Here is a 144,179-nt window from a genome sequence, read left to right as displayed (position 1 = left end):
CAAACAAACAAACAAACAAACAAACAAACAAACATACATACATACATACATACATCCTACTATTAAAAAAGTAATAAAGTTAGGGTCCCTTTACAATGTCAGAAGGAGGGAGGCACTAAGGCACCGCCTTCCGCCCCTCGACGCCCTCGCGGTGCCACCTCCTTCTGACAGGAACTTCCTACAGACCAGGTATGAATGATGCCTGACTGGACATACAAAACTCACAAGTTCCTGGCTCTCACGGCTCCTCTGAAGAGGGTTAGTCCAAGAAGGAGGGGCATCGCGAGGGGCGTCGAGGGACGGGGGACTGTGCCTCACTGCCCTCGCCTTCTTCTAGAAAGCCGTCTTCAACCGAGTCGAGAGAGCCGGGAACTTGTGAGGTGTGCATGTCCTGGTGGGATAAAAAACAAACAAACAAACAAACAAACAAACATACATACATACATACATACATCCTACTATTAAAAAAGTAATAAAGTTAGGGTCCCTTTACAATGTCAGAAGGAGGGAGGCACTAAGGCACCGCCTTCCGCCCCTCGACGCCCTCGCGGTGCCACCTCCTTCTGACAGGAACTTCCTACAGACCAGGTATGAATGATGCCTGACTGGACATACAAAACTCACAAGTTCCTGGCTCTCACGGCTCCTCTGAAGAGGGTTAGTCCAAGAAGGAGGGGCATCGCGAGGGGCGTCGAGGGACGGGGGACTGTGCCTCACTGCCCTCGCCTTCTTCTAGAAAGCCGTCTTCAACCGAGTCGAGAGAGCCGGGAACTTGTGAGGTGTGCATGTCCTGGTGGGATAAAAAACAAACAAACAAACAAACAAACAAACATACATACATACATACATACATCCTACTATTAAAAAAGTAATAAAGTTAGGGTCCCTTTACAATGTCAGAAGGAGGGAGGCACTAAGGCACCGCCTTCCGCCCCTCGACGCCCTCGCGGTGCCACCTCCTTCTGACAGGAACTTCCTACAGACCAGGTATGAATGATGCCTGACTGGACATACAAAACTCACAAGTTCCTGGCTCTCACGGCTCCTCTGAAGAGGGTTAGTCCAAGAAGGAGGGGCATCGCGAGGGGCGTCGAGGGACGGGGGACTGTGCCTCACTGCCCTCGCCTTCTTCTAGAAAGCCGTCTTCAACCGAGTCGAGAGAGCCGGGAACTTGTGAGGTGTGCATGTCCTGGTGGGACAAAAAACAAACAAACAAACAAACAAACAAACAAACAAACAAACAAACAAACAAACAAACATACATACATACATCCTACTATTAAAAAAGTAATAAAGTTAGGGTCCCTTTACAATGTCAGAAGGAGGGAGGCACTAAGGCACCGCCTTCCGCCCCTCGACGCCCTCGCGGTGCCACCTCCTTCTGACAGGAACTTCCTACAGACCAGGTATGAATGATGCCTGACTGGACATACAAAACTCACAAGTTCCTGGCTCTCACGGCTCCTCTGAAGAGGGTTAGTCCAAGAAGGAGGGGCATCGCGAGGGGCGTCGAGGGACGGGGGACTGTGCCTCACTGCCCTCGCCTTCTTCTAGAAAGCAGTCTTCAACCGAGTCGAGAGAGCCGGGAACTTGTGAGGTGTGCATGTCCTGGTGGGACAAAAAACAAACAAACAAACAAACAAACAAACAAACAAACATACATACATACATACATACATCCTACTATTAAAAAAGTAATAAAGTTAGGGTCCCTTTACAATGTCAGAAGGAGGGAGGCACTAAGGCACCGCCTTCCGCCCCTCGACGCCCTCGCGGTGCCACCTCCTTCTGACAGGAACTTCCTACAGACCAGGTATGAATGATGCCTGACTGGACATACAAAACTCACAAGTTCCTGGCTCTCACGGCTCCTCTGAAGAGGGTTAGTCCAAGAAGGAGGGGCATCGCGAGGGGCGTCGAGGGACGGGGGACTGTGCCTCACTGCCCTCGCCTTCTTCTAGAAAGCCGCCTTCAACCGAGTCGAGAGAGCCGGGAACTTGTGAGGTGTGCATGTCCTGGTGGGATAAAAAACAAACAAACAAACAAACAAACAAACATACATACATACATACATACATACATCCTACTATTAAAAAAGTAATAAAGTTAGGGTCCCTTTACAATGTCAGAAGGAGGGAGGCACTAAGGCACCGCCTTCCGCCCCTCGACGCCCTCGCGGTGCCACCTCCTTCTGACAGGAACTTCCTACAGACCAGGTATGAATGATGCCTGACTGGACATACAAAACTCACAAGTTCCTGGCTCTCACGGCTCCTCTGAAGAGGGTTAGTCCAAGAAGGAGGGGCATCGCGAGGGGCGTCGAGGGACGGGGGACTGTGCCTCACTGCCCTCGCCTTCTTCTAGAAAGCCGTCTTCAACCGAGTCGAGAGAGCCGGGAACTTGTGAGGTGTGCATGTCCTGGTGGGACAAAAAACAAACAAACAAACAAACAAACAAACAAACAAACAAACAAACAAACATACATCCTACTATTAAAAAAGTAATAAAGTTAGGGTCCCTTTACAATGTCAGAAGGAGGGAGGCACTAAGGCACCGCCTTCCGCCCCTCGACGCCCTCGCGGTGCCACCTCCTTCTGACAGGAACTTCCTACAGACCAGGTATGAATGATGCCTGACTGGACATACAAAACTCACAAGTTCCTGGCTCTCACGGCTCCTCTGAAGAGGGTTAGTCCAAGAAGGAGGGGCATCGCGAGGGGCGTCGAGGGACGGGGGACTGTGCCTCACTGCCCTCGCCTTCTTCTAGAAAGCCGTCTTCAACCGAGTCGAGAGAGCCGGGAACTTGTGAGGTGTGCATGTCCTGGTGGGATAAAAAACAAACAAACAAACAAACAAACAAACAAACAAACATACATACATCCTACTATTAAAAAAGTAATAAAGTTAGGGTCCCTTTACAATGTCAGAAGGAGGGAGGCACTAAGGCACCGCCTTCCGCCCCTCGACGCCCTCGCGGTGACACCTCCTTCTGACAGGAACTTCCTACAGACCAGGTATGAATGATGCCTGACTGGACATACAAAACTCACAAGTTCCTGGCTCTCACGGCTCCTCTGAAGAGGGTTAGTCCAAGAAGGAGGGGCATCGCGAGGGGCGTCGAGGGACGGGGGACTGTGCCTCACTGCCCTCGCCTTCTTCTAGAAAGCCGTCTTCAACCGAGTCGAGAGAGCCGGGAACTTGTGAGGTGTGCATGTCCTGGTGGGATAAAAAACAAACAAACAAACAAACAAACAAACATACATACATACATACATACATCCTACTATTAAAAAAGTAATAAAGTTAGGGTCCCTTTACAATGTCAGAAGGAGGGAGGCACTAAGGCACCGCCTTCCGCCCCTCGACGCCCTCGCGGTGCCACCTCCTTCTGACAGGAACTTCCTACAGACCAGGTATGAATGATGCCTGACTGGACATACAAAACTCACAAGTTCCTGGCTCTCACGGCTCCTCTGAAGAGGGTTAGTCCAAGAAGGAGGGGCATCGCGAGGGGCGTCGAGGGACGGGGGACTGTGCCTCACTGCCCTCGCCTTCTTCTAGAAAGCCGTCTTCAACCGAGTCGAGAGAGCCGGGAACTTGTGAGGTGTGCATGTCCTGGTGGGATAAAAAACAAACAAACAAACAAACAAACAAACATACATACATACATACATACATACATCCTACTATTAAAAAAGTAATAAAGTTAGGGTCCCTTTACAATGTCAGAAGGAGGGAGGCACTAAGGCACCGCCTTCCGCCCCTCGACGCCCTCGCGGTGCCACCTCCTTCTGACAGGAACTTCCTACAGACCAGGTATGAATGATGCCTGACTGGACATACAAAACTCACAAGTTCCTGGCTCTCACGGCTCCTCTGAAGAGGGTTAGTCCAAGAAGGAGGGGCATCGCGAGGGGCGTCGAGGGACGGGGGACTGTGCCTCACTGCCCTCGCCTTCTTCTAGAAAGCCGTCTTCAACCGAGTCGAGAGAGCCGGGAACTTGTGAGGTGTGCATGTCCTGGTGGGATAAAAAACAAACAAACAAACAAACAAACAAACATACATACATACATACATACATACATCCTACTATTAAAAAAGTAATAAAGTTAGGGTCCCTTTACAATGTCAGAAGGAGGGAGGCACTAAGGCACCGCCTTCCGCCCCTCGACGCCCTCGCGGTGCCACCTCCTTCTGACAGGAACTTCCTACAGACCAGGTATGAATGATGCCTGACTGGACATACAAAACTCACAAGTTCCTGGCTCTCACGGCTCCTCTGAAGAGGGTTAGTCCAAGAAGGAGGGGCATCGCGAGGGGCGTCGAGGGACGGGGGACTGTGCCTCACTGCCCTCGCCTTCTTCTAGAAAGCCGTCTTCAACCGAGTCGAGAGAGCCGGGAACTTGTGAGGTGTGCATGTCCTGGTGGGATAAAAAACAAACAAACAAACAAACAAACAAACAAACAAACAAACAAACAAACAAACATACATACATACATACATCCTACTATTAAAAAAGTAATAAAGTTAGGGTCCCTTTACAATGTCAGAAGGAGGGAGGCACTAAGGCACCGCCTTCCGCCCCTCGACGCCCTCGCGGTGCCACCTCCTTCTGACAGGAACTTCCTACAGACCAGGTATGAATGATGCCTGACTGGACATACAAAACTCACAAGTTCCTGGCTCTCACGGCTCCTCTGAAGAGGGTTAGTCCAAGAAGGAGGGGCATCGCGAGGGGCGTCGAGGGACGGGGGACTGTGCCTCACTGCCCTCGCCTTCTTCTAGAAAGCCGTCTTCAACCGAGTCGAGAGAGCCGGGAACTTGTGAGGTGTGCATGTCCTGGTGGGATAAAAAACAAACAAACAAACAAACAAACAAACATACATACATACATACATACATACATCCTACTATTAAAAAAGTAATAAAGTTAGGGTCCCTTTACAATGTCAGAAGGAGGGAGGCACTAAGGCACCGCCTTCCGCCCCTCGACGCCCTCGCGGTGCCACCTCCTTCTGACAGGAACTTCCTACAGACCAGGTATGAATGATGCCTGACTGGACATACAAAACTCACAAGTTCCTGGCTCTCACGGCTCCTCTGAAGAGGGTTAGTCCAAGAAGGAGGGGCATCGCGAGGGGCGTCGAGGGACGGGGGACTGTGCCTCACTGCCCTCGCCTTCTTCTAGAAAGCCGTCTTCAACCGAGTCGAGAGAGCCGGGAACTTGTGAGGTGTGCATGTCCTGGTGGGATAAAAAACAAACAAACAAACAAACAAACAAACATACATACATACATACATACATCCTACTATTAAAAAAGTAATAAAGTTAGGGTCCCTTTACAATGTCAGAAGGAGGGAGGCACTAAGGCACCGCCTTCCGCCCCTCGACGCCCTCGCGGTGCCACCTCCTTCTGACAGGAACTTCCTACAGACCAGGTATGAATGATGCCTGACTGGACATACAAAACTCACAAGTTCCTGGCTCTCACGGCTCCTCTGAAGAGGGTTAGTCCAAGAAGGAGGGGCATCGCGAGGGGCGTCGAGGGACGGGGGACTGTGCCTCACTGCCCTCGCCTTCTTCTAGAAAGCCGTCTTCAACCGAGTCGAGAGAGCCGGGAACTTGTGAGGTGTGCATGTCCTGGTGGGACAAAAAACAAACAAACAAACAAACAAACAAACAAACAAACAAACAAACAAACAAACAAACATACATACATACATACATCCTACTATTAAAAAAGTAATAAAGTTAGGGTCCCTTTACAATGTCAGAAGGAGGGAGGCACTAAGGCACCGCCTTCCGCCCCTCGACGCCCTCGCGGTGCCACCTCCTTCTGACAGGAACTTCCTACAGACCAGGTATGAATGATGCCTGACTGGACATACAAAACTCACAAGTTCCTGGCTCTCACGGCTCCTCTGAAGAGGGTTAGTCCAAGAAGGAGGGGCATCGCGAGGGGCGTCGAGGGACGGGGGACTGTGCCTCACTGCCCTCGCCTTCTTCTAGAAAGCCGTCTTCAACTGAGTCGAGAGAGCCGGGAACTTGTGAGGTGTGCATGTCCTGGTGGGATAAAAAACAAACAAACAAACAAACAAACAAACATACATACATACATACATACATCCTACTATTAAAAAAGTAATAAAGTTAGGGTCCCTTTACAATGTCAGAAGGAGGGAGGCACTAAGGCACCGCCTTCCGCCCCTCGACGCCCTCGCGGTGCCACCTCCTTCTGACAGGAACTTCCTACAGACCAGGTATGAATGATGCCTGACTGGACATACAAAACTCACAAGTTCCTGGCTCTCACGGCTCCTCTGAAGAGGGTTAGTCCAAGAAGGAGGGGCATCGCGAGGGGCGTCGAGGGACGGGGGACTGTGCCTCACTGCCCTCGCCTTCTTCTAGAAAGCCGTCTTCAACCGAGTCGAGAGAGCCGGGAACTTGTGAGGTGTGCATGTCCTGGTGGGATAAAAAACAAACAAACAAACAAACAAACAAACAAACAAACAAACAAACAAACAAACAAACATACATACATACATACATCCTACTATTAAAAAAGTAATAAAGTTAGGGTCCCTTTACAATGTCAGAAGGAGGGAGGCACTAAGGCACCGCCTTCCGCCCCTCGACGCCCTCGCGGTGCCACCTCCTTCTGACAGGAACTTCCTACAGACCAGGTATGAATGATGCCTGACTGGACATACAAAACTCACAAGTTCCTGGCTCTCACGGCTCCTCTGAAGAGGGTTAGTCCAAGAAGGAGGGGCATCGCGAGGGGCGTCGAGGGACGGGGGACTGTGCCTCACTGCCCTCGCCTTCTTCTAGAAAGCCGTCTTCAACCGAGTCGAGAGAGCCGGGAACTTGTGAGGTGTGCATGTCCTGGTGGGATAAAAAACAAACAAACAAACAAACAAACAAACAAACATACATACATACATACATACATACATCCTACTATTAAAAAAGTAATAAAGTTAGGGTCCCTTTACAATGTCAGAAGGAGGGAGGCACTAAGGCACCGCCTTCCGCCCCTCGACGCCCTCGCGGTGCCACCTCCTTCTGACAGGAACTTCCTACAGACCAGGTATGAATGATGCCTGACTGGACATACAAAACTCACAAGTTCCTGGCTCTCACGGCTCCTCTGAAGAGGGTTAGTCCAAGAAGGAGGGGCATCGCGAGGGGCGTCGAGGGACGGGGGACTGTGCCTCACTGCCCTCGCCTTCTTCTAGAAAGCCGTCTTCAACCGAGTCGAGAGAGCCGGGAACTTGTGAGGTGTGCATGTCCTGGTGGGATAAAAAACAAACAAACAAACAAACAAACAAACAAACAAACAAACATACATACATACATACATCCTACTATTAAAAAAGTAATAAAGTTAGGGTCCCTTTACAATGTCAGAAGGAGGGAGGCACTAAGGCACCGCCTTCCGCCCCTCGACGCCCTCGCGGTGCCACCTCCTTCTGACAGGAACTTCCTACAGACCAGGTATGAATGATGCCTGACTGGACATACAAAACTCACAAGTTCCTGGCTCTCACGGCTCCTCTGAAGAGGGTTAGTCCAAGAAGGAGGGGCATCGCGAGGGGCGTCGAGGGACGGGGGACTGTGCCTCACTGCCCTCGCCTTCTTCTAGAAAGCCGTCTTCAACCGAGTCGAGAGAGCCGGGAACTTGTGAGGTGTGCATGTCCTGGTGGGACAAAAAACAAACAAACAAACAAACAAACAAACAAACAAACAAACAAACAAACATACATCCTACTATTAAAAAAGTAATAAAGTTAGGGTCCCTTTACAATGTCAGAAGGAGGGAGGCACTAAGGCACCGCCTTCCGCCCCTCGACGCCCTCGCGGTGCCACCTCCTTCTGACAGGAACTTCCTACAGACCAGGTATGAATGATGCCTGACTGGACATACAAAACTCACAAGTTCCTGGCTCTCACGGCTCCTCTGAAGAGGGTTAGTCCAAGAAGGAGGGGCATCGCGAGGGGCGTCGAGGGACGGGGGACTGTGCCTCACTGCCCTCGCCTTCTTCTAGAAAGCCGTCTTCAACCGAGTCGAGAGAGCCGGGAACTTGTGAGGTGTGCATGTCCTGGTGGGATAAAAAACAAACAAACAAACAAACAAACAAACAAACAAACATACATACATCCTACTATTAAAAAAGTAATAAAGTTAGGGTCCCTTTACAATGTCAGAAGGAGGGAGGCACTAAGGCACCGCCTTCCGCCCCTCGACGCCCTCGCGGTGACACCTCCTTCTGACAGGAACTTCCTACAGACCAGGTATGAATGATGCCTGACTGGACATACAAAACTCACAAGTTCCTGGCTCTCACGGCTCCTCTGAAGAGGGTTAGTCCAAGAAGGAGGGGCATCGCGAGGGGCGTCGAGGGACGGGGGACTGTGCCTCACTGCCCTCGCCTTCTTCTAGAAAGCCGTCTTCAACCGAGTCGAGAGAGCCGGGAACTTGTGAGGTGTGCATGTCCTGGTGGGATAAAAAACAAACAAACAAACAAACAAACAAACATACATACATACATACATACATCCTACTATTAAAAAAGTAATAAAGTTAGGGTCCCTTTACAATGTCAGAAGGAGGGAGGCACTAAGGCACCGCCTTCCGCCCCTCGACGCCCTCGCGGTGCCACCTCCTTCTGACAGGAACTTCCTACAGACCAGGTATGAATGATGCCTGACTGGACATACAAAACTCACAAGTTCCTGGCTCTCACGGCTCCTCTGAAGAGGGTTAGTCCAAGAAGGAGGGGCATCGCGAGGGGCGTCGAGGGACGGGGGACTGTGCCTCACTGCCCTCGCCTTCTTCTAGAAAGCCGTCTTCAACCGAGTCGAGAGAGCCGGGAACTTGTGAGGTGTGCATGTCCTGGTGGGATAAAAAACAAACAAACAAACAAACAAACAAACATACATACATACATACATACATACATCCTACTATTAAAAAAGTAATAAAGTTAGGGTCCCTTTACAATGTCAGAAGGAGGGAGGCACTAAGGCACCGCCTTCCGCCCCTCGACGCCCTCGCGGTGCCACCTCCTTCTGACAGGAACTTCCTACAGACCAGGTATGAATGATGCCTGACTGGACATACAAAACTCACAAGTTCCTGGCTCTCACGGCTCCTCTGAAGAGGGTTAGTCCAAGAAGGAGGGGCATCGCGAGGGGCGTCGAGGGACGGGGGACTGTGCCTCACTGCCCTCGCCTTCTTCTAGAAAGCCGTCTTCAACCGAGTCGAGAGAGCCGGGAACTTGTGAGGTGTGCATGTCCTGGTGGGATAAAAAACAAACAAACAAACAAACAAACAAACATACATACATACATACATACATACATCCTACTATTAAAAAAGTAATAAAGTTAGGGTCCCTTTACAATGTCAGAAGGAGGGAGGCACTAAGGCACCGCCTTCCGCCCCTCGACGCCCTCGCGGTGCCACCTCCTTCTGACAGGAACTTCCTACAGACCAGGTATGAATGATGCCTGACTGGACATACAAAACTCACAAGTTCCTGGCTCTCACGGCTCCTCTGAAGAGGGTTAGTCCAAGAAGGAGGGGCATCGCGAGGGGCGTCGAGGGACGGGGGACTGTGCCTCACTGCCCTCGCCTTCTTCTAGAAAGCCGTCTTCAACCGAGTCGAGAGAGCCGGGAACTTGTGAGGTGTGCATGTCCTGGTGGGATAAAAACAAACAAACAAACAAACAAACAAACAAACAAACAAACAAACAAACAAACATACATACATACATACATCCTACTATTAAAAAAGTAATAAAGTTAGGGTCCCTTTACAATGTCAGAAGGAGGGAGGCACTAAGGCACCGCCTTCCGCCCCTCGACGCCCTCGCGGTGCCACCTCCTTCTGACAGGAACTTCCTACAGACCAGGTATGAATGATGCCTGACTGGACATACAAAACTCACAAGTTCCTGGCTCTCACGGCTCCTCTGAAGAGGGTTAGTCCAAGAAGGAGGGGCATCGCGAGGGGCGTCGAGGGACGGGGGACTGTGCCTCACTGCCCTCGCCTTCTTCTAGAAAGCCGTCTTCAACCGAGTCGAGAGAGCCGGGAACTTGTGAGGTGTGCATGTCCTGGTGGGATAAAAAACAAACAAACAAACAAACAAACAAACATACATACATACATACATACATACATCCTACTATTAAAAAAGTAATAAAGTTAGGGTCCCTTTACAATGTCAGAAGGAGGGAGGCACTAAGGCACCGCCTTCCGCCCCTCGACGCCCTCGCGGTGCCACCTCCTTCTGACAGGAACTTCCTACAGACCAGGTATGAATGATGCCTGACTGGACATACAAAACTCACAAGTTCCTGGCTCTCACGGCTCCTCTGAAGAGGGTTAGTCCAAGAAGGAGGGGCATCGCGAGGGGCGTCGAGGGACGGGGGACTGTGCCTCACTGCCCTCGCCTTCTTCTAGAAAGCCGTCTTCAACCGAGTCGAGAGAGCCGGGAACTTGTGAGGTGTGCATGTCCTGGTGGGATAAAAAACAAACAAACAAACAAACAAACAAACATACATACATACATACATACATCCTACTATTAAAAAAGTAATAAAGTTAGGGTCCCTTTACAATGTCAGAAGGAGGGAGGCACTAAGGCACCGCCTTCCGCCCCTCGACGCCCTCGCGGTGCCACCTCCTTCTGACAGGAACTTCCTACAGACCAGGTATGAATGATGCCTGACTGGACATACAAAACTCACAAGTTCCTGGCTCTCACGGCTCCTCTGAAGAGGGTTAGTCCAAGAAGGAGGGGCATCGCGAGGGGCGTCGAGGGACGGGGGACTGTGCCTCACTGCCCTCGCCTTCTTCTAGAAAGCCGTCTTCAACCGAGTCGAGAGAGCCGGGAACTTGTGAGGTGTGCATGTCCTGGTGGGACAAAAAACAAACAAACAAACAAACAAACAAACAAACAAACAAACAAACAAACAAACAAACATACATACATACATACATCCTACTATTAAAAAAGTAATAAAGTTAGGGTCCCTTTACAATGTCAGAAGGAGGGAGGCACTAAGGCACCGCCTTCCGCCCCTCGACGCCCTCGCGGTGCCACCTCCTTCTGACAGGAACTTCCTACAGACCAGGTATGAATGATGCCTGACTGGACATACAAAACTCACAAGTTCCTGGCTCTCACGGCTCCTCTGAAGAGGGTTAGTCCAAGAAGGAGGGGCATCGCGAGGGGCGTCGAGGGACGGGGGACTGTGCCTCACTGCCCTCGCCTTCTTCTAGAAAGCCGTCTTCAACTGAGTCGAGAGAGCCGGGAACTTGTGAGGTGTGCATGTCCTGGTGGGATAAAAAACAAACAAACAAACAAACAAACAAACATACATACATACATACATACATCCTACTATTAAAAAAGTAATAAAGTTAGGGTCCCTTTACAATGTCAGAAGGAGGGAGGCACTAAGGCACCGCCTTCCGCCCCTCGACGCCCTCGCGGTGCCACCTCCTTCTGACAGGAACTTCCTACAGACCAGGTATGAATGATGCCTGACTGGACATACAAAACTCACAAGTTCCTGGCTCTCACGGCTCCTCTGAAGAGGGTTAGTCCAAGAAGGAGGGGCATCGCGAGGGGCGTCGAGGGACGGGGGACTGTGCCTCACTGCCCTCGCCTTCTTCTAGAAAGCCGTCTTCAACCGAGTCGAGAGAGCCGGGAACTTGTGAGGTGTGCATGTCCTGGTGGGATAAAAAACAAACAAACAAACAAACAAACAAACAAACAAACAAACAAACAAACAAACAAACATACATACATACATACATCCTACTATTAAAAAAGTAATAAAGTTAGGGTCCCTTTACAATGTCAGAAGGAGGGAGGCACTAAGGCACCGCCTTCCGCCCCTCGACGCCCTCGCGGTGCCACCTCCTTCTGACAGGAACTTCCTACAGACCAGGTATGAATGATGCCTGACTGGACATACAAAACTCACAAGTTCCTGGCTCTCACGGCTCCTCTGAAGAGGGTTAGTCCAAGAAGGAGGGGCATCGCGAGGGGCGTCGAGGGACGGGGGACTGTGCCTCACTGCCCTCGCCTTCTTCTAGAAAGCCGTCTTCAACCGAGTCGAGAGAGCCGGGAACTTGTGAGGTGTGCATGTCCTGGTGGGATAAAAAACAAACAAACAAACAAACAAACAAACAAACATACATACATACATACATACATACATCCTACTATTAAAAAAGTAATAAAGTTAGGGTCCCTTTACAATGTCAGAAGGAGGGAGGCACTAAGGCACCGCCTTCCGCCCCTCGACGCCCTCGCGGTGCCACCTCCTTCTGACAGGAACTTCCTACAGACCAGGTATGAATGATGCCTGACTGGACATACAAAACTCACAAGTTCCTGGCTCTCACGGCTCCTCTGAAGAGGGTTAGTCCAAGAAGGAGGGGCATCGCGAGGGGCGTCGAGGGACGGGGGACTGTGCCTCACTGCCCTCGCCTTCTTCTAGAAAGCCGTCTTCAACCGAGTCGAGAGAGCCGGGAACTTGTGAGGTGTGCATGTCCTGGTGGGATAAAAAACAAACAAACAAACAAACAAACAAACAAACAAACAAACATACATACATACATACATCCTACTATTAAAAAAGTAATAAAGTTAGGGTCCCTTTACAATGTCAGAAGGAGGGAGGCACTAAGGCACCGCCTTCCGCCCCTCGACGCCCTCGCGGTGCCACCTCCTTCTGACAGGAACTTCCTACAGACCAGGTATGAATGATGCCTGACTGGACATACAAAACTCACAAGTTCCTGGCTCTCACGGCTCCTCTGAAGAGGGTTAGTCCAAGAAGGAGGGGCATCGCGAGGGGCGTCGAGGGACGGGGGACTGTGCCTCACTGCCCTCGCCTTCTTCTAGAAAGCCGTCTTCAACCGAGTCGAGAGAGCCGGGAACTTGTGAGGTGTGCATGTCCTGGTGGGATAAAAAACAAACAAACAAACAAACAAACAAACATACATACATACATACATACATACATCCTACTATTAAAAAAGTAATAAAGTTAGGGTCCCTTTACAATGTCAGAAGGAGGGAGGCACTAAGGCACCGCCTTCCGCCCCTCGACGCCCTCGCGGTGCCACCTCCTTCTGACAGGAACTTCCTACAGACCAGGTATGAATGATGCCTGACTGGACATACAAAACTCACAAGTTCCTGGCTCTCACGGCTCCTCTGAAGAGGGTTAGTCCAAGAAGGAGGGGCATCGCGAGGGGCGTCGAGGGACGGGGGACTGTGCCTCACTGCCCTCGCCTTCTTCTAGAAAGCCGTCTTCAACCGAGTCGAGAGAGCCGGGAACTTGTGAGGTGTGCATGTCCTGGTGGGATAAAAAACAAACAAACAAACAAACAAACAAACATACATACATACATACATACATCCTACTATTAAAAAAGTAATAAAGTTAGGGTCCCTTTACAATGTCAGAAGGAGGGAGGCACTAAGGCACCGCCTTCCGCCCCTCGACGCCCTCGCGGTGCCACCTCCTTCTGACAGGAACTTCCTACAGACCAGGTATGAATGATGCCTGACTGGACATACAAAACTCACAAGTTCCTGGCTCTCACGGCTCCTCTGAAGAGGGTTAGTCCAAGAAGGAGGGGCATCGCGAGGGGCGTCGAGGGACGGGGGACTGTGCCTCACTGCCCTCGCCTTCTTCTAGAAAGCCGTCTTCAACCGAGTCGAGAGAGCCGGGAACTTGTGAGGTGTGCATGTCCTGGTGGGACAAAAAACAAACAAACAAACAAACAAACAAACAAACAAACATACATACATACATACATACATCCTACTATTAAAAAAGTAATAAAGTTAGGGTCCCTTTACAATGTCAGGAGGGAGGCACTAAGGCACCGCCTTCCGCCCCTCGACGCCCTCGCGGTGCCACCTCCTTCTGACAGGAACTTCCTACAGACCAGGTATGAATGATGCCTGACTGGACATACAAAACTCACAAGTTCCTGGCTCTCACGGCTCCTCTGAAGAGGGTTAGTCCAAGAAGGAGGGGCATCGCGAGGGGCGTCGAGGGACGGGGGACTGTGCCTCACTGCCCTCGCCTTCTTCTAGAAAGCCGCCTTCAACCGAGTCGAGAGAGCCGGGAACTTGTGAGGTGTGCATGTCCTGGTGGGATAAAAAACAAACAAACAAACAAACAAACAAACATACATACATACATACATACATCCTACTATTAAAAAAGTAATAAAGTTAGGGTCCCTTTACAATGTCAGAAGGAGGGAGGCACTAAGGCACCGCCTTCCGCCCCTCGACGCCCTCGCGGTGCCACCTCCTTCTGACAGGAACTTCCTACAGACCAGGTATGAATGATGCCTGACTGGACATACAAAACTCACAAGTTCCTGGCTCTCACGGCTCCTCTGAAGAGGGTTAGTCCAAGAAGGAGGGGCATCGCGAGGGGCGTCGAGGGACGGGGGACTGTGCCTCACTGCCCTCGCCTTCTTCTAGAAAGCCGTCTTCAACCGAGTCGAGAGAGCCGGGAACTTGTGAGGTGTGCATGTCCTGGTGGGATAAAAAACAAACAAACAAACAAACAAACAAACATACATACATACATACATACATCCTACTATTAAAAAAGTAATAAAGTTAGGGTCCCTTTACAATGTCAGAAGGAGGGAGGCACTAAGGCACCGCCTTCCGCCCCTCGACGCCCTCGCGGTGCCACCTCCTTCTGACAGGAACTTCCTACAGACCAGGTATGAATGATGCCTGACTGGACATACTAAACTCACAAGTTCCTGGCTCTCACGGCTCCTCTGAAGAGGGTTAGTCCAAGAAGGAGGGGCATCGCGAGGGGCGTCGAGGGACGGGGGACTGTGCCTCACTGCCCTCGCCTTCTTCTAGAAAGCCGTCTTCAACCGAGTCGAGAGAGCCGGGAACTTGTGAGGTGTGCATGTCCTGGTGGGACAAAAAACAAACAAACAAACAAACAAACAAACAAACAAACAAACATACATACATCCTACTATTAAAAAAGTAATAAAGTTAGGGTCCCTTTACAATGTCAGAAGGAGGGAGGCACTAAGGCACCGCCTTCCGCCCCTCGACGCCCTCGCGGTGCCACCTCCTTCTGACAGGAACTTCCTACAGACCAGGTATGAATGATGCCTGACTGGACATACAAAACTCACAAGTTCCTGGCTCTCACGGCTCCTCTGAAGAGGGTTAGTCCAAGAAGGAGGGGCATCGCGAGGGGCGTCGAGGGACGGGGGACTGTGCCTCACTGCCCTCGTCTTCTTCTAGAAAGCCGTCTTCAACCGAGTCGAGAGAGCCGGGAACTTGTGAGGTGTGCATGTCCTGGTGGGACAAAAAACAAACAAACAAACAAACAAACAAACAAACAAACATCCTACTATTAAAAAAGTAATAAAGTTAGGGTCCCTTTACAATGTCAGAAGGAGGGAGGCACTAAGGCACCGCCTTCCGCCCCTCGACGCCCTCGCGGTGCCACCTCCTTCTGACAGGAACTTCCTACAGACCAGGTATGAATGATGCCTGACTGGACATACAAAACTCACAAGTTCCTGGCTCTCACGGCTCCTCTGAAGAGGGTTAGTCCAAGAAGGAGGGGCATCGCGAGGGGCGTCGAGGGACGGGGGACTGTGCCTCACTGCCCTCGCCTTCTTCTAGAAAGCCGTCTTCAACCGAGTCGAGAGAGCCGGGAACTTGTGAGGTGTGCATGTCCTGGTGGGACAAAAAACAAACAAACAAACAAACAAACAAACAAACATACATACATACATACATACATCCTACTATTAAAAAAGTAATAAAGTTAGGGTCCCTTTACAATGTCAGAAGGAGGGAGGCACTAAGGCACCGCCTTCCGCCCCTCGACGCCCTCGCGGTGCCACCTCCTTCTGACAGGAACTTCCTACAGACCAGGTATGAATGATGCCTGACTGGACATACAAAACTCACAAGTTCCTGGCTCTCACGGCTCCTCTGAAGAGGGTTAGTCCAAGAAGGAGGGGCATCGAGGGACGGGGGACTGTGCCTCACTGCCCTCGCCTTCTTCTAGAAAGCCGTCTTCAACCGAGTCGAGAGAGCCGGGAACTTGTGAGGTGTGCATGTCCTGGTGGGATAAAAAACAAACAAACAAACAAACAAACAAACATACATACATACATACATACATCCTACTATTAAAAAAGTAATAAAGTTAGGGTCCCTTTACAATGTCAGAAGGAGGGAGGCACTAAGGCACCGCCTTCCGCCCCTCGACGCCCTCGCGGTGCCACCTCCTTCTGACAGGAACTACCTACAGACCAGGTATGAATAATGCCTGACTGGACATACAAAACTCACAAGTTCCTGGCTCTCACGGCTCCTCTGAAGAGGGTTAGTCCAAGAAGGAGGGGCATCGCGAGGGGCGTCGAGGGACGGGGGACTGTGCCTCACTGCCCTCGCCTTCTTCTAGAAAGCCGTCTTCAACCGAGTCGAGAGAGCCGGGAACTTGTGAGGTGTGCATGTCCTGGTGGGACAAAAAACAAACAAACAAACAAACAAACAAACAAACAAACAAACAAACATACATACATACATACATACATCCTACTATTAAAAAAGTAATAAAGTTAGGGTCCCTTTACAATGTCAGAAGGAGGGAGGCACTAAGGCACCGCCTTCCGCCCCTCGACGCCCTCGCGGTGCCACCTCCTTCTGACAGGAACTTCCTACAGACCAGGTATGAATGATGCCTGACTGGACATACAAAACTCACAAGTTCCTGGCTCTCACGGCTCCTCTGAAGAGGGTTAGTCCAAGAAGGAGGGGCATCGCGAGGGGCGTTGAGGGACGGGGGACTGTGCCTCACTGCCCTCGCCTTCTTCTAGAAAGCCGCCTTCAACCGAGTCGAGAGAGCCGGGAACTTGTGAGTTGTGCATGTCCTGGTGGGATAAAAAACAAACAAACAAACAAACAAACAAACATACATACATACATACATACATCCTACTATTAAAAAAGTAATAAAGTTAGGGTCCCTTTACAATGTCAGAAGGAGGGAGGCACTAAGGCACCGCCTTCCGCCCCTCGACGCCCTCGCGGTGCCACCTCCTTCTGACAGGAACTTCCTACAGACCAGGTATGAATGATGCCTGACTGGACATACAAAACTCACAAGTTCCTGGCTCTCACGGCTCCTCTGAAGAGGGTTAGTCCAAGAAGGAGGGGCATCGCGAGGGGCGTCGAGGGACGGGGGACTGTGCCTCACTGCCCTCGCCTTCTTCTAGAAAGCCGTCTTCAACCGAGTCGAGAGAGCCGGGAACTTGTGAGGTGTGCATGTCCTGGTGGGACAAAAAACAAACAAACAAAAAACAAACAAACAAACAAACAAACAAACAAACAAACAAACAAACATCCTACTATTAAAAAAGTAATAAAGTTAGGGTCCCTTTACAATGTCAGAAGGAGGGAGGCACTAAGGCACCGCCTTCCGCCCCTCGACGCCCTCGCGGTGCCACCTCCTTCTGACAGGAACTTCCTACAGACCAGGTATGAATGATGCCTGACTGGACATACAAAACTCACAAGTTCCTGGCTCTCACGGCTCCTCTGAAGAGGGTTAGTCCAAGAAGGAGGGGCATCGCGAGGGGCGTCGAGGGACGGGGGACTGTGCCTCACTGCCCTCGCCTTCTTCTAGAAAGCCGTCTTCAACCGAGTCGAGAGAGCCGGGAACTTGTGAGGTGTGCATGTCCTGGTGGGACAAAAAACAAACAAACAAACAAACAAACAAACAAACAAACAAACATACATACATACATACATCCTACTATTAAAAAAGTAATAAAGTTAGGGTCCCTTTACAATGTCAGAAGGAGGGAGGCACTAAGGCACCGCCTTCCGCCCCTCGACGCCCTCGCGGTGCCACCTCCTTCTGACAGGAACTTCCTACAGACCAGGTATGAATGATGCCTGACTGGACATACAAAACTCACAAGTTCCTGGCTCTCACGGCTCCTCTGAAGAGGGTTAGTCCAAGAAGGAGGGGCATCGCGAGGGGCGTCGAGGGACGGGGGACTGTGCCTCACTGCCCTCGCCTTCTTCTAGAAAGCCGTCTTCAACCGAGTCGAGAGAGCCGGGAACTTGTGAGGTGTGCATGTCCTGGTGGGATAAAAAACAAACAAACAAACAAACAAACAAACATACATACATACATACATACATCCTACTATTAAAAAAGTAATAAAGTTAGGGTCCCTTTACAATGTCAGAAGGAGGGAGGCACTAAGGCACCGCCTTCCGCCCCTCGACGCCCTCGCGGTGCCACCTCCTTCTGACAGGAACTTCCTACAGACCAGGTATGAATGATGCCTGACTGGACATACAAAACTCACAAGTTCCTGGCTCTCACGGCTCCTCTGAAGAGGGTTAGTCCAAGAAGGAGGGGCATCGCGAGGGGCGTCGAGGGACGGGGGACTGTGCCTCACTGCCCTCGCCTTCTTCTAGAAAGCCGTCTTCAACCGAGTCGAGAGAGCCGGGAACTTGTGAGGTGTGCATGTCCTGGTGGGACAAAAAACAAACAAACAAACAAACAAACAAACAAACAAACAAACAAACATACATACATACATACATACATCCTACTATTAAAAAAGTAATAAAGTTAGGGTCCCTTTACAATGTCAGAAGGAGGGAGGCACTAAGGCACCGCCTTCCGCCCCTCGACGCCCTCGCGGTGCCACCTCCTTCTGACAGGAACTTCCTACAGACCAGGTATGAATGATGCCTGACTGGACATACAAAACTCACAAGTTCCTGGCTCTCACGGCTCCTCTGAAGAGGGTTAGTCCAAGAAGGAGGGGCATCGCGAGGGGCGTCGAGGGACGGGGGACTGTGCCTCACTGCCCTCGCCTTCTTCTAGAAAGCCGTCTTCAACCGAGTCGAGAGAGCCGGGAACTTGTGAGGTGTGCATGTCCTGGTGGGACAAAAAACAAACAAACAAACAAACAAACAAACAAACAAACAAACAAACATACATACATACATCCTACTATTAAAAAAGTAATAAAGTTAGGGTCCCTTTACAATGTCAGAAGGAGGGAGGCACTAAGGCACCGCCTTCCGCCCCTCGACGCCCTCGCGGTGCCACCTCCTTCTGACAGGAACTTCCTACAGACCAGGTATGAATGATGCCTGACTGGACATACAAAACTCACAAGTTCCTGGCTCTCACGGCTCCTCTGAAGAGGGTTAGTCCAAGAAGGAGGGGCATCGCGAGGGGCGTCGAGGGACGGGGGACTGTGCCTCACTGCCCTCGCCTTCTTCTAGAAAGCCGTCTTCAACCGAGTCGAGAGAGCCGGGAACTTGTGAGGTGTGCATGTCCTGGTGGGACAAAAAACAAACAAACAAAAAACAAACAAACAAACAAACAAACAAACAAACAAACAAACATCCTACTATTAAAAAAGTAATAAAGTTAGGGTCCCTTTACAATGTCAGAAGGAGGGAGGCACTAAGGCACCGCCTTCCGCCCCTCGACGCCCTCGCGGTGCCACCTCCTTCTGACAGGAACTTCCTACAGACCAGGTATGAATGATGCCTGACTGGACATACAAAACTCACAAGTTCCTGGCTCTCACGGCTCCTCTGAAGAGGGTTAGTCCAAGAAGGAGGGGCATCGCGAGGGGCGTCGAGGGACGGGGGACTGTGCCTCACTGCCCTCGCCTTCTTCTAGAAAGCCGTCTTCAACCGAGTCGAGAGAGCCGGGAACTTGTGAGGTGTGCATGTCCTGGTGGGACAAAAAACAAACAAACAAACAAACAAACAAACAAACAAACAAACAAACAAACATACATACATACATACATACATCCTACTATTAAAAAAGTAATAAAGTTAGGGTCCCTTTACAATGTCAGAAGGAGGGAGGCACTAAGGCACCGCCTTCCGCCCCTCGACGCCCTCGCGGTGCCACCTCCTTCTGACAGGAACTTCCTACAGACCAGGTATGAATGATGCCTGACTGGACATACAAAACTCACAAGTTCCTGGCTCTCACGGCTCCTCTGAAGAGGGTTAGTCCAAGAAGGAGGGGCATCGCGAGGGGCGTCGAGGGACGGGGGACTGTGCCTCACTGCCCTCGCCTTCTTCTAGAAAGCCGTCTTCAACCGAGTCGAGAGAGCCGGGAACTTGTGAGGTGTGCATGTCCTGGTGGGACAAAAAACAAACAAACAAACAAACAAACAAACAAACAAACAAACAAACAAACATACATCCTACTATTAAAAAAGTAATAAAGTTAGGGTCCCTTTACAATGTCAGAAGGAGGGAGGCACTAAGGCACCGCCTTCCGCCCCTCGACGCCCTCGCGGTGCCACCTCCTTCTGACAGGAACTTCCTACAGACCAGGTATGAATGATGCCTGACTGGACATACAAAACTCACAAGTTCCTGGCTCTCACGGCTCCTCTGAAGAGGGTTAGTCCAAGAAGGAGGGGCATCGCGAGGGGCGTCGAGGGACGGGGGACTGTGCCTCACTGCCCTCGCCTTCTTCTAGAAAGCCGTCTTCAACCGAGTCGAGAGAGCCGGGAACTTGTGAGGTGTGCATGTCCTGGTGGGATAAAAAACAAACAAACAAACAAACAAACAAACATACATACATACATACATACATCCTACTATTAAAAAAGTAATAAAGTTAGGGTCCCTTTACAATGTCAGAAGGAGGGAGGCACTAAGGCACCGCCTTCCGCCCCTCGACGCCCTCGCGGTGCCACCTCCTTCTGACAGGAACTTCCTACAGACCAGGTATGAATGATGCCTGACTGGACATACAAAACTCACAAGTTCCTGGCTCTCACGGCTCCTCTGAAGAGGGTTAGTCCAAGAAGGAGGGGCATCGCGAGGGGCGTCGAGGGACGGGGGACTGTGCCTCACTGCCCTCGCCTTCTTCTAGAAAGCCGTCTTCAACCGAGTCGAGAGAGCCGGGAACTTGTGAGGTGTGCATGTCCTGGTGGGATAAAAAACAAACAAACAAACAAACAAACAAACATACATACATACATACATACATACATCCTACTATTAAAAAAGTAATAAAGTTAGGGTCCCTTTACAATGTCAGAAGGAGGGAGGCACTAAGGCACCGCCTTCCGCCCCTCGACGCCCTCGCGGTGCCACCTCCTTCTGACAGGAACTTCCTACAGACCAGGTATGAATGATGCCTGACTGGACATACAAAACTCACAAGTTCCTGGCTCTCACGGCTCCTCTGAAGAGGGTTAGTCCAAGAAGGAGGGGCATCGCGAGGGGCGTCGAGGGACGGGGGACTGTGCCTCACTGCCCTCGCCTTCTTCTAGAAAGCCGTCTTCAACCGAGTCGAGAGAGCCGGGAACTTGTGAGGTGTGCATGTCCTGGTGGGATAAAAAACAAACAAACAAACAAACAAACAAACAAACAAACAAACAAACAAACAAACATACATACATACATACATCCTACTATTAAAAAAGTAATAAAGTTAGGGTCCCTTTACAATGTCAGAAGGAGGGAGGCACTAAGGCACCGCCTTCCGCCCCTCGACGCCCTCGCGGTGCCACCTCCTTCTGACAGGAACTTCCTACAGACCAGGTATGAATGATGCCTGACTGGACATACAAAACTCACAAGTTCCTGGCTCTCACGGCTCCTCTGAAGAGGGTTAGTCCAAGAAGGAGGGGCATCGCGAGGGGCGTCGAGGGACGGGGGACTGTGCCTCACTGCCCTCGCCTTCTTCTAGAAAGCCGTCTTCAACCGAGTCGAGAGAGCCGGGAACTTGTGAGGTGTGCATGTCCTGGTGGGATAAAAAACAAACAAACAAACAAACAAACAAACATACATACATACATACATACATACATCCTACTATTAAAAAAGTAATAAAGTTAGGGTCCCTTTACAATGTCAGAAGGAGGGAGGCACTAAGGCACCGCCTTCCGCCCCTCGACGCCCTCGCGGTGCCACCTCCTTCTGACAGGAACTTCCTACAGACCAGGTATGAATGATGCCTGACTGGACATACAAAACTCACAAGTTCCTGGCTCTCACGGCTCCTCTGAAGAGGGTTAGTCCAAGAAGGAGGGGCATCGCGAGGGGCGTCGAGGGACGGGGGACTGTGCCTCACTGCCCTCGCCTTCTTCTAGAAAGCCGTCTTCAACCGAGTCGAGAGAGCCGGGAACTTGTGAGGTGTGCATGTCCTGGTGGGATAAAAAACAAACAAACAAACAAACAAACAAACATACATACATACATACATACATCCTACTATTAAAAAAGTAATAAAGTTAGGGTCCCTTTACAATGTCAGAAGGAGGGAGGCACTAAGGCACCGCCTTCCGCCCCTCGACGCCCTCGCGGTGCCACCTCCTTCTGACAGGAACTTCCTACAGACCAGGTATGAATGATGCCTGACTGGACATACAAAACTCACAAGTTCCTGGCTCTCACGGCTCCTCTGAAGAGGGTTAGTCCAAGAAGGAGGGGCATCGCGAGGGGCGTCGAGGGACGGGGGACTGTGCCTCACTGCCCTCGCCTTCTTCTAGAAAGCCGTCTTCAACCGAGTCGAGAGAGCCGGGAACTTGTGAGGTGTGCATGTCCTGGTGGGACAAAAAACAAACAAACAAACAAACAAACAAACAAACAAACAAACAAACAAACAAACATACATACATACATACATCCTACTATTAAAAAAGTAATAAAGTTAGGGTCCCTTTACAATGTCAGAAGGAGGGAGGCACTAAGGCACCGCCTTCCGCCCCTCGACGCCCTCGCGGTGCCACCTCCTTCTGACAGGAACTTCCTACAGACCAGGTATGAATGATGCCTGACTGGACATACAAAACTCACAAGTTCCTGGCTCTCACGGCTCCTCTGAAGAGGGTTAGTCCAAGAAGGAGGGGCATCGCGAGGGGCGTCGAGGGACGGGGGACTGTGCCTCACTGCCCTCGCCTTCTTCTAGAAAGCCGTCTTCAACTGAGTCGAGAGAGCCGGGAACTTGTGAGGTGTGCATGTCCTGGTGGGATAAAAAACAAACAAACAAACAAACAAACAAACATACATACATACATACATACATCCTACTATTAAAAAAGTAATAAAGTTAGGGTCCCTTTACAATGTCAGAAGGAGGGAGGCACTAAGGCACCGCCTTCCGCCCCTCGACGCCCTCGCGGTGCCACCTCCTTCTGACAGGAACTTCCTACAGACCAGGTATGAATGATGCCTGACTGGACATACAAAACTCACAAGTTCCTGGCTCTCACGGCTCCTCTGAAGAGGGTTAGTCCAAGAAGGAGGGGCATCGCGAGGGGCGTCGAGGGACGGGGGACTGTGCCTCACTGCCCTCGCCTTCTTCTAGAAAGCCGTCTTCAACCGAGTCGAGAGAGCCGGGAACTTGTGAGGTGTGCATGTCCTGGTGGGATAAAAAACAAACAAACAAACAAACAAACAAACAAACAAACAAACAAACAAACAAACATACATACATACATACATCCTACTATTAAAAAAGTAATAAAGTTAGGGTCCCTTTACAATGTCAGAAGGAGGGAGGCACTAAGGCACCGCCTTCCGCCCCTCGACGCCCTCGCGGTGCCACCTCCTTCTGACAGGAACTTCCTACAGACCAGGTATGAATGATGCCTGACTGGACATACAAAACTCACAAGTTCCTGGCTCTCACGGCTCCTCTGAAGAGGGTTAGTCCAAGAAGGAGGGGCATCGCGAGGGGCGTCGAGGGACGGGGGACTGTGCCTCACTGCCCTCGCCTTCTTCTAGAAAGCCGTCTTCAACCGAGTCGAGAGAGCCGGGAACTTGTGAGGTGTGCATGTCCTGGTGGGATAAAAAACAAACAAACAAACAAACAAACAAACATACATACATACATACATACATACATACATCCTACTATTAAAAAAGTAATAAAGTTAGGGTCCCTTTACAATGTCAGAAGGAGGGAGGCACTAAGGCACCGCCTTCCGCCCCTCGACGCCCTCGCGGTGCCACCTCCTTCTGACAGGAACTTCCTACAGACCAGGTATGAATGATGCCTGACTGGACATACAAAACTCACAAGTTCCTGGCTCTCACGGCTCCTCTGAAGAGGGTTAGTCCAAGAAGGAGGGGCATCGCGAGGGGCGTCGAGGGACGGGGGACTGTGCCTCACTGCCCTCGCCTTCTTCTAGAAAGCCGTCTTCAACCGAGTCGAGAGAGCCGGGAACTTGTGAGGTGTGCATGTCCTGGTGGGACAAAAAACAAACAAACAAAAAACAAACAAACAAACAAACAAACAAACAAACAAACAAACAAACAAACAAACATCCTACTATTAAAAAAGTAATAAAGTTAGGGTCCCTTTACAATGTCAGAAGGAGGGAGGCACTAAGGCACCGCCTTCCGCCCCTCGACGCCCTCGCGGTGCCACCTCCTTCTGACAGGAACTTCCTACAGACCAGGTATGAATGATGCCTGACTGGACATACAAAACTCACAAGTTCCTGGCTCTCACGGCTCCTCTGAAGAGGGTTAGTCCAAGAAGGAGGGGCATCGCGAGGGGCGTCGAGGGACGGGGGACTGTGCCTCACTGCCCTCGCCTTCTTCTAGAAAGCCGTCTTCAACCGAGTCGAGAGAGCCGGGAACTTGTGAGGTGTGCATGTCCTGGTGGGACAAAAAACAAACAAACAAACAAACAAACAAACAAACAAACAAACATACATACATACATACATCCTACTATTAAAAAAGTAATAAAGTTAGGGTCCCTTTACAATGTCAGAAGGAGGGAGGCACTAAGGCACCGCCTTCCGCCCCTCGACGCCCTCGCGGTGCCACCTCCTTCTGACAGGAACTTCCTACAGACCAGGTATGAATGATGCCTGACTGGACATACAAAACTCACAAGTTCCTGGCTCTCACGGCTCCTCTGAAGAGGGTTAGTCCAAGAAGGAGGGGCATCGCGAGGGGCGTCGAGGGACGGGGGACTGTGCCTCACTGCCCTCGCCTTCTTCTAGAAAGCCGTCTTCAACCGAGTCGAGAGAGCCGGGAACTTGTGAGGTGTGCATGTCCTGGTGGGATAAAAAACAAACAAACAAACAAACAAACAAACATACATACATACATACATACATCCTACTATTAAAAAAGTAATAAAGTTAGGGTCCCTTTACAATGTCAGAAGGAGGGAGGCACTAAGGCACCGCCTTCCGCCCCTCGACGCCCTCGCGGTGCCACCTCCTTCTGACAGGAACTTCCTACAGACCAGGTATGAATGATGCCTGACTGGACATACAAAACTCACAAGTTCCTGGCTCTCACGGCTCCTCTGAAGAGGGTTAGTCCAAGAAGGAGGGGCATCGCGAGGGGCGTCGAGGGACGGGGGACTGTGCCTCACTGCCCTCGCCTTCTTCTAGAAAGCCGTCTTCAACCGAGTCGAGAGAGCCGGGAACTTGTGAGGTGTGCATGTCCTGGTGGGACAAAAAACAAACAAACAAACAAACAAACAAACAAACAAACAAACAAACAAACATACATACATACATACATACATCCTACTATTAAAAAAGTAATAAAGTTAGGGTCCCTTTACAATGTCAGAAGGAGGGAGGCACTAAGGCACCGCCTTCCGCCCCTCGACGCCCTCGCGGTGCCACCTCCTTCTGACAGGAACTTCCTACAGACCAGGTATGAATGATGCCTGACTGGACATACAAAACTCACAAGTTCCTGGCTCTCACGGCTCCTCTGAAGAGGGTTAGTCCAAGAAGGAGGGGCATCGCGAGGGGCGTCGAGGGACGGGGGACTGTGCCTCACTGCCCTCGCCTTCTTCTAGAAAGCCGTCTTCAACCGAGTCGAGAGAGCCGGGAACTTGTGAGGTGTGCATGTCCTGGTGGGACAAAAAACAAACAAACAAACAAACAAACAAACAAACAAACAAACATACATACATACATACATCCTACTATTAAAAAAGTAATAAAGTTAGGGTCCCTTTACAATGTCAGAAGGAGGGAGGCACTAAGGCACCGCCTTCCGCCCCTCGACGCCCTCGCGGTGCCACCTCCTTCTGACAGGAACTTCCTACAGACCAGGTATGAATGATGCCTGACTGGACATACAAAACTCACAAGTTCCTGGCTCTCACGGCTCCTCTGAAGAGGGTTAGTCCAAGAAGGAGGGGCATCGCGAGGGGCGTCGAGGGACGGGGGACTGTGCCTCACTGCCCTCGCCTTCTTCTAGAAAGCCGTCTTCAACCGAGTCGAGAGAGCCGGGAACTTGTGAGGTGTGCATGTCCTGGTGGGACAAAAAACAAACAAACAAAAAACAAACAAACAAACAAACAAACAAACAAACAAACAAACATCCTACTATTAAAAAAGTAATAAAGTTAGGGTCCCTTTACAATGTCAGAAGGAGGGAGGCACTAAGGCACCGCCTTCCGCCCCTCGACGCCCTCGCGGTGCCACCTCCTTCTGACAGGAACTTCCTACAGACCAGGTATGAATGATGCCTGACTGGACATACAAAACTCACAAGTTCCTGGCTCTCACGGCTCCTCTGAAGAGGGTTAGTCCAAGAAGGAGGGGCATCGCGAGGGGCGTCGAGGGACGGGGGACTGTGCCTCACTGCCCTCGCCTTCTTCTAGAAAGCCGTCTTCAACCGAGTCGAGAGAGCCGGGAACTTGTGAGGTGTGCATGTCCTGGTGGGACAAAAAACAAACAAACAAACAAACAAACAAACAAACAAACAAACAAACAAACATACATACATACATACATACATCCTACTATTAAAAAAGTAATAAAGTTAGGGTCCCTTTACAATGTCAGAAGGAGGGAGGCACTAAGGCACCGCCTTCCGCCCCTCGACGCCCTCGCGGTGCCACCTCCTTCTGACAGGAACTTCCTACAGACCAGGTATGAATGATGCCTGACTGGACATACAAAACTCACAAGTTCCTGGCTCTCACGGCTCCTCTGAAGAGGGTTAGTCCAAGAAGGAGGGGCATCGCGAGGGGCGTCGAGGGACGGGGGACTGTGCCTCACTGCCCTCGCCTTCTTCTAGAAAGCCGTCTTCAACCGAGTCGAGAGAGCCGGGAACTTGTGAGGTGTGCATGTCCTGGTGGGATAAAAAACAAACAAACAAACAAACAAACAAACATACATACATACATACATACATCCTACTATTAAAAAAGTAATAAAGTTAGGGTCCCTTTACAATGTCAGAAGGAGGGAGGCACTAAGGCACCGCCTTCCGCCCCTCGACGCCCTCGCGGTGCCACCTCCTTCTGACAGGAACTACCTACAGACCAGGTATGAATAATGCCTGACTGGACATACAAAACTCACAAGTTCCTGGCTCTCACGGCTCCTCTGAAGAGGGTTAGTCCAAGAAGGAGGGGCATCGCGAGGGGCGTCGAGGGACGGGGGACTGTGCCTCACTGCCCTCGCCTTCTTCTAGAAAGCCGTCTTCAACCGAGTCGAGAGAGCCGGGAACTTGTGAGGTGTGCATGTCCTGGTGGGACAAAAAACAAACAAACAAACAAACAAACAAACAAACAAACAAACAAACATACATACATACATACATACATCCTACTATTAAAAAAGTAATAAAGTTAGGGTCCCTTTACAATGTCAGAAGGAGGGAGGCACTAAGGCACCGCCTTCCGCCCCTCGACGCCCTCGCGGTGCCACCTCCTTCTGACAGGAACTTCCTACAGACCAGGTATGAATGATGCCTGACTGGACATACAAAACTCACAAGTTCCTGGCTCTCACGGCTCCTCTGAAGAGGGTTAGTCCAAGAAGGAGGGGCATCGCGAGGGGCGTTGAGGGACGGGGGACTGTGCCTCACTGCCCTCGCCTTCTTCTAGAAAGCCGCCTTCAACCGAGTCGAGAGAGCCGGGAACTTGTGAGTTGTGCATGTCCTGGTGGGATAAAAAACAAACAAACAAACAAACAAACAAACATACATACATACATACATACATCCTACTATTAAAAAAGTAATAAAGTTAGGGTCCCTTTACAATGTCAGAAGGAGGGAGGCACTAAGGCACCGCCTTCCGCCCCTCGACGCCCTCGCGGTGCCACCTCCTTCTGACAGGAACTTCCTACAGACCAGGTATGAATGATGCCTGACTGGACATACAAAACTCACAAGTTCCTGGCTCTCACGGCTCCTCTGAAGAGGGTTAGTCCAAGAAGGAGGGGCATCGCGAGGGGCGTCGAGGGACGGGGGACTGTGCCTCACTGCCCTCGCCTTCTTCTAGAAAGCCGTCTTCAACCGAGTCGAGAGAGCCGGGAACTTGTGAGGTGTGCATGTCCTGGTGGGACAAAAAACAAACAAACAAAAAACAAACAAACAAACAAACAAACAAACAAACAAACAAACAAACATCCTACTATTAAAAAAGTAATAAAGTTAGGGTCCCTTTACAATGTCAGAAGGAGGGAGGCACTAAGGCACCGCCTTCCGCCCCTCGACGCCCTCGCGGTGCCACCTCCTTCTGACAGGAACTTCCTACAGACCAGGTATGAATGATGCCTGACTGGACATACAAAACTCACAAGTTCCTGGCTCTCACGGCTCCTCTGAAGAGGGTTAGTCCAAGAAGGAGGGGCATCGCGAGGGGCGTCGAGGGACGGGGGACTGTGCCTCACTGCCCTCGCCTTCTTCTAGAAAGCCGTCTTCAACCGAGTCGAGAGAGCCGGGAACTTGTGAGGTGTGCATGTCCTGGTGGGACAAAAAACAAACAAACAAACAAACAAACAAACAAACAAACAAACATACATACATACATACATCCTACTATTAAAAAAGTAATAAAGTTAGGGTCCCTTTACAATGTCAGAAGGAGGGAGGCACTAAGGCACCGCCTTCCGCCCCTCGACGCCCTCGCGGTGCCACCTCCTTCTGACAGGAACTTCCTACAGACCAGGTATGAATGATGCCTGACTGGACATACAAAACTCACAAGTTCCTGGCTCTCACGGCTCCTCTGAAGAGGGTTAGTCCAAGAAGGAGGGGCATCGCGAGGGGCGTCGAGGGACGGGGGACTGTGCCTCACTGCCCTCGCCTTCTTCTAGAAAGCCGTCTTCAACCGAGTCGAGAGAGCCGGGAACTTGTGAGGTGTGCATGTCCTGGTGGGATAAAAAACAAACAAACAAACAAACAAACAAACATACATACATACATACATACATCCTACTATTAAAAAAGTAATAAAGTTAGGGTCCCTTTACAATGTCAGAAGGAGGGAGGCACTAAGGCACCGCCTTCCGCCCCTCGACGCCCTCGCGGTGCCACCTCCTTCTGACAGGAACTTCCTACAGACCAGGTATGAATGATGCCTGACTGGACATACAAAACTCACAAGTTCCTGGCTCTCACGGCTCCTCTGAAGAGGGTTAGTCCAAGAAGGAGGGGCATCGCGAGGGGCGTCGAGGGACGGGGGACTGTGCCTCACTGCCCTCGCCTTCTTCTAGAAAGCCGTCTTCAACCGAGTCGAGAGAGCCGGGAACTTGTGAGGTGTGCATGTCCTGGTGGGACAAAAAACAAACAAACAAACAAACAAACAAACAAACAAACAAACAAACATACATACATACATACATACATCCTACTATTAAAAAAGTAATAAAGTTAGGGTCCCTTTACAATGTCAGAAGGAGGGAGGCACTAAGGCACCGCCTTCCGCCCCTCGACGCCCTCGCGGTGCCACCTCCTTCTGACAGGAACTTCCTACAGACCAGGTATGAATGATGCCTGACTGGACATACAAAACTCACAAGTTCCTGGCTCTCACGGCTCCTCTGAAGAGGGTTAGTCCAAGAAGGAGGGGCATCGCGAGGGGCGTCGAGGGACGGGGGACTGTGCCTCACTGCCCTCGCCTTCTTCTAGAAAGCCGTCTTCAACCGAGTCGAGAGAGCCGGGAACTTGTGAGGTGTGCATGTCCTGGTGGGACAAAAAACAAACAAACAAACAAACAAACAAACAAACAAACAAACAAACAAACATACATACATACATACATCCTACTATTAAAAAAGTAATAAAGTTAGGGTCCCTTTACAATGTCAGAAGGAGGGAGGCACTAAGGCACCGCCTTCCGCCCCTCGACGCCCTCGCGGTGCCACCTCCTTCTGACAGGAACTTCCTACAGACCAGGTATGAATGATGCCTGACTGGACATACAAAACTCACAAGTTCCTGGCTCTCACGGCTCCTCTGAAGAGGGTTAGTCCAAGAAGGAGGGGCATCGCGAGGGGCGTCGAGGGACGGGGGACTGTGCCTCACTGCCCTCGCCTTCTTCTAGAAAGCCGTCTTCAACCGAGTCGAGAGAGCCGGGAACTTGTGAGGTGTGCATGTCCTGGTGGGACAAAAAACAAACAAACAAAAAACAAACAAACAAACAAACAAACAAACAAACAAACAAACATCCTACTATTAAAAAAGTAATAAAGTTAGGGTCCCTTTACAATGTCAGAAGGAGGGAGGCACTAAGGCACCGCCTTCCGCCCCTCGACGCCCTCGCGGTGCCACCTCCTTCTGACAGGAACTTCCTACAGACCAGGTATGAATGATGCCTGACTGGACATACAAAACTCACAAGTTCCTGGCTCTCACGGCTCCTCTGAAGAGGGTTAGTCCAAGAAGGAGGGGCATCGCGAGGGGCGTCGAGGGACGGGGGACTGTGCCTCACTGCCCTCGCCTTCTTCTAGAAAGCCGTCTTCAACCGAGTCGAGAGAGCCGGGAACTTGTGAGGTGTGCATGTCCTGGTGGGACAAAAAACAAACAAACAAACAAACAAACAAACAAACAAACAAACAAACAAACATACATACATACATACATACATCCTACTATTAAAAAAGTAATAAAGTTAGGGTCCCTTTACAATGTCAGAAGGAGGGAGGCACTAAGGCACCGCCTTCCGCCCCTCGACGCCCTCGCGGTGCCACCTCCTTCTGACAGGAACTTCCTACAGACCAGGTATGAATGATGCCTGACTGGACATACAAAACTCACAAGTTCCTGGCTCTCACGGCTCCTCTGAAGAGGGTTAGTCCAAGAAGGAGGGGCATCGCGAGGGGCGTCGAGGGACGGGGGACTGTGCCTCACTGCCCTCGCCTTCTTCTAGAAAGCCGTCTTCAACCGAGTCGAGAGAGCCGGGAACTTGTGAGGTGTGCATGTCCTGGTGGGACAAAAAACAAACAAACAAACAAACAAACAAACAAACAAACAAACAAACAAACATACATCCTACTATTAAAAAAGTAATAAAGTTAGGGTCCCTTTACAATGTCAGAAGGAGGGAGGCACTAAGGCACCGCCTTCCGCCCCTCGACGCCCTCGCGGTGCCACCTCCTTCTGACAGGAACTTCCTACAGACCAGGTATGAATGATGCCTGACTGGACATACAAAACTCACAAGTTCCTGGCTCTCACGGCTCCTCTGAAGAGGGTTAGTCCAAGAAGGAGGGGCATCGCGAGGGGCGTCGAGGGACGGGGGACTGTGCCTCACTGCCCTCGCCTTCTTCTAGAAAGCCGTCTTCAACCGAGTCGAGAGAGCCGGGAACTTGTGAGGTGTGCATGTCCTGGTGGGATAAAAAACAAACAAACAAACAAACAAACAAACATACATACATACATACATACATCCTACTATTAAAAAAGTAATAAAGTTAGGGTCCCTTTACAATGTCAGAAGGAGGGAGGCACTAAGGCACCGCCTTCCGCCCCTCGACGCCCTCGCGGTGCCACCTCCTTCTGACAGGAACTTCCTACAGACCAGGTATGAATGATGCCTGACTGGACATACAAAACTCACAAGTTCCTGGCTCTCACGGCTCCTCTGAAGAGGGTTAGTCCAAGAAGGAGGGGCATCGCGAGGGGCGTCGAGGGACGGGGGACTGTGCCTCACTGCCCTCGCCTTCTTCTAGAAAGCCGTCTTCAACCGAGTCGAGAGAGCCGGGAACTTGTGAGGTGTGCATGTCCTGGTGGGATAAAAAACAAACAAACAAACAAACAAACAAACATACATACATACATACATACATACATCCTACTATTAAAAAAGTAATAAAGTTAGGGTCCCTTTACAATGTCAGAAGGAGGGAGGCACTAAGGCACCGCCTTCCGCCCCTCGACGCCCTCGCGGTGCCACCTCCTTCTGACAGGAACTTCCTACAGACCAGGTATGAATGATGCCTGACTGGACATACAAAACTCACAAGTTCCTGGCTCTCACGGCTCCTCTGAAGAGGGTTAGTCCAAGAAGGAGGGGCATCGCGAGGGGCGTCGAGGGACGGGGGACTGTGCCTCACTGCCCTCGCCTTCTTCTAGAAAGCCGTCTTCAACCGAGTCGAGAGAGCCGGGAACTTGTGAGGTGTGCATGTCCTGGTGGGATAAAAAACAAACAAACAAACAAACAAACAAACAAACAAACATACATACATACATACATCCTACTATTAAAAAAGTAATAAAGTTAGGGTCCCTTTACAATGTCAGAAGGAGGGAGGCACTAAGGCACCGCCTTCCGCCCCTCGACGCCCTCGCGGTGCCACCTCCTTCTGACAGGAACTTCCTACAGACCAGGTATGAATGATGCCTGACTGGACATACAAAACTCACAAGTTCCTGGCTCTCACGGCTCCTCTGAAGAGGGTTAGTCCAAGAAGGAGGGGCATCGCGAGGGGCGTCGAGGGACGGGGGACTGTGCCTCACTGCCCTCGCCTTCTTCTAGAAAGCCGTCTTCAACCGAGTCGAGAGAGCCGGGAACTTGTGAGGTGTGCATGTCCTGGTGGGATAAAAAACAAACAAACAAACAAACAAACAAACATACATACATACATACATACATACATCCTACTATTAAAAAAGTAATAAAGTTAGGGTCCCTTTACAATGTCAGAAGGAGGGAGGCACTAAGGCACCGCCTTCCGCCCCTCGACGCCCTCGCGGTGCCACCTCCTTCTGACAGGAACTTCCTACAGACCAGGTATGAATGATGCCTGACTGGACATACAAAACTCACAAGTTCCTGGCTCTCACGGCTCCTCTGAAGAGGGTTAGTCCAAGAAGGAGGGGCATCGCGAGGGGCGTCGAGGGACGGGGGACTGTGCCTCACTGCCCTCGCCTTCTTCTAGAAAGCCGTCTTCAACCGAGTCGAGAGAGCCGGGAACTTGTGAGGTGTGCATGTCCTGGTGGGATAAAAAACAAACAAACAAACAAACAAACAAACATACATACATACATACATACATCCTACTATTAAAAAAGTAATAAAGTTAGGGTCCCTTTACAATGTCAGAAGGAGGGAGGCACTAAGGCACCGCCTTCCGCCCCTCGACGCCCTCGCGGTGCCACCTCCTTCTGACAGGAACTTCCTACAGACCAGGTATGAATGATGCCTGACTGGACATACAAAACTCACAAGTTCCTGGCTCTCACGGCTCCTCTGAAGAGGGTTAGTCCAAGAAGGAGGGGCATCGCGAGGGGCGTCGAGGGACGGGGGACTGTGCCTCACTGCCCTCGCCTTCTTCTAGAAAGCCGTCTTCAACCGAGTCGAGAGAGCCGGGAACTTGTGAGGTGTGCATGTCCTGGTGGGACAAAAAACAAACAAACAAACAAACAAACAAACAAACAAACAAACAAACAAACATACATACATACATACATCCTACTATTAAAAAAGTAATAAAGTTAGGGTCCCTTTACAATGTCAGAAGGAGGGAGGCACTAAGGCACCGCCTTCCGCCCCTCGACGCCCTCGCGGTGCCACCTCCTTCTGACAGGAACTTCCTACAGACCAGGTATGAATGATGCCTGACTGGACATACAAAACTCACAAGTTCCTGGCTCTCACGGCTCCTCTGAAGAGGGTTAGTCCAAGAAGGAGGGGCATCGCGAGGGGCGTCGAGGGACGGGGGACTGTGCCTCACTGCCCTCGCCTTCTTCTAGAAAGCCGTCTTCAACTGAGTCGAGAGAGCCGGGAACTTGTGAGGTGTGCATGTCCTGGTGGGATAAAAAACAAACAAACAAACAAACAAACAAACATACATACATACATACATACATCCTACTATTAAAAAAGTAATAAAGTTAGGGTCCCTTTACAATGTCAGAAGGAGGGAGGCACTAAGGCACCGCCTTCCGCCCCTCGACGCCCTCGCGGTGCCACCTCCTTCTGACAGGAACTTCCTACAGACCAGGTATGAATGATGCCTGACTGGACATACAAAACTCACAAGTTCCTGGCTCTCACGGCTCCTCTGAAGAGGGTTAGTCCAAGAAGGAGGGGCATCGCGAGGGGCGTCGAGGGACGGGGGACTGTGCCTCACTGCCCTCGCCTTCTTCTAGAAAGCCGTCTTCAACCGAGTCGAGAGAGCCGGGAACTTGTGAGGTGTGCATGTCCTGGTGGGATAAAAAACAAACAAACAAACAAACAAACAAACAAACAAACAAACAAACAAACAAACATACATACATACATACATCCTACTATTAAAAAAGTAATAAAGTTAGGGTCCCTTTACAATGTCAGAAGGAGGGAGGCACTAAGGCACCGCCTTCCGCCCCTCGACGCCCTCGCGGTGCCACCTCCTTCTGACAGGAACTTCCTACAGACCAGGTATGAATGATGCCTGACTGGACATACAAAACTCACAAGTTCCTGGCTCTCACGGCTCCTCTGAAGAGGGTTAGTCCAAGAAGGAGGGGCATCGCGAGGGGCGTCGAGGGACGGGGGACTGTGCCTCACTGCCCTCGCCTTCTTCTAGAAAGCCGTCTTCAACCGAGTCGAGAGAGCCGGGAACTTGTGAGGTGTGCATGTCCTGGTGGGATAAAAAACAAACAAACAAACAAACAAACAAACATACATACATACATACATACATACATACATCCTACTATTAAAAAAGTAATAAAGTTAGGGTCCCTTTACAATGTCAGAAGGAGGGAGGCACTAAGGCACCGCCTTCCGCCCCTCGACGCCCTCGCGGTGCCACCTCCTTCTGACAGGAACTTCCTACAGACCAGGTATGAATGATGCCTGACTGGACATACAAAACTCACAAGTTCCTGGCTCTCACGGCTCCTCTGAAGAGGGTTAGTCCAAGAAGGAGGGGCATCGCGAGGGGCGTCGAGGGACGGGGGACTGTGCCTCACTGCCCTCGCCTTCTTCTAGAAAGCCGTCTTCAACCGAGTCGAGAGAGCCGGGAACTTGTGAGGTGTGCATGTCCTGGTGGGACAAAAAACAAACAAACAAACAAACAAACAAACAAACAAACAAACAAACAAACAAACAAACAAACAAACATCCTACTATTAAAAAAGTAATAAAGTTAGGGTCCCTTTACAATGTCAGAAGGAGGGAGGCACTAAGGCACCGCCTTCCGCCCCTCGACGCCCTCGCGGTGCCACCTCCTTCTGACAGGAACTTCCTACAGACCAGGTATGAATGATGCCTGACTGGACATACAAAACTCACAAGTTCCTGGCTCTCACGGCTCCTCTGAAGAGGGTTAGTCCAAGAAGGAGGGGCATCGCGAGGGGCGTCGAGGGACGGGGGACTGTGCCTCACTGCCCTCGCCTTCTTCTAGAAAGCCGTCTTCAACCGAGTCGAGAGAGCCGGGAACTTGTGAGGTGTGCATGTCCTGGTGGGACAAAAAACAAACAAACAAACAAACAAACAAACAAACAAACATACATACATACATACATACATCCTACTATTAAAAAAGTAATAAAGTTAGGGTCCCTTTACAATGTCAGAAGGAGGGAGGCACTAAGGCACCGCCTTCCGCCCCTCGACGCCCTCGCGGTGCCACCTCCTTCTGACAGGAACTTCCTACAGACCAGGTATGAATGATGCCTGACTGGACATACAAAACTCACAAGTTCCTGGCTCTCACGGCTCCTCTGAAGAGGGTTAGTCCAAGAAGGAGGGGCATCGCGAGGGGCGTCGAGGGACGGGGGACTGTGCCTCACTGCCCTCGCCTTCTTCTAGAAAGCCGTCTTCAACCGAGTCGAGAGAGCCGGGAACTTGTGAGGTGTGCATGTCCTGGTGGGATAAAAAACAAACAAACAAACAAACAAACAAACATACATACATACATACATACATCCTACTATTAAAAAAGTAATAAAGTTAGGGTCCCTTTACAATGTCAGAAGGAGGGAGGCACTAAGGCACCGCCTTCCGCCCCTCGACGCCCTCGCGGTGCCACCTCCTTCTGACAGGAACTTCCTACAGACCAGGTATGAATGATGCCTGACTGGACATACAAAACTCACAAGTTCCTGGCTCTCACGGCTCCTCTGAAGAGGGTTAGTCCAAGAAGGAGGGGCATCGCGAGGGGCGTCGAGGGACGGGGGACTGTGCCTCACTGCCCTCGCCTTCTTCTAGAAAGCCGTCTTCAACCGAGTCGAGAGAGCCGGGAACTTGTGAGGTGTGCATGTCCTGGTGGGACAAAAAACAAACAAACAAACAAACAAACAAACAAACAAACAAACAAACAAACATACATACATACATACATACATCCTACTATTAAAAAAGTAATAAAGTTAGGGTCCCTTTACAATGTCAGAAGGAGGGAGGCACTAAGGCACCGCCTTCCGCCCCTCGACGCCCTCGCGGTGCCACCTCCTTCTGACAGGAACTTCCTACAGACCAGGTATGAATGATGCCTGACTGGACATACAAAACTCACAAGTTCCTGGCTCTCACGGCTCCTCTGAAGAGGGTTAGTCCAAGAAGGAGGGGCATCGCGAGGGGCGTCGAGGGACGGGGGACTGTGCCTCACTGCCCTCGCCTTCTTCTAGAAAGCCGTCTTCAACCGAGTCGAGAGAGCCGGGAACTTGTGAGGTGTGCATGTCCTGGTGGGACAAAAAACAAACAAACAAACAAACAAACAAACAAACAAACAAACAAACAAACATACATACATACATACATCCTACTATTAAAAAAGTAATAAAGTTAGGGTCCCTTTACAATGTCAGAAGGAGGGAGGCACTAAGGCACCGCCTTCCGCCCCTCGACGCCCTCGCGGTGCCACCTCCTTCTGACAGGAACTTCCTACAGACCAGGTATGAATGATGCCTGACTGGACATACAAAACTCACAAGTTCCTGGCTCTCACGGCTCCTCTGAAGAGGGTTAGTCCAAGAAGGAGGGGCATCGCGAGGGGCGTCGAGGGACGGGGGACTGTGCCTCACTGCCCTCGCCTTCTTCTAGAAAGCCGTCTTCAACCGAGTCGAGAGAGCCGGGAACTTGTGAGGTGTGCATGTCCTGGTGGGATAAAAAACAAACAAACAAACAAACAAACAAACATACATACATACATACATACATCCTACTATTAAAAAAGTAATAAAGTTAGGGTCCCTTTACAATGTCAGAAGGAGGGAGGCACTAAGGCACCGCCTTCCGCCCCTCGACGCCCTCGCGGTGCCACCTCCTTCTGACAGGAACTTCCTACAGACCAGGTATGAATGATGCCTGACTGGACATACAAAACTCACAAGTTCCTGGCTCTCACGGCTCCTCTGAAGAGGGTTAGTCCAAGAAGGAGGGGCATCGCGAGGGGCGTCGAGGGACGGGGGACTGTGCCTCACTGCCCTCGCCTTCTTCTAGAAAGCCGTCTTCAACCGAGTCGAGAGAGCCGGGAACTTGTGAGGTGTGCATGTCCTGGTGGGATAAAAAACAAACAAACAAACAAACAAACAAACATACATACATACATACATACATACATCCTACTATTAAAAAAGTAATAAAGTTAGGGTCCCTTTACAATGTCAGAAGGAGGGAGGCACTAAGGCACCGCCTTCCGCCCCTCGACGCCCTCGCGGTGCCACCTCCTTCTGACAGGAACTTCCTACAGACCAGGTATGAATGATGCCTGACTGGACATACAAAACTCACAAGTTCCTGGCTCTCACGGCTCCTCTGAAGAGGGTTAGTCCAAGAAGGAGGGGCATCGCGAGGGGCGTCGAGGGACGGGGGACTGTGCCTCACTGCCCTCGCCTTCTTCTAGAAAGCCGTCTTCAACCGAGTCGAGAGAGCCGGGAACTTGTGAGGTGTGCATGTCCTGGTGGGATAAAAAACAAACAAACAAACAAACAAACAAACAAACAAACAAACAAACAAACAAACATACATACATACATACATCCTACTATTAAAAAAGTAATAAAGTTAGGGTCCCTTTACAATGTCAGAAGGAGGGAGGCACTAAGGCACCGCCTTCCGCCCCTCGACGCCCTCGCGGTGCCACCTCCTTCTGACAGGAACTTCCTACAGACCAGGTATGAATGATGCCTGACTGGACATACAAAACTCACAAGTTCCTGGCTCTCACGGCTCCTCTGAAGAGGGTTAGTCCAAGAAGGAGGGGCATCGCGAGGGGCGTCGAGGGACGGGGGACTGTGCCTCACTGCCCTCGCCTTCTTCTAGAAAGCCGTCTTCAACCGAGTCGAGAGAGCCGGGAACTTGTGAGGTGTGCATGTCCTGGTGGGATAAAAAACAAACAAACAAACAAACAAACAAACATACATACATACATACATACATACATCCTACTATTAAAAAAGTAATAAAGTTAGGGTCCCTTTACAATGTCAGAAGGAGGGAGGCACTAAGGCACCGCCTTCCGCCCCTCGACGCCCTCGCGGTGCCACCTCCTTCTGACAGGAACTTCCTACAGACCAGGTATGAATGATGCCTGACTGGACATACAAAACTCACAAGTTCCTGGCTCTCACGGCTCCTCTGAAGAGGGTTAGTCCAAGAAGGAGGGGCATCGCGAGGGGCGTCGAGGGACGGGGGACTGTGCCTCACTGCCCTCGCCTTCTTCTAGAAAGCCGTCTTCAACCGAGTCGAGAGAGCCGGGAACTTGTGAGGTGTGCATGTCCTGGTGGGATAAAAAACAAACAAACAAACAAACAAACAAACATACATACATACATACATACATCCTACTATTAAAAAAGTAATAAAGTTAGGGTCCCTTTACAATGTCAGAAGGAGGGAGGCACTAAGGCACCGCCTTCCGCCCCTCGACGCCCTCGCGGTGCCACCTCCTTCTGACAGGAACTTCCTACAGACCAGGTATGAATGATGCCTGACTGGACATACAAAACTCACAAGTTCCTGGCTCTCACGGCTCCTCTGAAGAGGGTTAGTCCAAGAAGGAGGGGCATCGCGAGGGGCGTCGAGGGACGGGGGACTGTGCCTCACTGCCCTCGCCTTCTTCTAGAAAGCCGTCTTCAACCGAGTCGAGAGAGCCGGGAACTTGTGAGGTGTGCATGTCCTGGTGGGACAAAAAACAAACAAACAAACAAACAAACAAACAAACAAACAAACAAACAAACAAACAAACATACATACATACATACATCCTACTATTAAAAAAGTAATAAAGTTAGGGTCCCTTTACAATGTCAGAAGGAGGGAGGCACTAAGGCACCGCCTTCCGCCCCTCGACGCCCTCGCGGTGCCACCTCCTTCTGACAGGAACTTCCTACAGACCAGGTATGAATGATGCCTGACTGGACATACAAAACTCACAAGTTCCTGGCTCTCACGGCTCCTCTGAAGAGGGTTAGTCCAAGAAGGAGGGGCATCGCGAGGGGCGTCGAGGGACGGGGGACTGTGCCTCACTGCCCTCGCCTTCTTCTAGAAAGCCGTCTTCAACTGAGTCGAGAGAGCCGGGAACTTGTGAGGTGTGCATGTCCTGGTGGGATAAAAAACAAACAAACAAACAAACAAACAAACATACATACATACATACATACATCCTACTATTAAAAAAGTAATAAAGTTAGGGTCCCTTTACAATGTCAGAAGGAGGGAGGCACTAAGGCACCGCCTTCCGCCCCTCGACGCCCTCGCGGTGCCACCTCCTTCTGACAGGAACTTCCTACAGACCAGGTATGAATGATGCCTGACTGGACATACAAAACTCACAAGTTCCTGGCTCTCACGGCTCCTCTGAAGAGGGTTAGTCCAAGAAGGAGGGGCATCGCGAGGGGCGTCGAGGGACGGGGGACTGTGCCTCACTGCCCTCGCCTTCTTCTAGAAAGCCGTCTTCAACCGAGTCGAGAGAGCCGGGAACTTGTGAGGTGTGCATGTCCTGGTGGGATAAAAAACAAACAAACAAACAAACAAACAAACAAACAAACAAACAAACAAACAAACAAACAAACATACATACATACATACATCCTACTATTAAAAAAGTAATAAAGTTAGGGTCCCTTTACAATGTCAGAAGGAGGGAGGCACTAAGGCACCGCCTTCCGCCCCTCGACGCCCTCGCGGTGCCACCTCCTTCTGACAGGAACTTCCTACAGACCAGGTATGAATGATGCCTGACTGGACATACAAAACTCACAAGTTCCTGGCTCTCACGGCTCCTCTGAAGAGGGTTAGTCCAAGAAGGAGGGGCATCGCGAGGGGCGTCGAGGGACGGGGGACTGTGCCTCACTGCCCTCGCCTTCTTCTAGAAAGCCGTCTTCAACCGAGTCGAGAGAGCCGGGAACTTGTGAGGTGTGCATGTCCTGGTGGGATAAAAAACAAACAAACAAACAAACAAACAAACATACATACATACATACATACATACATACATCCTACTATTAAAAAAGTAATAAAGTTAGGGTCCCTTTACAATGTCAGAAGGAGGGAGGCACTAAGGCACCGCCTTCCGCCCCTCGACGCCCTCGCGGTGCCACCTCCTTCTGACAGGAACTTCCTACAGACCAGGTATGAATGATGCCTGACTGGACATACAAAACTCACAAGTTCCTGGCTCTCACGGCTCCTCTGAAGAGGGTTAGTCCAAGAAGGAGGGGCATCGCGAGGGGCGTCGAGGGACGGGGGACTGTGCCTCACTGCCCTCGCCTTCTTCTAGAAAGCCGTCTTCAACCGAGTCGAGAGAGCCGGGAACTTGTGAGGTGTGCATGTCCTGGTGGGACAAAAAACAAACAAACAAACAAACAAACAAACAAACAAACAAACAAACAAACAAACAAACAAACATCCTACTATTAAAAAAGTAATAAAGTTAGGGTCCCTTTACAATGTCAGAAGGAGGGAGGCACTAAGGCACCGCCTTCCGCCCCTCGACGCCCTCGCGGTGCCACCTCCTTCTGACAGGAACTTCCTACAGACCAGGTATGAATGATGCCTGACTGGACATACAAAACTCACAAGTTCCTGGCTCTCACGGCTCCTCTGAAGAGGGTTAGTCCAAGAAGGAGGGGCATCGCGAGGGGCGTCGAGGGACGGGGGACTGTGCCTCACTGCCCTCGCCTTCTTCTAGAAAGCCGTCTTCAACCGAGTCGAGAGAGCCGGGAACTTGTGAGGTGTGCATGTCCTGGTGGGACAAAAAACAAACAAACAAACAAACAAACAAACAAACAAACATACATACATACATACATACATCCTACTATTAAAAAAGTAATAAAGTTAGGGTCCCTTTACAATGTCAGAAGGAGGGAGGCACTAAGGCACCGCCTTCCGCCCCTCGACGCCCTCGCGGTGCCACCTCCTTCTGACAGGAACTTCCTACAGACCAGGTATGAATGATGCCTGACTGGACATACAAAACTCACAAGTTCCTGGCTCTCACGGCTCCTCTGAAGAGGGTTAGTCCAAGAAGGAGGGGCATCGCGAGGGGCGTCGAGGGACGGGGGACTGTGCCTCACTGCCCTCGCCTTCTTCTAGAAAGCCGTCTTCAACCGAGTCGAGAGAGCCGGGAACTTGTGAGGTGTGCATGTCCTGGTGGGATAAAAAACAAACAAACAAACAAACAAACAAACATACATACATACATACATACATCCTACTATTAAAAAAGTAATAAAGTTAGGGTCCCTTTACAATGTCAGAAGGAGGGAGGCACTAAGGCACCGCCTTCCGCCCCTCGACGCCCTCGCGGTGCCACCTCCTTCTGACAGGAACTTCCTACAGACCAGGTATGAATGATGCCTGACTGGACATACAAAACTCACAAGTTCCTGGCTCTCACGGCTCCTCTGAAGAGGGTTAGTCCAAGAAGGAGGGGCATCGCGAGGGGCGTCGAGGGACGGGGGACTGTGCCTCACTGCCCTCGCCTTCTTCTAGAAAGCCGTCTTCAACCGAGTCGAGAGAGCCGGGAACTTGTGAGGTGTGCATGTCCTGGTGGGATAAAAAACAAACAAACAAACAAACAAACAAACATACATACATACATACATACATCCTACTATTAAAAAAGTAATAAAGTTAGGGTCCCTTTACAATGTCAGAAGGAGGGAGGCACTAAGGCACCGCCTTCCGCCCCTCGACGCCCTCGCGGTGCCACCTCCTTCTGACAGGAACTTCCTACAGACCAGGTATGAATGATGCCTGACTGGACATACAAAACTCACAAGTTCCTGGCTCTCACGGCTCCTCTGAAGAGGGTTAGTCCAAGAAGGAGGGGCATCGCGAGGGGCGTCGAGGGACGGGGGACTGTGCCTCACTGCCCTCGCCTTCTTCTAGAAAGCCGTCTTCAACCGAGTCGAGAGAGCCGGGAACTTGTGAGGTGTGCATGTCCTGGTGGGATAAAAAACAAACAAACAAACAAACAAACAAACAAACATACATACATACATACATACATCCTACTATTAAAAAAGTAATAAAGTTAGGGTCCCTTTACAATGTCAGAAGGAGGGAGGCACTAAGGCACCGCCTTCCGCCCCTCGACGCCCTCGCGGTGCCACCTCCTTCTGACAGGAACTTCCTACAGACCAGGTATGAATGATGCCTGACTGGACATACAAAACTCACAAGTTCCTGGCTCTCACGGCTCCTCTGAAGAGGGTTAGTCCAAGAAGGAGGGGCATCGCGAGGGGCGTCGAGGGACGGGGGACTGTGCCTCACTGCCCTCGCCTTCTTCTAGAAAGCCGTCTTCAACCGAGTCGAGAGAGCCGGGAACTTGTGAGGTGTGCATGTCCTGGTGGGATAAAAAACAAACAAACAAACAAACAAACAAACATACATACATACATACATACATCCTACTATTAAAAAAGTAATAAAGTTAGGGTCCCTTTACAATGTCAGAAGGAGGGAGGCACTAAGGCACCGCCTTCCGCCCCTCGACGCCCTCGCGGTGCCACCTCCTTCTGACAGGAACTTCCTACAGACCAGGTATGAATGATGCCTGACTGGACATACAAAACTCACAAGTTCCTGGCTCTCACGGCTCCTCTGAAGAGGGTTAGTCCAAGAAGGAGGGGCATCGCGAGGGGCGTCGAGGGACGGGGGACTGTGCCTCACTGCCCTCGCCTTCTTCTAGAAAGCCGTCTTCAACCGAGTCGAGAGAGCCGGGAACTTGTGAGGTGTGCATGTCCTGGTGGGATAAAAAACAAACAAACAAACAAACAAACAAACATACATACATACATACATACATACATCCTACTATTAAAAAAGTAATAAAGTTAGGGTCCCTTTACAATGTCAGAAGGAGGGAGGCACTAAGGCACCGCCTTCCGCCCCTCGACGCCCTCGCGGTGCCACCTCCTTCTGACAGGAACTTCCTACAGACCAGGTATGAATGATGCCTGACTGGACATACAAAACTCACAAGTTCCTGGCTCTCACGGCTCCTCTGAAGAGGGTTAGTCCAAGAAGGAGGGGCATCGCGAGGGGCGTCGAGGGACGGGGGACTGTGCCTCACTGCCCTCGCCTTCTTCTAGAAAGCCGTCTTCAACCGAGTCGAGAGAGCCGGGAACTTGTGAGGTGTGCATGTCCTGGTGGGATAAAAAACAAACAAACAAACAAACAAACAAACATACATACATACATACATACATACATACATCCTACTATTAAAAAAGTAATAAAGTTAGGGTCCCTTTACAATGTCAGAAGGAGGGAGGCACTAAGGCACCGCCTTCCGCCCCTCGACGCCCTCGCGGTGCCACCTCCTTCTGACAGGAACTTCCTACAGACCAGGTATGAATGATGCCTGACTGGACATACAAAACTCACAAGTTCCTGGCTCTCACGGCTCCTCTGAAGAGGGTTAGTCCAAGAAGGAGGGGCATCGCGAGGGGCGTCGAGGGACGGGGGACTGTGCCTCACTGCCCTCGCCTTCTTCTAGAAAGCCGTCTTCAACCGAGTCGAGAGAGCCGGGAACTTGTGAGGTGTGCATGTCCTGGTGGGACAAAAAACAAACAAACAAACAAACAAACAAACAAACAAACAAACAAACAAACAAACAAACAAACATCCTACTATTAAAAAAGTAATAAAGTTAGGGTCCCTTTACAATGTCAGAAGGAGGGAGGCACTAAGGCACCGCCTTCCGCCCCTCGACGCCCTCGCGGTGCCACCTCCTTCTGACAGGAACTTCCTACAGACCAGGTATGAATGATGCCTGACTGGACATACAAAACTCACAAGTTCCTGGCTCTCACGGCTCCTCTGAAGAGGGTTAGTCCAAGAAGGAGGGGCATCGCGAGGGGCGTCGAGGGACGGGGGACTGTGCCTCACTGCCCTCGCCTTCTTCTAGAAAGCCGTCTTCAACCGAGTCGAGAGAGCCGGGAACTTGTGAGGTGTGCATGTCCTGGTGGGACAAAAAACAAACAAACAAACAAACAAACAAACAAACAAACATACATACATACATACATACATCCTACTATTAAAAAAGTAATAAAGTTAGGGTCCCTTTACAATGTCAGAAGGAGGGAGGCACTAAGGCACCGCCTTCCGCCCCTCGACGCCCTCGCGGTGCCACCTCCTTCTGACAGGAACTTCCTACAGACCAGGTATGAATGATGCCTGACTGGACATACAAAACTCACAAGTTCCTGGCTCTCACGGCTCCTCTGAAGAGGGTTAGTCCAAGAAGGAGGGGCATCGCGAGGGGCGTCGAGGGACGGGGGACTGTGCCTCACTGCCCTCGCCTTCTTCTAGAAAGCCGTCTTCAACCGAGTCGAGAGAGCCGGGAACTTGTGAGGTGTGCATGTCCTGGTGGGATAAAAAACAAACAAACAAACAAACAAACAAACATACATACATACATACATACATCCTACTATTAAAAAAGTAATAAAGTTAGGGTCCCTTTACAATGTCAGAAGGAGGGAGGCACTAAGGCACCGCCTTCCGCCCCTCGACGCCCTCGCGGTGCCACCTCCTTCTGACAGGAACTTCCTACAGACCAGGTATGAATGATGCCTGACTGGACATACAAAACTCACAAGTTCCTGGCTCTCACGGCTCCTCTGAAGAGGGTTAGTCCAAGAAGGAGGGGCATCGCGAGGGGCGTCGAGGGACGGGGGACTGTGCCTCACTGCCCTCGCCTTCTTCTAGAAAGCCGTCTTCAACCGAGTCGAGAGAGCCGGGAACTTGTGAGGTGTGCATGTCCTGGTGGGATAAAAAACAAACAAACAAACAAACAAACAAACATACATACATACATACATACATCCTACTATTAAAAAAGTAATAAAGTTAGGGTCCCTTTACAATGTCAGAAGGAGGGAGGCACTAAGGCACCGCCTTCCGCCCCTCGACGCCCTCGCGGTGCCACCTCCTTCTGACAGGAACTTCCTACAGACCAGGTATGAATGATGCCTGACTGGACATACAAAACTCACAAGTTCCTGGCTCTCACGGCTCCTCTGAAGAGGGTTAGTCCAAGAAGGAGGGGCATCGCGAGGGGCGTCGAGGGACGGGGGACTGTGCCTCACTGCCCTCGCCTTCTTCTAGAAAGCCGTCTTCAACCGAGTCGAGAGAGCCGGGAACTTGTGAGGTGTGCATGTCCTGGTGGGATAAAAAACAAACAAACAAACAAACAAACAAACATACATACATACATACATACATACATCCTACTATTAAAAAAGTAATAAAGTTAGGGTCCCTTTACAATGTCAGAAGGAGGGAGGCACTAAGGCACCGCCTTCCGCCCCTCGACGCCCTCGCGGTGCCACCTCCTTCTGACAGGAACTTCCTACAGACCAGGTATGAATGATGCCTGACTGGACATACAAAACTCACAAGTTCCTGGCTCTCACGGCTCCTCTGAAGAGGGTTAGTCCAAGAAGGAGGGGCATCGCGAGGGGCGTCGAGGGACGGGGGACTGTGCCTCACTGCCCTCGCCTTCTTCTAGAAAGCCGTCTTCAACCGAGTCGAGAGAGCCGGGAACTTGTGAGGTGTGCATGTCCTGGTGGGATAAAAAACAAACAAACAAACAAACAAACAAACATACATACATACATACATACATCCTACTATTAAAAAAGTAATAAAGTTAGGGTCCCTTTACAATGTCAGAAGGAGGGAGGCACTAAGGCACCGCCTTCCGCCCCTCGACGCCCTCGCGGTGCCACCTCCTTCTGACAGGAACTTCCTACAGACCAGGTATGAATGATGCCTGACTGGACATACAAAACTCACAAGTTCCTGGCTCTCACGGCTCCTCTGAAGAGGGTTAGTCCAAGAAGGAGGGGCATCGCGAGGGGCGTCGAGGGACGGGGGACTGTGCCTCACTGCCCTCGCCTTCTTCTAGAAAGCCGTCTTCAACCGAGTCGAGAGAGCCGGGAACTTGTGAGGTGTGCATGTCCTGGTGGGATAAAAAACAAACAAACAAACAAACAAACAAACAAACAAACAAACAAACAAACAAACATACATACATACATACATCCTACTATTAAAAAAGTAATAAAGTTAGGGTCCCTTTACAATGTCAGAAGGAGGGAGGCACTAAGGCACCGCCTTCCGCCCCTCGACGCCCTCGCGGTGCCACCTCCTTCTGACAGGAACTTCCTACAGACCAGGTATGAATGATGCCTGACTGGACATACAAAACTCACAAGTTCCTGGCTCTCACGGCTCCTCTGAAGAGGGTTAGTCCAAGAAGGAGGGGCATCGCGAGGGGCGTCGAGGGACGGGGGACTGTGCCTCACTGCCCTCGCCTTCTTCTAGAAAGCCGTCTTCAACCGAGTCGAGAGAGCCGGGAACTTGTGAGGTGTGCATGTCCTGGTGGGATAAAAAACAAACAAACAAACAAACAAACAAACATACATACATACATACATACATACATACATCCTACTATTAAAAAAGTAATAAAGTTAGGGTCCCTTTACAATGTCAGAAGGAGGGAGGCACTAAGGCACCGCCTTCCGCCCCTCGACGCCCTCGCGGTGCCACCTCCTTCTGACAGGAACTTCCTACAGACCAGGTATGAATGATGCCTGACTGGACATACAAAACTCACAAGTTCCTGGCTCTCACGGCTCCTCTGAAGAGGGTTAGTCCAAGAAGGAGGGGCATCGCGAGGGGCGTCGAGGGACGGGGGACTGTGCCTCACTGCCCTCGCCTTCTTCTAGAAAGCCGTCTTCAACCGAGTCGAGAGAGCCGGGAACTTGTGAGGTGTGCATGTCCTGGTGGGACAAAAAACAAACAAACAAAAAACAAACAAACAAACAAACAAACAAACAAACAAACAAACAAACAAACATCCTACTATTAAAAAAGTAATAAAGTTAGGGTCCCTTTACAATGTCAGAAGGAGGGAGGCACTAAGGCACCGCCTTCCGCCCCTCGACGCCCTCGCGGTGCCACCTCCTTCTGACAGGAACTTCCTACAGACCAGGTATGAATGATGCCTGACTGGACATACAAAACTCACAAGTTCCTGGCTCTCACGGCTCCTCTGAAGAGGGTTAGTCCAAGAAGGAGGGGCATCGCGAGGGGCGTCGAGGGACGGGGGACTGTGCCTCACTGCCCTCGCCTTCTTCTAGAAAGCCGTCTTCAACCGAGTCGAGAGAGCCGGGAACTTGTGAGGTGTGCATGTCCTGGTGGGACAAAAAACAAACAAACAAACAAACAAACAAACAAACAAACAAACATACATACATACATACATCCTACTATTAAAAAAGTAATAAAGTTAGGGTCCCTTTACAATGTCAGAAGGAGGGAGGCACTAAGGCACCGCCTTCCGCCCCTCGACGCCCTCGCGGTGCCACCTCCTTCTGACAGGAACTTCCTACAGACCAGGTATGAATGATGCCTGACTGGACATACAAAACTCACAAGTTCCTGGCTCTCACGGCTCCTCTGAAGAGGGTTAGTCCAAGAAGGAGGGGCATCGCGAGGGGCGTCGAGGGACGGGGGACTGTGCCTCACTGCCCTCGCCTTCTTCTAGAAAGCCGTCTTCAACCGAGTCGAGAGAGCCGGGAACTTGTGAGGTGTGCATGTCCTGGTGGGATAAAAAACAAACAAACAAACAAACAAACAAACATACATACATACATACATACATCCTACTATTAAAAAAGTAATAAAGTTAGGGTCCCTTTACAATGTCAGAAGGAGGGAGGCACTAAGGCACCGCCTTCCGCCCCTCGACGCCCTCGCGGTGCCACCTCCTTCTGACAGGAACTTCCTACAGACCAGGTATGAATGATGCCTGACTGGACATACAAAACTCACAAGTTCCTGGCTCTCACGGCTCCTCTGAAGAGGGTTAGTCCAAGAAGGAGGGGCATCGCGAGGGGCGTCGAGGGACGGGGGACTGTGCCTCACTGCCCTCGCCTTCTTCTAGAAAGCCGTCTTCAACCGAGTCGAGAGAGCCGGGAACTTGTGAGGTGTGCATGTCCTGGTGGGACAAAAAACAAACAAACAAACAAACAAACAAACAAACAAACAAACAAACAAACATACATACATACATACATACATCCTACTATTAAAAAAGTAATAAAGTTAGGGTCCCTTTACAATGTCAGAAGGAGGGAGGCACTAAGGCACCGCCTTCCGCCCCTCGACGCCCTCGCGGTGCCACCTCCTTCTGACAGGAACTTCCTACAGACCAGGTATGAATGATGCCTGACTGGACATACAAAACTCACAAGTTCCTGGCTCTCACGGCTCCTCTGAAGAGGGTTAGTCCAAGAAGGAGGGGCATCGCGAGGGGCGTCGAGGGACGGGGGACTGTGCCTCACTGCCCTCGCCTTCTTCTAGAAAGCCGTCTTCAACCGAGTCGAGAGAGCCGGGAACTTGTGAGGTGTGCATGTCCTGGTGGGACAAAAAACAAACAAACAAACAAACAAACAAACAAACAAACAAACAAACAAACATACATACATACATACATCCTACTATTAAAAAAGTAATAAAGTTAGGGTCCCTTTACAATGTCAGAAGGAGGGAGGCACTAAGGCACCGCCTTCCGCCCCTCGACGCCCTCGCGGTGCCACCTCCTTCTGACAGGAACTTCCTACAGACCAGGTATGAATGATGCCTGACTGGACATACAAAACTCACAAGTTCCTGGCTCTCACGGCTCCTCTGAAGAGGGTTAGTCCAAGAAGGAGGGGCATCGCGAGGGGCGTCGAGGGACGGGGGACTGTGCCTCACTGCCCTCGCCTTCTTCTAGAAAGCCGTCTTCAACCGAGTCGAGAGAGCCGGGAACTTGTGAGGTGTGCATGTCCTGGTGGGACAAAAAACAAACAAACAAAAAACAAACAAACAAACAAACAAACAAACAAACAAACAAACATCCTACTATTAAAAAAGTAATAAAGTTAGGGTCCCTTTACAATGTCAGAAGGAGGGAGGCACTAAGGCACCGCCTTCCGCCCCTCGACGCCCTCGCGGTGCCACCTCCTTCTGACAGGAACTTCCTACAGACCAGGTATGAATGATGCCTGACTGGACATACAAAACTCACAAGTTCCTGGCTCTCACGGCTCCTCTGAAGAGGGTTAGTCCAAGAAGGAGGGGCATCGCGAGGGGCGTCGAGGGACGGGGGACTGTGCCTCACTGCCCTCGCCTTCTTCTAGAAAGCCGTCTTCAACCGAGTCGAGAGAGCCGGGAACTTGTGAGGTGTGCATGTCCTGGTGGGACAAAAAACAAACAAACAAACAAACAAACAAACAAACAAACAAACAAACAAACATACATACATACATACATACATCCTACTATTAAAAAAGTAATAAAGTTAGGGTCCCTTTACAATGTCAGAAGGAGGGAGGCACTAAGGCACCGCCTTCCGCCCCTCGACGCCCTCGCGGTGCCACCTCCTTCTGACAGGAACTTCCTACAGACCAGGTATGAATGATGCCTGACTGGACATACAAAACTCACAAGTTCCTGGCTCTCACGGCTCCTCTGAAGAGGGTTAGTCCAAGAAGGAGGGGCATCGCGAGGGGCGTCGAGGGACGGGGGACTGTGCCTCACTGCCCTCGCCTTCTTCTAGAAAGCCGTCTTCAACCGAGTCGAGAGAGCCGGGAACTTGTGAGGTGTGCATGTCCTGGTGGGACAAAAAACAAACAAACAAACAAACAAACAAACAAACAAACATACATCCTACTATTAAAAAAGTAATAAAGTTAGGGTCCCTTTACAATGTCAGAAGGAGGGAGGCACTAAGGCACCGCCTTCCGCCCCTCGACGCCCTCGCGGTGCCACCTCCTTCTGACAGGAACTTCCTACAGACCAGGTATGAATGATGCCTGACTGGACATACAAAACTCACAAGTTCCTGGCTCTCACGGCTCCTCTGAAGAGGGTTAGTCCAAGAAGGAGGGGCATCGCGAGGGGCGTCGAGGGACGGGGGACTGTGCCTCACTGCCCTCGCCTTCTTCTAGAAAGCCGTCTTCAACCGAGTCGAGAGAGCCGGGAACTTGTGAGGTGTGCATGTCCTGGTGGGATAAAAAACAAACAAACAAACAAACAAACAAACATACATACATACATACATACATCCTACTATTAAAAAAGTAATAAAGTTAGGGTCCCTTTACAATGTCAGAAGGAGGGAGGCACTAAGGCACCGCCTTCCGCCCCTCGACGCCCTCGCGGTGCCACCTCCTTCTGACAGGAACTTCCTACAGACCAGGTATGAATGATGCCTGACTGGACATACAAAACTCACAAGTTCCTGGCTCTCACGGCTCCTCTGAAGAGGGTTAGTCCAAGAAGGAGGGGCATCGCGAGGGGCGTCGAGGGACGGGGGACTGTGCCTCACTGCCCTCGCCTTCTTCTAGAAAGCCGTCTTCAACCGAGTCGAGAGAGCCGGGAACTTGTGAGGTGTGCATGTCCTGGTGGGATAAAAAACAAACAAACAAACAAACAAACAAACATACATACATACATACATACATACATCCTACTATTAAAAAAGTAATAAAGTTAGGGTCCCTTTACAATGTCAGAAGGAGGGAGGCACTAAGGCACCGCCTTCCGCCCCTCGACGCCCTCGCGGTGCCACCTCCTTCTGACAGGAACTTCCTACAGACCAGGTATGAATGATGCCTGACTGGACATACAAAACTCACAAGTTCCTGGCTCTCACGGCTCCTCTGAAGAGGGTTAGTCCAAGAAGGAGGGGCATCGCGAGGGGCGTCGAGGGACGGGGGACTGTGCCTCACTGCCCTCGCCTTCTTCTAGAAAGCCGTCTTCAACCGAGTCGAGAGAGCCGGGAACTTGTGAGGTGTGCATGTCCTGGTGGGATAAAAAACAAACAAACAAACAAACAAACAAACAAACAAACAAACAAACAAACATACATACATACATACATCCTACTATTAAAAAAGTAATAAAGTTAGGGTCCCTTTACAATGTCAGAAGGAGGGAGGCACTAAGGCACCGCCTTCCGCCCCTCGACGCCCTCGCGGTGCCACCTCCTTCTGACAGGAACTTCCTACAGACCAGGTATGAATGATGCCTGACTGGACATACAAAACTCACAAGTTCCTGGCTCTCACGGCTCCTCTGAAGAGGGTTAGTCCAAGAAGGAGGGGCATCGCGAGGGGCGTCGAGGGACGGGGGACTGTGCCTCACTGCCCTCGCCTTCTTCTAGAAAGCCGTCTTCAACCGAGTCGAGAGAGCCGGGAACTTGTGAGGTGTGCATGTCCTGGTGGGATAAAAAACAAACAAACAAACAAACAAACAAACATACATACATACATACATACATACATCCTACTATTAAAAAAGTAATAAAGTTAGGGTCCCTTTACAATGTCAGAAGGAGGGAGGCACTAAGGCACCGCCTTCCGCCCCTCGACGCCCTCGCGGTGCCACCTCCTTCTGACAGGAACTTCCTACAGACCAGGTATGAATGATGCCTGACTGGACATACAAAACTCACAAGTTCCTGGCTCTCACGGCTCCTCTGAAGAGGGTTAGTCCAAGAAGGAGGGGCATCGCGAGGGGCGTCGAGGGACGGGGGACTGTGCCTCACTGCCCTCGCCTTCTTCTAGAAAGCCGTCTTCAACCGAGTCGAGAGAGCCGGGAACTTGTGAGGTGTGCATGTCCTGGTGGGATAAAAAACAAACAAACAAACAAACAAACAAACATACATACATACATACATACATCCTACTATTAAAAAAGTAATAAAGTTAGGGTCCCTTTACAATGTCAGAAGGAGGGAGGCACTAAGGCACCGCCTTCCGCCCCTCGACGCCCTCGCGGTGCCACCTCCTTCTGACAGGAACTTCCTACAGACCAGGTATGAATGATGCCTGACTGGACATACAAAACTCACAAGTTCCTGGCTCTCACGGCTCCTCTGAAGAGGGTTAGTCCAAGAAGGAGGGGCATCGCGAGGGGCGTCGAGGGACGGGGGACTGTGCCTCACTGCCCTCGCCTTCTTCTAGAAAGCCGTCTTCAACCGAGTCGAGAGAGCCGGGAACTTGTGAGGTGTGCATGTCCTGGTGGGACAAAAAACAAACAAACAAACAAACAAACAAACAAACAAACAAACAAACAAACAAACATACATACATACATACATCCTACTATTAAAAAAGTAATAAAGTTAGGGTCCCTTTACAATGTCAGAAGGAGGGAGGCACTAAGGCACCGCCTTCCGCCCCTCGACGCCCTCGCGGTGCCACCTCCTTCTGACAGGAACTTCCTACAGACCAGGTATGAATGATGCCTGACTGGACATACAAAACTCACAAGTTCCTGGCTCTCACGGCTCCTCTGAAGAGGGTTAGTCCAAGAAGGAGGGGCATCGCGAGGGGCGTCGAGGGACGGGGGACTGTGCCTCACTGCCCTCGCCTTCTTCTAGAAAGCCGTCTTCAACTGAGTCGAGAGAGCCGGGAACTTGTGAGGTGTGCATGTCCTGGTGGGATAAAAAACAAACAAACAAACAAACAAACAAACATACATACATACATACATACATCCTACTATTAAAAAAGTAATAAAGTTAGGGTCCCTTTACAATGTCAGAAGGAGGGAGGCACTAAGGCACCGCCTTCCGCCCCTCGACGCCCTCGCGGTGCCACCTCCTTCTGACAGGAACTTCCTACAGACCAGGTATGAATGATGCCTGACTGGACATACAAAACTCACAAGTTCCTGGCTCTCACGGCTCCTCTGAAGAGGGTTAGTCCAAGAAGGAGGGGCATCGCGAGGGGCGTCGAGGGACGGGGGACTGTGCCTCACTGCCCTCGCCTTCTTCTAGAAAGCCGTCTTCAACCGAGTCGAGAGAGCCGGGAACTTGTGAGGTGTGCATGTCCTGGTGGGATAAAAAACAAACAAACAAACAAACAAACAAACAAACAAACAAACAAACAAACAAACATACATACATACATACATCCTACTATTAAAAAAGTAATAAAGTTAGGGTCCCTTTACAATGTCAGAAGGAGGGAGGCACTAAGGCACCGCCTTCCGCCCCTCGACGCCCTCGCGGTGCCACCTCCTTCTGACAGGAACTTCCTACAGACCAGGTATGAATGATGCCTGACTGGACATACAAAACTCACAAGTTCCTGGCTCTCACGGCTCCTCTGAAGAGGGTTAGTCCAAGAAGGAGGGGCATCGCGAGGGGCGTCGAGGGACGGGGGACTGTGCCTCACTGCCCTCGCCTTCTTCTAGAAAGCCGTCTTCAACCGAGTCGAGAGAGCCGGGAACTTGTGAGGTGTGCATGTCCTGGTGGGATAAAAAACAAACAAACAAACAAACAAACAAACATACATACATACATACATACATACATACATCCTACTATTAAAAAAGTAATAAAGTTAGGGTCCCTTTACAATGTCAGAAGGAGGGAGGCACTAAGGCACCGCCTTCCGCCCCTCGACGCCCTCGCGGTGCCACCTCCTTCTGACAGGAACTTCCTACAGACCAGGTATGAATGATGCCTGACTGGACATACAAAACTCACAAGTTCCTGGCTCTCACGGCTCCTCTGAAGAGGGTTAGTCCAAGAAGGAGGGGCATCGCGAGGGGCGTCGAGGGACGGGGGACTGTGCCTCACTGCCCTCGCCTTCTTCTAGAAAGCCGTCTTCAACCGAGTCGAGAGAGCCGGGAACTTGTGAGGTGTGCATGTCCTGGTGGGATAAAAAACAAACAAACAAACAAACAAACAAACAAACAAACAAACAAACAAACAAACATACATACATACATACATCCTACTATTAAAAAAGTAATAAAGTTAGGGTCCCTTTACAATGTCAGAAGGAGGGAGGCACTAAGGCACCGCCTTCCGCCCCTCGACGCCCTCGCGGTGCCACCTCCTTCTGACAGGAACTTCCTACAGACCAGGTATGAATGATGCCTGACTGGACATACAAAACTCACAAGTTCCTGGCTCTCACGGCTCCTCTGAAGAGGGTTAGTCCAAGAAGGAGGGGCATCGCGAGGGGCGTCGAGGGACGGGGGACTGTGCCTCACTGCCCTCGCCTTCTTCTAGAAAGCCGTCTTCAACCGAGTCGAGAGAGCCGGGAACTTGTGAGGTGTGCATGTCCTGGTGGGACAAAAAACAAACAAACAAACAAACAAACAAACAAACAAACATACATACATACATACATACATCCTACTATTAAAAAAGTAATAAAGTTAGGGTCCCTTTACAATGTCAGGAGGGAGGCACTAAGGCACCGCCTTCCGCCCCTCGACGCCCTCGCGGTGCCACCTCCTTCTGACAGGAACTTCCTACAGACCAGGTATGAATGATGCCTGACTGGACATACAAAACTCACAAGTTCCTGGCTCTCACGGCTCCTCTGAAGAGGGTTAGTCCAAGAAGGAGGGGCATCGCGAGGGGCGTCGAGGGACGGGGGACTGTGCCTCACTGCCCTCGCCTTCTTCTAGAAAGCCGCCTTCAACCGAGTCGAGAGAGCCGGGAACTTGTGAGGTGTGCATGTCCTGGTGGGATAAAAAACAAACAAACAAACAAACAAACAAACATACATACATACATACATACATCCTACTATTAAAAAAGTAATAAAGTTAGGGTCCCTTTACAATGTCAGAAGGAGGGAGGCACTAAGGCACCGCCTTCCGCCCCTCGACGCCCTCGCGGTGCCACCTCCTTCTGACAGGAACTTCCTACAGACCAGGTATGAATGATGCCTGACTGGACATACAAAACTCACAAGTTCCTGGCTCTCACGGCTCCTCTGAAGAGGGTTAGTCCAAGAAGGAGGGGCATCGCGAGGGGCGTCGAGGGACGGGGGACTGTGCCTCACTGCCCTCGCCTTCTTCTAGAAAGCCGTCTTCAACCGAGTCGAGAGAGCCGGGAACTTGTGAGGTGTGCATGTCCTGGTGGGATAAAAAACAAACAAACAAACAAACAAACAAACATACATACATACATACATACATCCTACTATTAAAAAAGTAATAAAGTTAGGGTCCCTTTACAATGTCAGAAGGAGGGAGGCACTAAGGCACCGCCTTCCGCCCCTCGACGCCCTCGCGGTGCCACCTCCTTCTGACAGGAACTTCCTACAGACCAGGTATGAATGATGCCTGACTGGACATACTAAACTCACAAGTTCCTGGCTCTCACGGCTCCTCTGAAGAGGGTTAGTCCAAGAAGGAGGGGCATCGCGAGGGGCGTCGAGGGACGGGGGACTGTGCCTCACTGCCCTCGCCTTCTTCTAGAAAGCCGTCTTCAACCGAGTCGAGAGAGCCGGGAACTTGTGAGGTGTGCATGTCCTGGTGGGACAAAAAACAAACAAACAAACAAACAAACAAACAAACAAACAAACAAACAAACATACATACATACATACATACATCCTACTATTAAAAAAGTAATAAAGTTAGGGTCCCTTTACAATGTCAGAAGGAGGGAGGCACTAAGGCACCGCCTTCCGCCCCTCGACGCCCTCGCGGTGCCACCTCCTTCTGACAGGAACTTCCTACAGACCAGGTATGAATGATGCCTGACTGGACATACAAAACTCACAAGTTCCTGGCTCTCACGGCTCCTCTGAAGAGGGTTAGTCCAAGAAGGAGGGGCATCGCGAGGGGCGTCGAGGGACGGGGGACTGTGCCTCACTGCCCTCGCCTTCTTCTAGAAAGCCGTCTTCAACCGAGTCGAGAGAGCCGGGAACTTGTGAGGTGTGCATGTCCTGGTGGGACAAAAAACAAACAAACAAACAAACAAACAAACAAACAAACATACATACATACATACATCCTACTATTAAAAAAGTAATAAAGTTAGGGTCCCTTTACAATGTCAGAAGGAGGGAGGCACTAAGGCACCGCCTTCCGCCCCTCGACGCCCTCGCGGTGCCACCTCCTTCTGACAGGAACTTCCTACAGACCAGGTATGAATGATGCCTGACTGGACATACAAAACTCACAAGTTCCTGGCTCTCACGGCTCCTCTGAAGAGGGTTAGTCCAAGAAGGAGGGGCATCGCGAGGGGCGTCGAGGGACGGGGGACTGTGCCTCACTGCCCTCGCCTTCTTCTAGAAAGCCGTCTTCAACCGAGTCGAGAGAGCCGGGAACTTGTGAGGTGTGCATGTCCTGGTGGGACAAAAAACAAACAAACAAAAAACAAACAAACAAACAAACAAACAAACAAACAAACAAACATCCTACTATTAAAAAAGTAATAAAGTTAGGGTCCCTTTACAATGTCAGAAGGAGGGAGGCACTAAGGCACCGCCTTCCGCCCCTCGACGCCCTCGCGGTGCCACCTCCTTCTGACAGGAACTTCCTACAGACCAGGTATGAATGATGCCTGACTGGACATACAAAACTCACAAGTTCCTGGCTCTCACGGCTCCTCTGAAGAGGGTTAGTCCAAGAAGGAGGGGCATCGCGAGGGGCGTCGAGGGACGGGGGACTGTGCCTCACTGCCCTCGCCTTCTTCTAGAAAGCCGTCTTCAACCGAGTCGAGAGAGCCGGGAACTTGTGAGGTGTGCATGTCCTGGTGGGACAAAAAACAAACAAACAAACAAACAAACAAACAAACAAACAAACAAACAAACATACATACATACATACATACATCCTACTATTAAAAAAGTAATAAAGTTAGGGTCCCTTTACAATGTCAGAAGGAGGGAGGCACTAAGGCACCGCCTTCCGCCCCTCGACGCCCTCGCGGTGCCACCTCCTTCTGACAGGAACTTCCTACAGACCAGGTATGAATGATGCCTGACTGGACATACAAAACTCACAAGTTCCTGGCTCTCACGGCTCCTCTGAAGAGGGTTAGTCCAAGAAGGAGGGGCATCGCGAGGGGCGTCGAGGGACGGGGGACTGTGCCTCACTGCCCTCGCCTTCTTCTAGAAAGCCGTCTTCAACCGAGTCGAGAGAGCCGGGAACTTGTGAGGTGTGCATGTCCTGGTGGGACAAAAAACAAACAAACAAACAAACAAACAAACAAACAAACAAACAAACATACATACATACATCCATCCTACTATTAAAAAAGTAATAAAGTTAGGGTCCCTTTACAATGTCAGAAGGAGGGAGGCACTAAGGCACCGCCTTCCGCCCCTCGACGCCCTCGCGGTGCCACCTCCTTCTGACAGGAACTTCCTACAGACCAGGTATGAATGATGCCTGACTGGACATACAAAACTCACAAGTTCCTGGCTCTCACGGCTCCTCTGAAGAGGGTTAGTCCAAGAAGGAGGGGCATCGCGAGGGGCGTCGAGGGACGGGGGACTGTGCCTCACTGCCCTCGCCTTCTTCTAGAAAGCCGTCTTCAACCGAGTCGAGAGAGCCGGGAACTTGTGAGGTGTGCATGTCCTGGTGGGACAAAAAACAAACAAACAAACAAACAAACAAACAAACAAACAAACAAACAAACATACATACATACATACATCCTACTATTAAAAAAGTAATAAAGTTAGGGTCCCTTTACAATGTCAGAAGGAGGGAGGCACTAAGGCACCGCCTTCCGCCCCTCGACGCCCTCGCGGTGCCACCTCCTTCTGACAGGAACTTCCTACAGACCAGGTATGAATGATGCCTGACTGGACATACAAAACTCACAAGTTCCTGGCTCTCACGGCTCCTCTGAAGAGGGTTAGTCCAAGAAGGAGGGGCATCGCGAGGGGCGTCGAGGGACGGGGGACTGTGCCTCACTGCCCTCGCCTTCTTCTAGAAAGCCGTCTTCAACCGAGTCGAGAGAGCCGGGAACTTGTGAGGTGTGCATGTCCTGGTGGGACAAAAAACAAACAAACAAACAAACAAACATACATACATACATACATACATCCTACTATTAAAAAAGTAATAAAGTTAGGGTCCCTTTACAATGTCAGAAGGAGGGAGGCACTAAGGCACCGCCTTCCGCCCCTCGACGCCCTCGCGGTGCCACCTCCTTCTGACAGGAACTTCCTACAGACCAGGTATGAATGATGCCTGACTGGACATACAAAACTCACAAGTTCCTGGCTCTCACGGCTCCTCTGAAGAGGGTTAGTCCAAGAAGGAGGGGCATCGCGAGGGGCGTCGAGGGACGGGGGACTGTGCCTCACTGCCCTCGCCTTCTTCTAGAAAGCCGTCTTCAACCGAGTCGAGAGAGCCGGGAACTTGTGAGGTGTGCATGTCCTGGTGGGACAAAAAACAAACAAACAAACAAACAAACAAACAAACAAACAAACATACATACATACATACATACATACATCCTACTATTAAAAAAGTAATAAAGTTAGGGTCCCTTTACAATGTCAGAAGGAGGGAGGCACTAAGGCACCGCCTTCCGCCCCTCGACGCCCTCGCGGTGCCACCTCCTTCTGACAGGAACTTCCTACAGACCAGGTATGAATGATGCCTGACTGGACATACAAAACTCACAAGTTCCTGGCTCTCACGGCTCCTCTGAAGAGGGTTAGTCCAAGAAGGAGGGGCATCGCGAGGGGCGTCGAGGGACGGGGGACTGTGCCTCACTGCCCTCGCCTTCTTCTAGAAAGCCGTCTTCAACCAAGTCGAGAGAGCCGGGAACTTGTGAGGTGTGCATGTCCTGGTGGGACAAAAAACACACACACACACACACACACACACACACACACACACACACACACACACACACCCATCCATCCATCCTACTATTAAAAAAGTAATAAACCTCATCTCTGGAGAAAAACCACAAGAACAACATCCAAAAGAAAGAAAACATACCTTAGAAACATGCCGGGTTAGAGGAGACGACAGCACTGCAGAGGTGAGGACAGGCATCTGTTTGAAATAGACAAAACAGTAAACATAGTCATACAGACTCAGAGACGCTTTCCATCCAATCTGTCTGAGTTTGAGCTGTTTTACAGTGAAGAATGGGCAAATAATTCAGTCTCTAGATGTGCAAAGCTGGTAGAGACGTACTCCAAAAGACCTGCAGGTGTAACTGGAGCAAAATGTGGCTCTATGAAGAGCAGGGGGTGAATAGAAAAGAATGACACACTTTTCCAAATTTCATTTGCTTAGAATTTTGACAACCATGTATTATTTTCATGCCACTTCACAATTATGTGCTACTTTGTGTTAATCTACCATTGAAACTGTCAATAAAAACATCTTTTGTTTGTGGTTGTAAGGTGACAAAATGTGCACAAGTTCAAGGACTATGAATGCTTTTTCAAGGGACTGTAATGTCAAATCACCCCACATGCACACATCAGTTCACAGGCATGTACACACATGCAGAGTTACATTATCAAAGAAGCTAAAAAAACAAGCTCTGCTTTAACTTTTAACTAAAAAAAAAGACTGCAAACTTTAGGAACAATATGGAATGAGTGATAATGTCATCATTCGATGAATTGAAAAAATTTGTTTCACCTTAAATCTTTTTTTCTTTTCTTAATTGCAAAAACTGTAAATTTGGCTCAAGGGGACCTGAAAGCCAGGAGACAATTTATTGACTTTGCCCACAATCTTATGAAGAAAAAGATTTCCAATAAATATTAACTCATTCACTGCCAGCCATTTTCAAACGTATGCTTTCAATTGACGTCTATACACGTCAATGGCAGTGAATGAGTTAATAGAGCAAAATCTCTCTCTCTTAAGTAGTTGTTGCCTAACCACGTCCTAACCTAGCAGTCATATACAGCTATTAATTAATCCTGCATTTTTTTGTCAAAGACATTTCTCACCATGAAATTACCCGATTACAGTTAGCCTTTGCAGTAATTTCCATATCTTAGTACTGCAAAATCAACAGTAAAAAACTCTAAAGGATGTTAGCAGTTTAGTACTGTAATTTGCATGTAATTGTGGGAAAATTCCATGAGATTACACTATTTTTACGGTAACTCACCGTACTCATGGAAACAGCTGTAAAATACAGCAAATGTAACAATTGGTGATGTTACTGAGATTATACTATTACACCATCCGGATTTCTGTTGTTTTCTACTGTAGATCTAAGAGTAATTACTTAAATCCTCATTCAGTGTGTATTACTATAAAATGTGATTCACTGTGAAAGCAGTATAACATATAAACTACAATATACAGCATAATTTTTAACTTAAGGAGTAAGTTGCAGCCACACTAAAATTTAATTCCTTGAACTGAATGGAACCTCATATATTAATAAATGCATTTGTTTAGTCAAACAATGTGAAACATTAGTAATACTATTAATTAATAGTATACTTGTAAGGTTAGTATTGTGATAGAGTCGAGTATATTTTAATTATACTCTTGTAGACATTATGACATTATGCTAGTACAATTATGGTGAACAAAAAGTACATCTAAAAGTTAATTTCAAGAATACTGTTATGTACTAAAACGGGGGCCAATATAGTCCCAAGAAGCATTATTAGTATACGTACTAGGTAAGATATACTTGGGAAATATAATTGAAGTATACTTATTTTTGTATGGCCAGCAACAAAAACTAATGGCTACATTTAGAGTAATGTTTAAAAATGACTTCATTTAGCAGGATGTTGCTTTTTTTCTCTTCTTATTCTTTCTTATACTGGACCTTCATTTGTTTTGTATAAGGTGGTACTTTTTAAGACACCTCTGCCTAACTACAGTGAACTGATTTAATAATATGCTCTGGTCGTCATTTTACACAAGGTGTCACATCCATGAAACCTACACCACTAACCAGCATCAGTCCTACAACTTCACTCTCAAAATTAATAAATTCTGGGACAAGCAGAAACTGTATTTTTAGCGGTGCATTTTGTTGCAGGCCAGACTGCTATTAAATGCTCTCCTAAAGAAATAATTCCTTTGTAGCACCACTTCGTCTTGGTTCAGAAGAGATGTCCTGATATACGTGATAATGTAACACATTATCACAGTTTAGCGCGTTGGGTTGTGTTTTTAAAGCGATTGTTACGTTTTTAAAGCTTTGTAATGCGACAGGTGCGATAGCCGACACCACACCTTCACCTGACGTACAACGTGACGTATGACGCACACGTCGGGTATTCACTTTCAAAACAACAATGGGGATAGAAAATATTGCTCGAGGTGGTTAATGCTCCTTTCGCTGGTTGCCAACCACCATTAAATAACAACAAGAAGAAAATATTGATCTGCTTCTCTTAGTTTTGCACGTTTAAGCCGCAATTCAGACTCAAAAAAAGCTGCAAAGCAGGAGAACAACATGGCCATCAAATATTCTGTGCCACAGATACAGTTCGCTGCAGCACAGAGTGATGATGAGACCGTTAACATGTGCAACTTAGAAGTAGTCAGAGGTAACTGGATGTTCAATCGGGTTAAATGCAAGGTTGATTGGATTATATCTGAAGATCGTATGCTATTCGTGGTAACTCTGCTAGACTCCAAATTGCTGCTCGTCCATGCGGGAGTATCTCAAAATTAAATGAAACCACTTAACACTTTTTCCCTAAAACGGACTGACATGGGACACATTAAAGTTGGATCGGAACCTGCTAATCAGTCTGAAGGTAAGTGTTTTTTTCACTTATTCGAGAGAAGTCCGAAATGCGTTCTTAGTACTGTTTGTTTTGACTTTTAAGCTACCAGGATATTTTCATTTAAAGACAAAATGTCAATATCTATGAATGTGGAGACTCAAAAGACTAGTTAGGTAATTTGCCGATGGATTTATGAGACCTGATAGAAACTTGGACGTTTGCAACAGGTGAATCGGTGAACTACCGAGGTTGCGCCCAAATGCTTAAAGCTGTTAGCTGGTCAGTGTTTTCAGGTGTGCTTGTACTACCTGTACGGTGCGGAGTGCTGACTAAGTCATGTTAAACCCATTAAAGCGTCGAGCTCAAATATCTTTTCATGTTTGTGCACTGCTCTCTTGTCGGCACACATTTTCTGTTTATTGAAGCCTTTTGTGAATAATTTTGATCATGTAAAAACTGGGAATTGGTCCCTATTGACAATACTCTTATTTTTTGCATTGAATATGTCATTCAGGAAAGGTAATTGGTCACTGAAGTTTTTGCAACTGTGTATTTCTAAATTTTGTGGCTTCAGTGCACACAAATTTATATTGTTCAGTTTGCATGTTAAAAGCCTGCCAAGCACCCCAAGGCTGATTATGCTTGGTAAGAAGTCATTTATGACATAGAGCTGATTAGACCATATTAAAATTTCTGTTTGGCACAGGAGCTTTTTGTGGACACAGGTATCCAGTCTCTGTTTTGTTAGCTCAAATTTCTGTAATTTCCTTTATAAACCAAGGTTGTTGGACATGTGTCTCAGTGAATCCAGCAAAGTAACAATATCAAATTTCACATTACATATTACTGATCAACAGTAGTCTAGCTACACCAACAGCAGAAATACTGAAGTCAATACTGTAAAGTTTAACAGCAGCACAAACTATAAACTCCAAAATAACCATACAGTTGATTCACCTCCGGTACTTTAACTGGGCTGACTCTTTGTTAGGTGTGTTTAATGGGCAGAATAATTCCCAATTATGTACAATTATAATATGTTAAAATGGACTTATGTACATAAGGCCATTAATAATTAACTGTACGTAGCTATTTGCTTTATGACTATCTAGACAGTGTGAAGAAGTGAAGTATTGAAATTATTTTATGTTGCATAATGACAACATGTTGCCCCTATACATTTAAGGACAAAGTTCAATGACCGCCACCTGCTGGATGGTGAGTGCAGAGGGGCGTGTAATTGTTGAGCTGGACAAAGAGAACACCTGTGCTGATGCAATGTCAGTCTTCTTTGGTTCATTCTATGTATTGAACCTGGAATACCAGGAGTCAGCGTGTGCAAGGTTTTTTGTAAGGATAAACCCTGAAGAGGGAACAAAATGTACCTCCAAGGTTGGGACAAGCAGGAAGACTGGGACCACTGTGAAGCGAAAGGTTGTTCACATTAACCCTCATGTCACAACTTTCCTCCAGTGGCTTACTGAATTTGAGTGGAGAACTTCAAATTAGGGAAATTAGTAAATTTCTTGTATAATTTAAGTGACCAATGTGTTGTTACCCATGTCTCCACAGATGATCCATGGCCCATGCTTTCTGGACATTTACACAAGACGAGCAACAATGAAGACAAGCTCTCTCGCCATCTTGCAAGACGCGGTCTCTGTCCAATAGGTTTTTTTGAGTGCAACAGTTTTGATTTTTTTCCCTTCTTTTACCCATCCATCCATCCATTCACTTCCGCTTATCCTTTTTCAGGGTCGCGGGGGGCGCTGGAGCCTATCCCAGCTGTCATAGGGCGAAAGGCGGGGTACACCCTGGACAGGTCGCCAGTCTGTCGCAGGGCCAACACACAGGGACAGACAACCATTCACACTCACATTCACTCGCACATTCACACCTAGTGGCAATTTGTATTATCCAATTAACCTATCCCCACAAGCTGCATGTCTTTGGACGGTGGGAGGAAGCTGGAGTACCCGTAGAGAACCCACGCAAACACGGGGAGAACATGCAAACTCCACACAGAAAGACCTGATGGTGGAATTGAACTCAGGACCTTCTTGCTGTGTGGCAACAGTGCTAACCTTCTTTTACCCGTTTGTTAAAAATTATTTCAGCTACTTACACTTTAATTGTCACATGTATTGGCTCACCCTACAAATCAATGAACTCAGTCCACAAAGCAAGATCAGGGTTCAGTGCAGGTCAGTCAAGTTCCTTCACACCACACACGCTCATCCATGTCCTTGTGGACCCTGTTTTGTGCAATGATTTGGTCGTGTGAGCCAGTATTTTGGACAAAGTGTATATAAAGGCAGACGTGTGGGGCTTGATATTATATCCATTACAATTCAGTTTGTTTGTATGGTGCCAACAAAATGAATGCCAAGGCACTTCACATTGTAGGTTTGAGACCCTACAAAATATAAGTAAGGAAACCCAACACTTGAGCATGTGTTGTCTGCCATGATATGGATATGACATAATATTGTTATTGTTTGTACAACCATCTGAGAAAATAATGGATTACATGGTTTAGTAAAAACAAGTGCTTCCTCAATGAAAATATGTTTTCAGTTCTTTTCAGTTTTTGATTTTGGAAATGTGCATTTCAGCAGGGAAGAATCAGAATTGAAATAAAGTGGTGTAAAGCACATGAATTATATTTTGTGTGTGTGTGTGTGTGTGTGTGTGTGTGTGTGTGTGTGTGTGTGTGTGTGTGTGTGTGTGTGTGTATCCATCCATCCAACTTTTTTGGAACCCTCCAGTCTCTTACAGTATGTTACTGTTAACTGAAATTACGGTAAATTACGACCTTTTAAAAGAGTAAATGACCGCCTGTTAGGACACGGTGTCCTCTAGCAGAGATAAATATTTTTGGTACTGATGATGCGTACCAACGGTAAGTTACTGGTTAATATATTGCAGTTTATTACCTTGCAGCGGGCTTACAGTGACATACCGTGAATAAACGGTAGTATACCAATTTATTAATCACAGTATGATGTTACTTTGTTGACGTAATTTACGACATAACGACATAACGGTATCTCACTGACATAACTGTCGCCAGTGAGATACCGTAAAAAAGGCTACGGTGCGTTACCATAATTTGTCCAAGAGTATTATACCACACCAGCAAAAAACGGTATCATCCTGCAGAAAGGTAAGCTACCGTAACACGGCGTCACGATATGACGCTGGCAGCAGTGACGCCAGTATGTTACCGTAAAGTGGCGATGAAAAGTCTAACGGTGCAGATACACGGAGTAATCAGAAAAGTTTAGCATGAATCTGGACATTAGATTTAAGATTTAAGTTTTAAGCTTATCAGATATCACTTGTTAGAAGCTCCTTACCGTTTGAATAAATCTCTTCTCAATCTGCTGTCCTCTTCTGCTTGCATCTTTTTTTTTTCATCTAACACTGACGTTATTTTTTCTCCGTGAAAAACACAGCAACTCATCTTATCCCGGGGTGCCAGGAAGTCGAGCTGCGGATCTCAGCAGAAAACTTTTCAAACTGATTGCAGGTTGATCCAGGTATACATTTGAAACAGGTTCTCCTCGGTGACGTGACAGTCGGAATGCATCTGCGTAACCATGGTTACAGGGGGACGCTTTGGAACTCTGCTGCTCAGCAGCAAAATATTTCAGATCAATATGTAAATACTCCAACTCTAAAACCAAGTAATATAAATATGCTGCATATGTGTATAGTGCGTTCATGTGTGTGTGCGCTGCGTGGTGACGTAGGCGCGTGCATGTGTGCCCCGGTCACAGCTCCTTTCAGCATGGCCGGAGGTAAGTCACTGCCACGTTGCTCTCAGCTAATTAAAGTTTGTTCAGATCCCAAGCTGCAATGTGAATACAGCCAAACCGCCGCGTTTTTGTTTGTCATTAAGAGACTCATTCGGGATAAGTTTTGTGGAGGGCGGAGTTCACTAATATACGCTTATGAGTTTTAGCCGAGAACGCAGCTAAAATGCTAGCATGCTAAGTTAGCCTGATTGCTAGCGGCTACTCGCGGCAGTCTTTTTTTAACAGCATGCACTCTTTTTTCCTTCGTCAGGAGAGGTGTACTGGCAGTCGCGTGACACACACAGATCAGACACATATTTCTGTGTTGCAGATATGGAGATGTTCTTATGTTTTGGAGATGCTGTCTTTCAGTCATTGTTTTTATAAGTACAGTGTTGTACTGCCTGTTAGATGGCGGTTATTAATATAATTGTACTGAAGTATAATGTTTGAACTATAAGTACCAGAATATTGGGTCCTGGTTATTGAATTGTATTTATCTGACTGTTTATTTGTTTTTGAATTATTTTGTTTATTGTTCTTATAAGTTGTTTTTGATGTTTTTTTCAGTGACATATTATTTATTTTGTGCTTTTTGTTTTTGAGAGCTTAAGTTAATGTTTTAAAACAATTTGTTGTATTTGATTCATTATATTATTGTAGTGTTAATGAAGCTGCAGACACAGCTCCTTTCAACATGGCCGGAGGAGAGGTGTACTGGCAGTCGCGTGACACACACAGATCAGACACATGTTTCTGTGTTGCAGATGTGCAGTAAAGAGCCAAAGACCCAGTACTGTCTCCTGCCTCTTACTTTCACGCCAGAACACAACGCAAGAACAACAGGCGTAACACATGAACGAGTTACACATACTGAGGTGAGTTGTTGAGGATATGTCGAGCTGTTGATGGGCACGGCTGTTTTTGTGCTCTTATATACTGTTAGCCTGTTTTGCTGGCGTTAGTGAAGCTGTTTTCAACTGGATGTAACATTGTTGAACTCTGATGATTAATGAATAAACTCTCGATGTGACGATGTGAGCATGTAATTGTAACCCTGTGTTCATTTAGTCGTTTGATACCGTTTAATATCCAGTACATCTATTGGGTGTTTTATAACATGCCCTGGAATCATTTTAAGTTTTACAATGCCGGTGATTTACGACTCTTTCGCGACAGTCAACTGTGGCGTAAACTCTGGCGGGTCTCAGAGCTAGCTTATGTGAGCCAGCAGTGACATCTATACATGCAGTAGCCTTAAAATACTGATTATTTATTCTCCTGCTAGGTAAGAATTTGTGTTTTATACGTTTATTGTCACATTGTGCGCCATGTTATTGTTTCGGTGAAATGAATTTCTACAATGGCGGACTTAGACAAAATAGTGTTACTGTTAATTTGACCCTCTGCAGTGTTTAAATGCTTACATATACACACACAGTTACTGTCCCGCCACACGTAGGACTCAGTTCTGCTTCTATGCCCCATCTTTGTTTACTCTTTCCCACCCAACAAGTGCATAAATAAGATGTTAAAAACGTCATCATCATATCAAACATGATCGATTTGGGGGGAGTTTGTTTGGCACATGCTGACTGCATCCTAATTATAACCAGAAGAGGAGGCGAGAGCAGAGAACGAGAGTGCAGCAGTTTGGTGAAAGGAACAGGTGAAGAAGAGGTGAGCATCCAAGAGACGAGCAAGAGGACAGTTTCAAAGCAGACATTATGGCACAATAAAAGCTGTAAGAGCAGAGATTCATTCATATCTTTACTATTTTTCTTTAGCTTCTACTCCCGCTGCTTACAATAAATCCGAGATAAAGAACAAACAAGAACAACTCACATGGCATTGATTGTTTAGTTCAGTGTCACTCTGTGATTGTTTGACATTTCATATAAATGTGACTCTAAAATATAGTCAATAATATTAAAAAGCTGCTGTTACTGAATGAAACTTGAAGGATTATGATAAACTTCAGTTCTTACTGAATCTGTAACATTGCTTTTTTTAAAATTGTTAAATGACTTTTGTGTCACTGTGCACAGTGAAAAGCTCACCTGATGTAGTGGTGAGGCCATGTTCACCACTAGATGGAGACAACCTGGCACAGGTATTTTCTATACACTAAATTTCACACTGAAAAGCCTTGGTGGGAATTGTTGTTTCATAGAAAGTAAAGGAAAACGCTCATACTCTCTCCCGCACTCGATATATGATCCATTGTTGATCTGCACGCAGCTGTTGTCACAAATGTGGCACTCGCTTACGTCACTGTCATGAGACATTCTCGCAAAAAAAAAATCACGGTTTTAGTAACGCAGTAACGCAGCGTTCCTACGGGAAAGTAACAGTAATCTAATTACCGTTTTTGCAATAGTAATCCCTTACTTTACTCGTTATTTGAAAAAAAGTAATCGGATTACAGTAACGCGTTACTGCCCATCTCTGGACGTCATCATCCCGTAAGCCAATTAGGTTGTCACTAGGGATGGGTATCGTTTAGGTTAGGTTAGCAGTGCTTAAACAATGGAAAAAACACAAACTTTGTCCAAAAACCTCTCATGTTTAGCTGTTTTCCACTTTTTCTTTTGTCATTTTAGCTTTTTTGGCCAGGATGAAGGGAGCATCTGCCATCAAACAAGAAGACAGCTGCATGTAACTACGACGGTGTTTGCTACTTCACCTTACATGCATTAATGTAATAACGTGGTTAGCCTACTCAACGTAAATTACACACGAACAACATTAAGCTCCTCGCCCAGAGAAGAACGGCTGCTGCTGCATCATCATCCGTCATCATTTCCGCTACACTGGCAGGGCTATGGGCCAGGACTCTCGTCTTCGCAGTAGATGTGCTTGGTGTGAGGTCTTGCAGCAAGCTATCAAATATGGTGCATTTCTCGGCTTTTAAAAAAACGCTATGCGTCGCCAGGTTCGTCGTCAGATTCGAGATGTTACCTCCTTTGCACAGTATCACCTTAAAGCACTTGTTGCTGCTGAGTTTGCATCTTTTGCTGTGAAATACAGCCAGACTTTGACCGCTTCGCCTTGGGCATTTTTAATCTGTAGCTCTGCTCTAAAAGAACGTACGTACCTGGGCCCGCCTACTATCCTCGGAAAGGTAAAATGATTGGCTAGAATCCAAAGTGTATGATATCTCAGGGGAAAAAAAGCACCGAAATAAAGCACCGAAATGTGCGCTGCTTTTCGGTCTGTTTACTACAGTTTATGTCAGAACCGGTACCCATCCCTAGTTGTCACATGACATTTGTGGACCCCGGTATTTTTTTAGTTGGACAATTTATCAGTAAAGTTTCAATCTCTGACATTACCCCTAGACTAGACCGGCTGCACCACACAGACACTGCAAACCTCATCTCTGGAGAAAAACCACAAGAACAACATCCAAAAGAAAGAAAACATACCTTAGAAACATGCCGGGTTAGAGGAGACGGCAGCACTGCAGAGGTGAGGACAGGCATCTGTTTGAAATAGACAAAACAGTAAACATAGTCATACAGACTCAGAGACGCTTTCCATCCAATCTGTCTGAGTTTGAGCTGTTTTACAGTGAAGAATGGGCAAATAATTCAGTCTCTAGATGTGCAAAGCTGGTAGAGACGTACTCCAAAAGACCTGCAGGTGTAACTGGAGCAAAATGTGGCTCTATGAAGAGCAGGGGGTGAATAGAAAAGAATGACACACTTTTCCAAATTTCATTTGCTTAGAATTTTGACAACCATGTATTATTTTCATGCCACTTCACAATTATGTGCTACTTTGTGTTAATCTACCATTGAAACTGTCAATAAAAACATCTTTTGTTTGTGGTTGTAAGGTGACAAAATGTGCACAAGTTCAAGGACTATGAATGCTTTTTCAAGGGACTGTAATGTTAAATCACCCCCCATGCACACATCAGTGCACATGCATGTACACATATGCAGAGTTACATTATCAAAGAAGCTAAAAAAACAAGCTCTGCTTTAACTTTTAACTAAAAAAAAAGACTGCAAACTTTAGGAACAATATGGAATGAGTGATAATGTCATCATTCCATGAATTGAAAAAATTAGTTTCACCTTAAATCTATTTTTCTTTTCTTAATTGCAAAAACTGTAAATTTGGCTCAAGGGGACCTGAAAGCCAGGAGACAATTTATTGACTTTGCCCACAATCTTATGGAGGAAAAGATTTCCATTAAATATTAATAGAGCAAAATCTCTCTCTCTTAAGTATTTGCACCTAACCACGTCCTAACCTAGCAGTCATATACAGCTATTAATTAATCCTGCATTTTTTTTGTCAAAGACATTTCTCACCATGAAATTACCCGATTCAAAACATGAACACTGTTAGCCTTTGCAGTAATTTCCATAGCTTAGTACTGCAAAATCAACAGTAAAAAACTCTAAAGGATGTTAGCAGTTTAGTACTGTAATTTGCATGTAATTGTGGGAAAATTCCATGAGATTACACTATTTTTACGGTAACTCACCGTACTCATGGAAACAGCTGTAAAATACAGCAAATGTAACAATTGGTGATGTTACTGAGATTATACTATTACACCATCCGGATTTCTGTTGTTTTCTACTGTAGATCTAAGAGTAATTACTTAAATCCTCATTCAGTTGTTTTTATTTGTTTGCTTCTTTTTTCTTGCTTTGTTTGTTGGGTTTTTTCCTTCCTGGTCTGAGGGATAGGGGTTCTAAGTGTTGTGGGTAGGGGATAAACTGCTGGAAGCAACTATAAGACATGTGAGTGTGTCATTAATCTGTATTCTGATATTTCAGTTTTAACAGTCACTGTGAAACTTGCTTGTTTGGCGTTTGACAATTCTGCGTGTATTTGCTTTTCTTTGTTGCTTCAACTCAATAAAAATATCTTTGAGAAAAAAAAATCCTCATTCAGAGTGTATTACTATAAAATGTGATTCACTGTGAAAGCAGTATAACATATAAACTACAATATACAGCATAATTTTTAACTTAAGGAGTAAGTTGCAGCCACACTAAAATTTAATTCCTTGAACTGAATGGAACCTCATATATTAATAAATGCATTTGTTTAGTCAAACAATGTGAAACATTAGTAATACTATTAATTAATAGTATACTTGTAAGGTTAGTATTGTGATAGAGTCGAGTATATTTTAATTATACTCTTGTAGACATTATGACATTATGCTAGTACAATTATGGTGAACAAAAAGTACATCTAAAAGTTAATTTCAAGAATACTGTTATGTACTAAAACGGGGGCCAATATAGTCCCAAGAAGCATTATTAGTATACGTACTAGGTAAGATATACTTGGGAAATATAATTGAAGTATACTTATTTTTGTATGGCCAGCAACAAAAACTAATGGCTACATTTAGAGTAATGTTTAAAAATGACTTCATTTAGCAGGATGTTGCTTTTTTTCTCTTCTTATTCTTTCTTATACTGGACCTTCATTTGTTTTGTATAAGGTGGTACTTTTTAAGACACCTCTGCCTAACTACAGTGAACTGATTTAATAATATGCTCTGGTCGTCATTTTACACAAGGTGTCACATCCATGAAACCTACACCACTAACCAGCATCAGTCCTACAACTTCACTCTCAAAATTAATAAATTCTGGGACAAGCAGAAACTGTATTTTTAGCGGTGCATTTTGTTGCAGGCCAGACTGCTATTAAATGCTCTCCTAAAGAAATAATTCCTTTGTAGCACCACTTCGTCTTGGTTCAGAAGAGATGTCCTGATATACGTGATTGTTAGGTATTTTAGTACCATGGGAGCATTTACTGGATATTGTTTTATAGTGACATTATGCAGGAAAACTCTGTCATTCAATAAGGCCCCTTTGTTTTAGTTATTGTTCTCTTTGACCCAAGAATTGATGTGTGAGAATCACAGGCTGGTACAAGGTTGAAATACCACAGAGATCACTCCCTCAGCTACATTAGTTTCTTAATCTTTTAGGACACGCCTGTTGAAGGCCAGATGGTTTGTTTCAGAATTCACTAATGAAAGAACTCTTTATTTCGTGCCTTGAAAATATGTCGCTGAGATAATCACAATTGTAGCTGAACTGATACACTACACAAAGGATGCTTCTTCACCCAAGGGCAGAAAGACGCTCCCTTATCTTGGTCTGTACTGGTTTAAACTGAGAATCTGCTGACTCATGAATTTGTCCCTCTATATAAACTGTTGTACTTGTGAATAAAGTTGAGTCAATTTGGGAAGACAACCTGAAGCAGTCTCTGTTTTCTTGTTCTCCCAAGCTGCTCCCGAGCTCGTACTAACACGCTGAATGGCATGCTTGAATATTACTTGAGAATATATTTGACTGTGTTACAGACTAAGGTACATTCTCTGCTGATAGACGTCCACGCCTCGGAGGAAGCCGATCCACGGATTAGGCCCTGGAAGCCGTTTCTTTCAATTTTGGTGTCAGAAGTGGGATCCTGACGAAGGTAGGCACTCGTCTTTTATTTTATAAGACTGTGTTATGCCTTTCTCAGTGATCCACATAGAAACGGGATACGCTGACGAGGCCTTCTTTAGTGGCCCACATAGAAACACAGGAAGTTGCCTGTTGTTTTGTAAATTAAAGCAGAAAGGACACAGGAAGTTGCCTGTTGTCATAAACTAAGAAGTTGCTCACCAGCAGAAAGGACACAGGAAGTTGCCTGGGGTCATAAAACGAGAAGTTGCTCGTTAAAAAGTGAGAAGTTGCTCACTAAAAAGATAAAATTGCTAGCAAAAAATCAAGTAACCTCAGGTGTGCCACAGCAAAATAAAAACTAACTTAAATCCTTCAAGCGTCTAAACCCCTCTGGAAATCACTGACCATGGGTCAGAATAATTCAAAGACCTTAGACGGGTCCGATAAAAAATCAAAATTAACTGTAAAACCAGATACCACCACTTGGGTGGGCCTGATTATAGATATATATTATGTCAACGAATTCCAGGTGTGACTGAATCTCAGCTTATTGAAGAAGTAGAGGAACTAGACCCTAAAGATGACCAAGCAGCCAACACCACCTCGTTTTTGTGGATAAACGATGACAAAATCACAGCCTTTTTTCAAAATCTAAAGAAATTTCTGCTCACAATGTCTAGAGATAAAATCAAACGTTTCACACACTGCTGGACTAATGAGGCATGCACGCCTGAAGGAGGAAATGATCAGATTTTCATAACAACATTCTTAAACAATATTCATCCAGAATGTTCACAACTATTGAAGCTGACTGCCACTGATAATCTCTATGACATGAAGATAAAGAACTTTATCACACTTGTCAAAACAAAAGCTGGTGCAGATCTTTTCCCCAACAGCACGAAGGCTAAAAGTGTTAAGATGATGTTGAATTTTGATGTTGAAGGCTCAGAGGAAAGTGAAAAAATGATGTATGCAGGGGCCCCGCCCCCTCAACAAGCGCAGCAGGGAGATTTCAGAAGGAGAGATAGGAGTGGAGACGCATGTTTTTATTGTGGAAAAATAGGACACTGGAGGAGGGAATGCAAATCAGCAGCACGTAGGTCTCAACCACAAAACACAGGACCAGCTCCTGCCACTAGGCGTCAGCAGAGCTCTTCCAGACAAGGTAACTGGCAACGCAGACAGGAATCACATCAAAATAATGGCCCTTTTGCACTTAGGCAGCAACCTTATAATCCACATTTTAATCCCCACCCATATGATAACGAAAGACTGGACCGACAATAGGGAGGCCCAGGTGAAGACGAGGGACAGTGTGAAGCACTACACACGATGCTGCATTTGCAATTGTCCCGTAACACAGAAAGCTTGCCCACGTTAGATATAGAAATAGGTGAAAAGATTTATTCCTTTTTAGTTGACAGTGGAGCCACTAAAAGTTCACTGTCTGGAAAATTCTATAGTGGGCCTGTTTCCTCTGTGTGCATCAACACCATGGGAATAAACGGAACTCTAGTGCAATGCCCCAAAACGCATTCTCTAAAAACACGCTGGGGCCCAAAACCAGACGAAATTACATATCATCCATTCATAATTATTCCAAACTCGCCTGTGAATCTATTAGGCAGAGATTTAATGGCAAAAATGAACTTGTGTATTTCATTTAACACAAAGGGTGAAATGTTTGCAGACACTGATAACAGCTATGTTTTCTCTGCCCTATGCACCGACACCATGGAGAAGGAACAGCCTCTGTGTCAGCTGGACGCCTCAGCAGAGAATGAACTCAATATCCATCTGACTGGTACCCCACGTCACACACTGTGCCAAACACGTGTACAGACACCACTACCAGGTAACCCCATGCCTGGAAGCCACATATTTGTTTCTCTCACACTGTTCAACAACATGATAACTGCTCACACCAGTGAAGGCCAAACAGTGGTTTTGTCGCATAACTCAGACATAGGCTATGACATTACTGCACCATGTCGACACATAGATCTAACCTACCCCATACACTGTACTATCTTTGCTGTCACATTGCCAGCTGAATATCAAAACATGACATTATGGTCAAGAGGTGAGAATGATGTAGGATTTATTGACTGTACACCTTATCATGCTCAGCTGAAAAACAACAAGCCGGTATATGTCAAGCAATATCCCATTTCCGCTGAAAAAGCCGCAGCCTTAGACATCATCATAGGAGATTTATTGACAGCTGGAGTAATAAAGCCCACAGTATCTCCATATAACACTCCTGTCAATCCTGTGCCAAAGCCTAACAAACCTGGCGTATGGCGTTTCACACAAGACTTAAGGCAAATTAATGCAGTCATTATGCCTCTGCCACCTCTTGTCCCAGATGTTCCCAGCATACTGACATCTATTCCAGCAACAGCCACACATTTTACTGTGGTGGATTTGTGCTCCACCTTTTTCTCAGTACCTGTGCATGAGGACACACAGCCGATATTTGCTTTTACACATAGAGATAAGCAGTACACATGGACTCGCTTACCCCAAGGCATGGTAGACAGCCCTGCGGCTTTCTCAATGGTGGTACGTGCTACCCTGGACGGCTTCATTCCTCCAGAGGGCTGTACCTTGATCCAGTACGTGGATGATCTCCTCCTCTGTGCTGAAAGTGAAAAACTATGTCAAACTGCCACACATATGCTACTCCAGCACCTCCAACAGACTGGCCACAAAGCATCAGCAAAGAAAATGCAGTACTGTCAGACTTCTGTTCAATATTTGGGATTTACACTGTCTCACGGACAACGTTCCATGACTACAGACAGGGTCAAAGCTGTGACCTCTGTCCCTAAGCCCACTACACAGAAAGAAATGCTGTCTTTCCTAGGCATGGTGAACTATTGCAGACAGTGGATACCAGACTGTTCTTTTCATGACCACATTCTGCGTGAATGCTGCAAAAAAGACAAGCCTCCTCGAATACTGTGGTCAACAGAAATGACTGCCTCTTTCAATGCATTACAGGGAGCGCTGACCTCTGCCCCTTGTTTGGGTCTGCCTGACTACCACTTACCGTTCCACCTGTACGTCACAGAGAACGGCACAACCTGTGCAGGCGTATTGGCCCAAGAGCATGGCTGTGGCTACTGTCCAGTAGCCTTCTACTCAAAGGTGCTGCCAGCAGTAGTTCAGGGGATGCCGGCCTGCCTGAGAGCAGTAGCAGCTTGCTCTATCATGATAAGGGACTGCGAGAAGCTCACACTCTCACATGACACTATTCTACACACCAATCACCAGGTCACGACCATTCTAGCAAACATAACTACACAACATATGACCGCACAACGTCGCTCAGGTTATGAAGCTACACTGACTTCAACAGCAAATCTCACTATAAAAGCAAACAGCGCACCCAATTCGCCAGCACACTTACTCATTCGTATGCTGTGTTCCTCTGACCGACAGGATGGTTCAGACGACCCTGACGATCATGATTGTATGACACGTATACAGGAATCCACAGCACCACGCCCAGACTTAGAGCAGACACCAATCCCAGACTCAGTCATTGTTTATGTGGACGGGTCCTGTTCAAAACCAAATGACAACTCATTTCTTTGTGGCTATTCGGTGGTGACATTGCCTGACATCATACTAGAGGCTCACTCATTACCATTTCACTCAGCACAAAAAGCAGAGCTCATGGCTTTAATACGCGCCTGTGAGTTACATGTGGATAAGCGGGTAACAATTTACACTGATAGCCGTTATGCATTCGGTGTGGTGCATGACTTTGGCACATTGTGGAGACAGAGAGGCTTCACATCTGCTGATGGAAAATCGATCGCTAATTCTGATTTTGTTCAAAGACTTTTGCAGGCTATACAGCTGCCATCGGCAATTGCAGTTGTTAAAACGAAGGGGCACAGCACGGCTGACACAGACGAAGCAGTGGGAAATGCTCTTGCAGACGTAACCGCGAAAGCAGCTGCTGCCTCACAGCAACCACCCAGAAAGGAAGTATTATCTTTGCCTTTACAGCTGCCACTTGTCGCACTCCCAGACTATTTAGAAACAAATGTTGACCTAAAATTCATACAAGAGCAAGCCTCTGCCTTAGATTACACTTACTGGGAAAGTAATGATTGTACCTTAGATAACAGAGACGGCTTATACAAAAACCTTGAGGGTTTGATTGCCCTCCCATCTTCACTACTGCCAATCCTTGTCCGCCATTTTCACGGTGTGAGTCATGTCGGACAAAGAGGGGTAATAGGAGCAATAAAATCAAGATTTGTAATCGAGAAAACATCACACGCAGTAAAACGCATATTAGCAACCTGTCTAACATGTGCACGAACTAATGTAGGTAGCTCAAAAGCAAAACATCAGCATTTACCACAACCAGATTTCCCATTTCATACATTACAAATTGATTTTACACACATGCCAGCACAAGGAAACATCAAGTACTTACTGGTAATAGTGGACCAATTTAGTAAATGGGTAGAAGCTTATCCAACATCAAAAGAAACTGCAGAAGTAGTCTGTCAAAAGTTGTGCAATGAAATAATACCCAGATTTGGAATACCTCACCAAATTAACAGTGATAGAGGACCTTCATTCACATCAGAAGTAATTCAAAAGTGTGCTAAAACTCTAGGAATAGACTGGAAATATCATGTGCCATACCATCCTCAGAGTTCAGGAGTTGTAGAAAGAATGAATAGGACCATAAAAAATCGCCTGACTAAAGCAATGATAGAAACAGGAATGACCTGGGTCAAATTACTTCCTCAAATCCTCTGCGAGATTAGAATGACTCCATCCGCAGCAACCAAATTATCTCCATTTGAAATAATCATGGGAAGACCGTTTCCAACACCATGGTCAGCCTCCAGAGGGGCACCGCTATTGGAAGGGGACATAGACACTGCATTGTCTGACTATGTTCATAACCTGGTAGAAACACTGAATAATAACTATCAGAAAGTTTGTCTCTCTCAGCCTCTCCCTTCCACAGATCCAACCCATCCGTGGAAACCAGGAGATGCGGTGTTGGTGAAGTCGCTAAAACCAAGGGCACTCAGGGAGGCCGCGTGTTCCAGCCCCCAGACTGTACTTGCAGTGACGAGAACCAGCATCCTAACAGACGGACAACCTCAGTGGATTCATGCCAGCAGGGTTAAGACCAGCCCCACCAAACCACCTAAGGCGTCGGATCAAGTAGATGACGACTCAGGCGAGCCAGCGCCCGGATTCAATACACCTACACACGCACAATCACTGATTAACACACAACGCCTGAAAGAGCCAAGACTCAGAAAGCCCTTTGATCCCCCACCTGAACAACAACAAGGTACTCGAACATCCAGCAGGAACAGAAAGCCTAGAGTACCACACAATGTCTAACCTGATAAAGATAGACTCGTTTCATCCTGATAATGGAAAAAATGAAATGCCCATTGTCATCACACGACGCTTAGGTCTCTCGAACCTGGGACCAGGCCAGGAGACGACTGAAGAACTGTGTTTTTTTATATATTTAGATTATTAATCATATCTACTGCATTAACCTTAGGATTTTTATTTACTATTTTGTATTGTAAACTGCAACCCTGTTCACATTTCTACAAGCCACATTTTGCTGACAATACCTCATGCTCCACTTGGCAAGACACCCACCTAGTACAGCTACTTCAATGTATTTGCAATTAGCACAAATTGATCCTGAGGATGTGCCAGATGTTACCAATGATGATCCTGGTGTGTATATTGAACATTAGGCTGTGAACTATTACATTTTATGATTTGCTTTTTATATTATGTTATTACATTTGTGATTTTTCCTTTCTATTTGAGTTATTATTTTAAAAAAATAATAAAAGAGGGGAACTGTTAGGTATTTTAGTACCATGGGAGCATTTACTGGATATTGTTTTATAGTGACATTATGCAGGAAAACTCTGTCATTCAATAAGGCCCCTTTGTTTTAGTTATTGTTCTCTTTGACCCAAGAATTGATGTGTGAGAATCACAGGCTGGTACAAGGTTGAAATACCACAGAGATCACTCCCTCAGCTACATTAGTTTCTTAATCTTTTAGGAGACGCCTGTTGAAGGCCAGATGGTTTGTTTCAGAATTCACTAATGAAAGAACTCTTTATTTCGTGCCTTGAAAATATGTCGCTGAGATAATCACAATTGTAGCTGAACTGATACACTATACAAAGGATGCTTCTTCACCCAAGGGCAGAAAGACGCTCCCTTATCTTGGTCTGTACTGGTTTAAACTGAGAATCTGCTGACTCATGAATTTGTCCCTCTATATAAACTGTTGTACTTGTGAATAAAGTTGAGTCAATTTGGGAAGACAACCTGAAGCAGTCTCTGTTTTCTTGTTCTCCCAAGCTGCTCCCGAGCTCGTACTAACACGCTGAATGGCATGCTTGAATATTACTTGAGAATATATTTGACTGTGTTACAGACTAAGGTACATTCTCTGCTGATAGACGTCCACGCCTCGGAGGAAGCCGATCCACGGATTAGGCCCTGGAAGCCGTTTCCTTCAGTGATAATGTAACACATTATCACAGTTTAGCGTGTTGTGTTGTGTTGGATTGTTACGTTTTTAAAGCTTTGTAATGCGACAGGTGCGATAGCCGACACCACACCTTCACCTGACGTACAACGTGACGTATGACGCACACGTCGGGTATTCACTTTCAAAACAACACTGGGGATAGAAAATAGTGCTCGAGGTGGTTAATGCTCCTTTCGCTGGTTGCCAACCACCATTAAATAACAACAAGAAGAAAATATTGATCTGCTTCTCTTAGTTTTGCACGTTTAAGCCGCAATTCAGACTCAAAAAAAGCTGCAAAGCAGGAGAACGACATGGCCATCAAATATTCTGTGCCACAGATACAGTTCGCTGCAGCACAGAGTGATGATGAGACCGTTAACATGTGCAACTTAGAAGTAGTCAGAGGTAACTGGATGTTCAATCGGGTTAAATGCAAGGTTGATTGGATTATATCTGAAGATCGTATGCTATTCGTGGTAACTCTGCTAGACTCCAAATTGCTGCTCGTCCATGCGGGAGTATCTCAAAATTAAATGAAACCACTTAACACTTTTTCCCTAAAACGGACTGACATGGGACACATTAAAGTTGGATCGGAACCTGCTAATCAGTCTGAAGGTAAGTGTTTTTTTCACTTATTCGAGAGAAGTCCGAAATGCGTTCTTAGTACTGTTTGTTTTGACTTTTAAGCTACCCTACCAGGATATTTTCATTTAAAGACAAATTGTCAATATCTCTGAATGTGGAGACTCAAAAGACTAGTTAGGTAATTTGCCGATGGATTTATGAGACCTGATAGAAACTTGGACGTTTGCAACAGGTGAATCGGTGAACTACCGAGGTTGCGCCCAAATGCTTAAAGCTGTTAGCTGGTCAGTGTTTTCAGGTGTGCTTGTACTACCTGTACGGTGCGGAGTGCTGACTAAGTCATGTTAAACCCATTAAAGCGTCGAGCTCAAATATCTTTTCATTTTTGTGCACTGTTCTCTTGTTGGCACACATTTTCTGTTTATTGAAGCCTTTTGTGAATAATTTTGATCATGTAAAAACTGGGAATTGGTCCCTATTGACAATACTCTTATTTTTTGCATTGAATATGTCATTCAGGAAAGGTAATTGGTCACTGAAGTTTTTGCAACTGTGTATTTCTAAATTTTGTGGCTTCAGTGCACACAAATTTATATTGTTCAGTTTGCATGTTAAAAGCCTGCCAAGCACCCCAAGGCTGATTATGCTAGGTAAGAAGTCATTTATGACATAGAGCTGATTAGACCATATTAAAATTTCTGTTTGGCACAGGAGCTTTTTGTGGACACAGGTATCCAGTCTCTGTTTTGTTAGCTCAAATTTCTGTAATTTCCTTTATAAACCAAGGTTGTTGGACATGTGTCTCAGTGAATCCAGCAAAGTAACAATATCAAATTTCACATTACATATTACTGATCAACAGTAGTCTAGCTACACCAACAGCAGAAATACTGAAGTCAATACTGTAAAGTTTAACAGCAGCACAAACTATAAACTCCAAAATAACCATACAGTTGATTCACCTCCGGTACTTTAACTGGGCTGACTCTTTGTTAGGTGTGTTTAATGTGCAGAATAATTCCCAATTATGTACAATTATAATATGTTAAAATGGACTTATGTACATAAGGCCATTAATAATTAACTGTACGTAGCTATTTGCTTTATGACTATCTAGACAGTGTGAAGAAGTGAAGTATTGAAATTATTTTATGTTGCATAATGACAACATGTTGCCCCTATACATTTAAGGACAAAGTTCAATGACCGCCACCTGCTGGATGGTGAGTGCAGAGGGGCGTGTAATTGTTGAGCTGGACAAAGAGAACACCTGTGCTGATGCAATGTCAGTCTTCTTTGGTTCATTCTATGTATTGAACCTGGAATACCAGGAGTCAGCGTGTGCAAGGTTTTTTGTAAGGATAAACCCTGAAGAGGGAACAAAATGTACCTCCAAGGTTGGGACAAGCAGGAAGACTGGGACCACTGTGAAGCGAAAGGTTGTTCACATTAACCCTCATGTCACAACTTTCCTCCAGTGGCTTACTGAATTTGAGTGGAGAACTTCAAATTAGGGAAATTAGTAAATTTCTTGTATAATTTAAGTGACCAATGTGTTGTTACCCATGTCTCCACAGATGATCCATGGCCCATGCTTTCTGGACATTTACACAAGACGAGCAACAATGAAGACAAGCTCTCTCGCCATCTTGCAAGACGCTGTCTCTGTCCAATAGGTTTTTTTGAGTGCAACAGTTTTGATTTTTTTCCCTTCTTTTACCCATCCATCCATCCATTCACTTCCGCTTATCCTTTTTCAGGGTCGCGGGGGGCGCTGGAGCCTATCCCAGCTGTCATAGGGCGAAAGGCGGGGTACACCCTGGACAGGTCGCCAGTCTGTCGCAGGGCCAACACACAGGGACAGACAACCATTCACACTCACATTCACTCGCACATTCACACCTAGTGGCAATTTGTATTATCCAATTAACCTATCCCCACAAGCTGCATGTCTTTGGACGGTGGGAGGAAGCTGGAGTACCCGGAGAGAACCCACGCAAACACGGGGAGAACATGCAAACTCCACACAGAAAGACCTGATGGTGGAATTGAACTCAGGACCTTCTTGCTGTGTGGCAACAGTGCTAACCTTCTTTTACCCGTTTGTTAAAAATTATTTCAGCTACTTACACTTTAATTGTCACATGTATTGGCTCACCCTACAAATCAATGAACTCAGTCCACAAAGCAAGATCAGGGTTCAGTGCAGGTCAGTCAAGTTCCTTCACACCACACACGCTCATCCATGTCCTTGTGGACCCTGTTTTGTGCAATGATTTGGTCGTGTGAGCCAGTATTTTGGACAAAGTGTATATAAAGGCAGACGTGTGGGGCTTGATATTATATCCATTACAATTCAGTTTGTTTGTATGGTGCCAACAAAATGAATGCCAAGGCACTTTACATTGTAGGTTTGAGACCCTACAAAATATAAGTAAGGAAACCCAACACTTGAGCATGTGTTGTCTGCCATGATATGGATATGACATAATATCGTTATTGTTTGTACAACCATCTGAGAAAATAATGGATTACATGGTTTAGTAAAAACAAGTGCTTCCTCAATGAAAATATGTTTTCAGTTCTTTTCAGTTTTTGATTTTGGAAATGTGTATTTCAGCAGGGAAGAATCAGAATTGAAATAAAGTGGTGTAAAGCACATGAATTATATTTTGTGTGTGTGTGTGTGTGTGTGTGTGTGTGTGTGTGTGTGTGTGTGTGTGTGTGTGTGTGTGTATCCATCCATCCAACTTTTTTGGAACCCTCCAGTCTCTTACAGTATGTTACTGTTAACTGAAATTACGGTAAATTACGACCTTTTAAAAGAGTAAATGACCGCCTGTTAGGACACGGTGTCCTCTAGCAGAGATAAATATTTTTGGTACTGATGATGCGTACCAACGGTAAGTTACTGGTTAATATATTGCAGTTTATTACCTTGCAGCGGGCTTACAGTGACATACCGTGAATAAACGGTAGTATACCAATTTATTAATCACAGTATGATGTTACTTTGTTGACGTAATTTACGACATAACGACATAACGGTATCTCACTGACATAACTGTCGCCAGTGAGATACCGTAAAAAAGGCTACGGTGCGTTACCATAATTTGTCCAAGAGTATTATACCACACCAGCAAAAAACGGTATCATCCTGCAGAAAGGTAAGCTACCGTAACACGGCGTCACGATATGACGCTGGCAGCAGTGACGCCAGTATGTTACCGTAAAGTGGCGATGAAAAGTCTAACGGTGCAGATACACGGAGTAATCAGAAAAGTTTAGCATGAATCTGGACATTAGATTTAAGATTTAAGTTTTAAGCTTATCAGATATCACTTGTTAGAAGCTCCTTACCGTTTGAATAAATCTCTTCTCAATCTGCTGTCCTCTTCTGCTTGCATCTTTTTTTTTTCATCTAACACTGACGTTATTTTTTCTCCGTGAAAAACACAGCAACTCATCTTATCCCGGGGTGCCAGGAAGTCGAGCTGCGGATCTCAGCAGAAAACTTTTCAAACTGATTGCAGGTTGATCCAGGTATACATTTGAAACAGGTTCTCCTCTGTGACGTGACAGTCGGAACGCATCTGCGTAACCATGGTTACAGGGGGACGCTTTGGAACTCTGCTGCTCAGCAGCAAAATATTTCAGATCAATATGTAAATACTCCAACTCTAAAACCAAGTAAAATAAATATGCTGCATATGTGTATAGTGCGTTCATGTGTGTGTGCGCTGCGTGGTGACGTAGGCGCGTGCATGTGTGCCCCGGTCACAGCTCCTTTCAGCATGGCCGGAGGTAAGTCACTGCCACGTTGCTCTCAGCTAATTAAAGTTTGTTCAGATCCCAAGCTGCAATGTGAATACAGCCAAACCGCCGCGTTTTTATTTGTCATTAAGAGACTCATTCGGGATAAGTTTTGTGGAGGGCGGAGTTCACTAATATACGCTTATGAGTTTTAGCCGAGAACGCAGCTAAAATGCTAGCATGCTAAGTTAGCCTGATTGCTAGCGGCTACTCGCGGCAGTCTTTTTTTAACAGCATGCACTCTTTTTTCCTTCGTCAGGAGAGGTGTACTGGCAGTCGCGTGACACACACAGATCAGACACATATTTCTGTGTTGCAGGTATGGAGATGTTCTTATGTTTTGGAGATGCTGTCTTTCATTCATTGTTTTTATAAGTACAGTGTTGTACTGCCTGTTAGATGGCGGTTATTAATATAATTGTACTGAAGTATAATGTTTGAACTATAAGTACCAGAATATTGGGTCCTGGTTATTGAATTGTATTTATCTGACTGTTTATTTGTTTTTGAATTATTTTGTTTATTGTTCTTATAAGTTGTTTTTGATGTTTTTTCAGTGACATATTATTTATTTTGTGCTTTTTGTTTTTGAGAGCTTAAGTTAATGTTTTAAAACAATTTGTTGTATTTGATTCATTATATTATTGTAGTGTTAATGAAGCTGCAGACACAGCTCCTTTCAACATGGCCGGAGGAGAGGTGTACTGGCAGTCGCGTGACACACACAGATCAGACACATGTTTCTGTGTTGCAGATGTGCAGTAAAGAGCCAAAGACCCAGTACTGTCTCCTGCCTCTTACTTTCACGCCAGAACACAACGCAAGAACAACAGGCGTAACACATGAACGGGTTACACATACTGAGGTGAGTTTTTGAGGATATGTCGAGCTGTTGATGGGCACGGCTGTTTTTGTGCTCTTATATACTGTTAGCCTGTTTTGCTGGCATTAGTGAAGCTGTTTTCAACTGGATGTAACATTGTTGAACTCTGATGATTAATGAATAAACTCTCGATGTGACGATGTGAGCATGTAATTGTAACCCTGTGTTCATTTAGTCGTTTGATACCGTTTAATATCCAGTACATCTATTGGGTGTTTTATAACATGCCCTGGAATCATTTTAAGTTTTACAATGCCGGTGATTTACGACTCTTTCGCGACAGTCAACTGTGGCGTAAACTCTGGCGGGTCTCAGAGCTAGCTTATGTGAGCCAGCAGTGACATCTATACATGCAGTAGCCTTAAAATACTGATTATTTATTCTCCTGCTAGGTAAGAATTTGTGTTTTATACGTTTATTGTCACATTGTGCGCCATGTTATTGTTTCGGTGAAATGAATTTCTACAATGGCGGACTTAGACAAAATAGTGTTACTGTTAATTTGACTCTCTGCAGTGTTTAAATGCTTACATATACACACACAGTTACTGTCCCGCCACACGTAGGACTCAGTTCTGCTTCTATGCCCCATCTTTGTTTACTCTTTCCCACCCAACAAGTGCATAAATAAGATGTTAAAAACGTCATCATCATATCAAACATGATCGATTTGGGGGGAGTTTGTTTGGCACATGCTGACTGCATCCTAATTATAACCAGAAGAGGAGGCGAGAGCAGAGAACGAGAGTGCAGCAGTTTGGTGAAAGGAACAGGTGAAGAAGAGGTGAGCATCCAAGAGACGAGCAAGAGGACAGTTTCAAAGCAGACATTATGGCACAATAAAAGCTGTAAGAGCAGAGATTCATTCATATCTTTACTATTTTTCTTTAGCTTCTACTCCCGCTGCTTACAATAAATCCGAGATAAAGAACAAACAAGAACAACTCACATGGCATTGATTGTTTAGTTCAGTGTCACTCTGTGATTGTTTGACATTTCATATAAATGTGACTCTAAAATATAGTCAATAATATTAAAAAGCTGCTGTTACTGAATGAAACTTGAAGGATTATGATAAACTTCAGTTCTTACTGAATCTGTAACATTGCTTTTTTTAAAATTGTTAAATGACTTTTGTGTCACTGCACAGTGAAAAGCTCACCTGATGGTGGTGTAGTGGTGAGGCCATGTTCACCACTAGATGGAGACAACCTGGCACAGGTATTTTCTATACACTAAATTTCACACTGAAAAGCCTTGGTGGGAATTGTTGTTTCATAGAAAGTAAAGGAAAACATGTCTTGAGGTCTTTTTCCAGTGTTTTCAAAATTGTGTTTTTCACATACACATCAAAACTTCACACAGACAAACACACACACAAAACAACAAAATATGTCAAATTAGGGAGGGCAGAGAGGGCAGCCTTTACATTGTTTTATTGTAGAGTGACAGGAACTGCCTATGAGCTTCTAATCAAGCAGAAGTGTTGACGGAAAATCTATCAAAGGAAATACATTGATGAAAATCAAAGAAGAGAAATATTTATATGATGTTCCATTTTCCTGAGAGCTGATTGGCTTTGATGACCCCTTCAAGTACTACATGCTACTTTGTCCTGCTAGTTAAGCCTGCTGTCTGTTCTCAGGCCTCCTCCTGTTTCACTGCCATATATCCACCACCAGAGGGCTCCACTGACCTGCCTGCCGACATCAGAGCACACCCCTGTGTCATGTGACCTGGCAGGAGTAGCAAAGCTGGACTCAGACCTGGCCAGGCAAGTTCAAAGGCAGCTGTGGTAGAGAGAGTATATGGGCTCAAATTGTGCTCATAAATATTTTGTACTTGTAAATCAATTTGTGTGTGTATGGGATCAGAACGATGCCACCTTGAAATGAAACCGAAAAAAATATTGAAACTGAAAAAAATATTGAAACTGAAATAAATGTACAGCGCGGCTGCAGTCACGGACAAACTTGCATGTGTCTGTTCGGGAATGGCAGATGCTGAGAGGTCCAGCGTTTACATTACCGGCTATTTCAAAGTGACAGCCTGAGGTGTTCTTCAGTAAATTGGACTACCAGACAGGAGGACCTGAGGCCCCACCGTATTCTTTTCGGTAAGTTAAATGTGTGTGTAAGCTAATCCGTAACTTAGGTCCTTAGGTGAGCACTCGGCTGTCGGGGAAACTTGTTTTGTAAAGTTCGTTTAGCTAACCCGTGCAGGTGAATGAATTTACCCTGACTAAAGAAATCAAGAGAAACGCACCGGGCTGCTCAGTGACTAACCACGGTTACTGTACTTTTATTATGAGTATTATACTGTAAGAGCAACAGGCTGGACTCTGCTTCTGCTCCTGTGCAGAGCTGATTATTAATAAGAAGCTCGGTATACAGACAAGGATAACACAGTACCCGGGCTAGAAAGACAACTCCAGTTTGAGGCGCATATCCTCCTGACATTTGGTGTTTGTGTTAACGATCCAATGGAAAAGCTTTGATGGGAGTGAGCTGTTCACTTGCACTATAGCACACAAAACGCTGCGCTGAGCACTGAGTGTTGCATCCGTGTACACACTGCATTGCTTCATATTTCACTCGTAAAGTAGGAAATGGGTGGAGCAGTTTATTAAAAGGGTAAACGTACATGGGTTTGATTGTAAGGCCCAAACAGAGCTGGCACAGGTCTAACAAGCTTGTGCATGAAGGGACAAACTGAGTGTGACATAAGGAAATGCTTACATGTGTAATTATCTTGATTACTGGTGAAGGACTACGTCACATGTAATCAAACATGACTCATTACTTATAAAAACCCTTTAACTAAAAGTGTATCAGAAACTCTCCTCTACTGTTTACTCTGTTTATCACCCAACAGTGACCTCGACCCTCTTCAAGCTCCTCACTGGTCAGTTCGAGTCAGGACGGCTGAAAATCCTCAGTGTTTACTGGGTAAGTTAAACTGATCAGTGGGACACTCAGGAACGGAGACCATGATGCTTTGGGGCTGACCACAGAGGTTTTACTAGTCAGTACAGATTTCAAACACACCGCTACATACTACATTAAGGTCAGTGCATTAAGTGCACTGACCTTAATGTTGTATTTTTCTGGTTGCTAATACACTTGGATCCATTACAAACATACACATTGTTGTGTGATGTGTGAAGACTTTTTATGGCTTTGTTTTTTGTCCGAACAGCACAGAGGAAACTATTTCTAAGCTAAAATTCATGCATCAAATGATACGCAGCAGATAAGATGGATGTAATCAAGCTACCGATAGAAAGAACATAATCAAGGACAAATAAAGTGTCTTTTTTTCCTCATTGTTCTCTGTGTGGGCCTCCTACTTCCTCCGTCTGGTAGTTTGACTCGTACTGATGTGGCTCCTCTGCTTCTTTTCACAAACAGTTTTTCCTTCCTGGTTACTGTTGAGCCCGTCACACTCAGCAGCTCGAGCTCGAGCTAAGACAACCTTGAATCTTAAAACTACAGCCGTAATTGCATTTATGTCTTAGAGTGCTGGCCACAGATATTGATCCCATCTGACAGCAGCTCAGTAAAGCACAAGAGCGTCATCTTAAACAGGATATCAGGCAGCGTTCTTATTTTTATTGTCTACTTCTGGTCACATCCTGCTTTTGCCACTGAGCGATCAGCATCCTGTGTTTTATCATGAAGTGATGACTACGTGAGCTCCACTTGTTTAATTCTTCTAACATCTATAAAACAACAGAGTTTCTAAATGACAGACTTATTTATTTGTGTTTGTGTCTCTGTTTCCAGATGCTGCTGTGGAGAAGTCTGACTTTAAGAATAACACTCAGCTGTCCAACTCCAGTGGGACATCGGAGCAAGGGAAAACCTCTGATTATGTATGTTTGCCTCTTCACCACTCGCACACTCAAGGTTACACTCAGGTCAGGTCCAATATAAGTTTCAGAGTGAAGACAGGCTCAGTGCTGTCAGTACTTTGTCAGGATTTTTATTAGAATGTATTAAATTTAGTGTCCTGCTGTTTGATTTCATGCTGGTCTTTTCCCTCGTTGTAGAACCTTTTCCACCAGCTGAAGTCAGCCCCCAGTGACAGTCTGACCTACCGTCTGGCTCTGTGTGTGTGTCTGGTCAACTATTACTACGGTGGGCTGCGGGCTGTTGGACACCTCTGGCAGGAGTTTGTCCTTGAGTTGCGTTACCGGTGGGAAAATAACCATGTTATTTGTGGGTGGGTACCTCACAGGCTCGTGCTGCTTTGATTTTAAAGATGTCACACATATTAACATTTTCATTTTATAGCAGGTAAAATAAGTATTGAACACGTCAGCAGTTCTCTAAGCAAATATATTTCTAAAGGTGCTTTGATGTGAAATTATCACCAGATGTCGGTAACACAGGGACATTAAACACACAGACATTTATTTATTACTTTATACAAATGTTGGTGATGACAGTTCATGGCAGCTTCTGTATGGAGAAACCAGTCCCATCATTGCTCATGACTTTGACCCACTCACCACACAAACAGTCTATAAATCCCGAATGCTCCGTGGATCCTTCCCACAGATTCAGCTCAGGTGATTGGCTGGGCCGTTCCAGCAGCTTTACTTGATTCCTCTGAAACCAACAGTTTCCATTGGCTGTGTTTGTGATCATGGTCTTGCTGAAACATCCATCCTTGTTTCATCTTCATCATCCTGGTAGATGGCAGCAGATTTTAATCAACAATGTCTCCATTCATCCTTCCTGGAGTTAGATTTAATGGCTCAGTCCCTTTTGCAGCTTGTTATAAAGTTTTTATGCATAACTTTTCTAAGCAATCACACATTTTTTTGGGAACATCAAAATCATAATGCTCCCACCTCCAGACTTCAGTGTTGCTGTGGTGTTTTTGGGATGCAGCCACCCAAACACGGTGTGTTTACAGCATTCAAAGAGTTTTGCTCTTAACAAAGGCAGTCGCACTTTTCTCCTCTCCCTTAGCTTCCCTGCTTAGCCTCTTGTGTCCTTGTTTACTCTCGTGTTTTTTGTATTACTTTTCCCTGGAACACTCTCTCACAGTCTGTTCTTTAAAACCTAAAAGAGGAATTATGGATTTGATCAACTGGTCCCTGAATGCAATTGACACCCCTTTCTCAACGAGAAGTCTGGGCTCGGGTGAGCCTGAGTGCTGAAGAGATCTACCTGTTCGGAACCATGGTAACAGGGTTCTGGCTGGTCGGAGCTGGCTTGGCCCTGACTTATCGAAGAATTAAGAAAGCGGAACCGGCTGTTCAAACCCCCACAAGGCTGCCCGCTGGGATTCAAACGATGGGAAGAGGCGTGAGTTTCTCAAAATGAGCTCATTGAGTGCAGCATGGATAAGATCTTGGAGAGGCTTACGGCTGCTGTGAATACTCAGAATAAGACTTCTGAGTGCAAATTGGATCACATCTTGGAGAAGCTCACTGCGGTCGTTGTTAACTTGTTATTTTCTGTTATACTGCGAGAGTACTGTTGCCCGCGAAGGGTTGTTGTTGGTGTGGAGAAAAATGGCGTAACAAATAAAGCGCTTGGAGTGAGACTACGACGTCGTGTCTTTGAGTTCTCAGAATCGGCTCTCTGAGCACAAGAATGACAACATCACGGAGCGCAAGTTTGATAACATCATGGAGAAGCTCACGGCTCTCCAACGGGAGATTGAGAGACCAGTGTCGGAGTGTTAGAACAGCTTTGAAATTCATATGAGCTGTTCGCACTAAAGTAAAAACCTCCATCACTTATGCGGATACCCCTTCGGCCCCAGCCGTGGGCTCAAGGCTGGAGCCGAACAACAACTCCCTGATAACGACTGTGTTTAGACTGTTCTTCCCACTCCATGCAAGGCCACCTGGGTTGGCTGGAAGACTGTTTACTTAGCCTGGCAGGGAGGAGGACACTGTCTCAGCTGAACTCTGGACACGCACACGCTTACACAGACATATATACACATGCAGATGTACACTCCTCCCCCCTCCAAACGCCTTCGACGCTTATTCCCCTCCGATGCTGACGGTGGATCAAGGAGACCAGCGCACGCAGGCCTGGATGTACTGTCTACACTGGCTGTCTCTCACCCTTTACCCATCCCTGTTGCTTGTCATGTGTTTCTTTCGTGTATTAAGAGTTTTTTCATGTGCAGAGGTGTTTTTTTTCTGTTCTCAAACTGATCTCCCTGTTGGAGCTCAGTCTGGGGGGAGTTATTTTTTTCTCCTTATCTTTCCTCATGTGGTGCATTTTCCATTGTTATGCCTCTCTGACCTGTCTTCCCCATGTGATGTTTGTGTCATGTATGTATGGTCAGAAGGGTAAGATGGCGCTGGCAAAGGTCGGCAGCCTTAACCCAATTTCCATTGGGGTCAGCCTTCAGGATCAATAAAGTTTTATTGAATTGAATTAAGTGACCAAACTATAAAGTTAAAGCGTATTGTTGTACCTATGCATTACACTGGAGCAGAGCTTACATACATTCTTACCTGCTTACACTCATCATTCATTCGTCAAACTGAATAAAATAGCAATAAAATAGGGTGGCTGCAGCTCAGGCGGTAGAGCGGGTCGTCTACTGATCGGAAGGTTGGTGGTTCAATTCCTGGCTTCCCCCAGGCTGCATGCCAAATATCCTTGGGCAAGATACTAACCCCAAATTGCTCTCCGATGCGTTCATCGGAGTGTGCGCGTGTGTGTGTGTGAGAGAGAGAATGTTACTTAGAAAGCACCTAGAAAAATGTGCTTGTGTGAATGGGTGAATGCACAAGTTGTGTAAAGCACTTTGAGTGCTCAGAAGAGTAGAAAAGCGCTATATAAGAACCAGTCCATTTACCATTTAACCAGAGGAGTATTGCACTGGTTGGATGGCAGCAGCCATGGAGGGAGGGTGTAATTGTCCCGTGTTATGCTGGTGTTTTGTATTAGATGTAAGCTTACATTTGGCAGCATTAGTGAACATTATACTGAATGTTACACAGGAGTGTCTCAGGTAGGAGGGAGGCTCACTCGGTCCGTTCACTGAGCTTAGTGTTCAGTGATCGATGGTCCAGGGGAAAAGCTGTTTTCTTAGCCTGGCTGTCCTGTTTCTTGAACAGGTGCTGTCCAGGATGAGATGAGATTTGATTGGCTCTCCTGAGACAGCGAGTGCTGACCATGTCCTCCAGGGAAGGAAAGGGACAGGCACTATTCTTCTGTGCTGTCTTAATGACCCACCGAGCAGTTAGCATACCAAGCTGTTAGCAGTAGGTGGGGACACACTATGGTGCTGTGGTAAAAAAGCCACCAAGACTTTCTTCTCCAGATGGTTCCTCCTCCTCCTCAGCATCCTGAGGTGGAGTCTTTGACTTTGGACCATGAGAGGTCCTCAGCTACGTGAGTCCCCAGGAACGAGGACACTCGCTGAACACAGTCTGCTTGATGTGGAGAGGAACGTGTTTCCCTCTGCTGAGGTCACATCTCCTTAGTTTTGATGGCGCTGAGCAGACGCTTGTGTTCATTGCAGCAGCCTGTCAGGTTTTTAACCTCCTGCCTGTTCGCCGTCTTCTCCGCTGATGATTGTCGCATCATCAGCAAATGTAACGATGGTGTTAGAGGGGCAGGTAGGTGTGAACTCATGAGTGTACAGGAGAGCAGGCAAAGACGCCTGTGGATACTTTATGAATGCAGATGATAATATTCTGCCAGCGTTTCACAGACTTGTTCAGCAAACTTTAAACACACTTCACGCTTCTCTTTTTTTCTGTGGCTCTTGCGCACATATTGTTTTCTTTGAAGCAGTCGTACCTGCTGATTCCAGGCCTTTCTGTGGCTCTTCATAACTGGGCCTTGACTCTTCTGATAATTCTTTTCACTGGTCTGTGTGAAATCTTGTGGGAAGCACCTGGTCGTGGCCCATTTATGGTGAAATAATATTCTTTCCACTTTACCAAAAGTGCGCTGGAACCTTCAGTAGTTCTACTGTGACCACTGCCACCAGCATGTTTTGCAAAAGTCTTGAGAGAGCTCGTTGTTTTTACCCGTCATGAGACGTTTCTTGTGTGAAACCTGAATAATGAGACCATCAGTTGGGACTGAACCAGCTGATATTTGATTTGATATTAATTGACGAGGTCTGTGACGAGTTACATGACTCTTTGGTGGCAGGACTCCTGGGCTGGAGGTGCGAGTCCCACTGAGTCTGTGGATGTTGTTGGACTGTCCTGGTTTCCCACCTCGGGATAAGCAGACTACAGTAGCGGTTTCCCTTTCTAAGAAGTGGGACTAGGGGCTGAGCTTGAACTTGGGAATGATACTCCAAAGCCTCCCTGGAAGTCTGTGACTGGGTCAGTTCGTTAGTTGAACCTGAGGTTGAGGATATATTTTCAGCCCTGGAGCTCCTCTGTCAGATGGTGACGGCATACAAAGTATCTGGTACCACTGTCCTCTGTGTGCTGCTGTTGGTCCATCAGCTGTGGAGAGAGTGAAGAATAACTGATAATGAAAAGTTGTTGTTCTCGTTGAACTCTGTTATTGCTGCTTTATTCGTGGCCAACACTCAGCAGATATTGGCACCAGCCGATTTCAGTCGGGATCTCAAAGGACTTCGTGGAAGAGCAGAACCTATTTGCAGACATTTGTGGGACCTCGTTAGACTGTTGACTTGGACACAGACAGAAGACAGAAACACATTTTGAGACCAGAGGAGATGGATCTGTCAGAGTGGGGGCCCCCAGGCTGTGGAGTGCTTTGCCTCCATCATTATGTTGCTTTGATTGCATTTATTTTTATAAACAGCAGCTTGAGACTCATTTATTTAGCCTGGCTTTGAACTAGATTTGTGCTGTTTCATATTATTGTGAAGCACTCTGTGGTTCTTATCCTGTGCCATATAAATAAAGTCAAATGCTGGATGTCTGTACTTTGTCCAGCTGAGCCGACACTTTAGAATCAGGCTTTGGTCTTGTTGTCAGTCATGTTGGATCTCCGTCCGTCTCTAATAACAGACAAATGACCAAAATGTAAAAATCCAAGTACATAATACCAGGCACAAAAGCCCCTGCAGTGTTTGTGCCGTGCTCTAACTAAAACTTTGCTTGAAATTGTTTAAGCAGTATTTGTTTCTCTGTTAACACACTGGTGTTCACTCATATCCATCTCTGTGCTTCCTAATCTGCAGGCTGGCAGGTGGAGCTCCTGATCTTCGCTGTTGTCTTTTGCATCAGAAGTTCCAGGTAGCCACACAGTGCACAAAGTGCAAGGACTAATCGAACGATTTAAAAGACAAAAAACAACATCATGCACATTTGTAGACTTGCAACTTTAATTCCAGTGGTTTATCAAAAGTGTTGTGTTAACTTTGATAATTGGAATGATGTTTAGGTGATAAAGAGAAAAATGAATTCTGAGAGCTGATGCTCAGTGTGATACAGCATCTTCAAACTCCCAAACACCTGTTTATGTCGTGTTGTCTGTTGAACACAAGTAGCAGTGTTATGTTTCCATGTGTGAAAAGAGTTTTTGTTCCTGGACAGATGCTGAATTGTTGTATCGAAAGGAAGAAGGCCAGAGATGAATCTCACAAGGTACCCGAGGGGAAAGAAAAGGAACACAGGGTCTCAGGTGCCTGCCAGAAGAGCCGCCAAGGACCAGAGTGTGCAACCAGTGCTTCCAGTTCAACAAGAGAGATGTCTCAAGGAAAATCCTGGGACTCGTGGAGTGACAGCGAGGAGGAATTCTTTGAGTGCCTGAGTGACCAGGGCGAGACTGAGGCGACACAAGCTGAGGGCAGAGCTGAGGGCAGGCTGCACCCCTACAACAACATGACTCTGCTCAACTCTGCAGAGCCTCTCTATGTTCACAGGTCAGAGTCACTGCCTCACTGTGCAAACACATCATATGCTGTTATTTATTCCAAATACAGCATGTTGAAAATAATAGTCGGGGTCACACGGGGTGGAGCCTATCCCATACCATAGGGCGAGAGGCGGGGTTCACCCTGGACAGGTCGCCAGTTGCAGGGCGAACACAGAGAGACAGACAAACATTTAACCCAGGGGTGGGCAACTCCAGGCCTCGAGGGCCGGCGTCCTGCAGATCTCACCCTGTGTCAACACACCTGAATCAGATGGTTAGTTCAGCCTCTGGAGAACTTCCACGATAAGGATAAGCTTTATTTGTTGGTTGCCTGCAACTGAGATGACCTAATCGACCATACATACCATGTACAAACTTAACATTGGGGATACAGGTCAGGCTAACTAGCAACAAAGGATAGCCCTAACCCAAGACACTTTGAGGAGGTCATTTAGCCATTTAAATCAGCTGTGTTGGATCAAGGACGCATCTAAAACCTGCAGGACACTGGCCCTCGAGGCCTGGAGTTGGACACCTCTGATTTATGCTCTCATTCACACCTGTGGGCAGTTTAGAGTCAGAGTTAACCCAACCCCACTCGCTCCATGTTCAAAGACCTGCAGTTAATAATTAGAACTAAAAGAAAGCGGTTGTAACAGTACAGAGGTGGCCTTTGTGTGACAAAACCATGAAAGCAGATCTCATATAAGTGGTTCACAGAAATGTCATTAACCTCAGCTGAAGCTGACTGAGTCTGATATCTGTGCATCAGGTTTCATTTTCAGGAACCGTCTTCTCTGTGCAGTTAATGAATGGGATATTAATGAATTAATAATAAATGTCATGTAGGCTTTTACAAGTAAACTAGTGTGGAATAAGAGGACTGTTGATCAGCCTACGCTGTGGAAAGCTGTGACTCTGTCACTGACACGTGTGGCATGATGGATGCAGTCATGCTGGGAGAAGCTACGTGAGTGCAGAAACCTCTGATCACCAGACGATCACGTGGTCGTCAGTTTTCAAACAGCTCATTGCAGTTTTATAAATCATCTTCAGAGGTTATTTGAACCTTGTCTTTGCAGAGACCTGCAGATCTGAGGCAGTAATGCAGTGATAATGACCAGCACACAGTGTAAGTCATGCTGCAGCTGCCCTGAATCTACAGTGTTGGTTATTCCCACCATGTCTCTGTTTCTGATCCAGTGTGGACGAGCTCTTTATTCAGTCTGAACTGGTTTTAATACTAAAATACAATTGATTTGTTATTCATAGATTTTCAGATTTACTCTTACACAAAAAAGTAAAACATTTTTGTTGCCAGATCACACGTATTTACTTCCAGTCCTGAACAGAAGGAAATCGTTTTGATGCCTAAATGACATTTTATGTTCAGTGACAGCCTGGTGTGCTTGGGTCCATGAATGCAGTGGTGTCGTGAGTGGGCCCTGCTCGAGTCGTCAGTGCCAGTATGAGGTGTCAGTGAATATATTTACACATTACTTCATTTAAAGTACGAGTTTGTGTCTCTGTCCACAGGCAGCCAACCCCGGCTGTGTCCTGGAGGATTTTGTGCGCTGGTATTCACCTCGGGATTACGTAGAAGAGGAAGTGGTTGATGAGAAGGTCAACACAATGGTGATGGGGACACTCAGTCCCAGGATGAAGATCCCAGGCAACATGTGGGTGGAGGCTTGGGAGACTGCCAGGGTCACACCTGCACGACGCCAAAAAAGACTTTTTGATGACACCAAGGAGGCCGAGAAGGTCTGAAGCAGGTCGTTCGTTTTGCCACATGCATGTTTTAAGCCAAACGTGTTTACTAAGTGGATCACAAAGTGTTTTCATGAATGTTTCTGCTGATTTTCAGGATCAGCTTCTGCCATGGGACCGTTTTGGCTCATGTATGTTGAAGAAGTCAGTTTAACACAGATCTGTGCTCACAGACATGTTGAAGCATTTTCACATGTTGATGAAAAAGGATCTGATGCTGTCACACACGATGTTTAACTGACACACAGCAGCTTTCTGTGGTGTGATGGTGTTAAATGAAGAACAACTTTAAACCAGCTTCTATTAATGATCCGGTCGGCTTTATGGGAAAGGGACAAACAGTAACTGGGGTTAGTTGTTTCCTCACCCAAAGAGGGTCCTGGATTTGGACCCGGGCAGGTCCCTGCCAAGCGTTTGCATGTTCTTCCTGCACATATGAAAGCAGAGCTCGGAGCTCCAGTTTGCACCGTCACTGAAAATGTTGCCTGTCTTTTAAAGACATTGTTTATCCAAAAAGAGAAAGTTAAAAATAATGCTCACTGATAGTCTTATGACAGATTTAAAGATCTGGGTATGACTGGTCCCTCTGTGAATAACCATCATAGAGAAAGGTCACCGTTTATCTGGAGTCTTCTTCAGAGGCAGCCTGTTGGCTGTGCAAAAATATTCTGTTGATCTGAAAGAGCAAAAGGAAAACAGAAGCCAGGCAAACTAAACTTTTTGGGGGTTTGTCTTTAGGTTCTGCACTACATGGCGATGCAGAAACCTGCAGACCTGGCCCGTCACCTCCTGCCCTGTATACTTCATGCAACTATTCTGAAGGAAGAAGGTAAGTCCTCACCGTTTGGTTGAAAAACACGTTTATATGAAATAAAATCAGGGAAAATAACTCTAAGCCCACAGCAGGTAAATTACAGTAAGACCGAAATACAAAAAACTAAAGATATTAAAATAAGTACTAAGAAAATGAAATGCAACCTGAGATGTTAATGGAGAAAAAAAAACAGAAGCTGCATGAATAAAAAAGTAGAAATCTTGGACGCTGCCAGCATAATGCACAGCCTTTTGACGGGGCTCGCACACAAACACAAAGCAGAGGATGAAGCATCACCAAATATGTTTCCAAGCCAAAGAAGATAAGATGAAGCATACCTGCGCAGCGGTGGGTGATGAGGAGAGGCCGCAGCGTGTCTGTCTTAAAGTGCAAGTTTGTGACAGTTTAAAGCTTAACAAGCTAAGACGCCAAACATCCAGAGCACAAAGACAAGTCAGAGGGCTTTTTCAGACACACACTTCTAAACCGTCGTGCTCAACAGTGTCTCTGCTAAAACTGCGTCTGTGCTCTGCCCCCGTAAAGTTGCCTATCGAGTGCTTAATGATAAGGTGCATGGTAGCTGCTTTCCTCTGCAGGTGGATGAAGCCACTGATGGTGACAAAGGAATGACTTCTCTGCAGACAGGCTCCTGGCAGAGCCACTGCAGAGGAACTCTTTACAATCACTGACTGTGAAACGTGAGGACTGTGTGGGGATGTGCAGACGGGGGCGCGACGGCTGGGAAACGAGGAGGGCTGCAAGTGGATGCACTGTATGATACACGCTGGCGTCTACACAGCTCAGTCCTGAGCTGAGTGATGTAATGACTGATTGCATCGACACAGTCATTACATCAAAATACAACCCCTTTTTTTCGGCACTGAAGCGAAACAGGCTCCGCCCACACAGCCGTTCTGTATCACAGCTGTGATGCAAAAAGATTTGGGCACCACTGGTATAGAGTGAATGGAACCCAGAACCTGGAAGTGTCCAGTGATGTGAGGGTAAAGGACGTCTCACTGTGTACTTTGGTGCACAGATGAGTTTGTGGTCGGTTCAGTGAATGCAGCCCATGAGCTGCAGAAAAAGCCCAAATCCTGAGCCCCCCAAGATTTGGGCTCAAGATGTGTTCTGCACTGCAGGCCCTTGGACTCCATCAGGGTTTGGGCCAGTTTTGAGCTCTTATAAGTATCAGAGATGGACACGTGATGTTTTCAGGGCTGCGTAGGCATGATGGGTAGAACATGACCCTGGTGTTAAAATGCAGGTAAATGTGATTTAGTTTGTTTACTCTAACTAGCTACCCAACCCTCACTGTGAAAGGAGCCTGGAAAGTTTCCCCAACATGAATTTCTTTCAGTCAAGTTTTCTCCAGTAATGATCAGAAATCAGATAAAACCCACTCTTTATTTTATTCTACACACAATAAATTGATAATTATTCCAGGATACAGAAAAGTCTAGATTTCGTCTTCAGACTGTCACATCTGGAGCAGGGCATAATTTGATTTGGTTTTTAGAAGAAGCTAAAGATCTTTCAGTCGTGTTGCTATTGTTCCCTGACACCTGCAGTGCAACCATTAATTTAGCTAATGAGAGTTCACGTATAATTATAACAGGTCTTAGTTTCTGGATCGTCTCTAAGTTGACGGTATACTGCTAAGACCAGTTCTGAGTCTAGAGACAGCCAATGGTAAGGACTAGTAAGGACATCACTGAGGAGAGTTTTCTAGTACTTTGGAGAAACCTCAATCAGCTAACGTCCTGCTGTGATACTCAGACCTTTTCTCTAATTAAACCAGAAAGCTAGTTTTCATTTATTCTGTAATATCCCAGAATGTTTCAGCAGGTCAGAAATGCTTTGGTGCATATCCAGGTTGTATGCAAATTAATTCTGATTAAGTCTGGACTACAAAATACAAAACATAGCAACAATAATGTCCTCGTTTCACTTCTTTAAAAAATGTATTTTGATCTTATGACACTTACTAAAAGCTTTACTTCCAGAGGTTGACAGAGACGCTCCGTGCTGATAACACGTGAATGTGTGAAGGTTTGGATCATATCTATCTAATAGACTCCAGTTTGTTCATGTAAATGGAGAGTCCTCTTCACACACTGAGGTTATTATGGAGTTCCACAGGATTCAGTGCTAGGACCAATTCTGTTTACATTATACATGCTTCCCTTAGGCAGCATCATTAGAAGACATAGCATACATTTTCACTGCTATGCAGATGACACCCAGCTCTATCTGTCCATGAAGCCAGATAACACACACCAATGAGTTAAACTGCAGGAATGTCTTAAAGACATAAAGACCTGGATGGCCGCTAACTTTCTGCTTCTTAATTCAGATCAAACTGAGGTTATTGTACTCGGTTATTGTAGATGGCCCCGCCCCTCCCTGAGCCTGGCTCTGCTGAAGGCTTCTTCCTGTTTAAAGGGAGTTTTTCCTTGTGCCAAAGCACATGTGGGTATATTCCTGGACAAAAGGCTTAGTTTCTATTTGCAGATGTGTTCTGTGATCCTCTGAAATAGCTGGATTAATTAACTCCAATAATAATCCATCAAGACTTTGTGGATATGTTTTAATCTCTGTAAAGATTATTATAAAATGTTGTGAAGGTTTTGTTTATTTCAAAAGGATCTGTATTAGTAAGATAATAGTTTGCAGGTTTACTCAATTTTAGGCTTTTTCTCATGTTAACAGTAATTGAGGTTACAAACGTGGCAGGTCTTTCTTTTAATCACAGCTTTCTGTCACTCTGGAAACACTGTCATTTCTTCTCTTTCAGAGTCTGCTGAAGATATTCCATCAGTGCAAAAAACCATTCAACAAGCTACAGTTCAAGCGAGCAAGCTCCTGCAGTCCCCCAACCAGGACTACAAGAAGTTAGAGGTCAGTGAAAACTCGACCGGACTTTCCACAAATGATTCAGTTTAAAAGAAAGTATCATTAGATTCACCCAAAAAAGTTGTTTTTAAATAAATTATTGATTGATTGTTAACTGTGTTTTTGTTGTAGTTGAGTATGTGCTGTACATGAGGTGTACGTAGACTGGACAGTGTGCACCATGGCTGAGAACTTGGCTGATAATTATTATGGCCATTGATGGTTGAACCATGAAAACAGGGGTGTGGTGCAGTGGGATTGTAGTGGGAGCTGGAGTAACAAACTCCAGTGCTTCCTCAGTGATGGCTAACTTTTTTCTAAACCTAGGTAATTCCTTCGGCTGTTCCCACCTGGGCTCAAAGCTTTTATACTCTGCTGATATCGGATGTGTTTATCAGTGATCGAAAACAGAGACTGAGATTGTTATTATTGAGTTTGATCACACGTTAGGTGCATTAAACATATGCTTTAATACTGTCCTAAAGTCTGAGAACAATCATCACTTCTTCACATATAAAAATGTTCTTCTCACTAGCACTCAGTATCCATACAGCCCCTTTTCTTTGAATAACACTGTACAGCTGCACAGCTAAACCCCACCATGTTAGTTCGGCTTGACTGGACAGTCTTGTTGTGTAAAAGCATTCTTGGCTTTCTCAAAGTACATTTAAGTATGCCATGTATCCACTGTGACTCCAAACACGCCTTTTACACCCCGAGACTCAGCCTATAACGTTCCACGTAGGAAAAACCACGTATGTGTATAAATGTGACAGTCTTGGGGTCTCATGCTGTCAGGATTGAGCAGACAGTTGTTCTTGTCCTGTGTGCAGGATTTCATTAACCAGCTGCTGAGCATGGAGACAGTCATCACTCAAGCTCGCTCGCTCAAGGCCAAGTTCTCCGTTCCTGAGGACGACAGCGGAGAGGCTGCTGATGAACTGAAGAAGTGAGTCGCAGAGTTTGAGCTGCGCTCACTGACAGCTTTGTTTGTGCTGTTGGTAACATGTAACCGTCTTCACCGTCACTATAGATAGTTAGTCAGTAACAGGTTGTCACGATGAATCTGTTTCACAAAGACGGCGTCTGAAGGATCACAGTCAGTTCACACGTTTCTTTCTCGCTCATGTTGGTGGTCTTATTTTATAGTTTTGGTGTCTTCAGGTTTTACATGTTCTTATTTAAGTGTTTTGTTTTGTGGGAATATTGTAACATTTTCCACATTGTGTGTTGTCTCTAGGTTTGTGAGCTCCCTGCTGGAGGAACCAGAGGTGGTAGTGACAGGAGCAGGCCAGGGCCTGGCTGGCAGTATAATCCACGGACTCTTCATCAGTGCTCAGAGGGTAACTCTCACTCTGCCTCCGTGTCCTTCCCACGTCTTGCTGTCAGTTTCATGTATACAGTCATGTATTTGTCATCTATAGAGACATCTTTAGAGGTACACACACACACCAGTCAACCACTTATTCAATATCAGCATCAAGAATAGGTCGGTGTCCCGGTCCTAGAACAAGACATGAAGTCAGCGCTGTTTTATTTTGTTGTGGGCAGTCTGAGGCACACCTGTGCACTACTCATGATGTCAGATCAGCATCCTGATGTGGCACACCTGTGAGGTGGGATGGATTATCTCAATATAGCAGATGTGCCCACTACCACACATTTGGACTGATTTGTGACCACTGTTTGGGAGGGATGGTTATATTGTGTATCTGGAATGAATTTTAGGTCTCTACGTCCATCCCATGGGGAATGGGAGCAGTAACAAAGGTGTTGCGTTTATATTTTTGTTGAGTGTATATACTTCATGTAGATGAAACTGGAAGGACGTGGTCAGCACTGATGTAAAGATGCGGTGTTTTCTGTCAGTGTCAGGAGAGTCTGCTCTATTGTAACGTTGTTTCTTCCTGAAACACACAATTGCTGCTGCTGTGCTGTGAAGCACGTTCAGAGTAGAGATGGACCGATCCGATATTACGTATCGGTATCGGTTCGATACTGACCTAAATTACTGGATCGGATATCGGAGAAAAATAAAAAATGTAATCCGATCCATTAAATATCACGAAAGCACCTCACAAAACTTGCAACACGCCGTAACTCACCTCAGAACGTTAGCACGTCGGAGCAGTATGCATCACGTGATAGAGCGGCTGTGGCATGCGGGACCTGTCGGTGGTCTGGATAGCATTTGGAGCTTCGCTAGCAACCCGGCATTTCATCTCCGACAAAGTTATCCCCGAGAGAAGTAAAGCAAGTGTGTAGGTCCATCTCTGAATGTTTGTAAAGCATTCCTGCATTAAGCTTAACGAGCGACTGCCTCTCCTGCTGCTACTTCAATCATGAAACTGCTTAACGATCAGCTGATCGGCTTTTCTGTCGCGAGTCCGTGTCTCTTGTTTGCTTTTGGCCCACTTTGCACCAGAAAGAGGAAACCAGCGGCTGAACAACAGCAGCACGTTTAAGCTTGATCAGCTATTGTTAGAATGTATTTAATCTTACTTTCTACTCGAGGATCTTTTTCTACGTAGCTGACGGCTGGTAACTGTGCAGGGGCGGATCTAGCAAAGTTTAGCCAGGGGGGCCGATAGGGCATTAACTGGGAAAAGGGGGCACAAAGACATACTTTTCTTTCTTATTCTCATTTAAAATGTCGAGCTTTTAATAAATAATTATCTGACAGCCAAAGTTTTAATTTGATGCAAAATGAATAGAAGTCCATTATTGTATATAGTGACTGTTAAGTCTAATATATATACCCTAGTAAGCTATAGTACTTTTTACTTTGGGAAGGTACCATCTGTGCAGTCTGCAATTTTGTTGAAGAAAGATGTTGAATCTATTTAATATTTCTTGAAAAATAATTGATTTCTGTGCATTTTTTTTCACACTGCATTAAATTAAGGTTGATTACGGCGATTAAGCATCATGAGGTGGAGCGTGAGGGGTGGTTCCCTATTTTTTATTTATTTATTTTTGTTGTTGCTGGGAGTTGGAACCCTATTAGTTAGGTTGCTTAATATTTATGCTAAGTACTCTTTAAAATACCAGAATAGGGAGGATGGTGTAGGTTTAAGTTTATTAGATTGATCAGTATTGCTGTACTATGAAATATTTTTTTTTGCATACAGGTGTAACAGAATAGCTTTAGTGTAGTTGTTGTTTTAAACTTGAGTATGAACTTATACAAAATGCAGCAAGATATTTAAAAAACAGTTTTGTTGATTAAAAAACACTATATCGGATTCATATCGGTATCGGCAGATATCCAAATTTATGATATCGGTATCGGACATAAAAAAGTGGTATCGTGCCATCTCTAGTTCAGAGCTATAAGAACCAGTCTGTTTAACTATCAATGAAAAATGAAGAATTATCAGTTTGACTGTGTGACAATTCTGCAGGAACAAAGTTGTGCAGCTCTCTCCACAGTGGAGCAGATCTCCTTCCTGTCTTTGACGCTTCTTTTTCTCTTTCTGCAGTAACAACTATTAATGTGCATTTGTATATGTTTACAGTGTTAGCAGAAACAAAGCTTTGGTGGCCGTGACTCCAGAGATGGAGCCGAGTATCTAATCGAATCATCGGTTTGTTCTTTAAGCCTTAAAAGTGTCCATGTGCTCCACACTGGATCCCAGATTGACTCTGATGCATCAACTGGAACATGAATCCAAAATCCTGCTCCTCACATACAAGGTCTTAAATAATCAGGCCCCATCTTATCTTAATGACCTTGTAGTACCATATCACCCTATTAGAGCACTTCGCTCTCGCTCTGCAGGCCTACTTGTTGTTCCTAGAGTATTTAAAAGTACAATGGGAGGCAGAGCCTTCAGTTTTCAGGCCCCTCTTCTGTGGAACCAGCTTCCAGTTTGGATTCAGGTGACAGACAAAACTTTCCTCTTTGATAAAGCACATAGTTAGGGTTGGATCAGCAACCTTAATTAGTCTGCAATAGACCCTGTGCACGAGAAAATGCTAACTTCCTGTTTTAAGATCGGATGCAGGGTTGTACATTTCCGGTAGCTTTACTTTGCGGTCAATTGCTGCTGCAAAGATGGACTCCAAAATCATGTCCAAAATATGAAAACAGAAAGATGGCGTTAAGTTACAAAGAGCAGAAGGTGGGAACACTCACCACTGCTGTGTCATAAAAAAAATCAAATGATCAGTTTTGAGGTTTGAAGCGTGCAGATCGATTGGTGGTTTACATCACTCAACACAAGCAGAACTGCATTACAGAATCAGAAGCACATCTCTGTATTGATTGATTGATTGGTAATTTATTTCAACATGTGAACAATATACAAGTACATTTAGAAAAGAAATAAGAGAGAAAAAAATACTATACAAATTACATACAAAAAAAACCATTCTGATTAATTTACATGTATAGTGACAGTTCTTATGATTTAAACAGGCAGATGTTCAGCATTCAAACTACAGGTGAACAATAGTCAAAGGTTTCCCTGCTAGTCAAGTACACACCTACACAGCATGTCAACAAACCGTGGTAAGGGTCTCTATGCATGAGTATTTACGAAGGGTATGTTGTGACGTACCTTCAAAATTACCGCGGTCCCTCGCTATAACGCGGCCTCGCTGTTTCGTACATTTTTTTTGTGCAAGTTTGCATGCTTTTATTTTTTTTGCGCACAGCGCTTTGTGTTCTGCGTCCTGATTGGCTGCAGACTATTGTTGATCTCCTCCGTGCCGTCTCTCCTGTACAGTACAGAATCGCTGATTCATTGATTCATTAATGATTCATTGATGTTGAATTATCTCTCAGCTGCTCTGTTCTCATGTGCTGGACCTGAAAACACGGTTTGATCTTTGGTTTCTGTAATACTGGACTTATTTGTCTACGAAGGTTTGAACTTTGAGAGCTTAAACAGGAGAGAAACGTGTGAAAATGTTCATGTCTGTCTGAGTGTATAAAGTGTGTAGTGAGGGGTTTTACCTTAAAACATCTATAATAGTTGTAAAAAATAAAGTTGGCTACTTCAGATTTCACCAATCGCATTTTATTTTTAGAACGTAACTCCCGCGATAAACGAGGGAGCGCTGTATACAAATACTGAGAAGTATAAAATTTGAATCCTGTCTCTCTCTGAGGCGGGGGGGGAAAAAATATCGACAAGTCGATCAACATCATCTACAGATACATTCGACATCTCGAGAAATGTAAATCGCCACTGGATTCGTCCATTTGGTTGAAAAACCCGACCGTGAACAAGGAGCGAATATCACACCGGAAACTAAGCGCTATGCCCTGGAAGTAGCATATGCTAAGGCGCACACAGGTCTAAGTTATAGGTCTAAGTTCCCCATAATGCACTGGGTGTTTCTTCTTCACTCAACATGTGTTAGTAGACCTCTCTGCATTCAGTCCGTCTGCCCCTCATCTATCGATGGATGTTTGTTAGAGGCTTTGGTTCCCACTGTCGCTCACAGACGGTCACCTAATGTTTCCTGTGTAACTGCAGGGTCTTTGCCTTATAACATAGAAGCAGCTTGAGGTAACTGTTGTTGTGATGCTGTGTGTGTGTAATAAAGCTCCCTTACTGACAGTGGGTCACCACAGCTTGTAGCTCCATGTATTTGATGTGGCACGTTTGCCCTCGCTGACACAACCTTAAAGGGATTTGTGTGTATGAATAAAGTTTATTGTTCATACAGTTCATTGCCGTATGTCTGTGAAAGGCTGAATGAGGGTTGTAGCTCCCTCAGCAGCTGTGGAGCGATGGCTCGTGGTCACCTGATTCAGCCCTGGAGATGTGGTTGGTTAGACACGCTGCTTTAGTTTACACTACAAACCACACTCACCTGTTTACACTCCTTTTGTGTTACAACCACCTTGTTACACTCAAACACCAGATGATGCATCTGAGCCAACTAAGGATTCACTGAGACTGAAGAAGCTCGAGATCATAAGAATTTGAGGCTCAGCTGATACAGTATCATAGGAGAATCCAACCATTGTATGTCAAGAGACTATAGGCAGTGAAAGCTCCATCTGGAGGAGGAACGACGTGGTTCAGAGCGTTGCCTCCTGCAGCTGGTGACATGTTCAGATTTCAGCTCTGTCGGTTAGAAAGTCTGTTTTTGTTTTTCATCTGTGTGTTGCTCTTTCATCCTTTTCTTCTTCCTGTTTCTTGCATCAAGCTGGCTGACTTCACCACTGATGAGGTAACCATGAGCAGTAAGCCTCGTGTCGCTCACAGTTACATTTAACATAGTGCGATAAACACACTCAGTCATTATAAGGTACATCCTCTAAAGGTTCACATAACAGACAAACAGGATAATAAAAATAATCTGGTTCTTTGCAGCGTCCTGAGATGAACAACACACGACATTATTACACGTCTCAGTATTTGTTACACTGAACACAAATATAAACACAACACTTTTGTTTCCATGAGCTGAACCGGATCCTGACTGGTTTTGCGACATGTGTGTCATTGTGCTACACATGTACGGCATATTTCAGAGTGGCCTTTTATTGTGGGCAGTCTCAGACACACCTGTGCAATATTCATGCTGTCTAATCAGCACCTTGACATGCCACACCTGTGAGGTGGGATGGATTATCTCAGCTAACGAGAAGTTCTCACTAACACACATTTAGACAGATTTGTGAGCAGTGTTTGCGAGCAATGTCCCCTGTAATGTTTCACGTGTCTGAACACACAAACTCCCTGAGCGTCCCTTGGACCACTGTGAGCAACAGCAGACGTGTGCACTGTGGTCACACCAGCATCCAAGAATACTTTTACACAACAAGACTTCTTCAAAAAAGTAACTGAGTTTTGCAAACAGAGTTTTTTGCAGCTGTTTACCTAAAAATGCAGCCGAGGTGTTTTTTAAATAAACATTTCAAACTATTTGCAGAACAATCAGCTGTTCTGCATCAAATCTGATGCCACACAAATTATTTGTGCCGCTGCAAAAAATAATTTCTGTCCACTATGAGATGAAGGAGAACAACAGCCTGATACCTGCAGGCCTGACAGCAGCAGATGTATCACTGCTGTAACACCTGTAACACTCAGCAGTCGCCTCATTGTTCTGACACACAACAAAACTATTGACTATACTACACACTAACTACACTCTAACTACACACTAACTACACTCTAACTACACAAGATTTGTGCTAAACTTGGCAATCGCATCTCAAACACGCCGTCACTCCTAAAACTTCCCCCTTCCTCAACAACTAAATGTCATGTTGCCATATCATTTTTTGATTGGTCGACATGGTGCATTTTTCCACCAATAGGAAAGGCTGGTGGGGGTTTGTTTTGGTGTTGTTTTTGCTCACAGGCTTTCGAGCGTTTTCCTTATAAAACGGCGTTTTTACCGTTTCTTCCTGCAGTAAATATAAACAACGACAGTATTCAGGAAGAAAACCAAACATTGCAGATATTTTATCATAACTCTGGTTTTACGCGGCCGATCAACACAATTCAAAAACTGGTATAAAGTCCACACTTTGTCCGTCAGTTGTTCCGTCTGTCCTGCTCACATCTCCAATGGTTGTACACGTTGTCATTAACGTGGCTTCACTCCACATCAGCCGCTTTGCTAAAACACCGGTGTCGCACATAAGGACGCTGTCATAGCCTGTCAGCCACGTTGATCAGCTGCGTATATACGAATGTGAATCGCGTGATTGGCTGGACTACGGGATAAGGTGGCCTCGTTCTGATCCCATACGGGAGCAGCCAGTCACTGACTAACACTGCAAACAGAATCGTTAAAGTTTTCATTTTAATTTCAATTCAGGTGATTTTTCTTTTTTTTTTTTTTTTTTGTGCGCAACGCAGATTTTCTGTGCAGAGACCGTGCCAGCAGTGCGCAATTGTGCCAGCAGTGCGCAATTGTGCCAGCAGTGCGCAATTGTGCACACGCGCAGCTTAGAGGGAACATTGCTTGCGAGTGTCGGGTCTTTTGTGTTTGTAGAAAATGTTTCATATCTTTGAGTTGAGCTCATGGAAAACAGGAGCAAAAACAAAAGTGTTGCGTTTATATTTTTGTTCAGTGTAAATGATAAAACATCAGGTTTGACCCAGAATACAGTTTGATCCACATGATGGCGCTGTGAAAAGTGCGCGCTGTACTGGTGGCACCAGTGTCCCCAGCCCACAGACCAGTGCTGCCACTAATCGAGATTCATTAGCAGCATCTAAATGCTGTTTAAAGGTGGACTTCATCTGTCACACAGGAGCAGTTTGGCTTCGCTTTGCTTAAATAATGACCTGGTGTATTTCTGTATACACACCTGCTAAGGATCAGGTGACTCTTATAATAAAAGGTTAATACGTAAAACCTTAAAAATAAAAAGGGCTGTTTTTAGCAGTATTTAGGCTGCAGTCTGTGTATTATGTCCATGATATTCTACAGTGGGGCAAAAAAGTATTTAGTCAGCCACCGATTGTGCAAGTTCCCCCACCTAAAATGATGACAGAGGTCAGTAATTTGCACCAGAGGTACACTTCAACTGTGAGAGACAGAATGTGAAAAAGAAAATCCATGAATCCACATGGTAGGATTTGTAAAGAATTTATTCGTAAATCAGGGTGGAAAATAAGTATTTGGTCACCTCAAACAAGGAAAATCTCTGGCTCTCACAGACCTGTAACGCCTTCTGTAAGACGCTTTTCTGTCCCCCACTCGTTACCTGTATGAATGGCACCTGTTTGAGCTCATCATCTGTATAAAAGACACCTGTCCACAGCCTCAAACAGTCAGACTCCAAACTCCGCCATGGCCAAGACCAAAGAGCTTTCGAAGGACACCAGGAAAAGTATTGTAGACCTGCACCAGACTGGGAAGAGTGAATCTACAATAGGCAAGCAGCTTGGTGTGAAAAAATCAACTGTGGGAGCAATCATCAGAAAATGGAAGACATACAAGACCACTGATAATCTCCCTCGATCTGGGGCTCCACGCAAGATCTCATCCCGTGGGGTCAAAATGATCATGAGAACGGTGAGCAAAGATCCCAGAACCACACGGGGGGACCTGGTGAATGACCTGCAGAGAGCTGGGACCAAAGTAACAAAGGTCACCATCAGTAACACACTACAACGGCAGGGAATCAAATCCCGCAGTGCCAGACGTGTTCCGCTGCTGAAGCCAGTGCATGTCCAGGCCCGTCTGAAGTTTGCCAGAGAGCACATGGATGATACAGCAGAGGATTGGGAGAATGTCATGTGGTCAGATGAAACCAAAGTAGAACTTTTTGGTATAAACTCAACTCGGCGTGTTTTGAGGAAGAAGAATACTGAGTTGTATCCCAAGAACACCATACCTACTGTGAAGCATGGGGGTGGAAACATCATGCTATGGGGCTGTTTTTCTGCCAAGGGGACAGGACGACTGATCCGTGTTAAGGACAGAATGAATGGGGCCATGTATCGTGAGATTTTGAGCCAAAACCTCCTTCCATCAGTGAGAACTTTGAAGATGAAACGAGGCTGGGTCTTCCAACATGACAATGATCCAAAACACACCGCCCGGGCAACAAAGGAGTGGCTCCGTAAGAAGCATTTGAAAGTCCTGGAGTGGCCTAGCCAGTCTCCAGACCTCAACCCCATAGAAAATCTGTGGCGGGAGTTGAAAGTCCGTGTTGCTCGGCGACAGCCCCAAAACATCACTGCTCTCGAGAAGATCTGCATGGAGGAATGGGCCAAAATACCAGCTACTGTGTGTGCAAACCTGGTAAAGACCTATAGTAAACGTTTGACCTCTGTTATTGCCAACAAAGGTTATGTTACAAAGTATTGAGTTGTATTTTGTTATTGACCAAATACTTATTTTCCACCCTGATTTACCAATAAATTCTTTACAAATCCTACCATGTGAATTCATGGATTTTTTTTTTCACATTCTGTCTCTCACAGTTGAAGTGTACCTCTGGTGCAAATTACTGACCTCTGTCATCATTTTAGGTGGGGGAACTTGCACAATCGGTGGCTGACTAAATACTTTTTTGCCCCACTGTACATTACAGTAAAAACAGTAATTATATAAAGAACAGATGGATCAGGATCCTGTCTGTGTCTTTACTATGATCTCAGCTGATAATGAGGCTTGAAAGAGACATGTTTGAACTTTTGCATTGATCAGACAAATAAGCCTGCATGTTTGCATGAGCTTTAACTGTAAAACATGAAGCCTTTATTATTAAAAAAACAAAACCCTTTTGGTGTCATACAGGTAAGAAAGCAGCGAAGCGTTTTTCTCTCTAACAGATGTTTCATCTGTTTTCTCTGCCGTTGCTCTGATGGGACCTGCAGGGTGTTTTTGGTGACGTGGAGGTTTGCACAGTTGCTGCCTGTGGTGTGTGTAGAAATGTTCATGTTCTAGTCCCACTGTGAAGCACATAGACGTGTCCTGACTTCCTGTCTGTCCCACACTCTGTTGTCTCTGTTTGTTGCTGCCAACAGTACAAGTCATCTTTGCAGATTTTACTGAATTAACAAAAACATATTTACTGAAAGACTTATTCAGTAAACATGTTTGTTACACTGAGACTGAAACAGAGATCCCTGTTTACGCTCATAGAAAACGAGCCTCTGTTTTACTTTATTGAAATCAATTCTAATCACAGACAGGATCAGCAGCGTGCAGCTGCAGTGAGGTGTTGGTAGAGGAGCTGTGTTTGTGAGCTGTAGTCTGGATCAGGTCTCTGTGGGAGACTCGGTTACAGTACTTCTGAATATCCACGTGTCCACCTCACACAGCACATTTCTTCAGAATCGGTTGCTGTTTGCTAACATTTGACCTTTGCCCTTTTAGGCTGCCCTTCTGGCGCCCGTCGATGAGGACTTGGGATCTGACAAGAAGCAAACTGGGGGAAGCAGCAGAGTACCAGACTTCCCTCCTCCAGCAGGCCGGGAGATCTTGTTGCGCACCTGTGTGCCGCGACCAGCAGCGTACTCCAAGGCGCTACCTCAGCGGCTCTTCTGTGTCCTGATGAGGGAGGAGTTTAGGTTGACCGGAGGCTTTTCCACAGACACGTCCTCCTTTTAAGTCCTGTGAACAATTCACACCTGGGATAAAGATAAGTGAAGGACACAGGATGGAGACTTTCACATGTATGAATGTGGCCATGGAGTAAGATCATAGAAATACATTTCTTCATTTGTTTGCTTTATTTGTAAGAACGGTGCAATATTTCAGCATCTACGGCTCGCCCAAGCTTAAAAGCAGGAAGCAGTATATTACTGGCATTGATTAAGAAGCATTTATGGCTTTGTCTGGAAATATGTGAAACTACATCCTTCTGTGTATTCATAAATCTGCAGCTGTGATAAAACAGTTTCACACTAAAACCTTCATTTTACCTTCAAAGCTTCTCTTGATGCCTTTTTAAGGAAATGAAATTTGTCGTTAGGATGGAGTTCCCCATCCTGCACTCACCACACGCTAACACAACCTTCTCAACTCTGATATTTAGTAGATTATATTTCAGTTGCAGGGATTGGTCCTGATGGTAAACATGAGAGCTGGTGAGGACTTCATGGGTCGTTTCAGCTGAGCTCCATCCTCCAGCATGTCCTGCTGCTGGATTAACACACAGCTGTTTGTTTGCATCCAACCAGAACCAGACCGTGCAGTTCTTATTCCTGTTCATAAGCTGATTGTTCAAACATGAAGCTCTTTGACGTTGTATAAAAACTGAAACGACACTTTACAGCTGACTGTGATGTTTTAAATGGAGCTGGTTCCTCGAGGCGCGTCCGACAGCATGAGGGGAAACTTGGTTTTGTCATATTTTCTTTGTTTTGTTAAGGGTGTATCCATCCCATGATACAGACACATACAGTTTAAACGATGTTTAATGTTAATCAAAACTTCTAAGATCCAGGTTGAATAAAACAGCATTAGGTGTGTGATTTCACTCTGCTCCACACACCTGCGTGCTCCAATCAGAGACACCAGAGGAACAGGTGATGAATGTGATGGGGAATGATAGGTTTGTAGCATAAACCTATTCGCTGGAACGTTAAGGACAATCTGCTACGCAGCAAAAAGCAAGACTCAAGGCACCAAAGTTCTCTGGTTCACTCATGCATGAGGGAGATCTGGCTGGAGCCAAGTGTCGTCCCACCACTTGACCTCCGTCAGACTCTCAGCCAGACTCCCCAGAGCACTCCTTTTATTGTGGTGACATGAATATGCATTGGGTCATTAACATATAACATCTTACATAGGTATACATGTGAACAAAGAATACTGTGTGTGTGAGGTCAAGATGTGACCCTGTGAAGACTCCCCAAAGCTGGTGCCAGGAGTCTAACAGGTCCATCTAAACAAAAGGCTCTTACACTCAAACAGATATACATGTGTTTGCTATACCATATATCAAGAAAAGATAAAACCTCTCCTAGGGGGTGTGATCTATGCCAGAACACACTCTGTAGAGGAGTGAACGCACTCCCCTCTTCATGCTACACAGAGTTGTTACAGACCTCCTAGGATGAGACATTCTTTCAATCTACAATTGATTATACACTTCTAAGCATATATGAGTAAATGTTTCTAAGCATAAATGACAATCAACAATACAAAACCTAACATTCCCCCCTTTATTGACCTTTATGCTAGAAAAGTTTCCAGTTATGAATACCTCATGTCTGACAGTTTCAATGCCAACATTGTTATACTCAGCATACGTCAAATCACCCTAAATCACTGTAAAAGTACAGAGTTTAACAAAGGTATTAGCGGATATCCCATTCCCCATTGATCTCATCTCATGGCAAACTGCATCCTACAAACAAACAAAGAAATTGTTAATTTAATAGTGAAAATAAGAAGATAACATTTTCAAAAACATCCCATCTTGGTGATGCTTCCTCCGGGTGTGCAATCACATGTCTCTCTGCAGAGTGGTTTGAGTTCTGCAGGGTGTCATAAATGTCTCTTCCAGTTGTTTCCATCACTGTCCATAGGACCAGAGTCCAAATGTATGTAGAATAGACATTCAAACATACCAGTTAGTTTTGTTGTTTGTCAACATGGGTCTCAGCTATTTCCAAAGCTGCAGACCTCATAGGAAACTGCTGTTATCACCACCATAGCTTCTGGTTCCTGTGCTTTTCACAGAATCATGATGTCATCCTTAGACTCCTTCCAACGCTGCTGAAGGTTTAAGGCAGAGCACGTCGTACACCTTAGTTGTCTTCCTCAGCGTCAACATTGAATCTTTCATTGTATTTAAAATCTTGCTGTGGGAAGTCTCCTCTTGATCTCCTGGAAGCTCAGTAGCACAGCTCTCTGTGTGATGTCTGCTGTGCTGAAGATGATCTCTGATCCTCCTGAAGTCTCTCTCCTGGCCTCAGCTCCCATCTTGTGGACGATCCTCTCAGGCACTCCTTTTCGTCATGGATAGTCCTGATTTTGGGCCTGCTGGATCTGTCTCAAAACATTCAGTCAGTCATGTTTGATGAATGTGCGTCTTCTTTATGTAAATGCAGCATGTGTTGTTGAAGAGGACACAAAGTCCCCTTTCTCTGCTAATATCATAGAGTAGTTCTTCCCTGAGAGTTGGTCCAGGAACATATATAGTGTGGGGTATGTTGCCGTGCTGGGTAGATGGGAACAGACATAATAGTCTGTATTTGCCGATTCTGCCTTTGTTCTGTCGTGGATATAACGGTACCAGGCATTATTCATCCATGGAGGGATGTGGTCTTGCATCATGTCTCTTAGGTGAGAGTTGTCATGTGTCCATCCTCTCTGCCTTCCTCCTGGTTCAGCTGATTCCGGCACCAGCTGGGGTCCTGTAAAGGTGAGCGTCGTAGTCAAGGTAACCAAGAGGGTCCACCTTCCCATGGTTGCACACAGGTGCGTCACGCCTCGCACTTGGTTGCCCTAGAGTTGATCAGAGGCTGGAGGTTGAAGTGCGAGCTTACCCTACGGGGGCTCAATCAGCACTCCCCCCTCACCACTGAAACAACCAAGTGTGAGATTTCTCTATTGTGCTGTCTTGGGGGTGCCGGGGTTTCCTGGGACCTCGACCTCTTTGCAGTGGCTCTGATAAATCCAGGAGGGTCTCTCGCTATTTTGCAGGCAGTTGAAATGGTCCTTGCTGTGGCTCCAAGGTCTGATCTCATGATGGGCCCCAACCAGCTTGACCTTTGACCTCAACCACTGCCTGGGCTGTCCGCTATGCCTGGAATGTTTCTCGCGTCTCACTGCTGCACCTGTATTTCAGAAAAACTTCTATTTGGAGAGCATGTCAACAATCATCAAACCACATTCTTTAGTTCAGTGAACTTCACTTATAGGCCATCAAAGCCTCATCTGAACATGTAAATAAACGGTTAATCACACAACTCACTGCAACAATAATAGTAAACATTGTTTAGTGTTAATTCTGGACCCCACCACTTGACGCATGGACACTCTCATGCGTCAACTCATCAAACTCAGATTCCTGTCTGAAAGAAAAAGGGTAGCCAGATCATGTCCCAGGCAACAGCAGGGCATCTCCTCCCCTGGAGCAGCACCACCCTGGACCTATAATCCTGCAATAAAAATGTTAGTGTGTTTTGCATATTAAAAGTCACAAGGGGAAATCAAATAAGGAACAATACACAAAAAGACATGAATACTAAGACTGCTGGGCCAACATGGCCCAGGATCATGACATCACCCCCCCCCCCCCCCCCCCCCAAGGGCCGGCTCCCGACAGCCCAAACCCGAGAACCAAAACACAAGACAAACAGAACAACCCACCCAGGGCGGGAGGCGGGGGACCCGGACGGAGGGAACAAAACCAAACAAAGACGAGGAGCATGAACCAAAACTGAGCCCACAAAGACACAAAAACAGTTCAAAACAGGGAGGCAAATGTCCAAAGAGGTCAGAAGGTCAACCTGGGGGGCGACAGCACAAAAGTTCACAATTCAGCTGTTCCGGGGCCGGAAAAAGTGGCAGTGGCCGGCAGAACAGATCCGGAGGCCGGCCGCGTGGAAGACAGCGGCGGCTACAGAGTGGGTCCGGAGGCCGGCCGCGTGGAAGACGGCGGCAGCTACAGAGCGGGTCCGGAGGCCGGCCGCGTGGAAGACGGCAGCGGCTACAGAGCGGGTCCGGAGGCCGGCCGCGTGGAAGGCAACGGCGGCAATGACGTAGAGACAGGTCAGGGGGCCGACCGTGCGGAAGGCAACGGCGGCGACTCAGGCGAAGGCGGTCTTGGGGCCGACCACGACGGCGATGACGTCTGGCTAGAGGCCCAGAAACTGGCCGACGATGCCGAGGTACCGGATGTACTTTGGACGGGGGTGTAACAACCAGGCGTGGAGGATGAAGGCTCGGAGGCCGGACCAGGCGTTGCAGAAGCAGAGGCTGCGGCTGGACCAGACGACGCAGAAGTAGATGGTGGCTGGACGGGCTCCCCGGGCCCTCCAGCTGACGTGGCTCGAGGCTGAACGGGCCCCTCGGACCCTCCAGCGGAGACAGGAGGCTGAATGGGCCCCTCGGACCCTCCAGCGGAGACAGGAGGCTGAACGGGCCCCTCGGACCCTCCAGCCGACGTGGCGTGAGGCTGAACGGGCCCCTCGGACCCTCCAGCGGAGACAGGAGGCTGAACGGGCCCCTCGGACCCTCCAGCTGACGTGGCGTGAGGCTGAACGGGCCCCTCGGACCCTCCAGCGGAGACAGGAGGCTGAACGGGCCCCTCGGACCCTCCAGCTGACGTGGCGTGAGGCTGGACGGGACCCTCGGACCCTCCAGCTGATGTGGCGTGAAGTGGTGTGCCTGCTGCAGGGTGCTGAAGTGGCACACCCAGGCATTCAGCTACAGATGCAGGATGAGCAGTTATGGAGACCCCTGGCAAAACAGAGAGCTGAGCAGGGGGCTGAGCCGTTACCCTGGCAGAAGAAAGATGCCGCTGACTCTCTGGGGAATTTAATGTAACATCACACGGTTCATTTCCCACCAGATCACCCCTGAAAACATTATTCATTTGGTCACCGTCTGGTTCAGAACCCAGAACAGACATGTCCATGGCAGTCTGGGAGAAAGTGGTGTCGCAGCCAAGTACTAGGTGTGTGTTCCTTTCAGAGGTCTGCCTGTCATTGTCCAAATTCATATTCTCGTTTTCCTTCACAAACATAAAGTCAGAGTCTTTATTCTCAGTATTTGGTTCTTTTAACTCAGAAGCAGAAAAACACAAACTCAGATTGGCTGCCTCACCCTCACCAGAATTACATTGATTAATCTTGAACACACAGGCAGCATCTACCCCATAATATTGCCCAGAGTCAGTAACAGTCTCTGCACCATCTCTAGCGGAAATCTCGCCATTCCTAGCAAGCAAGTTAACTGTTATGGACAAACCCTGTTCGAAAAGTGGACCCCCAAGGCTCTCAGCACAGTTTATTTCCTCTGTCACAGGAAGACAACGTGACGTTTCTTCAGTGTCCACCTGTGACAGGGTTTCAGTCACCAAAGGGGCTAGTTCGACCACATGAGCTGCATTTATAACTGAACCGTTCCTAGAAACATGATTAATCAGTTCACGGCTAGGTTCCTGGACATCCATTAAGTCGGCACAACTGGTCAAAGAAGACACATACACGCTCATTTTGCAGTCATGTGGTGGACTTGTAACCTCATCGGTGTCTGTGCTTACACACACAGTAGTTACACTTCCTTCTGATGGGATGGCTGGCATTAGGTTAACGGCAAGAGTCTGAATAAACTCTTCTGTGATTGGTTTGACAGAGCCATTAGCTTTAGCAGTGACCACATTAGTCACAAACAAATCAAAAGTGATGCTGTCAGAGGGGATTGAAGCCTCATTATGCTCTGACTGACAGGAATCATGCGGCTCGGCCTGGTATTTCGCAGTCTCAGGCCTGCATTCCCCAGCTAGCCCCCCCACCAGAAGCTGACTTAGACAGAGACTCTGAGTCATCTATGAATGGAGGTGCCGCTAACACAGTGTCTAATAGAGCTGTGGCTGCCAGTGGTGGTGCAGACTGTGAGCTTACTATATCAGTAGTACTCCCAACCAACACCCCATCCTGAAATGATTTAGAAGAATCAAAAGAACATGGTTCCAAATTTACGCAAACTGACGGTAAAACATGACCATTAGAGACAGTATCGGAGGCCCAGATCTCAGCTTCAGCATTCCCTGCACCCTGAGGGGTGCTGGAGCTACATGGTTCAGACATGTGTGCCCCATCTTCTTCCGGGGGGCACAATTCACTCTTAGAGTTCAGAGCATAGACCACATTGCCATTACTGTTCTCTTGACCTGGAACACAAAACTCAGGTGAATTGTGCTTGTTGAGTACAGGAGTGAGAGCATCACTCAGAGATCGCTTTGAATTGTTCTCCTCTGGTTTACACAATTCATAACAAGTAGATGAGTCACAAGATGGATGAGCTAAGGAACAGTCAAGTTGATCACCGGGTACAGACAGGGTGTCATTATTAAAGTCACACCGCTCATGACCAGAGGTTATATCACCACCCTTCACACCAAACATGAGTTCGAGATCAATACTTTCATCGTTTAGCAAGAGAATGGGTGGTGTTGAGGAGCACTGGGTCGCTATCGCTCCTCCAGCACATGTAGAAATTGTCTTTATCTCTGGAGCGTCTGCGAACCCTTCATGACAGTCACATTCCAGCAACTCAGGAAGACTTTGAGGCGAAAGATTGTCACTAACCTCTATTATTAACGGAGTCCGAGAGGAAACGAGAGTTCCACCAACCTCCAGCTGCTGCATGGTGATGCGGCGACGTGGATGTCGCCTCTTCCTTGAGGAAACCACTGAGGCTGAAGCATTGGCTGTTGGGGAAGTGAGGGGTGGCAGACCCTGGCAGCTCCGAGGGCCCCCGAGAGCCAGGCGTGTTCCCCGAAAGATGTGCTGACAATCGGGGGTGAGCCACGGCATTCCCCGGAGCTCCTCCTCTACGTGGGTGCAAGCTGCTTGCTGCCGCTCACAGAGGCCGGCCTCCATGATTTCCGTAGTAGGTCTTTCTGAACAACTAAACACAGTTCTGTCGGCTTTGGAGCACAATTCCGCTATAGTTTCCGGCCCCGGCAAATCAATGCTCATCTCCCTCTTCTCCATAGAAGGATCGTGAGGCACAAAAACACAGTCACTCACCGGAGTTAGCGCGGTGCAACAGCGGCGCCGGCGCCGCTTCTTTCTGGTAGCTGGTGCCATGGACGCTGATGCCACCAAAGCAGAGGGTGACGTAGCGGCAATCTCATCCTCTGCCCATATCCTCGCTAAAGGCGAGGCAGGGGAAGTGAAGTCCGAGCGGGGTGGAGAGGGCGAGCGGCTGGTAGGCGATGCAACAGGTGTGAGTTCCTCCTCCAGAATGAGCCAGGGCTTCCACCGGAGCTCGTCCTCCCGATAAGCCCGTAACACCTGCTGCCGCTCTTCCTCACCAAAGTCTATGGCCTCCGTCATCTCCATGCGCTGCGCCGTGTGGCCAGACCGCGGTGAAGACCCGGAAGCCGATGAGGCGCGAGCGGATGGTGTGACGGTGGTGAGCCTCACCGTTCCGACCCTAACTGCGTCTGGCTCGCGAAGCAGCGGGGAAACAGGACAACAGCAGGGCTCTGGCGGCGCAGCCCGCACACTGGGCAGCTGCGGCTGCGGACGGAGTTGGAGAGCGGTGACGAGAAAGTCAACGATCAGCGGGTGTAGTGCCTCCCATAACCAGGGAAATACAGACGCGCATACTCCCACTTGGCGGGCTAACTCCTCCCGTTCCTCCACTCCGGAACACTGCAGCCATTTGCTACATAGCGACTCCACCGTCTGGATGATCCCACTCTCTTGTGTCGCTGGGTCCGGCATGGTCGCGTCGTACTGTCACGGTCGCAGTGGCAGACCGTGTGGAGAGTGTGTTGAGGACCCAGGTGCGAACACAAGTGAGGATACGGGAGTGCACTTAAACAAAAGCGAGCCTTTTATTGTGGCTGATGATCACGAAAGAAACAAACAAGAATGAGGGCAGCACAAGAGCAGGAACTAAACAAACCTAAACTGGGAACAATCTATGCTATGGCTGGGGATACAAAAGACTGGGCATGGAAACACGGAGGGTGGGAACACAGACGACGCGACACAGACTACATGAAACACAGAGACTAAATACACAAGAGGGATGATCAGGGGAAGTGGCCTACCATGGGAGCACAGCTGACACAGATAAACATAACAAGACATGGCAGGAGTAAACAACACTGACGGGAGACTGTCAAAGTAAAACAGGAAGTACACAGAGGTGCAGACCGGAGGAGAGAGAGAGCACGGGCATAGTGGGCTGGGGAAACATGGAATGAAACACAAGGAGGGGAGACGAGGGCTCTCAGATACATAGAGGGGCACACAGGGGATAAAAGTCACAAGGGGAAATCAAATAAGGAACAATACACAAAAAGACATGAATACTAAGACTGCTGGGCCAACATGGCCCAGGATCATGACAATATTAAGCCCGCAGGTTCCCCTCAGGATCCTTTTCCTCCACAATTTTTAAAATAATTTTTCCTAGTATAGAGCAGTATGTCCTTGACATTATTAACAGCAGTCTGACTTCTGGTGTGGTTCCTGCAAATTTCAAAACCTGGCCTTGATCACACAGTTTTAGCTAATTATAGGCTTGTTTCCAAGCTGCCTTTACTTTAGAGAAATTGTTTTTAGTCAACTGAAAGATTTTCTAGATGATAATGGCATCTTTGAGGTTTTTCAGTCAGGTTTTAAAACCCTTCATAGCACAGAATCTGCATTATTAAGGGTTTGTGGGGTGGCTGTAGCTCAGGCGGTAGAGCAGGTCATCTACTGATTGGAAGGTTGGTGATTCAATTCCTGGCTTCTTCTAGTCTGCATGCCAAATATCCTTGGGCAAGATACTAACCCCAAATTGCAGCATCCCACAGGGCTCAATTTTAGGGCCACTGCTCTATTTACTGTATTTATTGCCTCTGGGTTCCATCTTTAGAAGGCATGGGATCTCATTTCATTGTTATGCCAAATTTATTTGCCACTCAAGCAGATGGATGGCATCTCCGTAAAACCTCTCATGACATTCCTAGATGACATTAAAACTTGGTTGGCTCTGAACATTTTTAAATTTTAATGACAAGAAAACAGAAGTGATGGTGTTTGGACCCAGTGGTCCCTGTGAGTCGTCCTCTGTGATTTGGGACGCCTGGAAGTCTATTTTAAACCTGTTGTTTGGTTTTACCACCATTCACCAGTGTGTGAATGGGTGGATGACTGGATGTGTAAAGCGCTTTGGGGTCCTTAGGGACTAGTAAAGTGCTATACAAATACAGGCCATTTACCATTTGCCATTTAAGTTGGACAGTTATTTTAAATTGGACGACCAAATTTGCTTTGCTTAGGCTGCTTCCCCCGCGACCCAGCCTCGGATAAAGCGGATGAAGATGGATGGATGGATGGACAACCAAATTAGAGCAGTGGTGAAGTCTAGTTTTTATTATTTAAGGCAACTGGCAGCAGTAAAATCTTTTCTTTCTAGGAAGCACTTTGAAACAGTGATCCATGCTTTTATTTCTTCCCGCCTGGACGACTGTAACTCACTCTATGTGGGGGTCAGTCAGTTGTTGCTCTTGGGTCTGCAGCAGGTTCAAAATGCGGCTGCACGACTCCTAACAGGAACTTGTAAAAGAGAGCATATAAGCCCTGTCTTAGCCTCACTGCACTGGCTGCCTGTGTCTTTTAGAGTTCATTTTAAAATTCTCATGTTTGTTTTTAAATGCTTTTACAATCTTGCCCCGCCTTACCTCTCTGAGCTTCTTCATCCCCACATACCCTGTCGGTCTCTCAGGTCAGCTGACCAGCTGCTCCTGGAGGTACCGAGATCCAGGAGGAAGCTCAGAGGGGACAGGGCCTTCTCTATTGTGGTTTCAAAATTATGGAATAATTTGCCCTGCACGTTAGAGAAGCCTCTTAACTGTCCACTTTTAAATCACGTCTTAAAACCACTTTTATTCTTTGGCTTTTAAACTCAGTGAGACTTAGTTTCTCTAATGAATTATTTTACTTTGTATTTTATTTGGCTTTTATTTATATCTTATGTCATTTTGTTATTTAGTTCCAATGTACAGAACTTTGTGTCAGCTGTGATTGTTTCAAAGTGTTTTTTAAGTAAATATGATGATGATGATGTGAACATGTGTCCACAGAGGGGAAGGAGTCAAACATCATGACTGTGAGAATCATTCATGACAAACCTTCAGATAAACTCACTGAACACTTACTTTTCTTCAGTGTCGAGGGTTCTCCTCTCAGACAAGCCTGTGATGATTTTCCACCAGGTCTCTGCAGAGGACAAACACAGCAGTGACATCATCAACATGAGAGTGATGAAGAACAGCTGAGGTCAGATCCATAATCTCAGGTGGAAACACACACTTCGGCTGTGTCCCAATTCAGGGTCTGCAGCCTTAAAGGCCACATTTTAAGGCCGATTACATCAGAAACGCGACGAAGGCTGTCCCAATTCAAAGGCTGCTCGAAATGCGTCCTTCATTGCCCTGAATTTTAAGGATGGGTCTGTGTATCCTTCGTTGCCCACCATAGCCCAGACTTCATAGCGCGGCGGTGGGTGTGGATAATTTTGCCGGAAAAAAAACGTGCATGGCTGAAGCAGGGCGGCCGAAGAGTAAACTTTCAAAAGTAAGTACTGAATATTATGTCACTTATTTATGTGCAAATGTTTAATAATGAAGAACATTAAAACATTGCTGTTGGCCACATGTCGGCAAAGTTATGTGACATTAGTGATGTTTGTGGGGCAACCGTAGCTCAGGGGGTTGGGAAGCGTATCTGTAACCAGAAGGTCGCCGGTTCGATCCCCGGGCTCTCTGTCCTGGTCGTTGTGTCCTTGGGCAAGACACTTTACCCTACCGCCTACTGGTGCTGGCCAGAGGGGCCGATGGCGCGATATGGCAGCCTCGCTTCTGTCAGTCTGCCCCAGGGCAGCTGTGGCTACAACCGTAGCTGCCTCCACCAGTGTGTGAATGCGAGAGTGAATGAATAGTGGCTTTGGGTGCCTTGAAAAGCGCTATATAAATCCAATCCATTATTATTATTTGTACTAACTTGGTTTTAAAGCCTTTACTTTAAAATATACGCCGTTCAATAGTCGACCTTAATCTTACAGAGAATGTGATGATTTTGTGGATAATTAAAGTCATATATCCACAAACACATCAAGCTGAAAGTGTGGAGCCTGTGGAGACGGCTTATGGTTGAGAAATGAACATTCAATGCACGGGCGACAGATCTGGTTGACATTCCTGCTGTCAGCATGCCAATTGCACGCTCCCTCATTGCTTGTGGCATCTGTGGCATTTTGCTGTGAGACAAAACTGCACATTCCAGGGTGGCCTTTTGTTGTGGGCAGTCTGAGGTACACCTGTGCACTACTCATGATGTCAGATCAGCATCCTGATGTGGCACACCTGTGAGGTGGGATGGATTATCTCAATATAGCAGATGTGCCCACTACCACACATTTGGACTGATTTGTGACCACTGTTTGGGAGGGATGGTTATATTGTGTATCTGGAATGAATTTTAGGTCTCTACGTCCATCCCATGGGGAATGGGAGCAGTAACAAAGGTGCTGCGTTTATATTTTTGTTGAGTGTATATTATAATAATCTGACAATAACTATAATATTGGCCAAATTATATTTACATTACCAAAGTGAAATGACTTTAGTCTCATGAACAACATTAACTAATTGTTATTTACTAGCTTAAACTGACTGTTCAGTACAGAAATGAAGCCCAACTATCATGTTTTACAGTCCCGTGGTCTCAGCCACAGATATTCAACTGATCAAAGTGATGTCATTAAAAAAATGAATGAACAAAAAATATTTTTTCTCCTTCATTTCTTTCAAACAATGCTGTATGAAACGTTTCTCGTGGTTAGTATCATGGTTGCTAGGCAACCTGAGCAGCATGATGAAGGCCAGACCGTCCCATTTCACAAGCCTCTCACTTCCGGCTTTAGCGGTCTTTGAGTACGTGGCCCTTGTGACCCGTTAGGGCTGCGTACTCTAAGGCTGCAGACCCTGAATTGGGACACAGCCGTCCTCCTTCATCTTACCCAGCATCCTTCACTCACTCACTCTGATCCGTTTTCTGTGTACCTCTCCACTTCCTGTGTTTCCTTCACAATAAATGCAGCAACCAAACAGATTCTAAAGTGTTTCTGTGAATGTCAGTGACTGATCAGAGTCTGTGAGAAGTTCGGCATAATATTAATAATAGTAATAATATCACAGGTGCGTGCAGGTTAATGTGGATGAGCAGTGTTATGACGGTGACTGTGTGTGACTGCAGTGACACTTCATTTTCTGTTTGTCTCAGCTCAGTCTACCTCACAGTCTGTCATACTGACCTTTGACCCACAGCACCACTACTGTCATTTTAATGGGTTTTCCATCCTGGCCGTAGACGACAAACAAGTAAACACCTCCATCATCACAGCGAGGCTTCATCAGAGTCAGGGTGAAGTCTCCTTCAGTCAGCTGATCCATCTGTACACGACCTTTATAAACAGGACCAGACTCGAGCTTCCACTGACCCGTCTGATCCTTCACACACTCACAGATCTCTCCATGTTCGGGTTGTTCACGTGTCCACTTCACTCTGACAGCAGCAGGCGGAACTTCACTCTTATTCCAGAGCAGTTTGATATACTCCGCCCCCTCTGTCACCTTCTCTGCTTTCAGCATGGAGACTGAGAGAAGAGAGCAGAGCTGTGACACTGAACATGAGCTCACTTGTTACAGTACCTGTGTGAGCCTGAAACAATGAGCTGATACATTCACCTCCATCATGTAAAAAGGCTGTTACCATGACAACACCTCAGCTGTCTCTATGGATTACACACTGACAGCTGCCATCCATCAGCGTAACAGTCTGTGACTAAAGGTCACACAGACTACATATTTTAACAGAAAGTTCACATTTAGTTTAAAATGAGCTCTTATTTTGTTATTTTTCTTTGTGTTCTGTGTTTTTTTATTTTATTTTGAAAGCTTCCTGTGTTCTTCCACACACCTCTGCGCTTAACATAGTTCAGAGGTGTGTGGACAGCTGATGGAACATCCTCAGCATCATCAGTTATTAGTTTCAGGGATGTTTGGAACCTGCTGCTGTTTGTGGCTGATTCCAGATCAGCAGTTTAAGGACGTGTGAGGTAAAAGGTTGCAGACATCAGCATTAACATACTGGAGGTGAAGGTCAGTGAAGTTACTGTGTCACACACTAACCTGCTCTGTTCTTTACTTTATTATTTGCATGGTACACGAGGGCACCAAAGATAACAGCCAGGAGGAGCACAGGAACCACGAATGCCACAGCTATGGGCCAGCGGGGAGGAGGTTCTGTAACACAAACACAAGATCATCCAACATGTTCAATGACATGATTACATGAATCTGTTATTAATATTTTACCTGTGTTACTCAGAGCATCATCAGGTTACTCTGTGGTAAGAACTGAACCACAGGCCGCAGGGTTCAGACACTGTAAAACTCTCTGAGTTTAAACTCTGAGGTTTCGGCCTCACAGAGTGATGTTAGTTTAAAGTTAATGAGGTTCAGTCTGAGCACAAACACACATAAAAGACTAAAGGTCTGTGAAACCAGATGACCTCAGAGCACACACCTTATTATTAGAGCAGATAGGAACCTCTGTGACAGAAACACTCACATCTCACTTTACTTTAACTGAACATGTTCATGCATGAAGTCTGTGTGGACCTCAGGACCTCTGCAGTTGACCTCTGACCTTTGTCCACTCACCTGAGACCTTCAGCTGCACATGGATCTCCTTCAGATTGTCTCCAGTCTTGCGGGCGGTGCAGGTATAGGTTCCACTGTCAGAGACTGTGGGGTTCCTCAGAGTGAGGCTGAGGTCTCCAGTCTGCAGAGCGGTGGCTCTCATTGATGTTCAACCGAGGTAACGAAGGTTTTGGTTTGTAAGATCGTCACTGCTCTGCACACGCTTGTGGACCATTGGGATCGTGAACTCATCACGGTTCCACACCACAGCTGTGGAGTCACTGGAAACATCAGCTGGTACCTGACAGGGCAGCAGGACAAACTCCGCCCCCTCATACACCTGCACCCTAGATGCATGCTGGGAAACTGAGGAGAGAAAGAAACAGCTTTCAGCAGTTATGTGAGCTTTGTGTTGGACATGAACACAGAACCAGCAGAGTGGCCTTTTTAACCTGTTTGGACTCAAACCTGAACACTCAGTCAAACAACACTCAGACCACGTTACATGAAACACACTGATGATGATGATGTTCCTTGAAGCAGAATCTGTGAGCTCCATTAAGCCCACACATTTTAGTCATATGATGCAGTCATGTGACCAATTAAACTAAGATAGTGGAGGGCATTATACAGCAGTTGTTTTGTTTGACAGCCCTGTTAAAGATTAATATTAGTCTGTACGTGCTCCAGAGAGCTTTTCTTCAAATTCTTTAATTCTCACTCACTTTTGCAACTTTGTACTTTTGTGTTACTTGCAGAAACAACTCCACCTCATTGTTAGTCCATTTAAAAAACTCGGTGCTTTTCAAAGAGACTTTTCAACAGTCGCAAAGTAAATAAACGGCAGACAGAAATGAGGCAGGCCTAATCTTCTTGCGTTTCACGCATGCGCAGTACTGGAACATAAGCGCTTTCAATGTGGACGCGCAACTCTGTGAAAACGACTGAAAACGCTAGTGTGGATGCAGAGCGTTTTCAGACGAAAACGCTGTTTTCAAATCTATCCGGGCTAGTGTGGACGTAGCCTTAGTCTAAGGAGCGTGGAAAGAAAAGTGGCTGGACTTCTTTACGTTTCTTGTGACCGACATCTGTTTGACCTCGGCTTGTTTGATTAGGTAGAGGATCATTAGGGGGTCCATGTCCCTCTTGGGGGGACACTCCCCTAGGGCTTAAATCTGGGACCCTCGACCAATTGATCGTAGAACTGAAGAAGCTTCTTGGATGACAGGTGAAATGTCTTCAAGCAACTTAAAGAAGTCCAGTCTCTCCCAAGCTCCTTAGATTCAGTGGGCTGGTTTCAGTCATTATGCCAATCCACTGTTTATAAGGTTGGGGAAATCTGCAGTCAGCTGAGACCGAAGATGTCACCTGGATCAGTGATGAAATGTTTCTCCCACTGAAAAGATCCAGATGAACAGAATCAACCTTTTGGGATTTACCTACATGGATCATTGAGAATAAGAACAAGACAAATTTGTTATTAATAATTACTGACTGATTTAAAATGTCCTTAAATTATTTTCCAGTATATTTCTAAACCCTGAACAATCCATTCATTCAGCTAACCTGCATTCATATTTAAACTAATTTGGTTCTGTACTTCAGATTTATAGTAACTATTTAAAACAACCATAACTTCACTAAACCATAAATGCAGTAAACCACTGTAAAAACTAAAATTTGAGATTCTCCAAACTTGTTTCTGTTTCTTGTCAGTGTGGCTCAGCTTACAGTCCTGTTACCAAACAAGTTTTATTGACAGTCCTGATCTGTGGATTCTTGTCACGCATCACTGACAGACAGACACGCGGAAGCATCCTGCCCTCAGCATGCGCACTAACTTTGTCAAAAACTGCATCAATCTTAGTAATAATATGATCTATTTTACGGCAAAATACGGAAGTTTGTTCAAATTTAATGTTTACGGCACAGCAGAGTCTCAGCTGCTCGTTATTCGAGGTTTGTGTGTCGAGTGTCAGCGCGATTACGTTCAGACACGTCAAAATGAAAGTAAACTTAAGATGACTCCATTGAATCCATTTCCCTGTCTCACCTTTACCCGTGTGCCTACATTTACTCTACACTGTCACGCTGACTTTCAAAGACACTGCAGTAAAGTACACAGTGTAAAACTCCCCACATCTCTCCCCGCAACCAGCAGGTTTATTCACATAGGTACGCGCAGCTTACCTGTACAGTCCAGATGTCGCAACAAACAGAAGAGAAACACAGAGAACGGTGATTTTAACATCCTCTCCTTCTCTTCTGCGACACTTTAACTGTTTTAGTTTCCTGGTCAAACTTCCTTTGCTGATAAAGGACATCAGCAGCTATTTAGAGCTGGTACGTTCACCTCAGAGTTTTCTTAGTGGCACTCCCTCCACCTGTAAAAGGTGCTGTGCAGAAGTCGTTGCAGGAAAACCTTTTGCAGCGGATGAACTCGCTCTACCTGTCAGTTTAGTTTAACCGGATTTCTGTGATTGTTCAGAATGTGTGTTGGGTTACACCTAAATAATAACACAGATTGTCTTATATATATATATTTATATGAGACAGTGATTCAGAACATCATTGTACTGGTAACCAGCTGTTTTTAACAGTCATGGTATTAGATTATTAGATTATTGTTAGATAATCATTAGAGAATCACACGTGATCAGCTTATCACGACCAAAGTAACTGACTTTAAATGTTAGTATTATAAAAGCTGTCGGCATTAAAAATAGACATAACAGTGATATTGTGAATAGCAGCGTATCAACAGCAGTATATCAGCGTATCTTTTATTTTGATAACTAAATATAATCATAAAAAAGTTTATGATGTGTTTAAATGTTCAAAAATGCACAATAATGGTTCAAATACAGAGAGAAACTATTTAAAATGTGTTCACATATTCGAAGTTGTATTGTTTACGCTTTAAGTGGAAGAGGTTGTATTCATACAAATGCGTGTAATGCACAGCTGGAGTGGCCAACGGACATAATGGGCATTTGCGTGGTGGGCTGGTGTTTTTTTTTTTTAATGGTATAAACGATGCTGGATTGGCCAATTGGTCCCAATCGACTCTGGGCTGGACCCATTACAGCCGAGGAGGTGTTCCACCTTTGGGCAACAGCTTTGAAAGCAATCTTATCGCAGACAAACAGAAGAAAGGGAATCGTCCTGCATTCAGAGAAAATATTACACATTTCGTATTGAGCTGAAAAGAAATACAGTTTGTCCCGTCCTTCAGCTAGAATGGAAAAAGACACAAAGGTGGAGTTATTCTGGTTCTTTACGCTGCGGCTGCCTCTCCTTCTCTCATTCTCTCCCCTTCCCTCTCCTGTTGCTACTTCAATCATGAAACTGATCAATGATCAGCTGATCGGCTTTTCTCTCTTGTTTGTTTATCGCCCACTTTGCACCAGAAAGAGGAAACCAGCGGATGGCCAGGATTACTGAAATTGGAGACTCGGCTTCGCACCCTTCATTCACCTGTAGCTAGCCAGGCCCCTGTAGCTGGTGCAGCCAAAGATAGCGTAGGCCCCGCTAGCTGTTCCCCGGCAGACCCCAAGCAGCTGGGGAAAGAGGGCGGCTAGGGGGATGGTGAGGAGGAAGCATAGTCCTAAACAGAAGCCCCACCAACCTGTTCATGTGTCTAACCATTTTTCACCAATCGGTGACACACCCGCCGGGGGTCAAACTCTGGTAATTGGTGATTCTGTTCTCAGACATGTGAAACTAGAGACATAGTCAATTGTCTTCCAGGGGCCAGAGCAGGCGACATTGAAGGAAATTTAAAACTGCTGGCTAAGGGTAAACGTAAATACAGTAAAATCATAATTCACGTCGGCAGTAATGACACCCGGTTACGCCAATCGGAGGTCACTAAAATCAATATTGAATCGGTGTGCAACTTTGCCAAAACAATGTCGGACTCTGTAGTTTTCTCTGGTCCCCTCCCCAATCAGACCAGGAGTGACATGTTTAGCTGCATGTTCTCCTTAAATTGCTGGCTGTCTGAGTGGTGTCCCAGAAATGATGTGGGCTTCATAGATAATTGGCAAACCTTCTGATGGAAACCTGGTCTTGTTAGGAGAGACGGCATCCATCACACTTTGGATGGAGCAGCTCTCATTTCTAGAAATATGGACAAATTTATTAAACCCCCAAAATATGACTATCCAGAGTTGGGACCAGGAAGCAGAGTTGCAGTCTTACACGCCTCTCTGCAGCTTCTCTCCTCCTGCTACCCCCCCAAAAACCCATCTCCATAGAGACTGTGTCAGCTTCCAAAAAGACGAAAAACAAACTAAAAACCAGCAACAAACAACTTAAACATAAACAATTACAAAGAAAGAACAATACAGTATCCACATCTGAACCAAAGAGTAAAACAGTGAAATGTGGATTATTAAATATTAGGTCTCTCTCCTCCAAGTCTGTTAGTACATGACTGAATAATTGATCAACAAATCGATTTACTCTGCCGTACAGAAACCTGGTTGCAGCAGGATGATTATGTTAGTTTAAATGAATCAACACCCCTGAGTCAGTCTTAGTTTGACATTGTTGCACATTCTTGTCTCATATACGCTGAGTGAACTGTGGAGCACAACACTAACTAATAGTGCTGTCAATTCTGTCAATAAAAGCGTTGTTTTCCATGCATACTCTTCACCCCTGTGTGCTGTCTCCATCTGAGTCCATACGTCTTAGCCGTGACAGTGATGTGTGTGGTTTAGACTCACAGCCTTCTTATTGATATTTTGAAGTGCCCTTCATTATTTTCTTTAATTGGCATGTACTAAAGCTCTGGTGGCTCCAGCCATAGTTTTATGCCTCTATCCTGCATGTTTACCTTTAGGAGTTTGTTTTATTGGAGCTCTCAAAGCAATAGTTGATGATTTTACCTCAGCGTTTGTCCACAATCAGCCAACCTAGTTGATAGGATAACTAATCTCTTTATTTTTGTGAGACCGTTAGATTTCCAGAGACATAAGAGTTTGTTAGCACCGTTAGTTTCCATCCTTCTATTTACTTCACCAGAGACACTGGTTTAGGTTTTCAGATCGAGAGCGTTTATCCCAAATGTGATGTTTCTGTATTGTATGTACGGTCGGCAAGGTCAGTCTCTTAATTGCCCCTTGGGGATAAATAAAGTCTTCTGAATCTGAATTGCTATACCGTCTCTTTTTTATTCTTTGTTTAGCCTGTTTTAATGTGCATGGGGTAATCCTGGATCACCACTGCGCCTAGTCCCTGACTAGCCTCTCAATCGAACAAGGTCCTGCACCCACAAAATGGAGAGAAAGATCTGACACCGTTACTTGTTATGCTGTTATTAACACATTGACTATGTGTTAATAGACCTCTCTGCACTGTACGAACAACCTGCCACTGAACATAACAGAGACACTGATGATGCTTCAAACACTCCAACACACATGCACATCTGTACAAAATCAGTCGTAGAGACTTTGTGTTATAAATCAGACACAGACACACAGTTTCTGTGTGCCTGTGTCTGCCTTTTATGTTGATATTAACAGAATATCTTGTGTATGACAGCCAGCTTTCAGGTTAGAAGCTGTAAAACGACATAATCCAGCTACTTTTTGTTCAGCAGCTTTACCAAAGAGATTTCTGATGAAGATACACTCATGCTAGCAAAGGTGAGCTCAGCTAATGACTCTACAAGAAGCTGAAGGCAGAAAAACCCTTTAAGATGTTTGATTGCTCATACACAGCCCAGCAGAGGTTGGAGTCATTTAAAGAATTCACCTTCAGCAGCTACACATCAAAGTTATGAACACATGAATCCAGGAACACTCAAGAACATCCACCATGAAAGCAAACACAACTTCATCGTAAAACAGCCTCTGCAGCTCAGAAGGCATGCTCAGTGGTGATAATAGCAGTAACATCATCACACTTTTCATCCAATTGCTGCAAACGTTGACCTCCATCACGCTGGGTCATCTCCATGGAAACAGGTTGTTTGTTCCGTGTCTTCCTGCTACAGCAGATGGACAGCAGCAGACCAGTGGAGATGCAGTACAGACAGAAGACCACTAGATGGCAGAAGAGTCTAAGCACAGACTCAGAAAAAAGAAGTGGAGGACCTAAAGGAGAAAGACATAGAGGAAGAGTCAAGAGACTCAAAGCCTTGACTTATGTTTCTAATGTCAAATTAATTTACAAAATTCATTACTTTTTCAAGAAATGTGTACATCTGGGATGTGTTACAGATTGTTTATCTGAATCTATCCATCCATCACCGATTCTGTTCATAATTTTCTAAGGACAGGATTTCTAGGTGCAGCCAAGTGGCGGAGGGATTTCAGTTACGTGGCCTCAGAATCTCATCTCTACCCCAAGTGGAGGAGTTTAAGCATCTCGGAGTCTTGTTCACGAGTGATGGGAGAAGGGAGCCGGAGATCGACAGACGGATTGGTGCTGTGGCCGCAGTGATGCAGACACTGCACAGGTCCGTCGTGGTGAAGAGAGAGCTGAGCGAAAAAGCAAAGCTCTCAATTTACTGGTCAATCTACGTCTCTACCCTCACCTATGGCCACGAGCTGTGGGTAGTGACCAAAAGAACGAGATCGCGGATACAAGCGGCAGAAATGAGCTTCCTCCGAAGGGTGGCTGGCCTCTCCCTTAGAGATAGGGTGAGAAGTTCAGCCATCCGGGAGGGGCTCAGAGTAGAGCAGCTGCTGCTCCACATCGAAAGGAGCCAGCTGAGGTGGTTCGGGCATCTGACAAGCATGCCTCCTGGGCGCCACCTGGGTGAGGTGTTCTGGGCATGTCCCACCAGGAGGAGGCCCGAGGCAGACCCAGGACACGCTGGAGAGATTATATCTCTCGGCTGGCCTGGGAACGCCTTGGTGAAGATGGAACTTCTTTTCTTTCCAAGCTCCTTACACCACAATGAACTGGATGACTGAGAACCGTCACAGACACATAACCAGAAAAATAATTGAATGTTTTTACTGTCACTCACCTATAGAAAAAATAAAAAAAAACCTCACCAGCAGCACACACACACCTGCAACAGAAGGACAGGGGTCACTAAAGGTGAGAGATCACTAAAGTTCACCAAAGGTCAGAGGTCATGATGAGGACAGACAGGTGTAGGAATATCAGCTCACCTGCAGCAGTCAGCAGAAACAGGCCTGAAAACAAAGAACATACTGATCAGAGATCAAATTTTCACATGACCAAAGAGAACCATTCATACTGCAGTGATTGGTTACTGTTCCCACACATCAATAATCCACAGCGCCCTCCAGTGGTGGAAACACAGATGATACGTGAAGAAACATGAACGAGACTCACAGAAGAGGGAGACGCTCCGTCTCAGACAGCCGTCACCACCACACCTCCACAGGTCTTCTCCCCGAGCTCCTACATTACACAGAGTCTCATCAGCACAGGAGGAGTTCCTAATAAATTAACTAATAATTTATGGCAAAAGGGTGGGATTAAATAGGTGTCTACTTCTTCCCACTCCCGTTCAACATGTAAATGAATCAGAACGGTAGCAATATTGAAATGTATTGACTTTTGTATAGAATTTTTTCACCCTCTTATTTTCTTTACTAAATGTACCTGAATATTTTTTTTTACATGTTTGAAATAAATTAACAAACAAACAAACAATCATCATCTTCATCAGCACAGGAGGAGCTCTCCACTGACGTTAATTAAACCACCGCAAAAGCACCAAAGGAGGAAACAACTCACTGAGGATTATTAAACATTAGGTCTCTCTCCTCCAAGTCTCTGTTAGTACATGATTTTATAAATGATCAACAAATCGATTTACTCTGCCTTACAGAAACCTGGTCACAGCAGGATGATTATGTTAGTTTAAATGAAGCAGCTGAGTCATTCTAACTACCAGAAACCTCGATTTCTCAAAATGTAAAAGAACCATGTTAATGACAGACCAACTCTTGTTCTTACATATATCATAAAAACTGAGCAGTATTCCCTAAAAAACCTCTTTTTTCTTATCATTATCTGGCCTTATTTTCATACACTAAATTATATAAAGGTGCTGTGTTCCGTTGGAGGTTTCTTCCTGGGAGTTTTTCCTCCCACTGGGAGTCAAATGATTGTTGGGATTTCACTGTATGTATTATTGTAGGGTCTACCTTACAATATAAAGCACCTTCAGGAGACAGTTGTTGGGATTTGATGCTGTGGAAATAAAACTGAATTGAATCAAATTGTTTAATTCAAATATACAGTTCATTCTAAATGAATTTTTTAAAGTGACAGGACTTTTACTTCTGTCCAGGTTTATCACCTTTTATTTCCCTGCAGAAGAACAGAACTCCACCCACAACTAGAATCAGGAGAACCACAGAGACGAGACTTGCTACAACTGTGACCAGGAGAGACGGAGGAGGGGGGGGGGGGAGGCTGGGTGGTGAATGGAAAGAGTAAAAAAAAGAGGAGAGTTTACAGGAGGAGAGGAGGGAGATGGTGTTTGAGGAAGATGAGGATCTGCAGGAGAGATGATGAAGATGATCCAGTCACTTTATTATCAGCTCAGCAGATTAATTCATGGCTTTAAACAGGAAGTGATGTCAGTGATCTGACCTCTGACCCTCAGAAAGCTCTGAGGAGACTTTCCACCGTCATCAGTAGAGCACCAGTAGAGGCCTTCATCAGACTGCTGGATGTTAGTGATGCTGTGCTCTCGTTTAGGACCAACAGAACTTCCTTTGATGGAGAAATAACCCTGAACTGTGCCACCATTCCTTTGTCTGCAGCGCAGTGTGACATCACTTCCTGTCCTCACAGGAAGTGCAGGAACCTCAAGGATAAGATGTTTTTCTGACCAATGGAGACAAACAGAGTTAATGAGAGTAGAGTCATATCCAGATGCTGTACCAGCAGATGGAGCAGTGAGTTTGTGTACCAGTTACAGTGATGTTGATCTGATCACTCCTCTGTCCAGAACTGGTTTCACACCAGTAACTTGCAGAGTCTGGCTCGGAGATGTCTGAGAGGATGCAGGTGTAACTTTTAAACTCCCCAAAGCCTGCAGCTGCTCCACAGTCCTCAGTAAGTCCTCCTCTGGTCCTCTTCACTGTCCATCCATCAACTATCTGTCCATCATCAACACAAGTCAGATACACTGAAGAAGGTCCACTGAAGAACTGCTGAAGGTTTGGGCTGACAGACAGAGACACTGGAGGACACACACACACACACACACACACACACACACACACACACACACAGAATAAATGTATTCGTGTTGTTGTTGGAGTCTCACTGAATGTTTTCACTTCCACCAACTCACCTGCAGAAACAGTCAGTGCAGACTGCAGCAGCACACACACACCTGTAACAGGAGGACAGAGGTCACTGAGGGTCAGAGGTCACTAACAGGCAGACCACAGTTGGGACCCAGAACCTGTTACACAAGGGTCCAAAGACAAAACTAAACCAGATTTTTAAACGTGCATTCAACTAATGTGACTAACGTGGACCTGAAGACGCACCTGCAACCATTGTTTACACACAGAGAGAGACTTTAAGATCTGTGACACAAACATTATATTAGTACATGACTTAATAATTGATCAACAAATTGATTCACTCTGCCTTACAGAAACCTGGTTGCAGCAGGATGATTATGTTAGTTTAAATGAATCAACACCCCCGAGTCATTCTAACTACCAGAAATCTCGAAGCACAGGCCGAGGGGGAGGTGTGGCAGCAATTTTTCCACACCATCCTATTAATTAACGAAAGACCAAGACAGACTTTCATTTGAAAGCCTGATGCTTAGCCTCGTCCACCCCAGCTGTAAAACTCAGAAACCAGTCTTACTTGTTATCATCTATCATCCACCTGGGCCTTACACTGAGTTTCTCTCTGATTTCTCTGACTTTTTATCTGATTTAGTTCTGAGCTCAGATAAAATAATTATTGTGGGTGATTTTAACATCAATGTAGATGCTAAAAATGACAGCCTCAACATGGCATTTAATCTGTTATTAGACTCAACTGGCTTCTCTCAAAATGTAAAAGAACCCACCCACCACTTTAATCACACTCTAGATCTTGCAGGACTGCAGGAATGTCTTAAAGACATAAAGACCTGGATGGCCGCTAACTCTCTGCTTCTTAATTCAGATCAAACTGAGGTTATTGTACTCGGCCCTGAAAATCTTAGAAATATGGTATCTAACCAGATTCTTACTCTGGATGGCATTACCTTGGCCTCCAGGAACACTGTGAGGAACCTTGGAGTCATTTTTGACCAGGACATGTCCTTCAACGCACATATTAAACTAATATGTAAGACTGCTTTCTTCCATTTGTGCAACATCTCTAAAGTTAGAAATATCCTGTCTCAGAGTGACGCTGAAAAACTAGTTCATGCATTTATTACTTCCAGGCTGGACGACTGTAATTCATTATTATCAGGATGTCCTAAAAACTCCCTGAAAAGCCTTCAGCTAATCCAAAATGCTGCAGCAAGAGTCCTGACAGGGACTAGAAAGAGAGAGCAGATTTCTCCTGTTTTGGCTTCCCTTGACTGGCTTCCTGTTAAATCCAGAATTCAAAATCCTGCTTCTCATATACAAGGTCTTAAATAATCAGGCCCCATCTTATCTTAATGACCTTGTAGTACCATATCACCCTATTAGAGCACTTCACTCTTGCACTGCAGGCTTACTTTTTGAGATTTGCTTGTTATTGCATATAACCTTAAAAATATTCAGCAGTAGATCAGAGGTATGATCTGCAGTAGAGGAATATATTTTGCAATTTGGCATAATTTGTGAAAGTTTAAATTTCTTCAGTATTGAACAGCAGAAATTTGGCGAAGTTATTTTTGAAAGAAAAACAGGCAACAACACTGTACACAACGGTAGACTGGTGCATAAGAAGCAGAAAATAATGCAGAAAACAGAGATATGGGTACACTGGGAGAGAGAAGGGCAATAGAGCTGTGGAGGAGTTAAAAACTAAAGTAGGAGGCAATCCATGACGATGTTTTTCAAATCTGAAGCGTAGTTTTGATCTTTGTTTGCTACTGATTCGGTGAATTTTGGTCAGACTGATGAAACCTGCAGCTTCAGAATCTGTGAGATGTCGTCTTTCAGCACCCACCAGTATGTCCGCATATGTGGCGCAAAAGTGAATGGGGGGATCCGTGCTTTGTGTTTACGTCTTTGTGTGAAATCAATTACCTGCTCTTATTTGCTGTTTTACCTGTTTGGTGGTTGTTGAAATAGTTTGTGAGCTTTAACCTGAGATTCTAGCAAAATATATCTATATTTAAAAATCGATTCGGGATTTAATGGATCTATATCACGTTATTCAACCTAAAATTAATTTGCATTGGAGAGAGTTTTTAAACAAACCCCTACTATGCCGTGTCAAGTGAAAATCTTGTCTGAATTTTGCTATGTTCCTTTGGTGATAAAAGGCAGTCCTTGTTGTCTTTATGGAGAGCTTTCTTAAAACACGCCATTTCCTCTCCAGCTTACGAGTCATCTGCTTTAGGGTACGTGTTTGAGAATTATACCACAGAGGCAGGTACTTGAGGCCTTAGATTTCACTGGAGCTACAGTATCCAGAGTCGTACATAGTGAGGAGGTAAAATTATTAACAAGATAATCGGTCTCTGTTGGAGTAGCGTTCAGATAGCTGCTCTGCTCTATGTTGGTACAGGGCATTAAAGATGATAACAGTGGGTGGATTATATTCTTAAACTTAGTTACAGCGCTTTCAGAAAGACATCTACTGTGATAAAGTCTACTCTCCACTGCTGTGTAATCAATTATTATAAATGTAAATGTTATCAGGAAATGATCAGACAGGAGAGGGTTTTCAGGAAACACTGTTAAATGTTCAGTTTCTATGCCATATGTTAAAACGATGGGGGAACAATGGATTTAAACTAACATAATCATCCTGCTGCAACCAGGTTTCTGTAAGACAGAGTAAATCGATTTGTTGACCAATTATTAAGTCATGTACTAACAGAGACTTGGAGGAGAGATACCTAATATTTAACAATCCACATTTCACTGTTTTACTCTTTGGTTCAGATGTGGATCCTGTATTGTTCTTTCTTTGTGTTTTTTTGTTTAAGTCATTTTTGACTGGTGCAGATGTGGATACTCCATAGAAGCAAGATGGTCTAGGGAGATACATGGTCATAATAGATGGGGGAACGTGGAATGGCACACACAAGGGGAAGACATGGGCAAAGAGGAGGGAAATAAGGCACAAGGACTAACACACATAAACATAGACACACAGCAGGGGACACAGAGGGAAAAGACACAACAGGAATTCTTAAAATTCAAGAATCTAAACAGGAAATGAAAGAATAACTAATACCATAAATGAATTTGAACATAAGCAATAATACAAAATATTACTATAACACAAGAAACTTAAAATGCTGGGTCAAAAGGACACAGAACCATGACAATTTCTAGAAATGAGAGCTGCTCCATCCAAAGTGGGATGGATGCCGTCTCTCCTAACAAGACCAGGTTTCCTCCAGAAGGTTTGCCAATTATCTATGAAGCCCACATCGTTTCTGGGACACCACTCAGACAGCCAGCAATTTAAGGAGAACATGCGGCTAAACACGTCACTCCTGTGAATTTAATTAGCGAGTACACACAGTGTCCTTTGGGTGAATCACGTGAAGTTGTGACACCCAAAGGGACCGGGAAATAACAAAGGTTTGCAGTTTAGAGGACAATATCAGCAATATAAATTTAATCTGTGTAATATACTGTGATATTGATAATTGAGCTATTTTGATATATTCCGTAACTTTGCCATATATTGTATTATTTAATTAATTTTAGTCAGTTAATTTTCTTGTAGACTTGAGCAACTATTACCACATAATTTCCTCAGGGATTAATAAAGTATTCTAATTAGGTCAGCTTTGCTGTGTTTCAGACTGAGCTGCTGTGAACATCTATCCTGGAAACAAATGAGGGACTCACCGAGGAGGACGCGCAGAGGGGCCCACTTCATGGTGTCTGGATGTCGACTGGGCATGTGTGGTCTGAGCAGCAGACAGAGACCTCGGGCTATGATTTCATCACTTCCTGTTGTCATGTCTCTACATCAGCATGCTGCTGTGTGTCCGGCTCACAGAGGTTCTTCGTAAAGTCCATCACAGCTCCATGAAGCTCAGAGAGGAGAGGCTGACTCTGCTCATTATGGAGTTACAGCAGAGGACAAGCTGCTGTCACAGCCATCCACACAGAGCTCATCCACTCTTTCAGCTCATCCAGCTCTGGTTAACTCTGTCATTGGAGCTGAAGGAGCTCCAGAGTCACAGACTGGCCTCACTGACTGATTTACTGATGCTCTCAGGCTGTTTACACATAACTGCAGCCTTGAACGTGAGTTTAATGAGACAATACAAATGTTCATGTTGTTTAGTGGAGATATTCAAACAGTGGTCCACAGTCTGTGTGAGAGTAAAGCAACTTATAGTTCCTGTACAGACAACACGTCTCACTGTTTCCTGCTATGTGCAACTTCACACCTTTTCCAGACTGGGTAATGGGGGGTTTGGGTGCTGCATGGGATGCACACTCTATGCATCTCACGATGCACTGATTGTTTCTTCTTCACTCCCTACATTTTTATACACATCTCTGCATTTAAGTTTAAGTTATTATTATTAATCTCTCTTCCACAGCGTGTCTTTGTCCCGTCTTCCTCTCCTCACCCAAACTGCTCTCTCGGATGGCCATCCATTTATACTCAAATTCACAACTATAGACAATATATAAAACAATATATAAAAGACAATATATAAAACGAGCTGGCCCCAGTGTTTTCTGGAATTTTCAACTCCTCACTGCAGGCATGTCATGTGCCTGCCTGCTTCAAGTCCTCTACCATAATCCCTGTCCCCAAGAAACCTAGGATCACTGGACTAAATGACTACAGACCCGTGGCTCTGACATCTGTGGTCATGAAGTCATTTGAGCGCCTAGTTCTCTCCCATCTCAAGACCCTCACGGCCCCCCTCCTGGACCCCCTGCAGTTTGCATATAGAGCCAACAGGTCTGTAGACGACGCCATCAACATGGCCCTACACTTCATCCTGCAGCATCTGGACTCCCCAGGAACCTACGCCAGGATCCTGTTTGTGGACTTCAGCTCTGCCTTCAACACCATCCTTCCAGACCATCTCCGAGGCAAGCTTTCCCAGATGAATGTGCCTGATCCCATCTGCCGGTGGATCACCGACTTCCTGACGGACAGGAAGCAGCATGTGAGGCTGGGAAAGAATGTCTCGGACTCCCGGACCATCAGCACCGGCTCCCCTCAGGGCTGTGTTCTTTCTCCTCTGCTCTTCTCCCTGTACACCAACTGCTGCACCTCCACCCACCAGTCTGTCAAGCTAATCAAGTTTGCAGATGACACCACCGTTATTGGGCTCATCTCGGACGGGGACGAGTCTGCCTACAGGAGGGAGGTTGAACGTCTGGTGTCCTGGTGCAGCCACAACAACCTGGTGCTGAATGCCCAGAAGACAGTGGAGATTATTGTGGACTTCAGGAAGCACACAGCCCCACTCCCCCCCATCATCCTGACTGACACCCCCATCACCTCTGTGGACTCATTCCGCTTCCTGGGTACCACCATCACCCAGGACCTGAAGTGGGAGCCCACCATCACCTCCGTCATCAAGAAAGCCCAGCAGAGGATGTACTTCCTGAGGCAGCTGAAGAAATTCAACCTGCCAACATGGACGATGATGCAGTTCTACACTGCAATCATCGAGTCCATCCTCACCTCTTCCATCACCGTGTGGTACGCTGGAGCCACTATCAGGGACAAACAGAGACTGCAGCGTGTTGTGCGCTCTGCTGAGAAGGTGATTGGCTGCAGACTCCCATCTCTGCAGGACCTGTACACCTCCAGGACATTGCGGCGTGCAGCTCGGATCTCAGCTGACCCTTCTCACCCTGGACACAGTCTGTTTGACCTGCTCCCCTCAGGCAGGAGGCTCCGGTCCATTCGCACCAGAACCTCTCGCCACAAGAACAGTTTCTTCCCCTCTGCTGTTGGACACATGAACAATAACCATATGACTGTTCCCGCCACTAACACATGACCCTACGCTGTGTCACTGCATCATTCCATGTTTGGCACTGATCACCACCTGCACTCATGTATATATCTTTCTACGTAGCACTCTTAATTCTTATTCTCATGTATATATCTCATGTATATCTCATGCACATATCTTTCTACGTAGCACTTTTAATTCTTATCCTTACTTTTATTTTTTCATGTCTATTTAAGCGCAATTTATGACACTATGTTTGCACTGAAGCACCGCAGCAATTTCCTAATGTTGTAAACCTGCTCAACATTTGGCAATAAACCCCTTTCTGATTCTGATTCTGATTCTGATTCTGAAAAAATTTAGAATAACCAATTACCTTAACTCTGCTAATGTTTTTCTGCATGTGCAATCATCCAGGTTAGTAAATCCCCAAAAAGTTGATTCTGTTCATGCAACTGATTCTGGATGCAGCATTGTAAAGCAGATAACTTGTAAGCTAGAGAGATAATGGAGTATAAGAAATTCAGAAGATCATCATTTAGCCTGGAGAAATTGTTTACTGCTTTATCAGAAAGCCCTCCGTAATACTTCTGGTATGATTCAATGCTGTGGTTTGTAATTACATGCTGCCTGTTTTGATGTGTGGCTCTTCCCATTGGGATGTTTGGCCCTGTCTCAATATGCATACTTGTGTGTACTTGTGGTAGTGCAGACTCGTGATACGTCATCAGTTGGAGACCAAGTACTGTTCCAATTCAAAGCAGCAAGCTGAGAACACAAAACATTCCTGGATGTGTTCTCACTCCGCCCGTTTTATCAAGCATGCATTGATGGTGACTTATGTGGACTTGGAACAGCTAAATATCCCAGAATGCATTTCGTCCAAAACTCAAATGCGGCAATAGCGGAGAAACATGGCTAAAAAGTTTGAAATATTACTCTTTCTGGGTCACAAAATAAACTTTTAAGATATTTTCAGGCGATGCATGTAGCTGTGTAAGCTTCAAATATCTGCTCGATTTATCAAGACATCGCATGTTTACAAAAGTGCTCAGACATTTTCGGAAATGCCTGTTACCCACCAGCTCGATAGCTGACAACGACGGCGAAAAGAGCCGACTCCCGGCACATTGTTTTCAGACCGCCCGCAGTCTTTTGCTACTCAGGTTAAACATGATATACAAGTCAGTTGGATAACTTCTAAATTATTTCAGTGTTTGATATTTTCCTGAGTAAATTGGTTTGGCTGAGATTAAAGTTAAGGTGGATAGTTTTATTTAATACTAAGCTGTCAGTATATTTTGCATCTTCACCCATCATATCGCCCCTGATGTAAAATGTTCTGTTATTATTTAAAAAGGTGACTCCAAATTAAATCTAGCATTAAAATATTTAAATTCAGGAATAAGAAGAACAGAGAAGAAACAGCATATTTAATTGATCTCCAAAAGTTGATTCTGTTCATCTGGACGTAGCGTTTTCTGGGAGAAACGTTTCATCACTCATCCAAGTGACTTCTTCAGTCACTGAAGAAGTCACTTGGATGAGTTATTTTCCTGGATGATTGAGAATGCATCAAGGCATATTTAATTGAGGAGGAAACAAAAACAGCATGTTAATACCTGGAGATCCTGAAGGCAGAAATGATCAGATTATGTTTTAAATATTTGTTCTCTTCTCCTCCAAACTCCAGCAGCTATCTGTTGTCAGTTTTAAGTATAAAATATAAATATAAAATATAAAATAAAAGCAAAAGACCCTTATGAAAAGGATATCGAGGGAACAGTTTACCCTGCCCGGGATAGGGTTACCGGGGCCCCGCCCTGGAGCCAGGCCCGGGGAGGGTGCCCGAGGGCGAGCGCGGCCCGAAGAGGAGACATGGGCCCATCCTCCCGCAGGCCCACCACCCGCAGGAGGCGCCATAGGGGTCGGGTGCATTGTGTGCCGGGTGGCGGCCAGGAGCGGAGGCCCTAGCGGACTGACCCCCGGCTGCCAAGACTGGCAATAGGGACATGGAATGTCACCTCTCTGGTGGGGAAGGAGCCTGAGTTAGTGCGTGAGGTTGAGAGGTACCGGCTAGATATAGTCGGGCTCACCTCTACGCATGGCTTGGGCTCTGGAACCAGTCTCCTGGAGAGGGGCTGGACTCTGTCTCAGTCTGGAGTTGCCCCTGGTGAGAGGCGGCGGGCTGGGGTGGGTATTCTAATATCCCCTCGGCTTGCTGCCGGTACGTTGGGGTTTTTCCCGGTGGACGAGAGGGTTTGTTCCCTGCGCCGTAGGGTCGGGGAACGGGTCCTGACTGTCATCTGCGCTTATGCGCCGAGTGGCAGTTCAGAGTACCCAGCCTTCTTAGAGTCCCTGGGGGGGGGGGGGGGGGGGGGGGGGGGTGAGGGTGTCCTGGGAACCTCTAGCAGAGTCCCAGTCCACGCGATCTTCAACGCACACCTCCGGCAGAGCTTCAACAGCATTCCGAGGGAGACTGGGGACATTGAGTCCGAATGGACCATGTTCAGCGTCTCCATTGCCGAAGCTGCTGCATTGAGCCAAATGGTGGACACCAGACATGAAGGGAGCCACCAGGCTGAAGAAGGAGTCCTGTCGGGCTTGGTTAGCCTGTGGGACTCCGGAGGCAGCCGACAGGTATCGACAGGCCAAGCAAAAACTCGGGTGTGGGAGGAGTTCGGAGAGGCCATGGAAAAAGACTTTCGGACTGCCTCGAAGAGATTCTGGCAAACCGTCAGGCGTCTCAGGAGGGGAAAGCAGTGCTCTACCTGCACTGTGTATAGTGCTGGCGGAGCGCTGCTGACGTCGACTGAGAAAATTGTCAGGCGGTGGAAGGAATACTTCGAGGACCTCCTTAATCCCACTAACACGTCTTCCGAGGAGGAAGCAGAGTCTGGGGATGAGGGGAATGACACGCCAATTTCCGGGGGCGAGGTCACTGAGGCAGTTAAACAACTCCTTGGTGGCAGAGCCCCTGGTGTTGATGAGGTCCGCCCCGAGTTCCTGAAGGCTCTGGACGTTGTAGGGCTGTCCTGGTTGACACGCCTCTGCAATGTTGCGTGGAGATCAGGGGCAGTACCTGTGGACTGGCAGACCGGGGTGGTGGTCCCCATCTTTAAGAAGGGGGACCGGAGGGTGTGTTCCAACTACAGGGGGATCACACTCCTCAGCCTCCCTGGGAAAGTCTATGCCAGGGTGCTGGAAAGGAGAGTTCGTCCGCTAGTCGAACCTCGGATACAGAAGGAACAATGCGGTTTTCGTCCTGGTCGCGGAACACTGGACCAGCTCTTTATCCTCTCCAGGATACTTGAGGGTGCATGGGAGTTTGCCCAACCAGTCTACATGTGTTTTGTGGACTTGGAGAAGGCATTCGACCGTGTCCCTCGGGGTGTCCTGTGGGAGGTGTTGCGGGAGTATGGGGTGTCTGGCCCATTGCTACGGGCCATTTGATCCCTATACAACCGTTGCAAGAGCTTGGTTCGCATTGCCGGCAATAAGTCGGACTCGTTCCCGGTGGGTGATGGGCTCCGCCAGGGCTGCCCTTTGTCTCCGGTTCTGTTCATAATTTTTATGGACAGGATTTCTAGACGCAGCCAAGTGGCGGAGGGCTTTCGCTTTGGTGGCCTCAGAATCTCATCTCTGATTTTTGCGGATGATGTGGTTCTGTTGGCTTCATCGGGTGAGGGCCTCCAGCTCGCACTGGAACGGTTCGCAGCCGAGTGTGAAGCAGCGGGAATGAGGATCAGCACCTCCAAATCTGAGGCCATGGTTCTCAGCCGGAAAAGGGTGGAGTGCCCACTCCGGGTCGGGGATGAGTTCCTGCCCCAAGTGGAGGAGTTCAAGTATCTCGGGGTCTTGTTCGCGAGTGATGGGAGAAGGGAGCCGGAGATCGACAGACGGATTGGGGCTGCAGCTGCAGTAATGCGGACGCTGCACTGGTCCGTCGTGGTGAAGAGGGAGCTGAGTGTAAAAGCGAAGCTCTCAATTTACCGGTCGATCTACGTCCCTACCCTCACCTATGGCCACGAGCTGTGGGTAGTGACCGAAAGAACGAGATCGCGGATACAAGCGGCAGAAATGAGCTTCCTCCGAAGGGTGGCTGGCCTCTCCCTTAGAGATAGGGTGAGAAGTTCAGCCATCCGGGAGGGGCTCAGAGTAGAGCAGCTGCTCCTCCACATCGAAAGGAGCCAGCTGAGGTGGTTCGGGCATCTGACAAGGATGCCCCCTGGGCGCCTCCTGGGTGAGGTGTTCCAGGCATGTCCCACCGGGAGGAGGCCCCGGGGCAGACCCAGGACACGCTGGAGAGATTATATCTCTCGGCTGGCCTGGGAACGCCTTGGTGTTCCCCCGGATATGCTGGAGGAGGTGGCTGGGGAGGGGGAGGTCTGGGCCTTGCTTAGGCTGCTGCCCCCGCGACCCAGCCTCGGATAAAGCGGATGAAGATGGATGGATGGATGGAAAATAAAAGCATTCTAGCATTTTGCCTGCTTGTTTTTATTCAGGCATACATGTATAATAAATAAAATAAATTAAGAGGGGATGGCAGTAAAACCTCCGGAAGGTAATATCATCAAGTATGCTGCTGTTCCAATTGTACAAATCA

At 46.4% G+C, this 144,179-nt stretch overlaps 2 protein-coding genes across 3 annotated transcripts; one reads left to right on the top strand and one right to left on the bottom strand.

Annotated features, from left to right (window-relative positions):
- The first annotated feature begins 85,551 nt into the window (after positions 1-85,551).
- On the top strand, positions 85,552-111,029 carry LOC112429815 (rab3 GTPase-activating protein catalytic subunit-like). Its single transcript, XM_076879061.1, has 16 exons — positions 85,552-85,571; positions 85,996-86,128; positions 86,399-86,466; positions 87,225-87,298; positions 88,136-88,224; positions 88,402-88,574; positions 93,510-93,564; positions 93,865-94,193; positions 95,614-95,620; positions 95,723-95,950; positions 96,695-96,785; positions 99,568-99,671; positions 100,499-100,614; positions 100,906-101,008; positions 105,831-105,854; positions 110,475-111,029. The coding sequence occupies exons 1-16, from the start codon at positions 85,552-85,554 to the stop codon at positions 110,706-110,708; spliced, it is 1,848 nt and encodes a 615-aa protein (XP_076735176.1). The 3' UTR covers positions 110,709-111,029.
- Positions 111,030-111,733: 704 nt separating this feature from the next.
- On the bottom strand, positions 111,734-126,864 carry LOC101487354 (uncharacterized). 2 transcript variants are annotated; one of them, XM_076879726.1, is made up of 6 exons: positions 126,682-126,864; positions 124,513-125,930; positions 123,979-124,092; positions 123,102-123,443; positions 120,946-121,006; positions 111,734-114,211 (listed from the first exon to the last, which is right to left on the bottom strand). In XM_076879726.1, the coding sequence occupies exons 2-6, from the start codon at positions 124,652-124,654 to the stop codon at positions 114,148-114,150; spliced, it is 723 nt and encodes a 240-aa protein (XP_076735841.1). In that variant the 5' UTR covers positions 124,655-125,930; positions 126,682-126,864; the 3' UTR covers positions 111,734-114,147. The 2 variants fall into 2 exon arrangements, with proteins under 2 accessions (XP_076735841.1, XP_076735840.1); XM_076879725.1 differs by having other exon boundaries at positions 124,513-124,857.
- Between the last annotated feature and the right edge of the window lie 17,315 nt (positions 126,865-144,179).

The sequence above is a fragment of the Maylandia zebra genome, linkage group LG22 (genome assembly GCF_041146795.1).
Source record: "Maylandia zebra isolate NMK-2024a linkage group LG22, Mzebra_GT3a, whole genome shotgun sequence".
NCBI classification, from domain to species: domain Eukaryota; kingdom Metazoa; phylum Chordata; class Actinopteri; order Cichliformes; family Cichlidae; genus Maylandia; species Maylandia zebra.
The sequence above is the reverse complement of the archived record's forward strand: the minus strand, read 5'-3'. Positions and strand labels throughout refer to the sequence as shown.

What these genes read in the sequence shown, in the direction of transcription:
- LOC101487354 (XM_076879726.1), bottom strand. Translation starts at nt 124,654, where the DNA reads ATGAGAGCCACCGCTCTGCAGACTGGAGACCTCAGCCTCACTCTGAGG. An exon ending in TAAAGTAAAGAACAGAGCAG is followed by an intron (nt 123,444 to 123,978) that starts GTTAGTGTGTGA and finishes CTCTTCTCTCAG; the next exon opens with TCTCCATGCTGAAAGCAGAG. An exon ending in AGTGGTGCTGTGGGTCAAAG is followed by an intron (nt 121,007 to 123,101) that starts GTCAGTATGACA and finishes TGTCCTCTGCAG; the next exon opens with AGACCTGGTGGAAAATCATC.
- LOC112429815 (XM_076879061.1), top strand. Translation starts at nt 85,552, where the DNA reads ATGGAGACAACCTGGCACAG. An exon ending in GCCCCACCGTATTCTTTTCG is followed by an intron (nt 86,467 to 87,224) that starts GTAAGTTAAATG and finishes ATCACCCAACAG; the next exon opens with TGACCTCGACCCTCTTCAAG. An exon ending in AAGGGAAAACCTCTGATTAT is followed by an intron (nt 88,225 to 88,401) that starts GTATGTTTGCCT and finishes CCCTCGTTGTAG; the next exon opens with AACCTTTTCCACCAGCTGAA.